The sequence below is a fragment of the Salminus brasiliensis genome, chromosome 4, assembly GCF_030463535.1.
Source record: "Salminus brasiliensis chromosome 4, fSalBra1.hap2, whole genome shotgun sequence".
In the NCBI taxonomy this organism is placed as follows: domain Eukaryota; kingdom Metazoa; phylum Chordata; class Actinopteri; order Characiformes; family Bryconidae; genus Salminus; species Salminus brasiliensis.
The window spans coordinates 35,280,383-35,402,278 of NC_132881.1; the positions used below are offsets into that span (position 1 = coordinate 35,280,383).

Genomic DNA, 121,896 nt, shown 5'->3' on the forward strand with positions numbered 1-121,896 from the left:
GCTTTTTTTGGACCACAAGACCCTGTACTACGATGTGGAGCCTTTCCTTTTCTACGTCCTAACTAAGAATGATGCAAAAGGTTGCCATCTTGTAGGATACTTCTCAAAGGTATTGCAGCCTCATTGTGTCTCCTGTACTTATCTTACAGAATTTTGTTGCAAGAGGGGGGGAAGGAAAACTGGATTAATGTTGCTCAGAGATTCTAGTTCAGTGGTTTTACAAAAGAGGGAAAATAAACCTATGTGTTGCTTTGCCCTGGCCAGTATTGCACATCCATTTTTTTCCCTGCTGCATCCGAGATCTGCGGTGTTCTCTCTGCATGTTTTGCTTGGTTCAGTCGAGGACAGCGCAGGTGCAGTGAATTGCCTGCGTTGGCAGTGCTCTGACATACTCTATCTATTTCTCTCTCCCTCAGGAAAAGCTTTGCCAGCAGAAGTACAATGTCTCCTGCATAATGATCATGCCCCAGTACCAAAGGCAAGGATTTGGGAGGTTCCTCATTGATTTCAGTAAGTTATTTATTAACTGTTTCTGAAGCTCTGGTTGTATTTCACATGATGTCATCATGAAATGTTTCTCTCTTCTTACAAAATCAGGCCATCTTTTGACAGAACTCTTAATAAGCTTGTAGTTGGCAACAGTTGATGGTTAACAGCCTCCAGTGACAATAAAAAAAATCCTTGTCCTCTTTTTGGGGGCATTTCCTCTTAGGTTAATTACAGTTGAAGTTTAGGCTATTTTACAGCGACATTTCCTAGAACATGCTGTTATGTTCATTTATTTGACGTAATCCATATATAAGCTTCAAAATGCACACCATTACTTGAGTTTCCTTGTTTGCTTCATGTTGAGCCTACTACTTAAATGACACCCCATGATTGAAATCAATGGACTGGATTGTCAAAGCTGAGAATGTACATTTGTATTAAGATTTACCATTAATGTCATGTCCCCATAATATTCCGTCCATTGTTTTTATAAAAATCAAGCTACGGTGTGACCATTCTGTGACCGTCCTCTGTAGCGTTCCTCCCAGGTGGTTGCATTAATGAAGTTGATGGCAGTTAATGAATGTGTGCCAAGTGAGGGCTGCTCTCTATTTCTAATCACGGCTAAAGCAGCTCTTTAATCAGGCCCATTTCTCTTTGTTTGGTAATCACAGCCTACACCTCATATTCACACCAGCTGAATCGAGGACGGGCTCTCCATGGGCTAGCTTTTTGCCCACTACCTTTTAGTCTTCCTGCTTTGTAGCTCCTCACAGCATGTATCACGGTGTTGTGAGGTGGCTGACGAGCCTGTTCTTTGAGATGTGAGGCTTTTGAACATCTGACCATCTGATGCTTTGAGGAATGAAAAAATGAAAATTCACCTGTGCCTCTGAGATCTTCCAGAGAAGAAGGATGTCTTGTTTCTTCTTGTAAACAAGATAAATGAAAACCGTCACTCATAACTAATCAGACGTCAGACCTCATGAAGCTTTTCTTTCTTTTTTTTTCTTTCTCCTCCCTCTCAACCCCCTTTTTTCCTCTCACTTTCCAGGTTACTTACTCTCCAGGCGGGAGGGCCAGGCCGGCTCCCCGGAGAAGCCTCTATCAGATCTGGGTCGTCTGTCCTACTTGGCGTATTGGAAAAGTGTCATACTGGAGTACCTGCACAACCACCCAGATAAGAGTGTCAGCATCAAGGGAATGAGCAAAGCCACGGGCATGTGTCCACATGACATTGCCACCACACTCCAGCAGCTCAACATGATTGATGTGCAGGATGGCAGGTGGGTTGGGCTCTGGAGCTGTCTGTCAGTTATACCCACACACAGTTCCTGACAGGCTCTGTAGTCAATAGATCAAGTCTGTAATGTGTAACTCGTCTCCAGACTTTAACCAGACTGTGTGAACTATAGCTAGTGTTTTGACATACGCAGGTTGTTGATGGTGCAGAATGTTCAGCGGGAAGTCATACATGGTAGACAATTGATTTATTTTTATTTATTTATTTTATTTCACCAAGCTTTCACTTTTAATTTGCTTTGTAGATTTGTGATTGTCCGGAAACATCAGTTGATCCAGAGACACATGGAACAGCTGAGGGAAAAACCACGTCTTTATGAGGTCGATCCTGACTGTCTTGTCTGGACTCCGGTTGGATCAGTCTGCAGAAACCCACCGGGAGTGCAGCAGAGAAAAAGAGGACGGGTAGGCTTCAGTCTTGGGGCTTCATAATTCTTAGCTGAATTGTGGTGTTAGTGGTTGGGTGGATGACCTTTTCTGATGGAACTTTTGTTTAACATGGTTTTGCATAGTCACCAAGATATCGTTACACTGCATAGGCCAGTAGAATAAGCTTATTTTAATGACTTCATGCTGTCCTTATGTACAGTGTTTAACTGACCTCAATAGTAGAAATTTGTCTTCTGGATATGGATGGGGTCATGCTTTACTCCAAATACTTTAAACCTCAAAACCGCTGCCTTTTTTCTTTCTTTTTCTTATGTAAATTTAAATATAAATAATGTCTTGATCATAAATTTGCTGGTCAGTGTGGGTCACTCAGATGGCAGCAATTCCAGATGGCACTTGTTGTAGTTGCTAAATTTATCCCTTCAAGAGTTCAGGCAGAGTTCACAGATCTAGCTGAAAGCATTTTCTAACTGTTACCGAGCTTCCTGAGTGACCCAAATCAGATCTCCGCAATTTTAATACAGCTGAATGTCCCATGAAATGCAATCTTCCATGGTTGCTTAAAAGTAACTGTTGCTTAGAACAACCAAGCAGGAGGCCGTCTGTGCTGCAGAATGGTATATCAAAAGTGGTCATCTTAAAGGTCATTCATCTGTGTGGCTGCAGAGCAAACTGGCTAATGTAAGCCATTATTTTGTTTTTATTAACAACAGACAGGGGACCTTGCAGCAGCTGACAAAGGAGCAGGAATGTTCAGTAGAAGAATACCTCCTCTAACGAAGTGCAAGAACTACAGCAGAAGACAACCAGAGCCACTTTTTACAAGCACTGTTGAAAAACAATTGGAAGCAAGTCAGGATAGCAGCAGCAGCGACGATGACGCTGCTTCTGTCCATTCGCAGTCTATGCCAGGGCTCAAGCGAAAGGTAAAGTTTGACGTCACTATTGGGGGTGGAAAATATATCCTACATTTTATTTATTTATATTTGTTTTGAATTTTTGCAGACACTGGGTTCTGTGTTTACTTGGCACCATTAGATACTGTTCTTATGTTAACATTTTCTCTGAGTGAATGTTCTTACGTTGATTTGTTTACAAAAATGGTTTAGTCTTTTGTTTTGTTCATGATGATTAGACAAATACTTGACAAACCTAAACCCGAGAGTAAATGTTTCCTTATAAAAACAGCACTGTGGTTTTTATATAATGCTGACATATTTGCATTAGGATTAGCAAACTCCAGAATGTCTTGGGAGAGTCAGCGAACTCAGTAAAAGAGTATGTTGTGAGGGACCTGTGGTCAGTCTGGTCCTGCATACTCTCATTTGGGGTTTCATACTGGCAGAGCTTTCCAAATGAATGGCCTGTGGCTCAGGCACTGTGGTCTAAATGATGGGTCTTTGCATTTAGATCATGAGGCAGCCAATTCACAATGTGGTCACATTTCCCTATGTTTAGCATCATCTTTTACTGTATCTGTCCTATCCAAACCTCTGCTTTTTGGTTTAGAGGGCACTGGGGACAATTTCTCAAAAAAAAAAATTTTTTTTTCAATGCTCTTGCTATGACAACTGTTATGCCTAACAAACCTTGTCATCTCTCCATGTTTGCTACATATGGTGTGGGTGACCCATAGTAATGGTTTATCATAAGGTGCCTTTAGATACTCTGTAGTTTTTGCACAAAAGCTTTTTATTGTTTTGCAGCCTGTGCATGCACAGTAATTCTCTGAGTAAACAATGGCAGATAATCTCATAGTGCTTGTGTTTAATTTTCCAGAGAGCAGGTCCTTTGCGGAAGAAAAGAGGTCGGAGGAGAGTGCGCATTAACAGCAGTGTTACCACAGAAACGATCTCCGAGAGGACCGAGGTGTTGGATGAGCCATTTGAGAACTCTGATGTGGAGAGCCCAGTTCCACAACTAGAGAATTCCATCAGGAGGGAGGACAGTGATGAGGATGAAGAGAAGAACCTAAGAGCAGTGGTACGCAGGCCAGGCAGACCAAGGAAGAGAGAGAGGCCAGATGACAATCACTCAAATCCATCCAAAGAAGAAGAGAAAGTAGAAGGTAATTGTCTCGATTGGTTTGTTTGGATAAACTTAATCATTTTAACTCTTGAACATTTGGATATTGTGACCCTTTCAATAAAGACTCTGGTTTGTTATCTGTAGGTGTTGCAGATGCGGTGAAAAAGGACAATCCCCGCCCTGTGAAGCGGAAGAAAGGCTGGCCCAAAGGGGTGAAGCGGGGCCCTCCCAAATGGAGACTAAAGAAGGAGAGAAAGATGGGCTTTAAGCTCAACCTCTACACACCACCCGAGACGCCCATGGTCAGTGTGGAACAGGAGCCAGAGGAAGAGGAGCAAGAACAAGAGCCAGAGGAGGAGCAACAGGTGGCCAGTCCTGTGTCTGTCCCAGAAGACTGTGAGCCCTGTAAAGAACCAGAGCCTGCGGAGGCAGAGTTAAACACTTTAGCCTCTGAGACATTGAGTCCTGAGGCACAGGAACCCAGTGAAGAACATGAGGATAATGAGCTGGATAAACCTGACTCCATCAGTACTTCTCCTTGTGCTGCAGAGATCCAAGAGGCGCCAGTCAGTCCTGTGAATTATGATGGACAGTCCAATGAGAATCCAGAAGAGGGAAAAGCTCAGGAACCAGAGGAGGAAGAAGAGCATGAATGCACAGCATCTCAGGGCCCAGTGGAACGTGATGAAGAGGAAGACGAGGACGAAGAACCAGAACCTACCCACGTGGAAGATCATGATGCGGATGATGAGGATGATGGTCATGTGGATTCCAGTGAGCCAAGGAAAGAGGATCCTGCAGAAGTACCTGAGGAGAAGGAACTTCCGGATGACTCTGAACCTGCTCCAAAACCCTGTAACGATGATGATGATGAGAAGGAGCAAGATCTTCCTGAGCAGTGTTCAGGTGAGGTGGCCCCAGATAATAGTGGACTCGTCAGCATGGATGTGCAAGATGATGCTGGGGATTCAGATCATCATCCTGACTCTGGATCAGATGAGGAAGAGGAGGGCAGCCAGAGTGTTCACCAAAAGGATGAAGATGCTGGACCTTTGACTCCTGCAATAAAGGAGGACCACAGTATATGTCCGGAGATTGACATGGAAACTGCCCAGGCTGTTCAGTCCCTTACACAAGAGGCTGAGCAAGAGAGGCACTTCCAGGACTGTGTGGAAACCCAGGAGGCCTGCCGCAGCCTGCAGAGATATGTTCATGTGGACCAGAGCCCTCAAATGACTCCTGTAGATGATTGCCAGCAGTCGGACCACAGCAGCCCACTCTCTTCTGTTCACTCCCACCCCAGTCAGTCCGTGCGTTCCGTCAACAGCCCAGCTGTGTCCATTCTTGAAAGCAGCTACACTCAGATCAGCCCAGAGCAAAGTGCCATCTCTGTGCACTCTCTGCATAACATGGAGACCAGCCCAATGATGGACGTCCCCTCTGTGTCTGACCACTCTCAGCAAGTGGTGGACAGCGGCTTCAGTGACCTTGGCAGCATTGAAAGCACGACTGAGAATTACGAGAACCCCAGCAGTTACGACTCCACGCTGGGCGGCAGCATTTGTGGCACGGGAGCTAGCGCTGGCGCCTCCTCCCAGAGCAGCTGTTCCTATGGCAACCTCTCCTCCGGTGGCAGCCATGGACAGAGCAGCTGTGCCGTGTCCCAGCAGATGGCCGGCCCTGTGGTGAACAATACTGGCGCCTGCAGTATGCTCCAGCAGAACAGCATGAACTCCCCACAGGGTTGCAGTGTCAAATCCCCACAAGGCTGTGTACCAGAGAGGCAGCCCAGCCACGGCCATGGCCACGCACACGGTCATGCGCACAGCCATGGTCACGGGCATGGACACCACCACAACCACAACCACAATCACAACCCCCACCACCATCACCACCCGCATCAACACCATCAGCATCAACATCAGCACCACCAGCAGCCCCTGTCGCACTGCTCGATGTCCACAAGCTTCCCTCCACCCATGCAACTCCCGGACATCCCAGAGTCCAACAACCCCTCCACCAACCTGGGGCTGTATGAGCGGATGGGCCAAAGTGAGTATGGGGGCGGGCACTATGGACAGCCCTCGGCTACGTTCAGCTTGGCTAAGCTACAGCAGCTTACCAACACCCTCATAGACCACCCCCTGCCCTTCAGCCACTCTGGGTCACATCCCATCACGTCTTATGGCAACAACAATGGCTCGCTGTCCTCACAGCTCGGCCCTCATAACCCAGCACTAGTGTCTCTGTCTCAGCCTCCACATGCAGTCGCTGGTGGAGGCCCACAGACGCAGGCCACAATGACTCCGCCTCCGAACATGACCCCTCCCCCTATGATGCTTCAGCGCAACATGGGCACGCCCAACATGAACTTGCCACCATCCCAGAGATTGCAAACCCAAATGGCTCCTAAGAACCATCACCATCACCCAGTCTCCATACGCTCCAAATCAGCCCCGCTGCCTCCTCACCACCAGCAGCAGATGTACGGCAGGGGCCCCCAGACTGTGACCATGCAGGCTCCTAGCAGGACGCTAGCCATGGCGCCCCGCATGAACATGGGGGTGAACCTCATGCCGACTTCATATAACGTCAACTCGATGAACGTGAACGTAAATATGGCTCCGCTAAATGCAATGAATACGTACCGGGTGACCCAGCCCATGATGAACGGGGGCTACCACAGCAATCCTCCCTATATGAATCAGTCAACGCAGTACTCTATGCAGATGGGCATGATGGGTACCCAGCCTTACCCACAGCAGCCCATGCAGGCCCCTCCCCACGGCAATATGATGTACAGTCCAGCGGGCCACCATGGTTATGTGAACACTGGCATGTCCAAACAACCCTTAAATGGACCTTATATGAGACGATAATCGCAAATGACCTCTGGTCTCCAAAGGGTCATGATCTAAAAGTCAGCTTGATGACTTGAGGTAGTTCTTGTGTTGATTTTCATTGTTAATGTTCGCTTTTCTGAATTTTTCTGAAAAACCAGCACTTGGTAAAAATGCAAAAAAGTTGTGTTTTAATAGCTAATCTTTAGCTTTTTTTTCCCTATTTACGGGAAGCCTTACATCATCAGAATTTAATGTAACATTGAAATGTAAATCTCTTCAAACTGCTTTGCAGTTTACTGGAGATTGCATTGTGCTTTTTCTTTTTTTTCCTTTTTTTTTGTTTTCTTTTTTGGGACTTGCATTATGGAACCTTTAAATGTGCCTGCATTGTATGCCTTTTCAATGTACATGTTTAGGAATCGCAAGATTATGTTTCTAAGTCTGTACTCATGCCTTCATATTATTTATTGTAAATCTACTTTTATATTTTTTTAAGTGTAAGGTCAAAACTTAGCATGCTCTAATGTCTTTGTTAGTGACAGTGCATCAAAGTAGTACTGTACAGTGTTGTGCTTAAAAGCAAGCAATTTTATATTAAATGTATGGCCTTGGTTAGGTTTCCCTCTTATGGAAGGAAAAATGAAACTATATTTTTGTTGATTCTAATACTGTAAAGATTTTAAACATTGTCATGATGTTGGGTGTTTCCGCTTCGAAGGTTCTATTGCTAATTGTGTATAATTTGTTACTTTTTAACAAGTTTCTTTACCTGAGGCAGCTTTCTGTTTTTATACAAACTAAAGCAATTTCAGTCAAAATAGCAAAATAAATGTCAGTATTTGTACATGTAGAATTCTAAATCAGGGGGAGGGAATGCAAAAAGAGAAGGTGGGAAAAAAAAAACTTCACAGGGGGGAGGACAGAGTTCAGAAATTGTCAATTTACTCCAAAGTTGGTCTTTTATGAAATGCCTTTAAACGTACATTTTCATTCCATCTGTAGATTTTTTTATCTTTATAAAACATCTGATTTATATTTTACTGAAATGTAGAACGGTGACCTTGTTAATAGACGAAAACAGATGGCATGTATAAAGGTAAAAAATTGTATTGGTGTCTGTTTGTATAGCTTATTTTGTAGCCTTTGTACCTGTACAGAATGGCGTACAGTTTGACGTAAGAGGGATATCTGACTGTACTAATTAATGGAGCAACAGTCCTGTATTTATGAGTTACCTTTTTAGTCGGTCACTTAAATGCTGTACATTTTAGCAGAAAATAAATTATGATGAGCCACTGACAGACTTAAACCTGAGTGTGGATTGTTCTCTGGTCTCACCGTGTGTGTGTTTACAGAGCACTGTCAAAAGTCATGACATTGGTTCAGATCTTGGAAACAAGACCGCCTTAACCATTGCAAGCATATTCCGTCGTTTCTCCCTGAAGTCTGTGTTGTACGCTGATTCTGAATGCGGCTCTGAGCAGTTGGCCCCGGAGTCTCTGGCTGTGTTAGGAGTTTCTGTTCTTTGTTGACTGCTTTTGCTCTTGTAGTTGAATATCTAGGTCTCGCAGTTGCTTTAGAAAGCCTCTGTTGGGCAAAATGCAGCGCCGTTCTTTCACATGCTCGATGGCATAGACGACAGTCATGCTCTTGTAGATCATTAAATAGGCCAGAAACAAAGTAGCTGAGCGGCTTCGTCCCATGACACAGTGCACCAGCAGCTTACCTGAAACAACGATAAGAAGTTAGTAGTTATATGCAGTGATATTTTGTCTTTAGGCTGGGAGCCTGGAGTATGGATGATGAGGCGCTCTGGAGTATGGATGATTCCTGGTTAAATTACAGATTACTCCTCTGTAACCCTGCTTAAGGTCAGCACTGACGATATTATACGCAACGTTCCTCAAGAGAGCTTTAAAAGAGCTCCTGTCTGGAGAAGGTTGCACTGTTCTGAAGTGTGTGTGTGTGTGTGTGTGTGTACTAGTTTCTTTTCTAAAGATATTTATCATGCCTTCTCTCTACTCACTCTCTGGCTTGCTGAGTGCGTGGTCAATAAATTGAGCCGCTGGGTAGAAAAACTGAGCGAGGTTGAAAGTCGGAATGTCTTCTGCCTCCACTCCATAGTAATCGATGTTCATGCCGTGGTAGTAGTCTGGACCTGTGGCTACGTTATTCCATTTTCCCTCTGCTGCATTGAGGATGTGCGTTATTCCCATCTTTTCCAGGTTGTGGCGCTCTAGAGCAGTTTTCCTGTGAAGGATCATTAACAATGGGTGATGATGATAATACAGTGCAGTACATGCATGTGATCAGTGAAGAGAGATCAGGGAGAAGTGATGGTCTTTGAGGACATCCCAAGTGTCTTGAATCCCATTAACAGAAGAGCTGAACCCATTTGCTTACTCATCATCTCACTTACTCATCTCCAATGTAGACGCTGGGCCAGACCTCATTGACGTGGGTGTAGGCTGCCCCTGAGCCGCGCCAGAACAGTTTCTCCAGCTCAAATACCCCAGGTGTGATGTACTCACTGTCTGGATCACACTGCACGGCTTTATAAGGGTTCTTTGTTGTGCTCGGCTTTGAAGCATTAGATTTCATCTTCCTTTTCAGCTCTGTGCTCATCAGCCAGAAGCCCAAGAGCAGCCCCGTTTCTGAAGAAGCTGAGAGGAAGAATTCTTAGATGACATTTCAGACATTTTCATGGCTATTTCTGAACGTTGCACGTGTTTGTCAGCCCACTTCATTCCGGGATGATCTTGTTTATTATTGCAGCAGTGCCCCAACCTTCATTACTGCTAATACTGTCAAATCCACTGCAATCGCACTGCTGTGGCAGTGGAGATACGCCAAGTCATTAAGTGTCAAATTAAAATGTTGTCACAACTTCCTTTACTTTATATTTGTGCAGCAGATTCCCCTTAATTAGCAATGCACGGAGTTGAGCTGGGCTTTCTTTGCATGATCTTTTACCCACTCAGCATGGGGGGAGGGTAACCCAATCAAGCATCATGCTACGCTAGCTCTCTACCATCTTGGTACAGAAATGGTCAATTAACATGTGCCTTGAATGCAGCCGCTTACCTTCAGCAGCCGCAGCAGTGGTAGCAGCTCTCGAATGCACCCTCTGGACACGCACTGCATGGCTGCTCAGCCTGTAACAGCCACCAGATCTCAAATTATATTTTTAGGTCTGTGATCTATGAGCCTTGACCTCAGCAGTATGCAGGAGGGGGAGAAACAAGAGTGTCTTCCAGTTCTAAACACATTTGCGGTGCCAGGCGGTCACTTCAGGGCCTCTACACCCTGCATTTATAAACTCGTGGCGTGGGTGGCCAGCAGTGGACATAAGGAGCCTGACTACATCTAACATTCACTCTCATTTCAGCCTCATATGTGAATCTTCTGATCATTGCAAATCAGAATACTATAAGGACAAAAGTATTGGGACTCCTGCTCATTTGTTGTCGTCATCAAGGGTATTTTTTTTTTTTTAAAACTGTAACTGTTTCTACTGTCCAGGAAATACTTTCTATTAGATTTTGAAGCATTGCTGTGAGGATTTGATTGAGCGTTAGTGAGATCAGGATGCTGGCATTAGGCATGATGCCATGAGGTTCATGTCTATTTGCTCTAGAGAGTCCTATTCTATTGACCGTAGTTCTCTACAGGGACTAAACTAGCTGTGTGTGTGCATTTGCACATCCGTGTCTGCAGTTGGTGTGTATTAAAGTCCACAAACCTTTGGACGCGTAGTGTATGCTGAGATATAGAAGGTGCCACGTGAGACTAATGGTACATTTACTGTAGAAGTAGGATTAAAAAAAAAAAAAAGAATGACAGTACTCTTCTGCTGAGGTGAGATGCCATGTGGCTTTATAGCTGTGTGATCGATGTGAGAATGATGTCAGTGCTTCCTGGAAAACTGGGACCTCCGACAGGCTTTTCTTTATAAATGGTATTTTTCCTCTGGTGCTCTTCATGACTAAGCAGTTTGTGAGTCTATTAAATCAAATCAAGTTTATTTATGTAGAGCTTTTAACAATGGCTGCTGTCACAAAGCAGTTTTACAGAGATCCGAGTCTGAGCCCTAAGTGAACAACAGGGGCAAGGAAAAACTCCCTCAGATCAAGAGCAAGTAACCTTGAGAGGAACCAAGACTTGTAAGGAAACTCATCCACCTCTGGTTGACGCTGGACAGCAGAACAGAGAGCAAAACCAAGGCAGGAAAGGAAGAAATAACCAATGGATAGAGCAGGGGTGGGCAAACGGGGGCCAGAGTGCAGCACTCTTTGCTGATTTCCCTGCTCTAACAGACCTACTAAACCTGGCAATGAACGGGTGAGTTCAATCAGGTGTGCTTGAGCAGGAAAGGCACAGAACTGTGCCGGAATCCGGCCTTCCAGGACCGGAATTGCCCACCCTTGTGAAAGAGGGATGAAAAATGAGTGAATGAAAAAAACAGGAGGCCGAAGTGCTCCGATTTAACCACTGAAACCCAGAGATTAATGCTGGAAGTCTTATCAGGGAAGGAGAATTGGATCCATAATTGCCATGTTAATATGAATGCGGAAGAACTCAGTATAATTAGTGTGTTTGAAATAATGGCTTTAGTAAAAGTCAATCGTGTGCAGAGATCAATCTTATCAGGGGGATGAGTGGGTAAGGGTGGATGTGCTAATGGGTATATTAAGGACAAAGGCAGTACCTAATTAAGATTGCATTTGGTGTATGCCAAATAACATTAGTGCCACCTGCCTAATATTGAGTAGGTCCCCCCTGTGCCACCACAACAGATCTGACCATTCTAAGCATGGGCTCTACCAGACCTCTGCAGATGTCCTGTGGTATCTGGCACTAGAATGTTAGCAGCAGATCTTTTATGCCCCCATGCACATTCAGAAAGTTCATTGTTTGGAGGATTTTTACCCACAGTTTTCTCTGAAATGTCCTTCAGATGTCTAATAAATGACATATTTTTTAGTTTTCTGTTGCTGAAATTTGCTGTTCTGCGTGTTGTTTGTAGTCAAAATCAACAACATCAGCGTCATGAATAATTTGTCTCAAATAACATTAAATTGCATTGGATGATTTTTTAAATTTGTTTTCCAACTTGCCCCTAAATCTGTTTAAATTAACCCCACCTGCCTTTCCTATGGGGTAAGTTGTAGTGTTGTTTACACTCATTGTTTACAGATGAATTGTTCCGTAACTAGATGTTTCAAGTGAGCGTTTCTTGGTGGCAGATCCTGCATGTGCAGATTGCATGTAGAAAAATGATCAGTCTCATAAAAAATAAAAAGCATTGGGCTGTGCCACACGCTCCCCTACCACTACCAGTCATTAGGCAAGGCTCCTAACGCTCTCTTCCCCTCTGCCTCTGAAACATGATTAAATGCTAAGTCGCTCTGGATAAGAGCTTCTGCCAAATGGTGGAAACGTAGTGTTTATGTACAGTCCTGTTTTTATTTTGGCTTCATTAAGACACATCATGTTTTTGACTCATGGCAGATCGAATCACAGCCATGGAGATGGCAAATCTGCTAAAAGGCCAGGCAGTGTGTGCCCTGTCCCGCAGGAGAAGTCTCGACCTGGGCTCCATTCCACCAGCCAATTATTCCCTCCCCACATCGCCTGCTGTGAGCCCTCCTACAGGCAGCTGTCCTTTCTGAGGCCTGGTGACTAAAAGAGTCCAATTTGACAAAAATAGGAAATCTCAGCAGAGCGGGACTTGTAATTTAATCCAAAAGGTGTTTCTTTTTTGAGCTGACTTTAACAGAGTCTCTGTAATGCGAGCTTGGCTGCTGCAAATGGGATGGTAATTGCTTTTCGCTTCCCAGATATGTGAAAAGGACACATGAATCATCTCTGGAGAGAGAGTTTTCAGAGCCATCAGCGCTGTATGTGTTTTTTTCCTCCCTCACAGCCTCAGTCACTGCCATCACTCACCTTGACAGGGAAGTCATTAAATTGGTGATGTTGGATTCCTTTTATTGTTTTGTCAGGTTCACTTAGTCCTTCAACCTTGAAATCTCTCTTTTCCTCAACTAATGTAGCTGTGCTGCTTCAGCTCTGAGATCGGGTCTTAATTTTCATATCCAGAATCACACCAACATACAGTAATAGTGTTTGCCACCCACGCTTCCATCAGACGGAAAGCTTTTCCCTACTCTTTGAGGCAGGTATATCATAAATAAAAACGTAACCCATGTCAGCAGTGCGGAAAATGTGTGGAAAAATGTGCATGCTGCGAGAGAGGGAGGTGTTATTCATAGCCTGCACCTGAGATAACACCCTAGAGGAGATGTTATTAATAGCTGCTCTCTGGAATGTGTATTGTGGCCACACCAAACCCCACACTGACGACTGTTTGAGTTATTCTTTACTCCACCTGTAAATTATGCTTCTAAATCTTCCACAAAGCTTACATTTCATTTTCCATGAAGCTTTTAACTAATAATAGAAGAGCATTGATCAGAAGTTGCATTAATGAGGGACTAATGCTTCATATTTATCGATTTAAGAGGCAAATACAATTTATCCAGTTTGTAGTGGATTAGCCAAGACATGTTTAGTGTCAGAAACCTGCGTCCTTAGTCTAGTGCTGACACTATGAGGCTAATATTACACACTTTTTCTGAGAAAACATGCCAACACATCTTTTGACGTGTTTAAACCACATCAAGGTCTTCATTAAGATACAGGCACAGACATGCAGACGTGGTTTAGGGTACAGTATTTCAGTCTTACTGTAAACTATACAAATAACAAAACTTCGCATACAGCTGAATGTGGGAGCTGGTATTATAGACAACAAAGCGTTTGAGTGGGTTTGATGACGGGGTTCAGAGAAGATTTGGATGACCCTTAACTTCTAATGTTGCTTAGCAATGTTAACCCTGTAGCAAAACTTGGAACATCCACCAGCAGTTGTTCTCGACTGACCAACCACAACGGAAGCAAAATTAGATTTTTTCGCCAAATCATTTCAAATTGTTTGGCTTTCAAAACTGTGCCGCAAAAATTGGACACAAGTGTGTGTTCTTTCAGACAATGATGACATCAGTAAGGTGAGACCTTCACCTGTCATGAAAGAAGATGGACGGTCGGCTCATTTAGAACATGAGATCAGCACTTGTTCAAACGGAAATATATGCAGGCTGAGATCACGGCCTGCTCTTCCACTGTTCGAAACAGCTCATCGGTTAATGACGTGGTCTTACTCATTCTCCTTACATTAGATCTTGCTTGTCTTGAAAGTCTGTGGTCAGACTTTCCATTCTGTTTTAGGCAAAAGAGGAACAGAAACACTCGCAAACACTCAGCTGAGCTGAGGCCTCCAGCCACGGTCATCCAGCTGCAAAAACTAATACCTCAGTGAAAGTGAAAGCAGTTTAACCAAAAAAAAAGAACCTGAAATCAAACCTTTCTTTTTTATGCACTACATGTCCAAATGTTTGTGGACACCCTTTCTAATGAATGCGTTCAGATACTTTAAATTGCACCCATTGCTGACACACACACAAACACACATAGCTTGTCTAGTCCATGTAGAGATGTATTAGCAGCATGCCTGCCTAATATCAGGTGTGGTCTGGAGGGGTATAAAGACCCCCCCCCCCCAGCACTGAGCTGTGGAGCAGTGGAAATGAAGCTGCCCGAACTTCATCATAGAGCCCTATTTCAACTTCTCTAGCTAGCAACAACTGTTCTCATTATACTCAGAATCAGCATATTCTCTCAGCACCATCCAACCTGTGATGCCCTGGTGTTGTCAGGAATACTCTACACACAAACACTATCCAAGACCTTGGAACAGATCCTTAGTCACCTTTTTTTGAGGGTCTGGCATTTTTGCTCAAAGCAGAAGCCTCCTGAACTCTCTCCTTCATGCAGTCTACTCCCATGTTATCAGGGTTCAAACCTTCTGAATGAAAAGCGTGTAGCACTTTCTAAATGTACTTTTGTCAATTTGGAATTAAGATAAAATTGGAGTTAAGATTAAATAATAACATTTTTGCAATATATCAACAAAAAAAAAACAAAGCCTGATGTGGCCCATTGGGTGAGTTAACAGAGTGTGTGATCTTCAGTGCACGCTCTATGGCTTTATCACACACTGTGTTCCTAAATGATAGGGTCCTTGTGTGTAATCATCAGTCTCTCTAAAAGAAACACTGTCAAAAATTCAGCGCTGACTTGTCCAAATAGCTGTAGCAAACTCTGCTTTCGAAAGTTGGTGTGCTTCCACAGTACGCTATTTGTTAGTCTAGGATCCATCTGAGGGCTCCTGTAGTGTTTTCCTCTACGGCTCTGATAGTGGAAACTGTATTTGTTTGTTCGGGGATGGATGGACATTAAGACAGTGTGTGATAGACCATTACTCATTCATCTCCTACACTCTGGCCATGCCGAACCTGACTGACAGGCTTGGAGGGCAGGCCGTTTGTCCGCAGTGGACACTGCGGGTCAGATATAGATGGTGCTTCATACTGTGTCTGGCATGCACAGCTTGACCATTTGTCTTCAGCAGCCACTCTGTTCACAGGAAAGCTTTAACAGTGAAAAAGGAAACTTGCAGACTTGTTGTCCCAACTAACAGGAGTGTGATATGACTGACAACTGAATATGACTGAATTTCCTGCAGAATTCAGACATTTCTTGATGTTAAAATACAAGGCATGGAGCATTTAGTTAAATCTCTTCCTAGTCATTCAGAGGGCAAAGGGTATTTTGGAGAAAAAGAGCCAGTTTAATGGCAACACTCACTGGATCACAAAGGGTTTGTGCAGACCCTGCAAACATATTAGAGCACATGACACCCATTAGAGTGTCTCTGCAGGGGATCAGGCCTTTAAGACATCCAGCCATGCATGTTTCTGCTGCTCCACCTTCATATGATAAAGAGCAGGCCACAACCATCTCACTTCACAAGAGTTTGGAAAAAAAACAACACATGCTCATAGGCTCTTTTTGGAGCAAGTTCAAAGCGCATGCCATCTGGAAAGAATTAAAAAAACTGCCATTTATTTTGCAACCCTGCTGCCCTTTGGAAGTTAATAACTATTTATGGGCAAACCCCTCAATTGCCCCTCTGATATCCACTTCACGACTGTCATGAAAGGAATATTGGTAAATGAGATCTCGTCTGACAGGTCTGGGACAAAAACACAAGAGGGCCCAGACCCCGAGGGTACAGACGTTTGAAGCAAGCTTTTGTCACAACGCTTTTGAGTTTTCATTTACAATTTGTAGGCTTCCAGTTTCCTTTTCCTCTCCCGGACGAGGCTCATGTCGAGGTGGCGGAGCTGATTGAGGAAGCCAGGGTTGGGGCAAATGTCCCTGTGCTGCCGGACCGCTCGCACAGCCTCCATTAACGTCAGCTCCTCACAGATCATGAGAAAAGCCAAGACGAGCGTTGCAGAACGGCTGACTCCCATCAAGCAGTGCACAAACACCTTGCCTGAAATGAAAAAAAGGAATTCGTCCCCAGTGAAGAACAAATGCTCTGCAGTCTATGGTGTGAAATGTTAGGCCCTATGTACAATGCCTACATTGGAAACATGCCAATTTGGAAGGTGATTTCTGAATTGCTGACAAACATAGCAGTCTGTAGTTATTATGTAGATGATCTGATATAATAGATCTACTACTGTCCTAATGTGGGGCACCTGAGCTGTGATGTCGTGAGATTAGCATCACGTGATGGGTGGAGCAATCAGAAGGCACTCCAATGCAAAAATGGCCCACATTACGCTATTATACCCGATTTAGCACAATGTTTTAATTTGCCATAATCATATGTACTGTGTTTCTCTTGCTCTGTATTTTGCTGTGTTACCTGCCTTTATTGGCCAGTGCAGCACGTATGAATCTTGCCGTTGGATAAAAGAAAATGCTCAGGACGAAGTCAATGGAATCATCTGCCTCCACCCCATAATAATCTATAGCCATGTCTCTGTAGAAGCGAGGCCCTGTTTTCACATGAGGGGGGCCGCTGGCAGCATTCACAATGTGGGTGATCCCCATATTATACAACATTGGCTTGTCACGGGCTGCAACTCTGGAGACAAATACAAAAGTTGTTTTCTGGAGAAAGCAAGATCTGAGTTTTCTCAATATAAAGCTTTTTTATTTCCATTTTCAATTACCACTGCTATGATGACAATCATTTCTGCTAGCACCTCTATGGGATATAGCACGGCATGGACTGTACTTTATTATAGTATTATTTTGGAAATTTTGTTCCAAATGTTGTTCTTCTCTCTAGTCTTACTGAAACCAAATACTTGCGTTTTTCCTCAATTCTCAAAGAAAAACATAATTTTTCATCCTAAATTTTCATTTAGTTCTTTTAATTCAATTCAAGTCATTATTTGTATAATAAAAATGCACTTCTTTTTGCATATCCACATGTCTCTGTACAACAGCTCAATGGATTAGAATTCAAGTAAGCAAGATTGAAGAGCACACTTTCTGCTTTTATAGGAGTATGGAGAGGAATATCTGAGGAATACCACTTCATATGTCAAACATGGTGGAGGCACTATTATGACATGGGCATGTATGGCTGCCAATAAAAAACCGATGATATGGCTGCTGATAGAAAGAGCAGGATGGAGTACAATGGGATAATGACCCGAACATACAGCAAAAGCAAAGAAATGAAGTGGCTCTAAATGGCTTAGTGAGTCACCAGACCTTAACCCAGTTGAGTTTTCTGTGTCCAAATACATATCGTCACTGTCATACAAAACCCTTCAAAACAGCAACTTTTACTGGAGTAGAAAAAAATACAAATATCAATTTAGCAAATAAGGTTTTTGCATGACTGTACGTTTTTGGCTCTGTGGCAGGCTTACTGTGTCAAACATCTAACTTCTAAAGAGTTTGACACAGTAAGTATAGCTTCTCTGCACTGCGTCATAGTTAGCACCAAGCTAACAGCGGTGTGCACCTCGCTTTGCTTAGCAATTCATTTCTAAACTTTTGGAAAATTTTATTCTTAAATCCAAAGACAACTGTTCAGTTTACAGCACATTGAGGGTTTACCAGTATTACTATGTATAAAAGGACATCATCAGGTTTCTAATGTGTAACTCTATCTACTACTGTGTCTGACCTTTGTCCTGTTCATATTTCACCATTTTAGATGGAATACCTGATGTTTTTCAGCCTAATCTCTACCTGACATGTCAATTACCATCAGCAATATACTATATTCTTTCAAAGCTGAAGCAGCTGGCTTCAGTTATAGTGTGATTTAGGTCAATAGGTATTCTCTTTGCTTCTAAGTAGAAGGAAGCAAGTCAACATTATTGTCTTATTATAGTAATCAACCATACTTTATAGATCCAGGGATGTAGATTAGGTTGAAAAAAGCTGGGGTGATCTTTGAGCTGATGTTCTGCTAGTCCATACTGACCTGTTCATAAAGCAGCCAACTCACAGCCCTTATGTGATGTATATTCAGCTGTGTGCTCAACCTGTTTCTCTGTGTGTTTGCCTCATGAGTGGTACGTACTCGTTGCCAATATATACATTGGGCCACACTTGGTTGACATGTCCGGTGGGGCGCCTGTCAGCCAGCAGGAATTCCACCATTTCAGCAACGGATGGAGTTTCATAGGCACACAGCTCCTTAAGAGACATCCTGGTGTATTAATGTACATAATAAATTGATTTATATGTCATTGAACGTTCAAGTCTTTTTAATGTTAACATACACAGAGATACGACACGAATGTGGTGAGGGTGTGCGGCTTATCATCAGAGCTATAAAGCAGTTTGTTGTTGGTTTGGTGATGATAACACTATAAGGTTTATTGCACCTTATGGCAGCATGAGTTATTGCCCAAGTAACAGCACAAAATGCATTACTCTATTCGGCCTGCTGTTGTGTTGCTAACATGCTTGATATTCCACTTAGACACGTTCTCCATCCATCTTTATTTGAGCGGTGCTATCAGAGCAGTTAAGCCCACCTGAGGCCACAGCTTGTGAAATGTGCCCGTCGCTAAGAGGCTGAGAGTGTGGTGACACTGGCCTCTCCACAACATCAAAGTGAATGGAGGAGTTTTTTCTTCTGAAAAGCTCACCTCACTCCGAATTCATTGACTACTGTGGCACGTGTTTACAGCTCGTCTGTGGAGAGGCTGACGTCGAGCGTAATGCCACGGCTACAAGCATTTCACACTGGTGATAGCTTCCCTAAATGTGTTTTTTTTGTTTTCTTCTGGAGCTTGAATATTCCCTGCACCGCGGTGAACTTACATTTTACGGCCTGTGTTTCTTTTCCCTCTCGCTCAGCTCGTCTGCTCCTTTCTCCTTGGTCAGGGACGTCGTCGACAGCCAGTCCACAGATATGTCTCTGGAGGCTGTTTCCTTTTTTAAATGGTGTATAATTATAAACCTCCCTGGCTACAAAAGCCCCTTCCAGGTCTTAGCGGGCAGCCTGCTTTTGCTTTTAGAAAAGAAGGGCTCCCTCTCTCTCACTCTTGCTGTCTCTCTTTGACTTTACTGAGTGGTGTTAGTGCTTTGTGTGTGCAGAATCCTGTGTGAACAGTTCTCTGAACTGGGCCTTTTCTTGTTATAAGTAGTGTCAGCAGTCAGCAGGCCTCAAACCGCCCAGAGCCCCCTGAACATGTCTCTATTCTCAGATAGTAAGGGGATGTTGAAACATCACTGATTTCATCAAACATCATTTTGGTTGAGGTTAAAATTGTGATATCAGTACTATGTTGGATCAACAGTGCAGTAGTGATGAAAGTTGCCGGTTCCTAACAAATGACTTTTAATGTGTTGCGTTATAGTTGGGAGATCATGTGACAGGGGACATTCCAAGAAATCCATACAGGCGTTTCCAATATTTAATAAAGTAAAAAGTTCTGAGTGATTATTGGTAATACATATCAGTTCTAACTGAATATTGATTTATATTTAGTACTAACTAAATCATGCATTTAGTTCACTAGCCATGTTCTCAGCTCTTAATGGAAATGGATGACTTTGATTGCTCACACAACATCAGGCCAGAACAACATATAAACTAGTTTATCTTTGCGATCATTAGCATGGGGAGCTAGCTAACAGTAGTGTGGATGGTACGATTTTAATGATCATGAGAAAAATGACTGTAAAATCTTTGAACCTTTTCAAATTGTCATGCTTTTTAATACAATAATTACTTTTTTGCCATGAATGTGCTGTAAGCTCTGCTGTGCACTGGATTGCTTAGGTGGAACAGGTCATCAGACAAGTTCTGCACCTTCTGATTTGATGAACTGAGGGCATGAACATTAACATAAGGGAGAGTGAGCAACAACATGAATATTTTGTGTAGTTTAGCATGTGATTTTGGCTGTTAGCTCTTCTAGTTCTAATTCTCAAGATTCACATTTTGAATCATAAAAATAACCCAAGTCATATTTGTGTAAAATCCTGTAACTCTACTGCAACTCTACCACAGGCTTCTCTCACCTCAGATGCCGGTGTTCTGTCGAGTTGTGCTAACCAGGTGTGCTGTCAGGCATTTTGGGCCTGTACTACACTAGGCCAACTCTAACAATTCTGCCAAAACATTTTTAGGACCCCTGTCAGTGGCCCTAGTGCTACCCATCGACACACACTACCTAGAGGTGCTGCGCAAGTGTAGACACACACTGTTTTAATGTTTTCCTGTGTTTTTCATGATAATTCAAGACTAAGTTGTCTTGTGGTGCATTATACAATTTCAGCTTACTGTTAGTATTTGCCACAATAGTATGTCACCACAATTACCTTAATCTTGAGACAGTGATGTAGATTTTCTATATCTGCTGGGAGCATTTTCTGATATGGTGCTGTTAGCCTAAGAATAGCCTACCTACTGTTCTATTTAGCTAGCTTTACCTTATAAACATACACTTTGTCTCTCAGCTTGGCAACAAATGCTGTGTAAAGTGAGTGAGGTGGCTCAAATTCCACCTCTGAAGGGGGGGCCCAGGAGCAAGGAAGACCAATTCCTGCATAATGCTGTTTTAACCCATCCGTGGTGAATCAGGGCAGTGTGAACACACGCCTGGAGAGGTGGGCAGACACCTTAGTGCCTGAGGAACAATTGGGGGTTAGGCACCTTGCTCTCTCCGGTGAATGCTGAATTACTCCTTCCACACAGGACTGAACCAACAACCTTCCAGTCCCAAGCCTGCTTCTCTAACATTTAGGGGGGGTATCTCCTGGGGCCCTGACTCAATGTTGAATAAATGTGCAGCATTTATGGTAGAACTTGTTTTTACTAACAAACTGTCAGCATCAGTCCTGACTGACATCGCTCTTTAGCTGTACGAGAGTGTTTGTGTGGAAGGTATTAGAGGCTTTTTCATGCCTTTATTATTAGCATGTGTTATTGTACAGAGTAATGTATACTCACAAATACATTCCTCCCGCTTCCAGCTGTGCTTCTCACCTGCTTAAGTGTGTTAGCGGAAAAGACCCTAACTAAGAGCTCCTCCGTCTGCCAGTGAAATAGGCTTTAAGGCCCGTAGTAATTACAGCTTTATGAAGTCAATAAAAGGGAATTAACAGCCTGGGTGCAAAAGCCACATGAACCTGTTTCTTTTCAGAATCTGCTTTTACTGTAATGCGACACATGAAACAATTCAGTTCACCATGTGATAATTATATGCACGGTAGATGCGTTTCATTGGTTTCTTATTAGAGTGCTTGACCTGTGACCTGTGGCTCAGGCCTGTGTATATAGACTAGTATATCAAAGCAGTAAAAATGCAGAAACCCGTACGACGCACCCATCTGTACTGGTGGCGGATGTTAAATGTGTGTATTATTAAATGCAATCACTCACTTATTCATTTCAGACACACAATTTCCATCCATTCATCTTCAGCAGATGGCAGCAGAGGAATCTGTGGACAGTGTGCATAAGGGCCAGTTGTATATTGTTGATGCCAGGACAAACGAACAACTTTTTTATTTAAATAGTCTTACACAAATGTTTGGGCATCCATGACCTAATGACACACTTAAAAAATAAACCCAAACGTAATAAAAAATAATCATTTTATCAAATCCAAATGCATGTGGCCTGTGCAAAGATCTGGGCACCTTAGTAACACTCCTTTTGGCAGAAATCACAGCTTGCAAACACGTTCTTGGAAGTCTTTCAGTACTTGTAGTTGGACTTTTTTCTCACTATTCTCAGCAGAAGGTTCCTAGTCCCGAGATATTCTAGGGTTGTCTTGCTGCACATCTTGTTTAAAGTCTATCCACAAATTCTCTATGATGTTTAGGTCAGGGGGCTGTGAGGGCATTCCAAAAACTTTAGCTTGTATCTCGTCAGGTTTTGAGGTATGTTTTGGATCTGTATTCTGCTGTAGAAGACATTCTCTTTTTAGCTTCCGTCTTTTAGCTGTAGGTTTGACATATGCATCCAGTATTTGCTGGTGTTTTGTAGAATTTATCTTACCTCTACCCATGCAAAATCTCCAGTGCCACTGAAAGTAACACAACCCTCAAACCCCCATACTTCATAGCTGAAATGTGTTCTTATCATGAAATGCAAGTTCATTGGATCAGTGCACCACCCTTATGTAGTTTTTCATGCAGGTAGGAAGGTAAGAAGTTGTAAGAAGTTGTCTTACCAGCATATGAGCAGTTTCTTGATATGAGCAGAGTTCACTTAAACTTAAGGCTTAAAAATCTCATCTTGACCTCCACTGTTCTCCTGAACAACCATTTCTAAAGAACATTCAGCACTGACGAAACTCCAAGCTGAAAATGCTTGGCGATCTTCTTATAGCCTTGTCCTTGTGGGCATCCCCTTTGTGGTCATTAGTGACTTTCATTTGCAGTTCTTTAGACAGCTGCTTAGAGAAGCTCATGTTTGATGAAAGTCAGTACAAGGTTTGAAGAGTCAACAGTAATTACAATTGGAGACCTGCTTCAGGCCTAATTTGCTAAAGAAAGAAAAAAACATGAGCCTTTGCAACAAACATTTGCACTGATCACATTAAGAATGTAGATTTTTCTACTTAAATCTGCCTTCATTTTTCCATAACTCCTAACCTGACCCTAACACTGATGTTAACCTCAATGCAAACCCCAACCTTCACCCCTGCCCTAACACCCCTTCACCCCTGCTCTAACACCCCTTAACCCCTGTCCTAGTTTGTAAATAGCTTGAACACTAAAAGGGGGCCGTAGTGTACTGTATCTGAATAAAGTGAGACCTTTATTTTTACTGTATCTTTCAATCAAAGAGGAACCAGTCTACACTAAATAAAGTGACCAATTAAATTTACTTGAATATGTGCATAATTTCAGCATGTATTATTATATATCTCAACAGTGTTGACATTTTATTTGAGTGGAAATTAAATTGAGTAAATTTAATGCACTGTTTTGTCAGTGAAGTGAGATTTGTGCTGTGATCGGTGCCCTTTACTGTGCCCCTTTTCTCCCCTGCAGGTAGAGTTGATGTCCGTGCCCCCTGATTTACACAGTTGGCTGAGCAGTTACTGTTTGCTCCTCATTTTTTTCCTTGGTACCGCTACCATGATTTAACAGCATCAGGCGCATGCCAAACAACTAATCAGGAAGCAAAGCTGTGCCATAATTGAATGTTCCCTGAAGGAGATGTGTATCTGGGGGATTGGTGTGTGTGCCCCTGGCTTCCTCCGACTGTGCAGCTGCAGGTCGAGCTGTCAGGGCCACTGCAGGATGGAACAGGCCGGGGGAAATTGGCCTGTGTCTGCTGAAGGCTCATGCAGGCTAATATTACCCCATCACACTTCAGCAACATGGTGGGATGGTGTCAAACGCACACCCACCGCTTCTGAATGCAGTCTTGGTTTAGCCCCGGCTGAACCGAGTGCAAGACACCTTGCTCACAAATCCATTTTACATGTGAAAAATGTGTGCTGTGGTCAGTTCCGTCCACTGCATTAAACCTGTATTTTCCTCCCAGGGTGAAGCTTAACTGAACGAACCTGCTCTGACGTTCATCAAAATGATGGAAAATCAGTGTAAGGACATATGCAAAACAGCAGCAGCCCACAGTCACCTGGTTGCTACCGTAGAGGACAAATCCTGGGCAGATTCTGCTCCAAGGGTGTTTGTAGTGTAGCACTGCCCTCTGCTGGACCCATTTAGTAACACAAGGAGCACAGAGGTCTCATTTCAAAAGGCTCTGGAATAATTAGCGGCCTTTTAATGTTCAAGTAGCATCACTTTTTAATATTTTTATGAACTTATAACATTATGATGAACACTTTTTATCTAGAGCAGATCAATGATTAATAAATTACAGTTCAACATCAAAACTACACAGACAAGTGTTGCAGATTCTGATTGCAGATACTCTGTAGAACATTGGGATACATGCAAAACAACACCAATTTATTGTTTACTGAATTTTATGTACTGACCATGTTATAAACACCAACGTTTGATTCCAGATGTGTCCTTAATGCCCCCAGCTGCATGCATTCGATCAATTTTACCAACCTGATTTAACTTGAATGATGCACTTTGGATTGGATAAACCAGGTATTAGATGGTATTAGATGTAAATACTGGGTATTCTCCTTCAGGAGAGCCAACACTTTTAGTTTTAATCTTATAAGTGTTTATTCCAATGTTAACAAACACAGATTTCACTTTTTAAAAATAGAATGTTGTGAAGTGCCTGAGATATTTGCACTGTACTGGTATTGTGAATGCATCACTTTTTTCATTGGAATTAGCAACAAGCGTTATATAACCAGCATATAGGTTATAGGTATGAAAGATATTTATCATTGCCATAACGAGAGCTTTACAGGAGAAGGACGACACCTTCTTAACGTTAAATGAAAGTCTATTTCTATTGGCCCATTCTTCATGAAATCATACAATCAAAAATGTCAAAAATATGAGACATAACATTTAGCATCTAGACATTGAAATTTAAGTAAATGTTTCTTTTTATTTATTTTTTTATATCATTTGATAAATTATGAAGTATTTGAACCCACAACCATTATGATCCTGAGTCCGCATTACTTGTTGGCACTTTGCAGCCCAACTTTAATTCCTGGCTTTGTATGCAGATACCACTTCACTGAGTATTCATTTCTGCTACAAAAGAGCCCAGCACACTGTGGCTTCCCAGTGTCATCAGACCGGGGATTAGAGTCCTCAGGGGAGCGGATCATAAAACCCCATTAGGGCACATATTTCTCCTGGGGATTACTGTAGGCCTGGTGATACAGCCCCAATTGGAGTCTCTGTGTACAACAGGAAAAGCTAATTTCATTATCGACCCTGCTTGAAACCGTTTTCTCTCACAAGGATCATTTTCACAAACAGCATGAATCCAACAGGAGAGGAGTCTGTCTGTTAACTGTATCGCGTTCTCAGTTCCACCGCAGATTCTAATTGACTATTAATGCACCGCTATTATGTAACAAAGTGCTCCGCCTTACGGATTACAGGCGTATGAGAGGCCTGGAGTTTAATCCTGACATTCCACAAAGGCACCTGAATCGTATGCTTTCATAAGATAACTTTATTTGGCAAACAGTGATTTGGGTTCAGTTTCAGACTGTGTAAACAACATTTATTATCATGGCAGAAATGAAGATAAAGGAGTTGTGGCAAACACACTGTAGATCTCACTCCTTCTATTGTTCCATTGCTACTTTTTCAGAGTTCGTCTTGACATTTCTCACCTATATAAGTACATCCCTTTTCTTACCATGTCAAATAAACTGTGAACTAAATAGAACATAAATGAAATGATTATTTTAGCAACGGTATCAGCACATATTAGATGTATTAGGTGCCTGAGAAAACCTTGAGAAACTGCTCAGTTTTGTCAGTCACTTTAAGAGACTCCTCCACTCCCTATTAGTCCTTATTTTATAACTTTCAGGCTAGAAAAACATGGCGGAATCCAGTAAGCACCCTGCATCATTGTGGGCATGACAGTTCATGACAGGAAATATCCTAAAATGTGCTTTTCATAAACACAGATACTTATTACACATGATGGTATAAGGTTGGACTCATAATTAGCGATGGTCTTCATAGGCAGGGACGTAAACGCTATAAATCTGTATTTATAAAGCCGCTGAACTATTGGAGTAACAGACTTGTCCTAAAATACCTAAGAAATTCAGTAGTTTAGTCTATATCACTTCTAGAGTTGAGCAAAGTAAAGCTTCGGGTGAACCCCCTTCAGAGAAATATATATGTAACACTGGCCAATGTTAACTAGCTAATACAGGTAGTGTTGATCTTATGGAAGCTCATTACTTAGAAATCTTGGACTGTGAATACACCCGACTATTCTCACAGTTATAAGCTGAATTCTAGGCCTAAGTGTTATAGATTCATAGATGAAAAAGGGCAGTAGAGCCAAAGAGTAAAAATAAATAAACAACACAAATAAACAAATAAATAAAACAATTACTCCATTGTTGCTGTTTTCACCTACTTAACTGCTGGAGGTGATGTTTCCTGAATCTTGACTAATGCATCTTTAATTTGTCAATGTTTACATGACATTATTACAGCCGGGTCTTCCAATATTACTGACACGCAGAAAACACACAAAGTAGGTAAATAATAAACAATAAAACTGAATGTCTAAATGATGAATTCATAAATCATAGTTTTAAAATGACACTTACCGATACAGTAAGACAAACGCTTATTAACTGAACAATATTCTGTCATCAAAAACGGTTTCATTAATATACTGTTAAACTCAGAAAGCTTAGCTAATCCATTTACACAGAAGTGGTTTAAAGGTGTAAATAAACTGAAATACTTTCAAAAATATGTCAAAATATTTGAAAGACTTCTTTAACTAAACATTTCATATATGAGCTTCTAGAAAGTATTCACACTAATCTGAGCAACGACAAAGCTAAATATGTACAATAACGTAAAATGTATGTTCTGTCTATATAAGAATCTCACTTTGTATTCTCAGTTGAACCTCGTTAACAGTGTTGGCTCCTCTATATGTGTAGGAAAATCTACCTGCTTCAGTTTTTTAAGGTTTTTTTTTTTTTTTTTTTTTTTTTTTGCTTTCTGCTGAAATCCTGAAGCTGCAGTTCAGCCCTGCCCCTGCCTTTTCTTCCCTGACGACAGAGAAGTAAAAATAACTGCTGTTAACAGTCAGGCCTGATCAGCCTCTGCACTCGTCATGACTCTGTTAAGTAGAGAAAGACCTAGACTATTTCTGTAGACCAGAGGTCATCAGCTCTTGTCCTGGAGGGGTGCAGCACAGTTTAGGCTTGAACCAAACAACAAGGTAATCTTCTGAATCTCATAATTACAGGTTCAGAAAGTGTGTCTTTATGCAGGGAAACCCCCACACTGTGTCGGTGTGTCCTATACCTGCTGAGCACTTTCGTTCATAACCTCACCTGGATATCCTTCAATAAAGCCAACTTCAAACTTCTCCCCCACTGGAAGCACCTTTCTCTCACACTAAAAGCTTTCACACTGTAAAAATTCTATTTTCCACAACATGGGACGACATTTGTCTATAAATGGTGTAAACAGTGACTAGTCTCTTGTCCCAGCACTAGACTGTAGTGTTCGCGACAGCACAGTGCTGTTAGAGAATTGGACACAGCATTCGTTTCCTCTGCAGTTGTGTGTCGAGCTCAAGTAGCAGAGACAGAAAGTTCCTGTTAGGATAAATGGCTCTCCTCCGTATGACCTTCTGGATGGCACTGCGGAGAGTGAGACGATGACATAACATGAGGTAGGCCAGGACCAGAGTAGACGAGCGGCTCACTCCCATAATACAGTGCACAAGCACCTTTCCTGTGGGTAAAATAAACACATGGAAATTGGTAAACAGTAAAACATCACTCGCTTTTCACTTATCTTCCTCATTAAGCATTACATACAGAACATGACATATCATCAACAATCATATATAGCAACATGGACTTCCCTGTAGTAAGCTTGGATTCAAACCCCTTGATGTGCAAGTACAGTACAGCAAAAAGAGTCTTTGGGCACGACTCCTTACACTATATTCACCTACTTGCGTAACAGGATTCAACTGTATGTCTATTCAGATAAGAGTGTTAGCTAAATGGCACGTCCTTATATTTTATCATGTTTAATTGAAAAAAGTTCCAGGGCTGGCCCAAGCCTTAATGGGGCCCTAAGCAGATTTACATTGGGGTCCCCTCATACCACCACCACAGCACCAGATGCTTCATCATTTCATAGGGAGAAAGATATTGTGCAATTTGCTGAAGCGCCCAGGCCTTTATCGACCACCCAAGTGGCACATATCTGCATTTGCCCAACAGTAGCAGCAGCCAACAGCAGAAATTGATTAACCTAGTATTGGTGTGCCAACTATGGAAATGATTAAATATACAATCATCTTTCACCAGTGTAATACCATTTTGTTTTATTATTCAATGTTTTTAAATTATATTATATTTTTAAAATATGTATTTTTAATTAAATTAAAAATTAAATGTTGGTGCTCTGATGCTCCCTGGTGGTGTTTGGGCCCTAAGCAGCCGTGTAAATTGAGTATGCCTTGGGCCGGCTGTGAAAAGTACTTTTATATTGTAGCATTTAAAGATTGCAACAGCAGTAGGTGCAGGCTGATTGTGTAATATTTAATACAGATAATGTTTGCATTCATCAGTGGAATTTATGGTGCAGAAGAAATGTTTAAATTGCTGAATTTCTGTTATTTGGCTTAACACTGACAATAACTGACAAGAAAAACGTACACACTTTTTACATTAAACACAGTCATTAAAAGTGAGCTGGATTAGTTTTACAGTAGAGACTTGAGTCTAATATAGCATAAGAACCTCAGTCACCCTAAAACACTTAGGCTGCATCCCTAATACTATAAAGTATACACTATATACTAATCTTAACAGTGGGGGTTGTGCAGGTTAGCACACAAAATAGTAACATACTAACCTGTCTTGTACAAACAGTAAGTGATTTAGCGTCTCTATGCCAAGGTAAATCACTGCAAGTTCCCTTGCTGCTGTCACTGTTGTGCGTCCCTTTTTTTATTATTTGGATTAATTAATATAGATGTGAGTAGCTCCTCGCTGTCCATTTCACACTGCACTGTGGGTAATAGTGTCCATCGTAACCACACTCAAAATCCAACCGGTTCTGAGTATGCATATTGGCTATTCGAGTATACTCAACTTCGTCTATATTAAACTCTTCATACACACAACTAGTTAATATTAGTAGTTAGTACGCAATTGGGACGAAACCATTAGCCTAGAGCTCTTCAGACACCAAAGATGTCTTGGTTGATTGACAGGGACAAAACTGTGGATGGATCACTACTCACCATTTTTCTTCTTCAGGGCTTTGTGGATGAAATCACTTGCGGGCTTGAAGTGTACACTGAGGTCAAACTTTGAAGAGTCCTCTGCTGGGATTCCGCAGTAAACAAACTCCTCGCCGTAGTAGCTCTGGTCTCCAATGCTGCCCTGCTTCGAATGGGCAGCATTCAGGATGTGTGTGATGCCCATCTTCTTCAAAGTGGTTTTGTTCTGAGCGATGGCTCTGAGGAAAAACAGAAGGAAAACAGGACCATGTTTCCTCTCAGATGCACTAAAGGGCTTTTCCATTAACTAAAGATTTCAAAAGTCATTCACATATTCAACTCATCTACTGCTCAACTTCATCAGTCTTAGTCCTAACGTAGGTTAACAGTATTAAATACAGTATTATTCAGCCTAGCAACATGCAGGCTAACATTAAATTATTATTTAAGATATAATGTCATTTTTCTGTGATTTTTATCCTCATGACAATGATCCTGATTGATCCTAGCTGAATCTAGGCTGCCATTATTAAATGTATTATTATATAACTATATTATTAAGTCTGGCATTACCAACTCGTCCATGATGATTTGGACCAGTTCAATGGTATGTGAGCTCTCAGACTGTCATGCACCCGTTGTGTAACTTACACGTTACCGATGTACAAGTTCGGCCAGACCTCGTCGACGGCGGTCAGATCCAGTTTGCACGTGTCCAGAAGATTCTCCAGCGCTTTGATCTCCACCAGCCCGTGCTTGTTCTTCGGGGTCGTCATTCTTTTAGCTACAAGTGGCGCAAAAAAAAACCGAAAATCGGGAACAAGCGGCTCGAGACGACGCGTTGTTATGGTTTTGTGTAACGGTTACAGCGCGAGCTGCGCGGCCGGTGACGCGGCGTGATCCGCGTGGACAGGTGCTCTCGCAGCCTGTTTGGATTGGGCACGGGGGCGGAGGAAAACGGCACAGTATTTCAGGAGGGGGCGCGAGGGGCTTATTTCAGCGGCGTCATTTTTTCCACACCTGCATTCGGACAAAACCCCGCCCTCCTCCGCTAGGGTTGGAGGATGAGGCGGGGTTTGTGGGACTACGTTATTCAATTGGGTGGATTTCATGCGAGAATGAAATACTAGCCAATCCTAGAGCAGGAGGCTGAACTGTCGGAATACAGGTGGGGGGAAATGTAACGCGTTTTAGTGATGAGGCAGTGAGAGAGTGAGTGAGAGAGTGAGAGAGTGAGTGCAGGGTAGAGGAGGCAGGCTGTGGCTGCTGTGATTGTGCTCTCTAGAAAGCAGGAGAACAACAATCAGTTGCATTGTTGCAACTAAGGTTTCAGGACACACTTACATAACAGCATACGCATATTTCTAAACATTAACAACATTCAGAACACCCTCTACTAATCCACTGTTATTCAACTAATTTACTTCTCTTGCAGATCACTGTAAATGCACATTTTTTGTAATTATGCTCTGTTAATGTTTATTTATTAATAATAAAAAAAACAAGCATAAAACAAACAAACAGACATCCAGTGCATTTCTGAGTAATAATTAGAACTAGTCGCCTTGTCTAGGTTGTTCACTCTGAGATTGGCTCTTTAACATTGAGTCCAGAGTTATAAGCTGTTTAAGAAATCCTCGATTTGGAAAAATCCACCTCTTCTCCTTGACTTTCAGGATGGCATCCATCAACGTGTAATTGTGAAAGATCATTAAATAAGCCAGGACCAGGGCAGCAGAGCGACTTACTCCAACAGCACAGTGGACGAAAATCTTGGCTGGGAAAAAGGTGATGTAAAGGTCAGATAACAAGTTGGTAAGTGTTTAACGAACAAAGAGCAGTTTACCCAGGACCTTCACCAGTGCTGAATAGAAGTACTGTATAACCTAATACACAGCTGGTGGAAGCAGATGTTGTGACATAAGGCTATTGTATAAGAATGTGTTTACACATTATTTATTAAACACTCTTATGGTGGAGGTGAACAATGCAAGGCATTATTAGGCTAAATAGTTCCCAAAGAAAACGATCAGTATTGCATTCAAAAACTGATGATAGTTCCTATCACTCACACTGGAAGGAAAACTTTGAAAGTTGAGTCTTTGAAAGTGCAGCAGAAATAACTTTTTTTTCAGTGTTTTAAGTTGTTCTGTTATGTATAAATATTACATGATGTGAAAAAACCCCAGATGCCATTTATCCTGTTATTTTGTCTCAGAATGAACATGAACATTATAGCGGGCTTGTGAAAATAAAATATTGACTGGTTTACAGCACTGCAACAGCTCACAGGAGCCACCTAGCATAGTACAGCCATGTTTTTAGCACTTTAACAAGAACAGTGTAATTATTTTTGTAATTATTATTATTAATATTATTAATATTATTGTTATTATTTCCAAATAATACCTCTTAAGCTGCCCCTCTACGCAAAAGCCATGCCATGCTTGTCTCAGAAAACACCATTAGAAAACTGATTGTACCAACAACATATTCTCCCCAAGTAGTTTTACCTAGTCACAGCTTTGACTTGGCCTAGCAGGGCTTTCGCTAATGGGCATCAATAAAACCAGTCAAGACTGTTGTGTGGGCTTTTGGAACTGGTCTGTTTTACAACCCTGTTTTGGTTTTGCCAGATTTTCTTTTTAATGAAGAGTCAGCTGTGTTCATGTATTCTAGGGCACCTTTAACATCCTCTACAGTGCACAATTTCACATCAGATCACTCTGAATAAATTGTTTGCATCTGATTGACTGAATATTTAAAAAGTCTTTTGACGCGAAAGATGAACACGCTATACCTCCGGCTGTGCTCAGAGCCTGATGAATATACTGTGCAGAAGGGTAGAAGAAAGGTGAAATGTCAAATGTAGGCAGGTCATTAGCTGCCACTCCATAGTACTTCACTGTTGTGCCATAGAAATCATCACTTCCTTTGCAACACATTTTTCCATGAGCTGCATTCAGAACATGAGTAATCCCAAGTCTCCACAGGCCGTATCTGTCATGAGACATGAACCTGTAGAAAAGTCAGAAATATATACATTAGCTCACAGGTTACTGATTACTGAAGCTGTAAACTCTCCATAATAAACACAACCAGACTTACATGTCTCCCAGAAACAAGTCGGGCCACACTTCATCAACATGGTTACATGAGAGCTGGCCTCCATGTAATATATCCTCCAGCTGCTCGATAGTGGGACATTCATAAGGAATGGAAATGACACTTTTCTCTTCAGCGCTTTCTAGAGAGTCTACCATGTCCATTTACTGAGACCATGTTTACAAACCTTTGTGGTACTGCTCCTACAACTCTGTGCCTGACTGAATGACATGGCCAGGTGTGGATGTGATCACTTCATTACCACCAGTTCTCCAGTAGATGTCACTGTATTTGCAGTCTAGTACTATTGGCTGTGAGCCAGGAGAATAAAGGAACACAAAACTCCCAATCATTTTCCATTGGCAGCAGAGACTATGAGTCTAATGATGGTACACTGTATGACTGTTGGACCTTTGAGCTACATATCTCTGCTGTCCAATCAAAAACATGCATCTACATGTATTTTTGTCCATTTTCTCCTGTAGCTGCTATGAACACTGTATACATAATTCTGGGAGGAAAAAAAAAGAAATGCTTTAAAATGACTTGGAATCAAATATTTTTATTAAAAGTTAAGAAGGTTTTTTCCTTCTCCTTACTGTTGAATGAAAAACATGTCCAAAATGTTCACTTTACTAACATTTTGGAGATACTTGTTTTTCATTGCACAGTGTCTATAATAAATTACATAAAATATTACATAAACCACATGTAATACTTGATTATGCAAACTTTACATATATCACTACTATGTCTTAAAGGCACATAGAGATAAAGAGATGCATCACTGTTGTTTATGGTACACAAACCCTCACAGTTCTCATAGGCAGACCATAAAATACAAGAAAATGATATGGCATGGGCCCTTCAACGGGTTACATTAGGAGATAATATTATTATATAATAGAACTACATTGTCATTGACATTTTTGACTTCTAGATATAATTTAATCTGGCCGTTGTTCTCTACATTTAATGATTGACCAACAGAAATGCTCCAAAATGACTAAGAATAAAATATTTTTATTGACCTCCATTAAAGGTTAAGAAGGCCCCTTTTTCCCTTCTCCTGTAAAGTTGCTGTTTTATAGATACAAGATTTTGGTTTCTTCTGTCTTATGAAAAGTGAAGCTGAGGAACCAGCCCTCAAAACCAGTCTGGTCATTACTTTCCATCTTGTCTTATGATTTGAGTCTTGCAGTGTCTGGGATTCTTTGCCTCTGAGCTGGAGCTGTCACGCAGCCCAGTCACAAAGCATGAGTTTATGTGAGTTTCCAAAATCTTACTGGACCACAGTGCATCGAAACCTCAGCACTCTAATAAAGCAACACTTGATATACAGGCTTACTCTGTTCCTGAAAATAATCTATTACAACATCTGTGTTCTGAACAAGACTGAAACTTTTGGTTGTAACGGTGCAGTATAGCTAATGCAGTCAGCTGTAACTTTCCATCCTATACCAGTAGTAATGCTCCTGAGAGGCGCAGGGTCAGCTTCTAACAGAGAGTCATTTCCTGTTTCTTCATAAATGCTGTTGTTTGTCACTGTATAAATGGTCACCAGCAAGTATAGAAATCAGCTGCATATTTCTCATATCAGTTAAAAAGGGAGGGTAAAATCAGTGTTGTTCTTTTCGCCTTGATTTTGAAAACTTCACGAACCCTTGTTTTTGGGCCTTCACATTCAACATCATTCAACCCACATGTTCATTGTTTATTCCAGAATAAGACCAGCAAGGAACAGTTTAATATTTAATCATCAACTCTAAATCACTCTATTAATTTGGCACAGACAAATCGGTGTGGATTAGAACAGTATTTAGTAAATATAAGCAAATAATGAATTTCTCTGCAAAACTGAATGGTGGAACAGCCATTCTGAGCACAGGAACCACATTTACCACAGCAGAGTGTCGTGTCATTTAACACCTTGCAACCCAAGGCGTAATGGTCCTACAAAGCAGATCATTTAATAACTGTTTAAATAATATCTTTTCATTTTTAAGTATTTTATCAAGAAAAAAAAAAAGACACGAGAGGGACTTGGTGACGGTCTAAGCCCAGTGTTTGTTAGCAATGTTAGCGCAGCATCCCAATGCTTAAGGGGGTCTTTGTTGTGGTTAAAGCAACCAGATATAGAACTGGGCAGTCTATGGTAGAAATTACCAAATACATCCTGTAAAGATTGATCCTAAATAAATCCAAAAAGGGGTTACACGATTGTAGTCCAAGCACCCCCTATTTTAGCACTTTTTTTTTTTACATCCTAGATATCACAATGTCGGTCAATTCTAGCTAACAATGTCTGTTAGAAAACAGACCTGCCAATATTCAAAATATTCCCTTGAATGACTATTATTCTAGATACTGTTTTCCATTTGTTTTGTCGAAGTGTAAGAAAGACTGGCGCTAATAGGAGAGCTGAGGTAATGCTTAGACGGACCGCCAGTTGATTTACAGCGTCACCATTAGTTTAAACTGCGACTGCGCAGAGCCTCTCACCATCATCACTACCATCCTCATCGTCGCCAGCGTCATCCTCGCCGCTGCCGCCGTCGTACATGCACGCGCTTTCTGCATGCACTCGACGGCTCGCGGGCAGCTCTCAGCTCTCATCTCTCTGAAGAAGTTGGGAGTCGGAGAAGACGGAGCTCTGTGGAGGCGGGCTGTGGAGGTCTTCTCTGTCTGAGGAAGCGATGTCACGATGCTGTAGTTGATTTATTTCACTTTGTGATATTTTCCTCACCCAGGAACGAGCGCGAGGGGCCGTGTGGGCCGTAACCGCTGGATGTGTGCGTGTGCGCGCGCGCGCGTGCGTGTGGACACTGTAGCTAGCTTTTCCGAGGAGTTTGAGTGTCTGCATCCGCTTCGGTTACTTTGTAGCCATAGCAGGCGAGCTAGCTGCATATCAGAGGACGTTACAGCCGTTTGATTGATTTTGCCTGTTGTGGCAACGAGAAGACACCCGTCGAAAGTGGATATCGGAAGGTGGACGGACTCGCCGTTTTATTAGAAGAGAGCTGATAGCAACCATATACAGGAAGAACCAGAAGACACATGTAGCCGATGAAGGCTCCTGCTAACCGAGGAAGAAAGACTGCTATTCTGTATCTCCCCTCATCCGAGCTGTTATGGAAGTAGTTGTGAGTGATTTTCCACCACGGTTATGGACGTGTTAGCTAATATATACAGGATAAATCGATGATCGCAATCTCGCCAGTCCTTCTTCACAGCCCAGCAGTTTTTTACAACATTCAAGGTTAAGCAGTGTTATCCCGGGATATCGCCTGCTATTAAGCGTGTGGCTCGAGTTAGCTAAGGCTCTGAGACTGACCGAGAGCTAGCTAGTTGCTAGCAAACTTAGTTCGAGTTGGGGGTCGTGGACGTGTGTTGGATCATTTAACGGTACATATCGGACTGCTTTCTCAAGATGTCGTTTTTCAATTTACGGAAGATCTTCAAACTGGGCTCTGAGAAGAAGAAAAAACAGTATGAGCACGTTCACAGAGACGTGAACCCAGAGGAAGTGTGGGAGGTTGTGGGGGAGCTTGGAGATGGAGCTTTTGGGAAGGTCTACAGGGTAAGAATTAACCATGTTTAACTTCTTGAGTGATAATACAGCACGTTTGGGTTGCCTTTCCATTTTTTTTTATTGAAAAGTCACATGGAGGTATCGCACAACCTTTATTACAGGCTAGCTTGTTGACAAGCTGTTAGACTTACACGCCCAGTTTTGCCATGCCATCTTGCCCAAGTCTTATTTTCCCCTCATGACATTTCATCTGTTTTCATCCCCTCACCATGTATTCATACTCTTACTGATTAGCTCACACTTTGTATTTGACTATTTTTTAATCATTTCTGAGCATTGACCTCCCTGTCCCATGACCCATTACTGTAATGGGCTGAACATATACTCCAGGGGTGGGTGATATTGTGTACATTTAGTATCACAATACTTAAAGAAATTGCTGCATGATGATGACCTGTCTACTGAAGTACTGAAACAGAGTACAAACCAGTTATATTCAGCATTTCACCTACGTTTAACCAGGAGCAATTATGCTCTCTCTTTTAAAGAGGCATGTAGTTGGTCTGATGATACTTATAATTACTGGTACTGATGATAATTATAATTATATTTGTACAATTTGACAAACTGATGCTCTTCTCCATTGTGACTGTAGCGTTAGGGCTCTTGCCCAAGGGCTCTTATTGGTGTGCCATAGTGAGCTTGTAGGTGCACATATTTGTCACTGTACAGCGAAATGTGTCCTCCGCATTTAACCCATCTGTGGTAGTGAACACACACACACGCACACACACACACACACACACACACTAGTGAACTAGGGGCAGTGAGTACACACACACACCCAGAGCGGTGGGCAGCCAACTCCAGCGCCCGGGGAGCAGAGAGGGTAAAGGGCCTTGCTCAAGGGGTCAACAGTGGCAGCTTGCAGAGCCCGGGAATCGAACCCACAACCCTGTTATCGATAACCCGGTGCTCTGAGCGCTGAGCCACCAAACTAGAGCTGGGGCAATACAACAATATTTTATCATATTGTGATCAATTTTGTTATTGTGGTACACAAGATGCTTTTATGAGTGTATCGTGGATATCGTCAGTTTTAAAAACACTGATTAAACTCTTTATATTTAAAGATGCAGTTAATCAGTCTTATTTAATTCAATAAAGTGAAGCATATTTTGAGTAAAATCACAGTACCCAGTACAGGAGAGTATTTAGATAGGAGTAAAGCAAAATGTCTTTACGTTTTTTTCACATCGCCCAGCTCTAATGTAAGCACACTTTTAGATATTTTACCCATACCCATGGTTGTGGTGCTAGACTTTGACATTTGCTCATGTCGAGATAACAGTTACAGCAGACAGCTGATAAGCTGATGAAGACAATGCTTGTGAGGGCCAGTACTGGGAAGGACCAGTCCTCTGTCACATAGTGTAAATCCTTTATTACTGCTCCCTGTTGTGGAATGCGTTGTGCACACTGGGTGTTTCCAAGATGCCATCTGCTTAATTTTGCACATGCCTAAACATCAGTAAGAGTAAATCCCTTTCTTTAGTTTTAGGTTGGGTTGTATTAGTTATTGCTTTCAGTGACTGATGAAACCCTTCTCTCCACATCAGCTGATAAGGAAGCTTTTTTGGAAAGATTCATGATTAATGATTCATTTAGGATTGTATTAGAAGCCCATTGTTTGTGTGTTTTCCTGAGCAATGTATAGTTTGTTCAGAAGGAAACCTACTAAAATGTGAGTCATGGCAATGCTGTTGTGTTCCAGCTTTGGTAAATTAGCGTAGGTTTTAAAAAGGGTCTGTAAGACAGTGCAACATTTATAACCTGCCTCATTAACTCTGACCTCTACCTGTCTATGTTGTACCATAATGGAGAGATGTTAATATTTCAGAATGCAGATCGCTGTTTAGAAGACCTTGGCACTGAGCACATGTCCCCTCCCATTCACTGTCTGTAAACTAGAGGACACTGTTCTGGTGAGGGTGGGTGTGGGAAATTGTTCCAACATCTGTCACATCAGTTTGACCCCAATTTTTCCAGTCCTATTTGGTGTTCTATATGCATATGACGTTCTCTCCCTCAAAACAAACACTGTGCTATAAGTTGGGTCCACCATAAACAAACAACTGGCCCTGTATCCACAGATTTCCGTTCATAACTACACTTTTCAAAATAAAGGTACTATGACTGGTTCTGTGGGTGATGTCACTTTTAGTTTTCTATAGGTAATTGTAATCGAGATGTGAATGTAAAGAGCCTTTTAAAGGCCTACAGAACCTTTTCAGCACATTAACAAATATTGTTCTACATGAAACTAAAAGTGATTAGTCTATGGCATCAGTTGTAGTGGTTTCATTTTAAAGTGTTGGTTAGTAAAACCACTACATGAGCAAAGTTGTAAGTAATGCTAATAATTATAATAAAGTGTAACCTTTGACATTTGAGCTTTAAACTTGCTTATATACATTTATCACTGTTTTCTGTTAACCAGTTGCTTTGAAATGAAGGGGTGGTGTGAAATGGTAGTCCTGCTGTTAACGCTTGGTGTTCTGGTAGAACTTTTAGACAAAGCTGTCAGGCTAGCTGGTTTCAGTTGTGCAAAAGCTGCATCCGTTTCCTCACTGATTACAGCACGGACAGGCGTTGGCTAGTACAAAGAGAACAAGAGTGAGGGTGTGTGACGTAAAGCTTTGTTTAAATAGAAAGTCTGACCCATGCACACACACACACTTCACTTATTCCTTTCTCCAGCCACTCTTCTGTGTTTGGGTATCCATAAACATTACTCCTGAAGCTCTTCCCAAAATAGCTCTGGCACACCCAGCTGTGACGAGGAAGTACCGACTGAAATTGTGTGTCACTCCAGCCATTACCAACCTAAAATAGATGTGCAGGAACACATTTTGCTAAGGATGTACATTAATTAGTAAAGACTCCTAGTGTTAACTTTTTTGTCTATATATTTATATATGAACACAGAGCTTTAGTATAAGTGTCATGGGTTTACTAGTGCTTTCTCAAACTGTTCTCGGCACGCCTCCTGGTGAGGCAACCCTGCCTTGTTTCCCCTCTTTTTCCTTCTGCTTTTTTCAGCGTGAACACTATTTCAAGCTTGAAGCAGTTACAGAGCTGCACATTTAAACCACTCACCGGATTTCTTGTTCATTGCATGAATTGAATTATTTGAACTACTTTTGGATCACAAATATTTCCGATTTAGACATTTACACATCTCTTTGTCAGAGTTTTAAAAATTCTGTCTGTTAATATTACCTTGTTAGCAGGTTTATTTTTACTAACATTGAAGTCAGATGTCACTAAAGTCGGCTGTGTTTGAAGCTGGAACGCAGGGAAAATATATTGTATTAGGTCAAAAGGAGTATACACATTATTTACCTTGCTGTTTCTTCTTTAGGGACAGTTTGCCTGCCGATGTTATGCTGTAAAAATGTGGAAAGGAGCACTGGACCATAAACCAAAATGATTTTACCATTCCCTACATTCTGTCAAACATATTAACTCTTTAATATTTGTTGGGTGTTCGTTTCCGGTTGCTTCGTCCAGTGTAATGTTTTAACCAGTACACAGCTCTAGCTGTCCATGAGCCTGGTTTCATTCATAAAGAAAGCTTCATGTTGTGCATTTGTGTTGTTGACTGTTCTGCTTAACAGCTATAGTCCTATGCAGTTGTGACTTGTATATTATATGTTAATTCTGTTCAGAAGTTTACATATACCCATTGTGGACATGTCTTTTAACTTGCCATGGCCTCTTGTCTTCCTGTTGGTGATCATGATTGACTATAGCTGTTAGCTTCTCTGTGCTCACATGAAAAGAGGATGAGCATGGATTTTCACAAGTTAGGTGTATTGTTAGGAAAAAGGCAAAACCTCAGCAAACGATCCACTAGACAGTTGAAACTTGGAGACAATTGGGTGTTCCACAGGCAATGACCTCAAATGCACAGATGCACTTTTTTTAGACTGATTAAAAGTCTAGTTTTCTACCAAAAACCAAAAGATTTAGTTGAACTCTACCATTTCTGCAAGAATGGTCAAATATTTAACCAGAGTTGTTTTGGTAGCTTCTCCTCTGGTCAAGGTGCAACTTGCTGATGAACATTTAACCTAATAATAATTGTGTTGTGTGTGTCATTTTGACACTGTTGATTTTACAAAAATATTTTTAATGGTTTATCCATATGCCATTTGCTTTTGTTGTTAACAGGCTCAGAATAAGCAAACCGGTGTTCTGGCTGCTGCTAAAGTGATCGATACCAAGACAGAGGAAGAGCTGGAAGACTACATGGTAGAGATTGACATCCTAGCCTCTTGTGACCATCAGTATATAGTCAAACTGCTTGATGCCTTTTACTACGAGAGCAAACTATGGGTAAGAATTTCTCATCTAACATTATTTGTTTTGTCTGCGTTCATGTGGGTTTGCTCAAGCTATACCTACAAATAACATACGTGTTGGGTTTTGAGGTCAAGTTGCTTGTGCTACAACTCACAGAATTAGACATGTTGGTTAATATGTGTGTTTTTCACGTTGACTGTTTGTCTTTAAGTGCTTAAAAGCTTTTTACTCCTACTTTTATACAGTGTTTCCTCCCCTCGGGCTGCTGTCTACGCTCTTGTTGGCAGATCCTTTTCATTCTCCCACAGTACTCATAAAACCTATAGGGCCAGATAGTTTCAGATGACACCCCCCTGCTGGGTTGGTAGGATAATGGTCTATTACAAGTGACCAGAGAAAGTCCTCATGCATTAATTATAGGCAGGTCCAGCCTGCTCTTACAGGCTCATCAGATGAGATTAATGCACGACTCCCACCAGCATCGTCATGTTTGCTTAAAACTGGGAGAGCTCATAAAGCTAGTCAGCTGTAAAAGCTTTAAATGGACTGAGAGATGGTTCCCAGAGCGTGCAGGATATGTGACAGAATTCTGAAATATTAATGCAGTTGTCAGCAAAATCTGCACTCCACTCTGTTGCCATTAAATCGATGATAGCTTTGCTGTATAGATGCATTAAAGTGGAAAAATATGCAGCTAATGTAAATGTCTTGTTGGCTATTAGTTCTGGCAGTACACCCTCTCTCTGAAAGTGGAGGTGACATGATTTGTATAAATTGTTCTGGACACCTGATATTTTCATTCATGGTTCAGGTCAGGATTATGTGGTAGTATCAATTACAAGATTTTATTATATAGATTATATAATTTCTCATAATGTTGCATTTTTCTATATTAACCATCTGGTGGTGTTAATCACCAAATTCCCATAATACCAATGTTTGCTTTGGGGTTTTAAATTTCTCCTGAAAAGTGAATGAAAGAGGCAACAAAATCGGAAACTGAACATAATGTTTATGGAGAAATATCATTGTCATTTTATTTTGTCTCCCCCTGTCTCTCCTTTCTAGATTCTTATTGAGTTTTGTGCTGGAGGTGCGGTTGATGCTGTTATGTTGGGTGAGTTTCACTTTCTTCATAATAGGAAAAAGAAGCCCAGAGAGTTGTTCAATCATTGAACCAGTCCACTCAAATAAACAGTATTCCATTCTCCTGAACCTCGCTGCCACACAGTAGGCTATGCTCAGTTTTACACTGGCAGGATCCAAACATATAATTATTGAAGCCCCAGTTTCAAGGAGTGGTTAGCATCTTTTTTTGCAACTCAGCCTTTTCTGCTGTGTTATTTGGATGTGTTTCTGAAACCATCCTACGCAGTTAATTTTTTCCAGGAAATGTTATGACTTGTTAGTAAAATGTCAATACACATCTTGGGCAGCCTAATAGCAACACAATTAGGCTCGTTCACAACAGTAGATTTGTATTCTTCTACTTTCTGTAAATGACATAATTTCTCTGTTTTAACACAAAGCGTGCATGTGTGTGCCTGCCTTTTAAACAGCTTTAAGATATTCACAAAAAATGACAACATGCTGATTTCAGATTGGACAGATTGGTGCTTATAATGACCATGTGATTCATTTATTTATTCCCACTTTTCACCTGAAACTGAAGTGGTGTAGGAGGTGCAGTTAGGGAAGAGGCGTAGTCCCCCGGACATGATTTTGTTTGAGTAGCAGAGTTGACTCACTGTTTGTGCTAGTATAACTAGTCCTGCCTTCTGTCTCTTTAATGTAGGCCTCACTTCCCCCTTATCAGGGGGCCCAGTCATAGGTCTCCTGTCACAAGGGTGTACAAGTATGCCCTTGCATAGCTGATATCTTAATGCTTATGCCTGTCGGTTGAATTAACCACAGGTGAACACCACACCAGTTAAAAAATGCAAGGGGATGTTGATTTTCTTTATGTATGACATAATGTATGTCTCTTTACAATGACTTGCAGCTGGTGACTGTATGTGTATGTGTGTGTGTGTATGTATGTATGTATGTATGTATGTATGCATTCAGAGCTGGAGCGGCCACTAACAGAGCCACAGATCCGGGTGGTATGTAAACAGTCTCTGGAAGCGCTGACTTATCTTCATGAGAATAAGATCATCCACAGAGATCTGAAAGCTGGAAATATTCTCTTTACCTCAGATGGTGACGTCAAGCTGGGTGAGGGCTCATACCATCAGTGTTCACTTACCCTTGTTATTAGATTACTACTGAGCATGTGGTGTTAATTTACATGCATAGCAAACACCACAGCAAGGCTAAGGAAGTATAATATTCCTTTAACTATGGTTTTAAAATTTAATACAGTAAGGGCTTCAGAAAAGTTCCTCCCTTAAGTCTTGTTGGCTACGCCATCAAACATGTCTTTAATGCGGATCAATTGCTCCACTCAGCTGACTTTGGAGTGTCTGCAAAGAACACAAAGACCCTACAGAGAAGAGACTCTTTCATAGGAACTCCCTACTGGTTAGTCACCCTATTTCATTATCTGCTCCTTTTTTGTTTTTGAATATTTTAACTCTTAAGTGCTATTTCATTTTTTCTCCTTTCTCTCTATATCCCTCCTATTCTGTCATTCTTCTCACTCCCGCCTTGTGTCTGCAGGATGGCTCCTGAAGTTGTGATGTGTGAGACATCGAAGGACAGGCCGTATGACTACAAAGCGGACATCTGGTCTCTGGGGATCACGCTGATTGAGCTGGCACAGATTGAGCCACCCAATCACGAGATGAACCCTATGAGAGTCCTGCTTAAAATAGCAAAGTCTGAGCCCCCCACCCTCATGCAGCCCTCACGATGGTAAGGGCTGGTTCATAGCTGAAAACTGTGCAAATTAAAATTTTCTTGTGTGACTGTTTAATAAAGCTAGTAGATTTTACTGAGGTGTCTAGTTGGTTTAGGGTTGATTTAAAGAAAACAGCACTTTAATTGTGTAATGTTTTGATAAAGGCTTCTGAATTTGTCTAAAAAATAGCTATGTGCCCAAGCTGCAGGCTGTTCAGATGAGTAATGATGAATCAGATTAGCAGTCGCCCACCCAGAGCATTGCCTCATGGGTAGCCTTAAATGCACAGAATCCCTTCAGTTAGTCATGATGTCTTTTTCTCTTTTTGGTTAAGGCATAGATTTTTAGTTTCTTCCCTGTTTTAAACAGGTCTCCAGAGTTCAGTGATTTTCTGAGGAAAGCACTGGATAAGAATGTTGATCAGAGGTGGAGCACAGCACAACTCTTGCAGGTGATTGAGCCATAAAAGAGGAGAAACTAGACTAACTAAAACGGAATTAAATCCTGAGCATAAGATTTTCACTTTGAGATGTGCTGTCTTTTATTTCAAGTGATTTATTGTTTGTCTTTCAGCATCCTTTTGTTTCAAGTGTAAATGATAACAAACCTCTGCGTGAGCTGATTGCTGAGTTCAAAGCAGAAGTGTATGAGGAGATCGAGGAAGGCAAAGAAGAGGAGGAGGAAGAGGAGCCAGACACACAGCTGGTATGCCAGTGCTGTGCATACTTTATACAATCATGAGTTGTGGCTTTAGGAATGCTTAGAGCACCAATTTAAATGAACATATAGTTTGCAGGTTAACCACTTACAAGTGACTACTTTGTGGTGTCTCTTTAATTATGCCCATAGGATGTAAAAGGACACAAGCGTGCACTGTCAGAAACCAGCGTTGGCAGCTTGGAGGATGACAAGCTTTCTCAGAATTTATCTAAGCCAGAGTCAATCTCTGAGGGAGCTGAGCCACAAGCAGAACCCGACACAGTTGAGGATAGTAAGAGAACCTCAGCTGTGACTTTGGACTCCAGTGAGCCTGACCATGCTGAGGCAGACGGTAAGAAGGTGGACATTGAAACATCGAAAAATCTTAATGCTGAAGATGAGAGCATTTCAAAGCAGGATGAAATCCAGACTCCAGAATCCACTGCTGAGGAGCAAATTCCTGAAGAACCAAGTACTCCAACACAAAACAATATTGAGACCCAGGAGGCTGCTGTCCAGAAAATTGTGACCGTCAGTGAGGAGACTGGAGAAGAGGAGAAGCAGGAGCTTATGATGAAGGAGCCTACAGAGAAGCAAGAGAAGGAAATGAAAATAAACGATTTGCAAACAGATCAGGAGACTGAGAAGACTGAAATGAAGGAAATGGAGCCAAAAGCTGCCACAGAGGCAGGAGAGGATAATACCGCACCCGTGGAAGGAACTGAGCAAGAGGCCAACGATGATCGTGTTCCTGAGGTGGCTGATAAGGAATCTAGTGAGGCTAATGTAGATGTCACAGAAAAGATGGAGGACTCAGTGGAGACTGAAGGAGGGATGGAAAAGAGGGAAAATGAGAGGCAGCTGGAGAACATGGAAGAAGTCTCTGTGGACATGCCTGCAGAGGAGGAAAGAAAAGAAGTTGTTGTTGAGGAAAAGAAGTCCGAACCAGAGGAGGACCAACCTGAGACAACAGGGAATACAGTTCCTGAAGACATTCCTGCTGAGACAGAGAAAATGGTGAATGAAGGTGAAGAGACCTCTGTGGATGTGACCGCTGTTGTTGTAGTCAATGGAGAAAAGGAAGAAGTGTCAAAAGAGGGTCCAGAAACAACTGAGAAGCCCTTGGTGTCCTCTGAGGGAGCTCCAGAGGGTGACGTGGATCAAAATGCAGCTGTGGCAGTTAAGCCCGATATTGAGAAGGATTCTGATTCTGGAAGTAGCTCTGCAGCAGATACCAACAGCATTGACATAAATCTTTCTATCTCCAGCTTCCTATCTAAAAGCAAGGAGGGATCGGTTTCTATACAGGTAAGGTTGTCAGTTTGCCCAGTTGTGTTTTATCTTTAAGAAATCCCTGACATAGTAAAGAAGCTTATCTATTCTCCCTCCACAGGACACCAGACGCCAGAAGAAGACTCTGAAAAAGACTCGCAAGTTTTTGGTTGATGGTGTAGAAGTCAGTGTGACCACTTCAAAGATAATTACTGACAATGACACCAAGAGCGAGGAACTGAGATTTTTGAGGTAACCTCCTTCAGTTATCTGTACTGTTTGAGACTTTATAGTAAATTAATGGCATGTTGGATTTGTTCAGTTATTATTTGCACCATTTTGCAGGGTATCTTTTCCACTGTTCAAATGGTTACATATGACTTGATCATAAAAAAAAAGTAAATATATCTAGCTTTGTGCTGTGGTACATACTAAGGGAAATTCATGTGTTGTTGTGTCCTTCTGTAGGCGTCAGGAGTTGCGTGAGCTGAGACTGCTGCAGAAGGAGGAGCAGAGATCCCACCAACAACTCAGCAATAAACTGCAACAGCAGAGAGAGCAACTGTACCGCCGCTTTGAGCAGGAGATGACTGTTAGTACTTTTATGGTCTCACAATGTTTACTACTCTGCTATGAAGTTGCAGCAGATAAGATAATCAGAATCACACAAAATTTTAGACTCACTAAATCTTTAAAGAATGATGTTTTTTAGTGACATACTGATAGCATCAGTTATTTATAACTAATCCAGTCCTGTCCAGTTAAGAACTTCAGAGAAGTGCCAGAGTCATTCCCTTAGAGGTGGGTTTGCATAAACCTCTGTAAGTCGGAGTTGGCAGTGCTGAGTGCTCAGTTACGACCATCTTGGTATGCAGGTTCAGAAAAGGCCTAGGTTTTGCTCGCTCTTTGTCACACTCTCTTAAATGACCCTTCTCTCCCAGGGTAAGAAGCGTCAGTATGACCAGGAGGTGGAGAACTTGGAAAAGCAGCAGAAGCAGACCATAGAGCGTATGGAACAGGACCATACTAATCACCTGAGGGATGAGGCTAAAAGGATAAAATCAGAGCAAGATAAAGAGCTCTCCAAATTTCAGAATATGCTCAAGAATCGCAAGAAAGAGGTAAGGTGGAAGAATACTTCTTTATTGTTTGTATGTCTTTTTATGTTTATTAGAGACATGTTGCCATATTTGCCTGCTTTCCTATGGTGGAAGGGCTGAGCTTTGCTGCATTAATTGCTCTCTTTCATAAAGTCTTTAATTCTTTGTGTAGCCTTTTTAAAGTCTCCTTAAACACATATTTTTATTTTTTTTTAAACAATGAATGTGCACTTTCACAACTGGTTCAGATCACAGGGGCTATTTCTTGTAACTGCATTGGAACGTATCTCTAATATCATCTGTCATCAAGCTGTTTCCTAGCAGCCTTGCTTTGTATTTGTGCTTAATATTTATCAAGGGCAAAGTGCTGATTGGCTTTAGTCAACATATTTTAGCTGTGTTGTACTGCAGTTTTCAGCTTTGGTGAGACGTCAAAGCAAGTCATAAACATTTCAGTTAAAGCTGTGCAACAGTAAAGTCTGCATGTTTCTGTCTTCAGGGTTATCTGGCGAAGGGGACATTTCTATGTTTTTGTAAACTGCCTTCGTAGACTTAAATGTGTTTTAAGAGCCTACATTGCTTGCTCATTTTCAGTCATTATGCATGGAACAGTTTTTTTCTGTTTGCCTCTGTGGCCTCTAGCTTGGCATGATTGTAATAAGAAGTGTGATTATGCAGCCTTGGTTAGTTTATTTTTGGCTTTAAGTTTTTAAATGTGTGCTGGCGCCTTGCCTACAGTACTCAGCTGAGACTTAACTTGGTTTCCATCTGCATGACCATGCTTTAATCATTCAGATATGGCAATGTGCTACACATTAGTGTTGCAGTTTTACAGTAGAAAATTACTTGTAAAATTTACATGTAAAATTAATATTGTACCAACTCAGATTTTTAAAAACAATTATACTGTAATCCTGTGTTTTCAGTATTTTGTTACTGAATGTTTTGTTTATTATTATTATTATTGTTATTATCATAAAAATGTTACTAATGATGTTGATTGTGTGAGTGTGCTCTGGAGTGTGGGACTCGTTGCTGTGGTGGAGGGCTTCTACAGACAAATCATGGTTTAGTCTTTTGTCCCTTTTGGAATTCACGGTGATCTCTATTGCATGGTGCACACTAAGGTATACTGTCGTTAACCATTGGAAGAAGCTCCAACAGGAACAGGCCTGTCGTATTGTCTACATTGTAGTAGAATATTTTTGGACCATCACTACCCAGCAAGGAAATGCTGCCTCTCAGCAAAACCTTTTATTTCATGACCTCAGTAACCTTTTCTCTGACATTAGCTGAACAGCGGTAACAGCAGTGGCTATACTGACTGGACAGTCATTGAGCATTATGCAAATCAGTGATGCTCAGTGGTGCTCAGTAGCTTTTATTCATGGTTAGCAAGGTTAGCACAGCTGTCTGAGGTATCCCTTTAGTATGACTCCCCTGGCAAGGGTTTTCTGAGGCTGCAACTAGACCATGGGGTCCCTATAGTGCCCCAAAAAAAGTGTCCAGAGTACAGGAATTTTTATTTAGTGTTCCATATGCTACATACATTGCTATTGCTATAACTATTGCACAGGACCAGTTAAGCTGTCCTTGTAAAAGGACAAAAACATCATTTTTTGTTTTAGAGTACTGACTTTATCCACCCTCAGAAAAGCATACTGTGATGTAATTTATCACAATGACGATGAAGCATTGTGGTACTGTGTGATCTTAGATCTATTGGAGCAGTAGCTCTCAACTCTAGGTCTAGGGATCTCATTCCCTGTACAGTTTTAAGTGTTTTATGCTGATCTAGCTTAACAAGGCTTGGAAATGACTGTGAGCTCAGGTCAGGTGTGTTGGGGCATGGATTAGTTGAACATGTATAGGGCAGCGAGCCCCTAAAACTGGAATTGAGAACCTCTGTATTAGTGTGCACCATTTCAGAGATTACAGTAGGTACTATCTTGAACCTTAATAAGGTTATCCTGGTGGAGCTATGGTCTTGGTTCATCTTTAAAACTTTCACTATTCTGTTTCTGCTACTTACCTGATTTCAAACATGGTGGCTGATTCTACATACTCTGGTCTCTAATCCATTTTTTTATTAACAGAATCAACTTGAAATCGACTTACCCTGTCTATGAGTGCTCTTAAGGTTTCTGGGAGACCTTTATGTAAGCACAGTCTACCCCTGAATCGTCCATACATGGCTTATATCTCTTTAGCTTTAAGTGATACTAATTGTTGCGCTGGTAAAGTTTACCTTCTATACCAATCATTGCATGACATTCTCTCACTAATACCACATTGACAAAGCAAAGCATCAATTCCCCAACCATCTGCATACTCGTACGCTGTAGGTCAAACTGGAGGTCGGCCAGTCACCCAAACACATGAGAAAAGAGCTTATGAAACGCTTAAAGGAAGACCTAGCTGTTGTACAGCAAGAAGAGGTAAATACTCATCAGCCATCCCATCACATGCCCACACACATAGCTTTTCACGTTGGAGCCTGACCAGCTAAAGTGTTCAGATAATAGGTAATAGTACCTGGAGAGTGTAGAGAAAGTGTTTCTTACAGGAACTACTATTCCCTGTGCTTTTGACTACATGGGTATTAATCTAACATCACTGCTATAATGTATAATAATGGTCAATAATTAAACAGACTAAAGTGGTTTAGTTATGCTCGATAAGATGCCGTTTCCTGTGAATTGTCAGACATGGTCAGGTTCAGCAGTTAAGCCTGTGTTGCTGCAATGAAGGTAATAAACCGGCAAGCATTTAAATGGAAAAGGAAGGAACCATTAAAGTCTTTAGCTGTGACCTTGATTAGAACTGTATAAAACAAGTATCATATAAATATTAGTGCAAGATGTTGGCATTGATGGTCAGGCTCAAACTCGAGTACACTGAACACAGAACACACTCTTTAAAGCAGCATCACTGGTGTTGCTTTACCTTTTGAGCTGTATGGCGGTATATGAAATCTATCCATATCCCACATATATACAAAATACCTTAAAGGACAGTAGTAAGCTGCATTCTACCAGCTGGCTTACACTGAAACATGCCACCCTTTCCATGAAACAGGAGGGCGAATTCCAGTGCTACAAGACATTAAGGTGATCATAGATCGCTTTCTTTCCTTAAAGCGTTTGGATGTCAGATGAGCCTCAGGGACTAGATGTTAACAGACTAATTTGTACTTTTGATCTTTAGCTCCAATCCTATTAATGCTTCAACAAGGGACACTGAATTATTGAAGGATCGTCCTGAAGAGCCCTTGCTGACACACTTGCTGCTTAACAGAGCCGTTCCTTTGACTTTAAAGACCTGCTTTACTGTCTTTCTGCTGCATGAGAGTTTTACATCTTCAACCCAGAACCCCAACTCCAGAACACCAGAAGCTGAGAAAGAGAGAATGAGGAACTGAGAGCCTGTAGTATGAGCACGTGTTCATTTTGAAAGGTGGTAAAGCGCTGAGAGTGTGTGCTTGTGTACTTGAGCGTGTTGTCCCTGACGTTGGTGGAGTGCGCTGTGTTTTGCTCCACAGGGTGTGGCCCAGGTTATGATACAGTCTTTTCAGTTGTCCTCATGTGCTCTGTTCAACGCTCAGATGCAGGATGTAAGTTTTGCCCTCCTTCTCCCTGTCCTAACCCCTGCTCACATGTGCCTGGCTAGTGCTGTATGGAAGCAGACTTCAGAAATTCATTTAGTGTCGCATGTGACTTGGACATATACAGACGTGTGAAGAAATTAGGACTTCTTTTAATATTGACCAGAAAATGAGAAACACCAGGATGACATGTATACAAATAAATGCTGTCCTATCAGTCTCACGTTTTTCCAAAATGAGTGCGACTCCGGTCTTTCCCAAACCATACGTTTCAAAGAATTACCCCTAGACAGCTCAGCTTACAGTTAGGAACATGACATTTTAAAAGTGGTGTCTAGTATGCTTTATAACAGCTTACAATTAATTGGTTGGTGATTAGGATTTAAGGATACCTTAAAAATACTTCTCTAAACCACCTCCAACCCTAGTCAACAGACTCCTCCTCAAATACTTAAGCCTTTTTATACAAATTTAGTGGAAAAAGATAAGATAAGATAAGATAGTCCTAATAAAGGACTATCTTATCTTATCTTATCTTTTTCCACTAAATTTGTATACTAAGGCCAGAGGGACCCCCATATGCTCGAAGTGTTTGTAACCTTGTAACCTCAGTTATAGAAAAACGATGTTCCTGGGATATCTAATCAGACCAAAGACAAAGACCCCATTTACACCTAGTCACTTACTGTGCAGTGAGTATCAGACGTATATCTGGATAAATCCAATCACTTAAACCACTTCAGGAGGAAGGCTGAGTCACATTTGAACTTTTACATGTAAGGTTCTATTATCTGTAGTACCGGACAGTATGTTAATGCCCTGTTTTAAGCTAGAGGTTTCATATAATGTTTAAGGTGTAGGCTAACTAAAGGCCCTTTAGCATTACATTATGATAGGGATGGCACATGTGAGCAAGCAGGTGCTCTTCTTTTTTTGCAGTGTTTTTGCAGTCGCTGTGTTTGTGCTATATTGCAGTGTCTCTTTCTAAACATACTGTACTGTACTGTAATTTACTCCAGCTGCTGCTGCTGCTGTTGAATTCCTGTACATTTTCACTCACTGTTTGTTTTCATCTGTGTACTTCTGGACGCTGTGTTCACAAACAGAAAAGACGATCGTTACTATCTCTACAGTAGGATGTGCAGTAGGGTAAATTATTATATACATACAATCAGAACTGTTCAGTACACACTATTGATGTTTGTGGAAACCTTTTTTTTATTTAAAAAATGTTAAACATATTAGAAATATTCACTTAAACTTTACGTGTGGCGCCTGATCTTAATGTATGATCTATGTCTATTGAATACTTGGGTACAATACAGTGTTGAGTTGCAGATTTATTTATTTATCTTTTAAATGGTTTTAATGTTCCATTCATTCATGTTGGACTGTACCCTTTTACTGTTGTCTTGTTACAAGACATTTTTACTGTAAGTTTGTTTGATCTTTCTCTGAATGCTCTATCAAGGTGTACTTTAGTCTGTGGATGTGTTTGACCTTTTTTATGTGAAATATTATTTTTCTTACTGTTTGTTAATGGTTACAAATGCTTTGTGTGTCTTGTGGTTTGATGCTCTAATTAATGAAAACCACAGATGTTTTTTCTGTGAATCTCTGTCTGTAATATTCTGTCTCTCATTCTCCCCTCCTGCCTCTCTTTCCTGCCTCACCACAGGAGCAGGAGTTTCTGCAGAAGCAGCAACAGGAGCTGGATGCTGCTCTGAAGAAGATCATCCAGCAGCACAAACTGGAGATTGCCACCATAGAAAGAGACTGCCTTAACCACAAACAGCAGCTCATGAGAGGTTAGTGAAATTATACAAAACATAATCATTGGCGTTGCACATGGGGCCCATCCCAGCCCACTCTCTTCACTCATATCCTAACATCCCTAGATATCCACTTCCTCACAAGCTTCTCACAAGGCTCTTTAGGTAATTACTTGCTACCCTGAATTAAGCCCAGGACAAAGACTCGACAGTGGTCTGGGGTCCCAGACCCACCCCCTCCAAACTCACTTCACAGACATGTCATTCTGCAAAACCACATTAGCCTCTATGTTGACTAAGGTCATACCTAACCCCACTGGCAACTTTAATTTATGCTCAGTGCCACTTCTATGCATTACATTAGCAACTGTACACACTACGCACCTGCACTACATCAGTAAAGTAGATCCACTGACCTGGCCTGGTGACTAAGACTAAGCCCTACTAGCACAGTTGATGCATGCTCAGTGCCACCCAATTTCATGTGGCTTTATTCAGTACAGCATAACATTGTTTGTATCTTCAAATAGTTTTGAAGCATTTCTATTGGTCCATTTATCATGACATTTTGACACAATGTAGAGATCATCTGGTATATTCACATTAACGCCAAAAATGGTGGTATGCTAAAAATGGCCTATACTTCCAGGGGATCCAAGTGGCTCAGTGGTGTAACGTGCTACCCCTATGGCCCGAGGCTTGTTAGTTAAAATTCTGAGCCATGTCTCTTTGCCATCAGAAACTGTAGTTCAAGAGGGCACAATTGGCCATGCTCTCTCCAGATGAGTAGATGTCCAATGCTGAGCACCTTGTGTCAGGAGCATTGCTAGTGCTAGGGGAGCTACGAACAGGTGGGTTAATTGGCTATACCAAATTGGAGCTAAAGGGTGAAACCTTTCGATAGACAAATTATATGCTCCACCATATTTCCTACCATGTTACACCTGAACATTCAGACACATACTACCTTTTTCCAGTTAAACTAAGCCTCATGCTTATCAACTATTTAAAGATTTTATTCGAACAGCTTAACTGCAGCAGTTTGAATGTTTTAAATGTGGGTGTATGCAACCCACAGATTACTATGGTAAGGCATTGGAAAGACCTTATTGTAATCACTGTAGTACAATTAACAAATGACTAGAGAAGGAAACAGCGTATGTTCCAATATTGCTTAATACTGCTGCCAAAAAACCAAAAACCTGTATATGTATGTAAAATTACAAGTGGTTTGAAAAATACATGATAATAAAAATACATGCTCTTTTGTGAGCACAAAACCTTGAGTTCCATTTTTGTCCGTCCTTCATCCTGTTCAGCATTTCATGAAGCCCAGCGTGAGCCTCAGGGGGTGTGTCACAGATATGACTTGATGAGCGATTCAGAGTGATGTCAGACAGCGTTGAAAGGACCGCCTGATGTTTTGTTTGCATGACCTAATGCCTGTGTCCTCAAGCATGTCTGATCCTGTAGACTGCCCTACGGTCTTTCCGGGGTGAAACTGCTGCCCAGGGTGTGGGATCTGCAAGCTAATGTGTGGATCTTTTCCATAGGATATTTAACAACTGCGTGGCACTGTCTGTTCCTCTCTGTCTCTCCTTCCCTTAAAAATGATCACTCTCTGGATTGCAGCTCGTGAGGCAGCCATGTGGGAGTTGGAGGAGCGCCACCTGCAGGAGAAGCACCAGTTGCTGAAGCAGCAGCTGAAAGACCAATACTTCATGCAGAGGCACCAGCTTCTAAAGAGACATGACAAGGCAATTGCATGATTTAGTATTTTAATTTAGTGTATGATTCAGTAGATTTAGTGTAACACATTCAAAATATTTGTATTTGTTAAAGTTGATATGAATTGTCAAAACAGATTTCGGGTGTTCCAGATATTCAGTACATTTAGTATAGTTTAACATGGTCGTGTGCTGATGCATCTGTTTAATCATGGCTGAATAACAGGAGATGGAACAGATGCAGGGCTATAATCAGCGCCTGATCGAGGAGATGAAGAACAGACAAGCTCAGGAGAGAGGCCGTCTACCAAAGATCCAGCGTGGTGAGGCTAAGACTCGCATGGCCATGTTTAAAAAGAGCCTGCGCATTACTGCCACAGGGACCCCAGAGCAAGACAGAGAGAAAATTAAGCAGGTAAATGCATCCATTCTCTAGAAGCCTTCAAATGAGGGTAAAACTGTGTAAAAACGTTATGCTGTGCATAAGCATTATATGTATGGTGGATTTCTTTGTGGATTTGTGGAACAGTTTGCTGCACAAGAGGAGAAGAGACAGAAGAATGAGCGACTGCATCAACATCAGAAGCACGAGAACCAGATGAGGGACCTCCAGCTTCAGTGTGACTCCAACATCAGGGAACTGCAGCAGCTACAGGTTCCAACTACTTTATTGACCCCATCTTTGCTGCTCTTGTTTTCATACGATAGCTAATGAATTAATTGACAATATTCCTGACTTCTCTAATTAAACCAAAAGAAACAGTGTTTGTACTTTGATGTCTTTTGACCTCTTTAAACTAGAATGAGAAGTGTCACCTGCTAATTGAACATGAGACTCAGAAGCTGAAGGAGCTGGATGAGGAGCACAGCCAGGAGCTTAAAGAATGGAGGGAGAAACTGCGTCCCAGAAAGAAGGTACTGAATCAGTGTCCATTATTTACAGCACAAAACCAAGGAAATAAATTCTGATGTCGTAGAAATCCCACTATACTATAGGTTGTCTAATTTCTAGTCAACTAGACCTCTTTTACATTCTGTAATCAATGAAACGTGTATTGTTAGATATAATTTATGGATAGAAGTATTGGGAAACCACCTAAAAACACCCAAAAGCAAGATTATTAAATGTGTGTAGTCAGAGCATTCCTGTGTGCATTGTTTCGATTGCATTTAGGGACAAAAGTGTTGTTGAGGTCAGGATGTTTGATCACCACCCCACCTCATCCCCAACTCCCCAACTCATCCCAAATGTCTAGTCCCTGTAGAGAAGTACTGCCAATAGAATAGGGCTTTCTGGAGTAGATTAGCAGTACTTCTCCACAGTGACTAGACATGCTGTGCACATCTTTGTCAGCAATGGGTGCAACTTAATAAGATAATTGCGATCTTTGTGAACCATGACCGGAATGAGCCTTAAATTGAATTAAATTTCTGGGCTCAACAAAAGTTCATTATATAAGCAGTTGGTAGATAAACATTCTCAGACTTGCAGAACTGTATCCCATTTATTTCAGTTGAGTTTGAGTCAAGTGTGTTGAGCAAAAAACAGTGGGTTGTGGTTGGTTGTTTTGCATGCCAGTCAAATGGCCTGCTAAAGTGTGCCATTCTCCAAACCAACATCACCTGATTAAGGAGACTAGGAGACTGTTTCAGTTCATTCTGACACCGCTTGCAGTGGGATTAGAATCTTATCTTGTACTCCAACCCTCATAAAATGTTTGTGCTTAGCCGAAAAACTGCTTTGAAGATTGTCCCTTGTGTTTGCTACTGCTTTTACCGGCATTGTACCCATAGTAATTTGGTGTTGGCAAATTTTTTATTTATTTATTTATTTTTATTTGGGCTTTCCATCCACACAAGCACAGCATTTTATGTTATAGAAATCAAAGGTTTTTGAAAGGCTTTCATTGTGAAGTTAATCTGCACTTGTTGCTGACTAATGACTGAGTTTTCCTTTTTATTACACTGTGCCAAAACGTCCTGCGCTCACATTTGTGAGAGCAACAAAAACGGTCTCTTTCTGATCATCTGGAATGTGTGGATGATTTTCAGAGAAAGCGGTGTCACCACAGCAACATAAGGACTTATGGAAAGCTGCTTGTTAAACTACATGCATTGTAGTTAAATAAATGTGCTTCAGGCTGTTTTGCTCATTACACTTTATCAAACTTTGAGTTGTTAGCACCCCCTGCTGGGCTGGCATGATCTTACCAGTGTTTTTAGGGTCCTTTTTTCACATTTTTAAGAATAGCTTGATATGTATGAAGCTGTTGAATACTGCTCAACACCACCTCTATACTGGAATAAAAAGCTTAAGATTCACCTTTTTCATGGTTCTTCCCTGCTAGGCTCTTGAGGAGGAGTTTACTCGGAAGCTACAAGAGCAGGAGGTCTTCTTCAAGATGAGCGGGGAGTCAGAGTGCCTTAACCCCACTGCCCAAAGCAGAGTCTCTAAGTTTTATCCCATTCCTAGTGTGCACTCCTCTGGGTCATAACCCACATATAATTCTTCTGTATCTCAGGCATTAGGAGGTGCTGAGGGTACAAACAGCTTTGGCTGTTGCTCTGATGGTCCTTCTCCAGGAGGAAGATTTGGCTTTTGACAAAAATTGATCATGGCATGATTTTGTTTTCTTCAGCACGTATGAAAGTAAATTCAACAGTGCGACATTTCAGTGATGCAGAAGGAGTTAACTTTCGCATTACTTTGACATGCTCTAAGACTATGAATCCAATGGATTGTTTTATTTCAGTTTCTCTAGTCTGCTGGGAGTGTTGCATGTGACATTGGCACAGATTAATGATGGGTACACTCAGATTTGATCTTTTGGAAATGAACATCAGATGTCTGTGCTGGGTCAGTGATATGTGATTGTTTTGCAATGGTTTCGGTGTGACTGAGTGAATCTTGGAGTCTTGTAATGCATTCTGGTTATCACTTTAAAACAGGTGAGATTTTGGAAATTCGTATTGCTTATGATGCACAAGAAGTTAATGCTTTGTATTACATTGAGCTGCCTTTTCTTTAAGCCCAGAGAGACTCTGCTTTTCATTTTTCTCTCTTGCTGTTGGAGTCTAAATGTTCAGTCTTTTATATGTTGTAGTTTAGTGTGTATGTATACAATGTTGTGCCTCTCCAGCACAAGAATCCGAACTTATAGGGAGCCCATTTTAGTTGTGGTACAGATTTTAATGAGGCCTAATGGGGAGGCATGTTAAACCAGTAAGGCTGTATCACTTATATGCAGATGATTTTTTTTTTTTTTTTTTTTTTTTTTTTTTTTTCCCGCAAAATATGCAGTTTTTTCTTATAATGCTTTTGGTTGTACTGCAGAATGTTAGCAGGTTTGCTACTGTCTGACCAATGTACTGTCATATGAAGTTGAGTAAGGCTGAAAAAACAGTCTGGGAGCCATATTCCTCATTTGTATCTTAAACCATACTCTACAGCTGGATTCTTCACAATTTAAAAATTCTACAAGACTTGAAGGATGTAGATAAAGGCGAACATTCATTACAGCCTCATGATGAGAGGTTGCAGTGTTGTTCTCAGTACAGGCTTAAATTCAAAGTGTGCTGAACACCAGAATGCCATTTATTTTTATGTTAAAAATAACTGCTACTGCAGTTGTTTGAGGTGAAATGAGCATATGCAGTAGTTTGATAACCTACATTTCAAGTTCTTTATTATTATTATTGTTATTATGTATTTCAATTATCTGAGAAAGGATTAAGGGGCAGATGTTACCATTCTATTTCATAGTTCACTATTTTAATATGCTAACTTTACAGTTCATTTATTAAGTGAGCTCTGGTCCAGTGTTTTGTCTTTTTGAAGATTTGCCTATATCAAACTTGCACATAGTTCATTTGGAATTTTTTGATGAAGGAGGTGGACGTTGTTAATTGGATGTACAGTGTTGCGTTGGATGTGTAGTGGTGTCTTCAGTGGTAAGAATGTGTGTTGCATTTCACTGATCGGACAAAACACTTATAGTTTTGTTTTTTCTTCTCATTTTTCGGGCAGTCAATACTCCTGTTCTTTACACTGCAGCAGTTTCACCAGTCTCTGCAGTCTGATTCATGCCTTCTTGCAGATGCAGTCTGCTTTTAAATTTTTTTTAAATTACCAAGTCCTCAGACCTGGCAGGGCTCCTCACATCTGGAAAGCATGCAGACTGTTTGGCAGGTTTGTTACATAGCAACAGTGGGAAAGTGGTGGCCAAATGGGGTCCTGGAGTGCTCTGCATACAGGCAGTCTAGTGCACAGCTGGATCTCATAGCCAGCAGTAGAGAACACATTTAACTGATCACTGTCATGCAACAACCTTGTAGCTCCAAAACAGCAACTTCACAGGAGAAGGACAAAACCTTGTTTCAATGAAAGTCAATGTAAATGATTTTATTCCATGTCATTGTGGAACATTTCTGTTGCCATTCATCATGAGCAGTGTTTTTACCACATATGTGACCTTTTTTCTTCTCATGTTCTGTTCAGACTTTTTGCGAAAAATATATGTTCAGTTTTTGTTTCTGTGCAACATTCATAATATTGAGAAATGTTACGTCCATTTGCCTCCTGCATGCTGAAATCCTGAATGCTGGACTGGACTGACACTTAAAATCCTGTGGCACTTTCATGGAATGTCTGAAGCGTTGTGAAGATCAATTTGGCTGATGTACCTCATGCCCTATTGATTGACATGCTGTAAATAAAATCCTCCCATTGTACTTTATGGAATCCTTTTTGGGGTTTTTTTTGTTGTTGCACACCTACTTCTTCAGTATCTGCTCAGTGCTGACAGACATTCTAGCTTCTTTTATTAATTTTTGTTTAGTATACCTCAAACATTTGTAGCAACTTGGTCCTCGGGTTCAGCTCATTCTGAACTCATACAAAAAAATTAATCAAAAGTCAAATTAACTTTTTTTAAAAGATGTACCACATTACATTCTAATATTTAGTTGAAGTGCAAAAATCACCTTTAAGGTTCTACATTTCATACAAGTAACGTTAGCAAAAACAGAAGTAGTACAAGTACACTGACAGGTAACAAATTCTAAAATAAACTACTTTCATAACAAAAAAAGAAAAGTTATCTAAAAGTTGTCTGTGTGTTTTTTTTTGGTTGTTTTGTTTAGTTTTTTGTGAATTGGAAGTGATGTAGTTATGGATAATGTGAAAACTGACTACCTCAGGCCTGCTGAACTACCTTGTTCTAAAACAAAATAAAACAACCAGAAAGCATAGACAGTGCATGCGCTTCCTCCTTCTACAATATTTGCTTCAAGGTATAAAAAGCCACTATAAAGTTACAGTGTTTGAAATGGTAGCCTCTACACACCAATGCTTCGTTTCTGCCGACCAAACTGGATTTCACCTGGAAGCAAAAAACAGTCAGTCAATTCACTTTAAGTTGTCCATACATTTGTGCCCAAACCCAATTACCCAACCCCTGTCCTGTGGTTTATGTGAACTGAATTCTTTTGCTTACTCAGGACACAACAGAAATGTCCATGAACTGGGATTAGCCCCTTAACCCCTTGAGCTGCAAGCAGGGTGACTAATTCTACAATTACCACCATCCAAAATATTAAATGTAAAACTTTACTAACATTTAATCACATTCATGAATTTGTACCACTGTGTTTTCAATAGTGAGCACTGCACAGCTTTACCTTTCTCACCCTTTTCACCCCTTGGTCCCTCATGACCTCTTGGCCCCTGAACGCCAGGTATTCCCTGTCTTCCCATCTCACCTGCAGATGGAAAATAATATTATAATGCGCATTTCTTATTGTGTATACTGAGAGATATGTTCATGTAGCACAGATCTAATCTGTTCTTGTGGTTGTAATGAATGCAAGAACCTAGGTACCTGGACACTAGCTAGTTCCATTTAGTCTCATATAATGCTGCTCCAAAGAGTCCCATTCTATTGAGAATTCTCTTGATTTTGTATGGAGATTATACAGGCTGTGTGTAGAGCTTGTATAATCTCCATGAACATATATCTCAGCAATGGGAGCACTTTAAAGTAGCTGCTTTCTGGATACTTTTGGACATACAATGTGCCTAGCTGTAATAGGGCAGATAATGTTTTAAAGATACCTTTGGGTCCAGGATATCCTCTTTCTCCTTTCTGTCCTTGCCTACCAGGAGGGCCTGGAATAGTGCCATGTACTGGAAGAATAAAGGTAGACAAGTACAATTATCTACTTTTAGCCATTCAGCTTTCCAAAGGTGGTGGAGTGAGTATTCTTTCTTCACATATTATAGAAAGCATATGTATGCATCTTACTTGATGTGCACACTGCCTGGTATAGCCACAGTTTCATTAGTAAAGGTGGTAAAGACACTCACTTCTAAAGAAATCCATAAGATCTCCAGTCACATTCCCATAGGCAGCAAAAACACGGCTGTATCCAGGCGGACCAGGGGGACCAGGAAGCCCAGGTGGTCCTTGGATCCCCGTTGACTGCCCTCGCCAATACTCTTCATTAATTTCCTGAAGCAAACCTTGGCCTGGCAAGGAAAGGGTGGTCATGGAGTCAGTTTTGGACACAGATTAAGCCTATTCTAGTTCTTGGATCTGTGAAGATAACAGTGGCTATTACCTTACACTAGAATGAACTGCAGGATGAATCAATAAGTCAGCATGATAAACTGATCACCAGAAGGCATAACGTTAAATAACACATTCTTATAAACATTTATTTCATATTACATTTATCTCATAACTTCTACAAGGTCTCAGACTGTTAGGGCTAGGGCTTGTTCATAGTCATAAATAGGTAAGGCCAGGTAATGCCAATTCCAAAGCTTCATAAATACTCTGACTCAAACCTTGTCCCAACAATCAGCAGCCATGGGCTCCTCTAGGCAGCTGCCTAGCACTCTGAGAATTCAAATAACTGTGGCCCACAAAGCACGCTATAGAAGACTATGGGAAGATAGGAAAGTGTTTTCAGGAGACTGTCTTCTCAGTTCATAATGTACATTTAATTTAAGTTAATAGGAATGCTTATTATTTGCTTGTTATTGTTATTATCTGGTGTCGACCTTTTGAGTCTGGGCTCCTCTCAAGCTTTCTTCCTCTCGACCCAAGGGAGTTTTTCCTTGCCACTGTTGCCACTAGCTTGTTCAAAAGGAGCTCGGACTCGGATCTTTGTAAAGCTGCTTTGGACAACATTAGTTGTGAAAAGCGCTATATAAATAAAATAAAATTAAACTGATTCACTGTTCTACTGACTTTAATGGAAGAGTCATCAGAAGAAAAATCACTGAACGAGTGAAAATCGCCCAACAAAAATGTTAAAACTCTTAGCTCGATAAAACAAGCATCTACAAGCTATGATCCTTGCCCAAACTTTGGTAAAAGATGGAAATAAAAACTATTGCTTAAAATATATCAAACAATTGTGTCTTCTTCTTTATGCCTTTTGAAAAAAACAGGACATCAGATATTTTGAGCAGGGTTGCCCTTTTGCATGCCACTGTTTTTCTAATCCCATGTTAATTCACCATAAACATTATAAACATCCTGTTATTCTGTCCAAAGATCATGTGAGATAACATTTTCAACATTATATGCTACTTAAAAAAAACAGAAAAAAAGACTTACGCCTAATGTAGTCAGTTACTCTCAAAGCAACATTGGAGTAGTCAGTTTCAGCCAACCTGGCCCCATTCCGGTCAGAACCATAGTAGTATCCACCTGCATTACTGTTTCCAGGTTCACCGCGGTCACCTTTCTCACCACGAGGCCCTGGAGGGCCTGCAGGCCCAGGAAGGCCAGAAGTGTAACGCCGCATAGCATCGCCTGAAACAACCAAGGTCGTTTAGGTCAGCCATCGCATACAGTCCCAACAGCCTGATAGTGGTGTTCATCTGTGCACTGAATGCTGGACTGCGTGAAACTGTTCACAATACTAAGTATCACAGTATCACACAACCACTCCATAATCATCACGTCAGTAAACTGATCACTGTTGTGAGAGATGATGAACTTACTGCTGAGGTACTCCTGAAGCTCTGCACGAATAAGTGAGCTTTGGCTTGCTCTGTCGTATGAAACCATGCCCCCTGAATTCCCTGGAGGCCCTTGAGGTCCTGGGGGGCCAGGTGGGCCAGGACGACCAGAGAAGCCAGAATCTAAAAGACATCAACACAATGAAAAGAGTGCAGTCTTTTCTTCATGAGATTTTAAATATTGTGTTCAGATGAGCAAAGAGCAGAGTGATGTACACCGAGGAACTTACTCTGCAGATACACCTGGATATCTTCAAGCCGATACCCTGAACCTGAGCCCGAAGGGCCTGAAGGGCCGCGGGGACCAACTGGGCCAGGTGGGCCCTGTCTGCCTGGAGGACCAGGAGGACCTGGGCGACCAACATTTGCACCAAGCCCTGATCCTGATACAGACAGAGAAAATATTTAAATTTAGAGGAGGAACAGTTCTCATGAATTTTACAAATACTGGGACAGCTTGAAAATGTAATTTTGTAATACAATTCTTTAAATACCCATTTTCTTTTTATTAAAAATGATGACATAAGCTCATAATAACAGCAGTTACACATACTGAATGTGGACATATGAGGATGAAACAGGGAAAAACATGCCAACAATCTTTAAGAATTTAACATTTTGAATACAAAGCTCTAACTGACACCTAAATAATGTGATTTTTTATTTTTAGGCATGGTTTGAAGCTATTTTGGGAAAATTAGCCTAACATTGATACTATCACACCTCACAATTCCTGACAGTCCTGCAGATTAACCCTCCTAAACTCTTCAGAACCACTAGTGGTTCATGTCTTTTCCCCTCACCACTTAGGAACAACTCGGCCAGTTTGCATTACTTTGCATGCAGTTACCAATTAGTAACCCTTAGGATGTAATAAAAGTCATGGAGCAGAAGGGGTTTAACACATGAGATACCTGACATGAGGCACCTGACATGAGAGGAGCTTTTTGCGTGCTTCCATGTTTGCTACCTCTTTTTAACAAACAATACTGCCTTTATTACAAGATGCACTACACTAGCTTCTAAATGAGTGCATACTCAAATTCAGACTTTGTTACTGATTTGTTTAATGACAATGAAAAGAATGATTGAAGTGTAAAGTCTCTTCCTATTCAAGTTGAATTTAAGTAAAATATAGATATCACAATTTATGTTTGAGCCATTTAATGTATAAACAAAGTCAAGTTGACAAAAGAAACTCAGGCTTACTCTCAATCAAAGCAGTGATGTCACTATAAGAAGACCCTGGTTGGCCAGGAAGTCCAGGAGGACCAGGTGGACCAGGAGCTCCAGGTCTACCAGTCAGCCCTCGCTCTAAAACCAAGATACAAATTCAAAATGCAAAATCACTTAAATTATTCTTAACAAAGTGAGATTTATGTAAAACTTGGAAAAAAACACACCGTTCATTATTCTGATGACGTAGTTTGCCACTTCTTGTGTGTCTAAGTTGGCTAGACTTACACCTCCTGGTGGGCCAGGTGGTCCTGGAGGACCAATTACATAGCGCCTAACATCATCCCCTGATGAACAAAAACAAAAAAAAATGTTAATAAAAGTTGAAACATAACACCTAATATAGTTTTGTATCAGTGTTTCTGACAGTGTTTCTGTAATACTCACTCTGTAGTAACGCAATTATGTCACTGACAGAAAAGCCAATTGTTCCACCACTTGTTCCACTGCTCGTTCCACTGCTCGTTCCACTGCTTACGCCACCGCTCAATCCACTGCTCGATCCACTGCTCGATCCACTGCTCGATCCGCTGCTTGATCCACTGCTGAATCCGGCACTCCTTCCCCTGCTTGCGCCACCGCTCAATCCACTGCTTGATCCACTGCTAAATCCACCATGCCTTCCACTGCTTTCGCCACCGCTCAATCCACCGCTCGATCCACTGCTGAATCCACCACGCCTTCCACTGCTTTCGCCACCAGTCAATCCACCACTCGCTCCGCCGCTCACATCGACAATTAATCCAGAACCTACAACAAAGGTTTACAGTATTACTGTGCAACTAGGTTTAATACACGTGATATAGACTAACTGACTCTTTTACAACAAAGGTGGCTCAGCCACAACTCAATTGTTTGAGTTAATGCATTGTGCTGCAGTTCACATACTGCATTTCACTGGCTTGTAGTTGTAATTTCTCAATGACAATAAAGTTGAATGTAATCTAATCTAATCTAATCAAATGATTAATGAGTGTTGACTGCATATGTGTCAACCCATAAGGTTTACCTATATAAAAAAAATTCCTTCACAGTTTTGGAGCAACACGACCATATAAGGAACTGCTATTGCATATACAGTGAAGTGAAAAAACAAAGCATCTAGTTAAATATTAAGAAATATGAACATATCAATATTTCAAATTTTCTTTCAAACAATATTTATAGATAAAGGTGATGTACCAACACCCGATGTTGCCATTGTGAAGATTGCCTGACTATTTCTCCTACATCCAACATTTTGACAATGAGAACTCACGGTTCGGTATCAGATAGTTAATGTTATTTGCTTTATCTAGGAGTGGTCTAAATGTTGTTTTTTTATTTATAGGTATAGATATGTTGTGGTGTATTTAATTTAGTTTATATTAATTCTTTTTTTCAATTCTTTCAGACAAGCTTTAGATGATTAATTATAGAGTATACTGGGTTGTAGATCCCAACATTAGACTTTTGAGATGGTAGAAAATTGTTTAATTAGCTTTGATAATATCAGAAACTCTTCAAACTTTACAGACTTACGCTGAAGATAGGCGATGACCCGAGCAGCCACATCCTCGATGGACACTGAAGGCCCAGGAGGACCAGGAGGGCCCTGGAGACTGGACAACTGCTGTCTCATGCTGTCACCTGATGATGATCCGTATCATTTTCACATGAAAACACAGTCCCAATTCTATATACAGTATATTTCTGCAGAAATGTTGAGTATGTTCTAGATTTTGATTTTAAAACAGAGCAGTTTAACTTACTCTGCATGTACTCGACAATATAACGGCGATAGTCAGCAGAAGATCCAGACTGCCCAGGAGGCCCAGGTGGTCCAGGAGGGCCTGGGGGGCCACGCTGTCCTTGAGAACCAAGTGCAATGGAACCTGGGAATGAAATGGTCTTGTTAATTAACATCTAGTTCTTATCTTTTGAGCGGTGCTTTGATCTCGTAACGATCGTCATAATTTCCTTTCCTGCTCTCTTCTTCCTCTTTCTCACTCTATTACTGTGTCCGTCTTCAACATCCAGTGTGTTAGCTTTTGATGATCATGCTCAAGGCTACTAAATGTCCTAAATTGAGGTAGTGGGTCAGCTTCGGTTCCGCAAGCTTAGGTGCTCCAAATATGTTTCTGTGAACCGTACGTTTTTTACAATAACTAAAAACATTTTTTACAAAATTAATTGGATGGTTAAGATTCTTGTATTTAAGAGCCTTAGAAACAGCAACACATAACCACATTTCGCTTCTCAAAGTCCTCAAATTCCATCTGATTAACCTGTCAAGTGTGGAGCTGAAACGCTGATTTTTAATCTGCAAAGAAAAGGTCAATTTCTCCTTGATATAATGACAACATTCATTTTACCTCTTGATGTTCCTGGGATTCCTGGGGAGCCTGGAATTCCATCATCACCTGTGAAATATCAGTAGGTTATTAAATATTATGTCATTTTCTTACTAATTTGATTTGATATATATTTGATTTAATTTACCTTTTTGGCCCTGTGGGCCCGCTGGCCCTGGAGGCCCTGGTGGCCCAGGAGGACCATAAGCAGAGTCTACAAACATTAACATCAAATTAACATCAACAGGAATTCGTTCAGTTGTTTGTTATTTTACAGAGTCAACTGGGCAAACGAGTTATTAATGATAATTATTATTACTAACTACTTTATATTTCTTTGCTTAAAAAAAAGGCTAAACTCACATCTGGTTGCTTCTCCTGATCCTCCTGGTCTTCCAGGCAGGCCAGGCTGACCTGGCTCCCCTACAAAGCAAAACAACACATGCACCATGCATGAGATCATGAGTGAAGAATCTAAAACAACCAATGTTTATCTGAACTGTAGTCTCTGTTAGAAGGGTACCTTGGTATCCCCTTGGTCCTTGGGCTCCTAAAAGAGTTGATAATGCCAAAGATAAGGACAAAGAGTACTATTAACAACAACAACAGCAATAATAATAATAATAAAATGACAAAGTACGTAATTTTAGATTCACAACAATCAAAAGTCTCACCTGTATCTCCTTTAGAACCTGCAGGCCCAGGTGGTCCTGGTGGTCCAGCAAAAAATGTCCCTGTTTTGTAAGGTTAAGAACAATGAAAATGTTAATGATTATTCCTGATAAGAAATAGTTTACCTCATCCTATTTAACACCACATTTGATCAAACTTCAGAAAAACTCACCTGAATTGGGCACAAAACTCCCTGGATCTCCCCTATCTCCCTTTTCTCCTCTTGGTCCAGGTCTGCCATATCCTATGAAGCAGCAGTGGACATGTGAGTTTCAGTTTCAGTGTTAAAACTTGATTCACTGAACATCTCAAACTTAATCAGTCTTACCTGGTTGACCTGGTTCTCCTGGTGGTCCAGGCCTAGAGTCTCCTATAAAAGAATGACAAAACATATTGTATGTTGATTGTTCTGACAACACACTTACCATTAAATCACTCATAAAACAACTCATAAAACAACATTCACAGCAACGACTAGCCACGGGGGTCTCAGAGTGTTTCTTTATAATTCTGCATGCAATGGAAACATTCATGTACCTGGGCGTCCAGGAGGCCCTGGGGGACCAGGTGGCCCAGGTGGACCCTGAATAACCTGGGAAGAACCTGAAGAGCTAAACTGTCCTAAAAGAGATAAAGTGTACAAATGTTATATTTGTTTCTTAGACTAATGTTGTTGTTTTGTATTTGTTTGTTTATTTAGAGGAATGTTCAAGGAATTTACTCTCAGCTCTAGATGCGCTGACAGTCTCTCTGGTTTCCACAGTGATTCCAGCTTCTCCTTGTTCACCTTTATCACCTTTAGGACCTGTGCAAAAAAATGAATAAATTAATTAAATATTCAATGGGTCCTCTAGACTCAGCTAGGAAAAGGCTGTGTTATCAACTATTACTGCCAGACTGGTAGGGTTAATTTGCATTACATTTAGAAAATATCTAGTTTTCAAATGAGGATGTCAAGAAAGAGTAAACCCTAAGCCAAACTGACTTCAGAGGACCAAATGAATTTCATTGATTGCATTTGATTGCACAATGGCCCCACTAACCCTTTGTTTACAAGAGGTCTGAACTAAGCATTTCATTATGAGGTCTCATGCACATTAACAGACAAAGAGGCTTGTAGAACAGTGATGACCACATTCATAAGTTTGATAATATGTAGATTCACTGATGTTTTCTTGAGGAACTGAGTTGAACCAGATTTTACTAGCTGCACACAGGAAAAGGAAATTTATTTCCTTATATCTCTGTGGTTATTTTATGCACTAGAAGACAATAAATGACAACTATTTAAAGACAATAATCCATACTCTGAATAGAGAGCTTAATGCATGTTTTAAAATGTGTCCAAAAATGGAAAACTGTATAACATAGCATATTCATTTATAGCATAACATAAACCTAAAACACTGCTGTCTTTTCATTAAAAAGAAAATCTAGCATAAGCAAAACAGAGCTAAAACGGGCAAATTCTAAATCTGAGCAGATGTTAGGCTAAAAGCTAAAACTGAGAGGACATAGAGAGGACAGTATATTTACAATGCTCTTGTTACATGGCTAAAAACAAAGCTATGCAATGCAACCTGGCTTCTGTGAGTCGTTGCGGCCACATAAACAGGCAGTCAGTGCAAAGCTCACCATCTTTGTTCACGAGTCCACCACAAAAAAAAATAAAAGGGTTGTATAAAAAGGTCTGTAACCTAATATAATCTAATATAAACATTAAAATACTCATTTAAAACAGCATTAACTGGCTGATTGTCTTCAGACAATAGTTGAAATTAAAGTCTAACATAACAACAAGCACCAGCCATGTTTTCAATGGTGAGATTAGAAAAAATATTAATAGAAAAAAAATGTAAATCAGTTGCATAAAAAAATCCATTGTTGTGAACATAATTAAATCTAGAAGTTACCAGGCTGTCCAGGAAGACCAGCAGGACCAACAGGACCTACAATAACACACAAACACACATAGTTAAAACAGCAGAATAGTCGGAGCAACGTACCCTGGCAAATAAAATCAGACCATACTGTAAATCAATTCACAGACTCACCTGACAGTCCTGGAGGACCAGTTTGTCCAGGAGGTCCAGGGGGTCCAGGGGGTCCAGGGATTGACACAGAGCTAGATCCCACTGCTGATTCAAATTATGTATGAAATCAGTTTTCAAAGAAGCTTTCACTCAATATACACCATATGGACACCTGTTCATTAATTGTTACTTCCAAAATCAAGGGTATTAAAAAAAGAGTTTGTTTGCTGTTTCTACTGTCCAGGGAAGGCCCCAACTACAATTTGAAACATTCCAAAATTTGACTGAGTATTTGATTGCATTCAGCATCAAGAGCGTTAGTGAGGTCAGGATGTTGGATAATCACCACCCCACCTCATCCTCAACTCCCCAACTCATCCCAAAAGTATTGGATGGAGCACCATGATTCCACAGAACTGCTTTACAGTTCAATGCTGTAGGCTTTATACACCTCTAGCTCACATCTGGCACCTTTTCTATTGGCAATTCTTATCTAAAGGTACTAGACACTGTGTGTGCATTTATAATTGTGTCAGCAATATAGCTGTATGCATTCATTAGAAGGGGTGTCCACAAACATTTGGACATATAGTGTCCTATAGTAATGATCAAATGTCTGTCACATCCTGGCTTACCTGCACTGATAACTCTGCCAGGTTCTCCAGTTTCACCTGGAATATATTTCAATAGGAAACAGAGTAACGACACATATGATAACACTGGAATAACTAACAGTTTTTATTCTTAATAATATATTATCACATGCAAAGTATTCTTATATTCTAATGATATAGAGCATAAATAAAAACCTTTAATGCCTGGCTGGCCAGGAATTCCTGCGATTCCTGTAAGAAGTGAAATACTCTTATGGTTGACATTTACATTTTGCAAAGGTGTTGAATATCCAACAACTATTCATACAGTATTGAAATTAGAAGGCATTAGGTTAATGAATTACCTGGAGGTCCCTGAAGCCCTGGTACTCCTAGATTAAGAAAAGCAATAGACACATTTGAAACAAAGACATTTCAAACCCAATCTTCCACTGGGCTTTACAGTTCATTCCTCTTTCACACAACATTGCAATTAGTTCAGGTGAACAGACTAAATGCTCTGGTAGGAAGTGCTGAAACTGAACACCAAGCACTGGTTCAGCATTGATTGCAGAGAATGTACACCAATCGGCTACAACATTACATGTTCAGTAGGTCCCCCTTGTGCTGCCACAACAGATCTGCCCATTTGAGGCATGAACTCTGTAAGACATCTGAAGTCCTGTAAGTTGTGAGGTGGGGACTCCATGGGTCGCATTACACACCACAAAAAACCCTCAAGACCTGCCAGGTGTTTTAGAGATGTTCTAACCCAGTCGTCTAGTCATCACAAGTTGGCCCTTGTCAAAGTGGCTCGGATTCCTAAGCTTACCCATTTTCCTGCTTTTAACACATAGGAAGCCTAGAACTGACTGTTCACTTGAGCCCTAAAATATTGCACCTCTTGAAAGATGCCACTGTAAATGAAGATAACCTGTCAATCATGCTAATGTTGAGGTTAATCAGTGTATGTAGCAGTGGGGTGTCTGCAAACATTACTGCTAAAAAAAGCATATATTCCAAAGAATTATTATTCTAGTGATGCAAAAATACATCATATATACCTGGAGGTCCAATATCACCAGGTGGCCCAGCTGGACCTCTGATTCCTGGCAATCCGATTGATCCTTGGTCACCTTAGAATGAATAAAAAACATCAATATAATGAAGTCTGAGGTGTTAGACTGCTCAAATAATAAATGATCAGTATATAACTCACCTCTTTGTCCTTTTTCTCCATCAGTGCCTGGTGCTCCTAATAATGTGTAAAATATATGTGTAAGAAAAAAATTGTTTAGAACAGGCACTCACCTTCATAAGTAATTATTTTTCCTGACAACAACATATGCATGACTCTGCATGAAACACTGACAGTGCATTTAAAGAATTATAACGCGTAATGTTAGTAAAGGTATTAGGCTGATCTTTTATTTAAAGCCATGAAATGACTAATTAAACGTAATAGCTGTTAATTAATGCTGGGTTAATTGGGTATGTCTTTTGCTTACCCGCTGAGCCTTTGGCACCTTTTTCACCTGCATGTCCATTTCTTCCTGGAGGCCCTGCGAAACCTGATGGAATGAATAAATTATAAAAGATTAAATCACAGAGGATTAAGCAGTGTCAAAAGACAATCTGAATGTGTAATAAAACACGCACCTGGTACCCCAGGGTCTCCCTTTTCACCATGATCACCTATAAAAAAAATAGATACATTTTAAAATAAGCTACATTGTAAAATCTAAACTAGCAATGGTATGGTGCAGTACAAATGGTAGATGCTTAAAGTATTGCTAGAGACAGACCCTTAATTCCTTGTGGTCCAGAAGTTCCTCTGTCCCCTAAAGTAAAAATAAAATAACATACAAAGTTAATATATTCTACAAATTATTGTTTTTTGTTTTGATTTCTGAAGTGATAAGTGATGAAATATTAAGCATCACAGTCATTTAGCTTGCCTTTAGGTCCTGTAGGTCCTATTTCTCCTCTGAAGCCCTGTGGGCCTGGTTCACCTGCACAGCACAAATTACAGTTTGTTACATTCATTTTTATAAAGCTTCACATAATAACTAATACAGCTTGTTTGCAGGAGTAACACTGCATACCTGGTATACCTGAAAGGCCATTAATACCTGCAGAACCTGAAGAACAGATGTCAACAATAATTGTAAATAACTACAATAATAATTATTATTTATTATTATTATATAAAATCAACAATAATTAAAATAATTTATTATGAAATATGTTTTCAGAGCATATTCAAATGTTATATATTAAGTACACCAATATATAATAATGTCTAATCACACAACAAACAACCAAACACTACTTAAACTCTAAATGAACCTTTTTGACCGGGTGGACCAACTGGACCAGGAGGACCACGAGCTCCTGCTTCCCCTGCAGGCCCTAAAAAACAGCAATAATGATATTAAAAAAGTAACTGGATCTTACATTACAGTCTAAATCTGCTCTTGATGTTCCTAACATTTTTTTGTTTACATTTTTTTTCCGCTAAATTTCAGCAAAGTCATAACATCATCAACATTCACAAAATGTGATTTAATAATTTCCAGAAATGATCATTTAGCATTTTGTTCATTTTTTATTGTTTTGGCTCTGTGTGCCAGTATATTTGATCTGAATTTAAACAATCACTGTGAGAACACTGTATTTAGCTTGGCATAGCTGAATAATGAGGAGGTTAGAGCATGGAAATTACATATTGTGAACCTCAAACACAGTTGTATCTTCACTGAAAAAAAACTCCAACATAACCAAAACAGTGCAGTAAAATGGGCCGATTCCAAAACCCCAAAGCAGTTACGCAACCACTTCATATTTACGTCCTCAAAATGTACATATACCCAGACTTCTAGCCAAAGCCTTTCCAGAAATAAAGCTGTGAAACAGGCAAGAGCAAAAACCACCTTGGTTTTTCTGCTAGTTATTGGATTATGGGTTGCAACGTGAACCAGGTCTCGTGACCAAGGCTTTGTCTGTGCTATTGTCTGTAGATGTAAAGCGTGAAGACGTAAAGCGCAAGTCAGGGAAGTGAGCAGGTATTAGTGCTTGGCTTAAAGCTAATGCTAGCTGATTGCTTTTGACCGTCTCTTCTCTCTGACGTCCAATCACTTGACTACAAAAATGACTACATCAGCTGACTAACATTACCAAAGTGGAGTTAAACACACATCAGAAGGGAAAGCTCTGCATAAGAAAGCCAAACCAGGTGCTAGACTAAAAGTTAAAGCTATTTGGACGAGATTAGTTTTACATGAATAATGCAGTTTTACTACAGGAGACTCCATTTACACTTTGCCATCACCTCCATAAAATTGTATAACCCACATATAGTAATAATGAAATTTCAGTAAGAATATTAACAGTCACTTGTTCATGTGTATGTAGGCTATAGAATACGCCTATAAAGTATGGTGTAACTACTTCATACAACTCCTGAGGTTTGCCCAGACTTGAGGGATTATTATAGGGATTACTACAGGGATTGCTATAACCTGAGGTTATTTTTATGGCTTGTTTTAGAGAACAGGGGAGCGTGAAGTCTGTGAAAATGACAAACATGCTGCATTCAAACAGGACTAAAATCACTGAGAATCACTGATAATATTTACACTTCTAAGTGCCCCATAAACTTAATGTTAAATGTTAAACATTCAGCACTTAGTGTATCTCATAATTCCAGATCTAAGGGGTCAGTACAGGAATACAGAGTCACAACAATAAAAATTGTGTCACTGTCCGATGATGCATGAATTGCACTATTGAATTTAAGGATATCTTTGCTAACAAATATGTGTTCACACAGGTTTAATGTAATTCACTGATGCACATGAGTCTGACCTCTTTCACCCTTCTCTCCAAAGCCTGCTTGGCCTGGCTCTCCTCTGGGCCCTGGAAGCCCATCTCTGCCTCTAAGTCCGGGTGGTCCCTCTGCACCATGCTCTCCTGCAAAAAAACATAAAGATGAGAGAGTGAAGCTAACACTTCTTTTGTTATAAAGGGCTGTCAACAGAGCTGTTAATTGTCAACAGGACCTGATTTCTCTTCTAGGAAGCAGAGACAGAGCTAACCTGCACTTCCCTTTTGTCCTTTTGGCCCTTCATGTCCTGGATCTCCTCTTGCTCCATGAAGACCTACAAAAGTACATTATGTCAGTATAGCTAACACAACAAAAAAGATACTGAATCTGGGCAACACAATTACTTACCTGGTGCCCCTGGAATACCATCAATGCCTGAAAAGCATTTAAAGTATGTTAGCCATGCTGTACACTCACACTTGCAAATATATTTACAACAGTAAGTATAGAACGCAGTGATGAATTACAGTGACAGTGAAAGAAAGTAAGATCATTCATTCAAACCTTTGACTCCTGGTGCTCCAGTGTCACCTGAAACCATAATTAGTGTTAGATGTATTTACAAGATCATGACAAACGACAAAAAGGTCTTATAACGGTCATATCTGATAACACTAAATGTGTTCTGTGTCTTACCTTTGGGTCCTGGTGGTCCTCTGTCCCCTCTGACTGAAGAAGCGAAACTGGCTGTATTTATATAAAAGAAAAAAGGCAAATTGTAGTATGTTTTTAAGATCTAAAGCACCATACCTGTCATTTACTCACTTATGTTTAGCAGGCTGAAGATTTGCCACGTGGGGGTTTCTATTAGTGCTTGAATAGCTTTGGTGAGCAGCATTAATGAATGCAATCCCTGTTTTTCTAACTTTGGCACTATTTCCAATATTTGGAACACATATTACACATACAGACAATAAATTAAAACAATAAAATTCATGTTTTAAAATTTACATTAAAATTATTACTTAATCAGTAATTTCAGGAGCAATATGCAGAAATGCTTATGTATCCCGCTTAATTTACAGTTTCATATTCAATAAATGTTACCACTATTATTTGAGCACTTATTTCCAAACAAAAAAACAAAATTCTGCCATTTTTCACATTTTCACATAATGTAGATTTGGCAGTTCTTTACATTGTGGCCACATGTCAGGATGGGCCACTAAAATGCTCCAAAATATAAGATGTACATTGACTTTCATTAAAAGTTTTTTTCTTAGTTTTGCCAGATAAATTAGAGATACATGGTTTTTGCAGGACAGTGCCAACATATGATAGATCCTGGCATATATTAAATACTAGAATGTTAATCATTGATAATCTGACACAGCTGTTTATAGTTCAATTATAGTTAGCTGTATAGCACAAAGAATTTAAATAAAGTGAATCATCTGCTGAATGCATTAACTAGTTGAGCAATTGAGCAATTAACCCTCGATCAAAATGCACTATATAATTGGAATGTATGTGCATTTGCATATGTAAACAAATATCACATGTTTGTATTCAGTACCTCTGAATGCCTCAGACTGCATCTCAGCTTGCATTAGTCTCTGTACTGTCTTCTGTAGAGCAGCCGTGTCCGAAGAAGCATCAATGGCTCCCAGATTCAGATTGTTATCCGTACTGAGCACTCCACTGTCCGTGTATCTGGCAGCCTGCATGCTGTTTATGTCATTGTTGCCAGTCAGTCTGCTGGTGTGGGCCCGGCCGCTAGAGGACAGGTTCTCAAGAGCGTCCACTCGGGCCTTTAGCACACTCACCTCTTCAGCTGTATAAGAAAATATAGGTAAACATATTCATCTACTAACACTATTTCTGTGTATTAATGAAGACAGGAACCATGCTGTACTGCGGAATAAAGATAAAAGAAAGACACACCTTGCTTACTAAGGGCTTGGCTTAGAGCGATGAGTCCAAACAGGAGGCCGAGCAGCAGCAGCAGGCTGAGGAGCAGCCCAAGCAGCCACTTCCACCAGGAGCAGCAACTTGGACCACAGCCAAAACAGCCCCCTCCTCCTTTGCCGTAGTCCTTATCATTATGGATCTCTGCAACAGGAGAGAAAAAAAATTAAGTTACTAAAAGGTACAGATTCAAATCAGCCTGAAGCTTTTACAGTAGAATAAAAACAAACAAACAACAATAAAAACAAACATGCAATAAAGATAGACATTACCAGCATATGTAGCTTTATCTTTTGTTGGTGCCATTGAAGATCCATCTTAGAAAGGGAAAAATAGATATATGTATATATGTATTTTATTTACTTTTTACAGTCTGGCATGAAAGCTCACACATGTACTCTTAAAAATAAAGGGGTTAAAAAAGCACTGCCATAGAAGAACCACTTTAGTGTCCATAAAGAACAGAGATATGTAAGTGTGAAGAACATTTACATCAATAGAAGGTTCTTTAAGTTTTTGAGAAAATGGCTACGGCATTGCTCATAGAACTTTTTGTAGCACATCTCCTCTTAAAAATGACACTAAGAGTGTTATTAGTAACTCTTGAAAGCATCATGTAAATCATGTAAGCTTTGCTTTCTAATAAACAGTATGCATTGGGTTTTGTTATGTTTGTGCTGCCCTAACTCAATGCAATTAATCTCTCTGCATCCATGAATGACACCACCTTCAACTAAACAGTAAAGATCACTATTTATCACTAAAATAGAGTAAAAAGAGTAGTTGAAACTGCCACTGCCACAGAATGAAACCAGTTTTTCTGAACACAAATTTTGAAATTCTTACAGTAGGAGCCTGAGGCGGATTTGACAGGAGCAGCCTCGGTGTAGCTAGTTGTCAAGGTCTCCTTCTTCAGTGAAACATCGGAAACAGATCCTTTAAAGCACATGTTCATGTTCGTGTCATTCATATGTCAGAACATGAGTGCATTTAAATCAGAACACAGCATTAAAAATCATATGTATCTATAATCATATAAATCATATCTATTTATAATCATGACCACACTCATGTATCACTGTCAAATGTCATTCACCTCCTTTCCCATTGAGGATGCTGCTGGAGAAGTGCTTTCCACTGTCCTTGGAGAGAATAAGCACCTCTGTCTCTCTCTTTGAGGGAATATTCTCCTTCTCAAGTATGATGTATTTTCGAGGAACATCATCCTTGGCAGACTGTTTAGTAGTGCCTGAAAAGAGGAAGGGGACAATTCAGCAATTCTGCAACAGCTAAAAACAATGCTGGTGATCTATATAGCGTCACAATTACCTGCAGAAGTGGAGACTCCTGTACTTACAACACCAGAGCTACTTACACTCTGGGAGAGGTTTTTCTGCACACCATATCCTGCACAAACACACTTTAATGATGCTGAATCCAGAACTGGTTCTATTGGTTTGCTTCTCTTTCGTATATCAGACATCGTCCTACCTGAATGTGCGTTAACACTGTTGAATGTGTTGACTCCATTAGATGTGTTGACTCCATTAGATGAGTTAACACCATAAGATGTAGTAACTCCATAAGATGTGTTAGCTCCAGTGCCTGAGTTAACTCCGAAAGACGTGTTCACTCCATGAGATGTATTGACTCCATGAGAAGTGCTGACTCCATATGATGTGTTAACTCCATTAGATGTTAGAACTGCACTCGATGGTGAGGTAAGGTTATTCTGGAAGCCATACACTGCAAACCAAAAGACATTGGATACGTGTTACTGCAAATGAATAATAATGATTCATATTCCAGCATGGGAATTCAAATTTTACAGTAGGATCTCTTACAAAACCTGTAAGTAAGACTGTGGTTTATTTGCCACCAGCTTTGTCTCTATGCTACTGTCATCTACTGGTAACATTAGAAGTGTAATGCAGTTCATTCTAACCTGACAGTGAGGATGGTGCGGTGCTGTTTGCAAGAGACGATCCAATAGACATGTTATTGGTGCTGCTTTGATAGCCAAAGGCAGATCCAGTGGAGATGTTAGAAGGCAATGTGGCGCTGGTCCATGTGTAGGATGGGAGTGCTGACTCCAGAATAGTGCTGTCATACTGCCCTGAGACTGGAAAGAAAAGGTTTATACATATTTTAAAAAGTGAGTTAACAACATGAGACAACACTGTCCCACACTGTGCCAAACTGTTACATCATCTGAAATGTGGCCTCTGACACTGTACTATCAGTTATCAAGCTATAAACAGCAGTAGCACCACAGTAAAGGGTGTATTCATGTCTAATTTAACAGTGCGTCAGTGTCAAAAACCACATAGGCAAGATTACTTTGCTCATTGACGTGCTTTGCAACTAGCTACATTGGCTACATTAGCCTTAGATCAAAACTAAAGAAGCAAACTTCAGTCAACCAACATGTCCAGTCTGTCAGTCTGAGTGATTGTCATACCAGTCTGGGAGCCTTGTTTAATAATCTTAGTCTCCACTGTGGCCTTGCGGGGTACAGGCAGGGTGGAGGAGGTGGAGGAGCGTGTTGGACTGACACTGGAAGAGCGACTGCCCTTCAGCAACTTCTTCACATCATCCAGCTCCGTCCCTGCAATCAGACAGTGCAAATGAATCATTTTCCTTAACCTTCTGCATGCTTCTGTGTGACCTCTACAACAACAAAATGGTGGCCACTGAATTTGCCAAAAGACTGTAGGAGAAAGGAGGATGTATGTGCTTTTGTTGTTGAAGATAGAGTTCCAACACAACAAGGGCTCTTTCTCCTCCACAAACCAAAGAACCTTTGATAAAAAAATCCCTGAAAAAACATTACATACACACTATATATGTCCACATGTTTGTGGACACCTCTTTTTTCGAATGTATTCAGCGAAGTTGCACACATTGCTGACACAGATGTGTAAATGCACTCACACAGCTTGTCTTGTCTCAATAGAGAAGTACAGGCCAATAGAACAAAACTCTCTGGGGCAGATAAACATAAACCTATTCGCACCATGCCTAATGCCAGGCGTGGGCTAGCGAGGTATACAGCCCCCCAGCACTGAGCTGTGGAGCAGTGAAGCTGTATTCTCTGGAATGATGGTGCTCCATCCAGTACTTTCGGGATGAGTTGGGGATGAGGTGGGGTGATGATAATCCAACACCCTGACCTCAGTAACGCTCCTGTCACTGAAAGTAATCAAGTCCGGACAGTAGAGATATTTTCTTCAACAAAAGAATATATACTCTTTTAAATACCCTTGATTTCATAAGAACCAAAGAATGACAAAGATGTCTGAATACTTCTGTCCATATAGTGTACATACATTTCTTTTGAACCAGTACACAATTATCTGATGCTCTTATCTAGAGCAACTTTACATTTGAATCAGTTGCTCAGAAAAATAAATGCAACAAACGATAGCCGAATAATCTATCAATTATCGACTAATTGATATTAATCAATTACTCAATTACCAAATAACTTATGTAGCTATCAGTTTTTAAATTTAGCTTGAGGTTGTTTTATACATTTGCTAACTAATAATCACGAACAGCAATAAATTATAACAAAACTAAATCAGTTCTTCCATATTTATTTTGGATCAGCAAAAGGGAAACAAATCTCAGACTTTTAGCTTTCAGTTTGAAAATATTTTGTGGTACCGCTATGTATGAATGTATTTGTGACTTTTACTTTGACGTTTTATTTTTTCATTTGTACTAAATGAAAATGGCTTTTATTAAGACAGTTTGTTTCTAACAGTTACATGTTTTGACGTGGTCAGCTTCATTGTATTAGTGACTTTTATTATGACACAGCCAGTTTCTATTAGTGATTTTTATTATGACACAGTCTGCTTGCTTGTTTCTATGTGTCTTTTTTGACATTTGCCAAATGCTGTAAATGCCCAAATTGCTTTGATTCTAATAGCAAATCTGAGACCTGGAGAATAACAGACAGTGTGGTCTACAGGAAATGCCTGACAATTCAGCAAACTTTGAAACTTAAATGGAAACAGTCTGAAGACAAACTTACATCGGGTTGATGGAGATGCACTCTGTAATCTTGCCCTGATTTCACTCTCTGAAAAGACACAAGACAAAGATTAGATCAGTGTTATACTAGATACCAGGTTTTAATCCTCCTTGCTTGTTCTGGGTGTATTACATATATAGTGGGTATAAGCAGACTGACTAAACCCAATTAACTGAAACACACTGCCACTACATGGTAAGATGAAGGTTGTGTATTTAGCAAAGATACTGACCTCTGCTTTGTGACCTTCCTCTTGATGCACCTGTTGAGAACACACATCTATAAGCTTTTCCAAGCCTCTATTCTTTTATGCATGAATTTATTTTATGTTTTTATACATTTAATCCATATCCACACATCATATTCCCATGCAAATGGAGACCAGCACATGTCTAAAAGAGTGTGGTCTAATATATATATATATATATACACTCTTTCATTGTATTTAAAGGAGGCTACTGGTAATGAAGAGTTTCAAGTATTTCAGTACCCTGAGGGAAGACACTGTTTGCAAAGGGACCCAGCCAACAAGCACACAGGCAGTTAAGCTGTCTGTGATCACTGGTTATAGACAGAACATTATATAATGGACATGAAGCCTTTGTAGTTGACTACACCTCTTAATGCTTTAACTGGGTGCGCCCTCAGAGAACTCTAGGTGTGCCCTCAATGAATCACTAATGAAGCTTACAAAACAAATCACTCATAGAAGACTGAATTCCTTACCATAATCTTTTCTTGTAATCTCCGGTGATGAGTTGGCACTTGAACTTCCTAAAAATAAAAACCAAAGATCAAATGAACACAAAAAAAATAAAGCGTGAAAATAGATTTTTCAAAAAATAAAAAATAAATATATATATATATATATATATATATATATAATTTTTATAAAATATGTTTTTATTTGATATTATTGTTTTTATTATTAGATGTTATCATATTTCTTCTGTGGACTAAACCATGACACACTTCCGATAAGCACTTCTAATCCCTCATCAACAAGGCTCACCATCATAACCTCCTGAGTGACTGGCCAAACTCTTCCTCTCCAAGAAAGCAGGAGAAGAGCCTTGTGTCCTTCTCACTCCACCTGAAGAACTGGATCTGACCTTTGACCCTGAGCCTGACCCAGACACACTTTCACTGCCTCCTCGTCCTCCTCCACTCTTGCTGATCCCACTGGACTCATCGGCGATGTAAAGGCCAGACTCAAACCCTGACCCTCCTGCATTCACACCCACAGAGGCTAGAGGAGAGCAAATTCACTTCAGAATAAAGCCTGTATGGCAAACATATTTACACTGCATTACATCATCTTACTGTACAGTTTATCAACTGACACAGTCATTCAGCTTTTAGCTAATGATTACATGCTGCATGTGTAATATTAAAGGTAATGTAGGGAATATAGCTGTCAGCCACAAGGCAAAGTTTGACCAAGCCAAGCTGTCGTGTTCTAAAGAATTGTCTTAATCCATCAATGTCTGAAAGGTAAATTTTTTGGGCTGTATGTTCTCAGGGCTGTTCTCAGCACAAATAACAAAAATCTAACCATGTGGCTAAACCTTTCTCCTCAATTCTCCTCAAATCAGTTAAAATAAAGTTAATTATTTTTAAAGTTAATTTCAGTAATTTCTGTTATATGATCACCCATTATGTATATAAATAATTTCTGTCATTTCTGTTATATGATAATCCATTAGACATATATGTACATGAATTGAATCATCACTTTCTTTAGAGAATTTTCAAGGTCCTTTTCTAAATGCATTAAAAAATATTCTTATAAGTGTCTTAGTGTCTTAAATTTCTTCTTAGTTTTTTTCTAAGGAAAGTTGCCTTCATCATACTGAATGTAGTCGTCAGATATGAGGAGGTTAATACTGAAAAAGAACTATTTTAAATACATTCGTACAGGATGAGAAGTAAGTGCTGCTGCTGCTGTTCTGAGTCAGAATATTCTTCTCAAAGCCGTTTCCCCAAGAGCTGCTGGACATGCTCTTACTGCCCGATCCACTGAAGCCTTCTGAAAGGAGTAAAAAAAAAAACACACACACTCACACTCAGTTTTCATGTCTCCTTTATACATCATAATACATCTTTATACGCTCAATCAGACTCTCATTTACAATTCTATAAACAGAAAGTCCTCTAGTGCCAAAAAACATAGCAAATAAATCAAAAGACTTAAGAAAGAAAGGGGGAAAATGATGCACAGAGAAATCAAATGAACAGCAGATGTGTCTTACTTGGTGGTAAAGATGTGAGTCTGCTGGATGAAACTGTTGTTTCAGTTATGACTGGAGGAATGAATATATGAATATATGAATCAATACATTTTTGCTGTAAAGGACTCAAAAAGGTAAAGGGCGTAAATCAGTACACTGTAATAATATTACATGACCACATGATGGTGCTCTCTAACTGCTCAGACTAACTCTATTCCACTTACGTAGAAAAACGATTAGACACAGGTTTACATAAACAGCAATGTTACAATGCTTAACATCCACAGGGTGGCGCTCTTTTGTGTTTTCAGACTTAAACAAGAGAGTCAAATTAGGCAACATGAATATGAGCTCCTCACCTCTCTCTCCAGAACTTCCTCCAGAATCAGTTGTTTGCCTGGTTAATGAATCCATCCCATGCTAACTGTAAATATAAATATACCTACATTTTAGATTTAATACAAATGATTAATAAACTCACACAGCAATGCAGAATATGACCACCTCAGTAATAATTTGACTTGAGTACTAATTCTATTTTATTAAATATCAATTGTATTAATATTCTTCTCTGACATGGTTATATTGCCATATATAATATACTGCATGTACTTTCAATACTCACGAGTGCTGATGTGAATCACACAAAATTGGCAACATTTAAAATTCAAGCCATATAGTCTTTTTTTTTTATCTATCTAAAACATATCTGTCACTTGGTCACATAACTCTCCATCAGACAATAAGGTAAGTCAGCATCTAGCTGATGAGTAACACATAAGTAATAAGCAGAGGTAGGGAGTATTTACTTAGTAGTAGTTACATGTCCTTAAGCACTTCTTTTGATGAATTTGCACTTTCCTGAGTCCTTTCCTTTTTCAACTGATAACATCATCTGGGTCCATTTTTTATCCATATTATATTCAGAACTTCCTCCTCCAGTTTTGACTGCTTTGTTGTTCATTACTGTCCCCCCAAAATGTCAAAATATGAATATGAAATGGCACAATGTGAATCTGACAGTTGTTCTTTAAATTGTGTTAAAATGTAATGAATAGACCAACAGAAATGCTCTGAAATTAGTTAATAAATTATATATAAATACATAAATTATATTTTTACATTGACTTCCAGGTATCTTCCATTTTGGAGATACAAGGTTTGGTATGTGCAGTGCTGCTGCTTTTTTGACCAGATACTTTTTTACTGCTACTCTTTTCCTAGGATTTTTTTTTCTATTATTAATAGAAGGATAAATATTGAGTATGGGTTTAAGCTACTCTACCCGACACTGGTAACAATATTGTTTTTTACTTCTTTACTGAATGAAGGTAAAAACATCGCCACTGTAATTTTTTCTCAATATAAATGGGTGAATAAATAGTTTGATGTGCTCAGTACTGACACTGAAATGAGGCTTACCCCCTCCATCTACTAGGGCGTTTCTGTTTGTAGATTTTTGTGGTTGAGTGCTGCAGCCATCATGTTATTTTCTGATTGCGCATCGACTTCGCTGGCTAGATAAGTAATATGTTTCAGATTTATGACCTCATGAACATTTTTGAGCTCTGTTCAAAACAGCTACTGCAAGCACACAACTGCACAACTACTTCAGTCAAAACACACAGTTGTAGTCCAGCTTATATATATAAGATTATTTTAATGTTTGACAAAAGCGGTGTAGATCTACAGAGTAGATCATAAGACATCTGTCCTGAGGGCACAATAGTTTGAACAAAAGACTTCCCACAATACTGCCTTTCAAAACATCTATCACCAAGCCCACCAACTACACCACTGGTCTTTCAATTAAGAAAGAGTCTGATCTTTTGTAATGTACACACAGCTGTGGAAAAATGGGCCGCACAGTTTGTTCAGAAATCAGACAAATTTACAACACCTTTCTTCCGTTTCTATTCAAGTGTAGAGCTACAACTCACAATCTGAAGCCAAGCTGTATCGTTTACCATAGAATATTCTGCCTCGCTAAATTCCACTATCATGTATAACTGAACCATCTACACTCTAGAGACATGTCAAGAGTAAAAAATCTGTACACCAAGAGATGTTTTTCACACACATCTATATGGTTCTCTATGGTTTATGTTAGTTTTTTTATGCCATTGCTCAAAGAACCTGCTGAAGCACCTTTATTTTGAAGTGTACAGCTCTATTTGCTTGTAAAGGATGATTTAAGAACTCAAATACATTGTCATGCTTCTACAGAATCATTGCCCCACTGCTTCTGCTAAAGAACCCTTGAAAGACCCCCTGGACGCAACTCAGTCTGGAGTGTTTAGAGGTTCAGTCTTGCTTTAGAACAGAAGAAACTAAACTGTAAACAGTCAGTTATAGTGCAATCATCATCCTACGCATTCATGCTTGCATAATTCTCTACTGTGGCGTACCACCTATTAACACAGCTCCAGTGAAGAAAATCGTAAAAGCTCTGCTCTCAAATCCCAGCGACTGGAACATCAACAGCAATGCAGCCACCAAAACGTACACCATGTACATTTGCATTTTCACCACATTCTCAGGGATGATCTAAGGATAGAGGCTGAACCTGTGAGGCTTTTAACTGAACAGCATCCAGAAAAAAAGATGAATAACTTATAGATATTTATAAAACAGTTCTAGCTATTATAAGTGATGCAATATGAGAGTTCCTTCAGCAGGGGGGATTTCTTTCCTTACAAAAGTAAACAGTTCTAGTAAAAGTTTACTTTACCTGAAGTCCAGGTGAAACTCAGGAGAAAGTTTTTGTTCCGGACAAATGAGAGCCGAAAACGTTCAGTGAGGGTCTCTGATAGGAGTGAACGGTCACCCGTGAAGTTCACTTCTGTTGCACGGATGTCAAGTAATTATCTTTGTTCTGTCTAGTCCTTTTTTTTACTTTCTTTCCACTTTCCACAGGCAAGTCTCCGCAGGATTCCTGGGCTGGATTGTATCCCAAGCCACTCCCAAGTGTTTGGCACACACACACTCTCTCTCTCACACACACCAGCAAGCTTCTGAAAGAGACAATACCTGAGGGAATCACAATTTCAGCCTTTATAATCATCCAAAACAGTGCTGCAGGGCACGTTCAGCTGAGCAAGGTGGGGCTGGGCATATTATATACCTCAGCATTCCTTTGGTGAGATTCACATATTAAATACATGTACAGTTCTAATTAATCAGAAATATTTTAGATGCTGTTTTTAATCAAAGCTTCTGAATCAGTTGTGTTATAGCCACCTACCATTTGCAGTTATTAGAAAATACAATAGGAACATTCAACATGAAGACAAAAGTGTGATATACATCCATTGGTAAAGTCAGCAGTCAGTGATGACAGATTGTTCACAAACAAAATCGAGAGGTTTTACATCTGCACTGATTCTGATTCTGTACAGAGCAACCAGATGAAATGTAAACACTGACAAAAGGTAAACAGCAGTAAGCAGTATACGTGTCCCCTATATCTTTTAAAACAGAAGCATTTGTTCAGTATTTTACTTCTTTAATGTAGAAAGATACATAAATAGTATAAATAGTAAGTGTATGACTTTGCTTGGGATGAAAAAATGCTTAAACCCTGTTATTTTACACTCAAAATGACACACACTGCCTTTCCTCTCATGAAGGGCTCAGTGTTCAAAATGTTATGCTCAACTTTGACTGACTGGCTTTGCATAGCAATGTCTACTTGTAGCACTATAACAAGACCTGGTTATTATTATTTATTATTTATTTTTTTGTAATAATTCACGAGTCTTACTTGATAGTGTTGCTATCCTCTTGACGTTGTGTGCAGTGAGCTTGCTGCATGTGCCCAAGCTTACAACCCCACCCTGATTTCACTACCCCTGCTGACATTAATTCATCAATGACCACACAGTTCATCACTCTATAAAAACACAGGCTTTGCCTTGCGTTTCCATTAGATTAACAGATAAAGATTTTAATATTCACTGATTACGTTTGTATTTATTCTTTTATTTATTTAGGAATTGATTTAGGCCCATAAAGGTGCAAATCGCCACCGGAAACCAGGTGAGGTGAACTCAGGGGCCGTGAGATTGGGCAGCACACCCGTCAGCTGGGTTAGCTTCCATGCGGCGTGGTGCAGGACTCCCCTGGCCCTCCTCCCTTGTCTGATCGGAAGTGTGTTAGCTTTTAGCCTTTTTAGCCTTTTTAGCCTAGCTTCATATTCTCCTGAAGGAGCTGCTGTGTTTAGTTTAGAAAGGCTTTGATGAGTTTCCATTCCAGATCATCTTTTTCTTTTATATTGTTAATGTAAAACAGCAGACTTTAGCAGACCTTAATAATAATAGCAGATAAACATAATACAAAACATAAGGGGTGTCAGTTTTGGTTGCATTCAAGTACATTGCATTTGTTTATCCTCTGTTTTGACCCATTGAAAATGCTACCAAAAAAGTTACAAAATCGTTACAGATGTTTAGTTTAAAAAAATAAATAATAAGCCTGGGATTTTATGTTTTATTAAAAACAATGAAGGTGAAAAAAAAAGATTTTTTTTTTTTTCTGTGCTTCACTTAATTCTTCCTATATTTTACGTGAATCACAGTCTTCAGGTTTAATGCTTGTGCTCTTGGGTTCAGTTAATATATTTTTGTAGCTTGGAGAAATTATGTATGTGACACTTCTGCTTCAAGAGATACAGACATTAATTAAAAAAAAACAAAAAAAAAAAAAACATTGATCTGACTTGCCCGAACAGTAATAACATAGCTTAGGGAAAATGATCCCGGATAATATCCCAATGAATCACCATCTCTGAAAGGAGCTCCACAAATGACTGGTTATGACGTTTGTACTGGTTTCCATGTGAACAAAAGTCCTTCCTGAGCTACAAAGCTAAAGTTGACCTCTACAACCATACACTTTTCCTCTCCAGCTTCCCTCTCTCCTGTTGCCCAGCCTGCCACACCTTCCAGACACACAATACTTATGACTCACGCACAGCCTGGACTCCACCTCTCTTGCCCACAACATAGCCATTAGGGCAGCCAGTGCTGTTTGAATCACACGTGAAAGCAAAGGAAGGCCAATTCTGATGGGTTTGTTGCTATAGAAAGTTGTTGACTTTAAACAGGAACAATCACTAGATGCTGATTCACAGAGCACGACTAACATCAGTGGAATCTCCTGAGCACGTGTAAATGCACAGACAAACGCAGACATGCAGAACAACAGTCTCAACATGATGCTTGGTTTTGAAGAGTTTGCATAATGCAGTAGACATATTAACCATAACTGCTTATATAAGGAAAAACATCACATACTCAACAAACCTAAAAACTGTATTTGAATATTATTTACTGTAGAGCTGTACTCCAAATTCAGGAGAAGAAAGACTCGAGGACAAAAGCCAGTCTGGTGAAAAATACTATCGCTGTTAGCTAAATACCTTGTATCTCCAAAATAGCAACTTTACAGGAGAGGGAAAAATACATTTCTATTGGTCCATTCATTACAAACTTTTGATACAATGTAAAGAACAACTGCCATATTTACATACTGTCAAAAAGTGAAAAACAGGTTTTTATGTAGGAGCAAAATATAATTTACATAATAAAAAATAAGAATATCAGACATACAGTATACTATTAATTACTGCTGGACTGCACTGATAAAAGTCTAAATTACAATAATGTCCAAATCATAATGCTATATGCGTTGCATATAGTGTTAATCAAGGCAAAAGTGCTCCCCTTATTAACAAGTTGACCCCCCAATCACCTCCAGTAGGTTATAGAAAAGTCCCTATACAGACAAGCACTAGCATTAATGAACCCAAGCCTCTTGGCTTCACTGTGCTAAAAGAATGTTGTGTCAGCAAAACGGACTTGTTTGTATTGAATGTTTTTTTTCCTCTTAAAAAATCAGGAACCTTAGATCTGAGGCAGTACAATCTGAAGCACCAATCTAATGACATTCACTGACGTTAACCAGGGGTTTGTAACATTTGTAATTAATATTGCTACAACTAAAAATCAATACTGTTGTGTTTCACCAATACTGATATGCCCATTTAGACAAACTACAGTACGGCCAACTGCTACAATTTCAGTCTGAAAACGTATAGCAGAAATATTCGCTTGTGTTAATGTAAATAAAACACAGCTGCTGAACGCTGGTATATTCACTTATTTAGTAATGCAAATACAAAGTCTTCCTTTAAAAGGGGTTCTGCAAAACATGTGGTACTATTATGCTCATGGATATGAAGAAAACACACAGGCCTACAGTATGATCAGTATGATATACTTTCGCCTCAGATCTGTTGCAATCTTCCTAAAGCTCCTTTCACCACATCAAAGGCATGTCGATAAAGAAGACACACCTAGCATCCATTATGTAAAGAACATTATGGCTGACACTTTATCTAGGCTATTGTGTACATATGTACACCTGCCCATTGTTATTGTTGGCATCAAAGAGCTAGTCTCAGCATTAGTCTCAGCACCATTCACTACCAGGTGGAACGAATTCCAATTAGTTAACATTATGTCAGTCGGTAAGTAAACATGTTGTAATGTGAATTACATTTAGGCATATTATTATATTATCACTGTAAACTGCTTGTCTAAATATTTCCCAAGCTTTGAGCAATTTAAATGTAGTGTGGTTGCAAGAAAAAGTAAGTAAAGCCTTCGGAATTATCTAGATCTAGACATAGACCATCTGCATATATTATATTACAATTACAGACAAACAATGAAAGTAATAACACAGTTGTACTGTTTGTTTCTTTTATTGAGCACACTGAGTAAGCATACAAAATGCAGGCTAGAAAAAGTAAGTGAACCTCTGTGTTAATGCTTTTAATTATAAATTAGGTTGAAACACGCAAAAGGTGTTTCAGTAGAAAACCTGAGACTGTTCAGATCACTCCAAGCTAGTCTCCCTAGGAGTAGCGACCTGTTCAGATCACTTCAAGGCACCAAAGGTAATCCTAAAAGAGGTAAACTGCCTCCAGAAGAAACTGCTAAAACGAGAATGAGGAAAACAGGAAAATAGTCACTGCTGTCCATGAAAATATAATCAAATAAAAAAACACGGCCCAAGGCCACCTGGATGTTCCACATGCTTCTGAGGGAGCATCATGGTTTGGGGCTGCTATGCTGCAGTTCATTGAGGGAACAAGGAATTTAAAGGTGTGTCAAAGAATTTTACAGGAGAATATAAGGGCAGCAGTGCATGACCGAACTGTAGAGACACTGAGTGATCCAACAAAACAATGAGCCGAAGCACACACAAGTACATCAATGAAACAATGATTGAAAAAGAAGATTTTGTTTCCATGGTGAAGTCCCAATATTAACCCTATTGAAAAATGGTGGCATGGTCTGCATAGGCATCCCTGAAATACCTATAAACTGAAACAGACATTGGAGGTGATAACATCTACATGTTATTAAATTCATGGGTTCACTTACTTTTTCTAGCTGGCACTGTTGATGTTTCCTCAATATGATCAATAAAACACATGAGCAGTACAACTATTTGTGTGTTATTAGATTTGATAGATTGTGGCTGTCTGTAATTAGGACTTAGGATAGCTAATGATCAGATCGCATTTTATTAGCAATCAGTGAAGAAATATGGCTGCAGGTAGTTCCGATTAGTTTTCTTGCTTTTTCTTTCTCTACACCAAGCAGCAGTAATTACACTGTTTAATGAGAAAGCAGCTTGCTGCCTCTAATTTCAGCTTAAGAGGAAACCATAAGCAAAACACAACTCCAGGCAGTAAACATCTGACACTAGTCAGGACATGCTGACATTTTAATCTCCACTCTAATTTGTGGATGAAGACAAAAGGCAAAACCAGCAGGAGCAGCACCATGTTCAGAAATGAACTGTATGTTATGAGTAAATGGGTAAAGCGGGCTAGGCAAGCTTTTGGCCTTGTTAAAAGGGGAGAGTGGTGCAGGGAGAAGTGTGTCAACTGAAGCACCCTTACTTTCTGTAGCTACATTAAATTGATTACTTATTTAAACAGTAATTTCACTTGCTCATACCTTCTTGCTGTGGGCATGAGATACAAGATGAACTACACAACGTAGTTCAGCTTGAAGTTCTGTAAACCAGGGCTAATTCACAAAGGGGTAAAACAGCCTGACACACTGTCTCTGCATGCTTATGTCTTCATCATCAGTTATAAATAATCACTATCTACAGCATTTTTACTTTACCTTATTCGTTTTATTATCATACATAAAAAATAAAAACAATAATGAATAAAAAAAAAATAAATGAACAATACAATGGACTGCATATAAACGGCATAAAAACGTGCTAATTCAAAATGCTAGTTTTTAGCGTTGTATATGTACTACATTTCCCATGAACCACTTGTGTTTTCCGGAACTGACGGTTCCCCTGGAAGCAGCTCACGGTAGTAAATACCTGAATGTAAAGTGCTGTTTTCTGTTGAAAGTTTTAGACGTACAGTTCGTTATGTAAGGAAATAATTGTGCTGGTTTCTTGCCAGTTAGCAAACGCAGCAAGATATCTGTTCTAGGCGGCACATAATCTGTGGTGAGCTTCCTCCATGCTTGTTCTGCCCTGAAGTGCAGCTTAAGCTTTAGCTAGCTGTAAACGTTCCCCTGCTAGTTTGCTGAAGTGAGCAGACAGCTATGGATAAAACACCGGTGAGGCTCACATTAGAGCATCAGGAGTCGGTGAGTGGTCGGAGTCGGTCCAGTGTGAACAAGGTAGTTATTAGTTTACCTTCTTCTTATAGCTAATACTTGTATACCTTATGTTAGTCATACCCCTTGATTTTACAGTGCTTTAGGAAGTATAAATCAGCTTTAGTTACAGCAACATTCATATACTTTTGAGCCATTAATAAAATTATGTTTATTCATTATTCTTAATATGTTGATCGTAAAAAGATTCACTATGGTTCTCACTTAAATTCAGCCCTGGATTTGTAAACATTGGTCATTATTAGCTAACTGAAATGTCTTTTCACGTATCCAGCTCATCCAAGATCAGCTAATTATCAAGCCCTTCCTGAGTTGTAACAGTTGAAGTTGAAGCAGTGAAAACTGGTCTCATTGGAGTTGATGAAAAGCTGCAATCACAAACCGTATACAGTCATACTAAACAGTATGAATTTGTTAGTTTAGTATGTTGGATGTATAGGACAGCAGGATTTGTACTCTGGTTTGTGTGGTTTTGGATGCAGCCATGGGCTCATTCATGTCAGTGTTTATGTGCCTTTCTCATTTGCTCCTAGCCAATGAGTGCCGCACTGAAGGCCAGGTTAAAAAGAGCACGGCCTTCCTTTACATCTCCTCTCAGTGTGGTCAAACGACTTAAAATCGATGACGATGACCTGCCACACAATTCTAAAGGAGAGACCGACCAGGCTGGATCAACAGATGAGGAGGCTGAGATTGACGTGAACAGAAATGAGACCAAGAGAGACCTTAAAGACTGTATGGAGAAATGTGGGTCTGGCCTCTCTCAGGCCTCTCAAAGTGAGTTACTTCAGCTTCGAGAGAAATTCAAGAAAGATGTGAAGGAGAAAGTAGAGACTCTTCGAAGGCTGAAGATGGTCAAAATGTACAGAAAGAAGGTAAATATCTTGTGTTGAGTGTACCCATGTGTATGTTAAAACATGGTGAATATGAGTTGATTGAGTTACTAATCAGTGGTATTGTTTCTCTCCTGTGAACTCAATTCCTACATTAGAATGACCTGACCCAGCTACAGCACCTGATAGACAAATGGAGGCGGTGTGCTCAAGCAGTGCTATATGAACTACAAACGGAATTACCTACAGAAGGCCGGAAAGCCAGTCTCTCTCAGCTCATTGACCACTTTGGACTGGAGGACAGTATACTGCACTTTGATAGGACGGAGGAGGACTTCACAGACAGCTGATATAAGGAGTCTTTTTTGTTGTTTTTGTTGTTCAATACTCTTCAGGTGTTTCCATTTAGTTTTGTACTTGACTATTTAAAACTACATTCAGGGGTTTAAGAACACTACATCAGTAGAACCAGGTCTTACTTTAACACTGAAGAAAAGGTGATGTAAGGCATTTGATATAAATTTGGGATATAACAGTTGTCAACCTCCTGATTGTGGCTTTAACATACTGAAATTATTTTTTGTGTTTTTCAAGTTACGTGTGGAACTTGATTGACAACCCAGTGTGACTAGTTGTTTATTCTACTTATTTGCACTTTGCACTTTTTGTGTTCTCATCTGATAAATCTGAAGGCTTTGGTTAACAATGTGTGACTATGAATAAAAAACATTTTATTTAAATGAATGATCAGTTGGGTTTAAGAGCAGGAAATGTCTTCTTTCGCAGGCGTTCCACCTCAGCTCTCAGTATGGCCAGTTCCTCAGCCTGCGCTTTGGCCAATTCCACAAGCTTCTTCCTCTGCAGGATGTCCTGATAGCGCTCCTCTGCTTCACTTTCATGGTTCTCCTCCATTGCTGAAGAGACAATAGAAATTCAAAAGTAACTGAATAAAACAGAAGAGAAAATCTGAGGCTTACAAAATAAACGGCTCTAAACCTTTTTAAATAGGAGAGAACCTGAGACAAGTAGGCCAAAGACGACCTCCATAGCTGATAACAGAAAGATTTTTTATCATAATGAAGAAAGCAAATTTGACTGTGACTATAGACTAAAGGGTTCATGAACAGAAATACAGAGGCTACACTGTAAGATACAAGCCACTAGTTTGGAGGGATTGGTTACAGTTCTCTAAATAATAATAATAATACAAGAGTCTACAGAGTTCTGGAAAAAGTTCATATCATAGAGATGGCAAATGCTTTCTAGTTAATTGTAATGTCACCATCCGTTTTTGTAGCTAATTAGTAATATGCATCTTGGAGTGTAAAATGCCTGCCTTCTCAAGAGGGTTCTAATCTATGAGCCAGGTGGAAATATTAATCTGCTCAGAAAGCAGATAGTATGGTGTTTTTTTTAATGCATCTGACTTAAACTCACCTACTTGTAGAATGTGTAAATCTAACATGTCTAAGTACAAGACTCAGCCCAGTGCGTTGAGTATCAAAACACTGGGCTGAAATAGCAAACAGCACTAACAAGACTAAGCTCCACAGTGCAGTTCTGTATGGGAATTCTTGCTGCTCTCAGCTGGAGCTTGACAGCATTTTAAATGTGGTTGTTTCATCTTGAGAGACAATGTAGGAACACTTCGGAAGCACTGCACAATTATGCATTACAAAAGCTAGGCCTAAAAAGCTTAATGTGGCACCCAGCCCCACTTTTGATTGGTTTTAGCAATTGGCTGGTCATACGGAGAGAAATGCTTTTTATTTTTCAAAATGACAGCAATTACAAAACATGGAATGAAGTATAGTATAAGCCTGTACAGCATCCCAGAAACGATTGATTTCAAAGTCAGATACCTGTTGCCTCACAGATTTTTCTTCTTTCTGCAACAGTCACTTCCATGCTGGCCAGCTGTAGGTCAAGAGCTGTATTCTTCTCTTTCTTCAGTGCAGACTGTCTATTCAGCTGCTTTATCAGCTTTTTACAGTTCTCAACATTCTTCTTATGAGTCTGGACAAAGAGTTGCTAGAGTCATATAAATACTGTACTTCAGTAGGCAGAGTGTTTACTTGGGTTCCCTAAAAGAATAAATGTTTACCTTCTCTTGTAACGTTACAGTCTTCTCTAGATTTGATACCTGCTTTGCCATTCTGTTGTCATGGTCTGTCTCACTCAGGTACTTAAGGAAGAAAAGGGTACAGATACAGGATGTTTCATGATTCACACAGTTCAGTTCCCAATGCTGTCCTAACACAGTTTGTGGGTAAATGCTCTGACACTTCATTTTCATAATGGATTATCTCTCCTGCTTAAGGGAAGGGTGTGAGCTATGTCTTTGTACTTCATACTGAACAGTTTTAGTAATGCATTAGTCAAGTAGACAAGCTTTCCAATGAAAAATCTTCAATTCTTGTCATGGAAGTTCAGGTATCCAGCACAGTTTCTCTGTGATTTCTCTGTTTAAATATGCCCACTAAATCTGGGAATGAACTGATGAGTGGATCAGGTGTATTTTAGCAGGAAATCAGCAAATTATTCTGAACAGCAAGAATAACGGAAGTGAAGAACCCTCATTTAAACACAGATATTATCATTCTAACATTATTCCAGGATTTACCTCTTGAATCTCTTGAGTGAGATGCAGCATTTGAATGTCTCTGGCTTTGTTGTTGAGATCTTCCATCTGCATCCTCATCCTCTTATGCTCCCATTCCTGCTGAATGATTCCCTTACGGAAGTCTTTGCACTCTGTCATGCTGGCAATCTTCTGATCTCCTAAAGTCTGCCAGAGAGGAGAAATGTGTATATTTTAGATATGTACAGATGTCGTAAGTTCACTAATTGTCGTTTTTATGTTGCTATCGTAACTCACTAGAAACCCTGGTCATGTATATTGTATTGGTTCGTATGAGACTAAATAACAATGCGCCTGAACAAAAGGTAAAGAACAATATAACATGCTAATTGTACCCTGATAGTGCTGTTCAACTCCTCAACAACACTGCGGTGGAGCAGCAGAGAGTCTGAATAATCTGCAATGAAGTCTCCAGTCTCCACCTCAACTTGGCCCTGCTTTATCAGAATCTGCACCATAGTGTCCAAGCAGAACCTCATCTTCTGTTCTCGCAAGCTGATGGAAAACACAGGCCAAGTTAGCATCCCAAGTGTACTTATCTGATGTATGAAAGATAATAAGAGAAATGGGGCACATCATAAACAATTTTGGTTTTGTAAAATTTCTAAAGAAGTATGTAAAAATATGTTTAAGCAACAGTACTCATTTTATACCAGCTATCTGAACTTCTATGCCATAAATTTCTCCACAAGACAAAAGTGAGTACAATGTCTATCCACATCTGTGGGACTAGTTCTAACCGTTGCTAAAAAGTGGTAAAGTTATGCTAATTCTAATTCAAAATGAATTGTATGTTGTTTTAACCAGATGAGCTTTCTAACCTAAAAACTTATCTTAAAATGATTAGTGAAAAAAGTAATAAGTAAGAAAAAAACACATAAGTAAGAGCTAATTTTCAAAACGGCAAAACTGAAATACTTTTTGTTTACTACAGTATGTTTCTATAGTATGTTTCTGTAACTGACCCCAACATGTAGAGGCTGTACATCAACCTGGCTAGCTCTCAATTTACTTTTTTTAAGCTTAGCAATGTTACAGGCCCCAAGAGTGCGATTCAAATATTATATCTGAATTCTGAAAATTATACACACAAGTCAGTAATTAAAATATGTCTGGTAAAAAAAAGGTTTAGGTACAAGACATTGATCTATCTTAAGAAATAAAGCATCTTAAAAAAATCACAAATGGTGATACCATTGGAATGCAGGAAGATAGCCAACAGCATGTTCAGCTTAAGACTGTTTGTGCCAGGTGGTCACAAGTTCGAATCCCGAGCCATGACAATTTGCCATCAGTGGCAAGAGCCTGAGAGAGCACAATTGGCCGAGCTCTCTCCCCTCACCACTCTTAAGCAATGGAGCTGGGGAACCAGCGTTTTCCTCCAAGTCGACAGTTTAAAAGTAGGCGGTGACTGGCTTTGCATGCTTCAGAGCTTAAGTCCTTACACTTCTAGTGCTGGAAGTTATGAACGGGTAGGCCAATTAGCAGTACCAAATTAGAAAAAAAGGGAATAATTTGACAAAGATTAAAAAAAAATCATAAATAAATAAACCCTGCTTACCCCATGTGGTTTTCACATACTCAATACAAAAAATGACTTTAGGTCATTGTAAATACTTACAATAATACTAATAAGTACAATAGATAATAGAAAATATATATAACATAATATATATATATACATATACATAGAAAAAATCCATAAGATAATAGATAATATATATAACACTGTATTTGTTCTGTTATGACTTTTTGGTATTATTTTGAGTGTTGCTCTGTAACACAAATATTAAAACAACCTTATTTCTTACCCATTAAGCTCATGATTTAGATTCTTTATTTCCATTTGGAAATTCTCATCCTCATCTGTTCGGTTCTGTAGAAAAGCCTGCATCTCTGCTAATGTCAATGCCTTCAGTTTCACCTGTCACCAAAAAACATAACCTATTCAAATTAAACAAATTTAGGTTTATAAACAAAGTGACAAACTGCTTTAGTAAAAATAAAAGTCCCAGTCGATGTGCTGTTACCAAGGACTGTTACCACAGGGGTCCTAAAGCACTCAAAGGCATTCTCTAGACCATTTCTAACCTGCTGTTCACTCTCCACTTTAGCTTTCCTGGCTAAGCAGAATCTCTCCCAGACAGCTGAGTCCAGACCCTCTGGCATGTTCTCTAGAGCGTCCAACTCCTCCATGGCCTTCATCATCTGCGACAGCCCCTCTGCTGCTGCTCGGCCTGATAGAGGCCGCTCCTTAAACGGGCTTGTGCTGTCAATTTGTGTCCTAATCCTCTGCACCCTGGCAAACAGCACACACCACTGTCACTCCACCTCAGTCAGCAAAAAGAAGATTTTGTCTGTGTGGTCAGGGCTAAATGAGACAGGATACCTCACTAGTGTTCCGTTGATTTTAGAATTCAGATATTTTCAATTTGTTACTTCAGATACTCAGACTATTATGGCATTCTAGTGCTTCTACTTGGAAAACAGACCCATGGTTGATTTATATGCCAAATAATCAGTCATATCCATTGTTGAAATGTCTTTTCATATGAGAAAATTAACATATTTAATAGAGGAAAACCTGATAAAATACTGATTATTCCACGTAGCACCATTCTGACTGTAACAACATGTGTGCAGATGCTGGTGGCCACGGGGTTGTGCCGTTTGAGCTTTTACCATGACATTTAAAATTTTCATAGATCATATTATTCCAAGCTACAAAAACAATAAAAAAAAGCATAACCCCTCAATCACTAATCATACAACTTATATAGATTTACATACAGGCCTGTAGGGATAAAGCGTTAATTTGATGCTATAAAGCTTGCAAGTGATGAATATACTATATGTGATGAATATACCAAGCTTAGAGGTATCTTTGAATTATTAGTCTATTTAAACTAGCTTAGGTTTTCTTGGGTAAATAGCAAAGCACTTTTGTAAGTCGCTCTGGATAAGAGCGTCTGCTAAATGCCTTAAATGTAAATGTAAATGTATGTCCAAATGTATATGGACACTCCATCTAATGAATGCATTCTGCTACTTTAATTTGCACCCATTGCTGACACAGATGTGCAAATGCACACACACAGATTGTCTAGTCCATGTAGAGAGGTAAAGCCAATAAATAGGTTTCTCTGGAGCAGATAAACATGAGGAAACAATGAATGAGTGAGTGTGCCAATACTTTTGTCCATATATAAATATAAATAAGTTGTATAAATACAAAATATTTCAGTTTGATCTAATACTTCAGCTATGGAAATACCTGGGTCTGCGCTTATAAAGCTTGTACAGCTGGTCAATGACAAATCCAGGAACATCAGAGAATTCTTTGCGAAATCCTCTGTCAAGAAGCTTTTAAAAGAACAGAAGGTTTTAGGGGGTATCTGATATATTACAAGACTTTGTGGTTGCTGTAAACTGTTAAAGGTCTCACTTTATCATCAGCGACAGCATTGTCATATGTCTTCCGAAATGCCTCCACATCTTCACTGTGCTTTTGCAAACTCTCCCCAATTTCATTCTGGCAACAGAAATGAGTGACTCATATACAGAAACATTTTATACAAAGTGCAAAACAGTCTCAAGACAAGTAACACAAGTTTGTTCATGTACGACCTGTCTGTCTCATCAGCAGCAGCACAGTAATTATCTGAAGAAAGGTACATCACTCACACTGCTTCTCCTACACAGTATTTGAACAAACTGTACCTTAAGGGTTCTCGCCTTCTCCAGTTTGTAGTTCAGGTGTTTCTCTCTATTCAGGATCTCTTCCTCAATTAGTAAGGAACAGGCTAAATTGGCAATCTTTAGCTCTTCCTGAAAAACATGCAAATGTTTAAACACTGTCTGGAATTAGAACTAAAATTAGAAACACACTTCATGCTGTACATTGGATTTCAGCTTCCAGTGATAGGTTGACCTGACTTGAACACATGCCCTCTAGTTACTTAAGGCCTAACTCAGGGGCACCTCAGCCATGAACACTGAGAAAGGATAAACCTCCTGCTGGTCCAGGGGATCAAACTGGCAAACTTGTGCTAGCAAACCCACTTCTCTAACCTTTAGGCCATGGCTGCCAGCATAAAGATTGTTCCCAGACCAGGAATCAAACCCGGGTTGAAGCGGTGAGAGCACCAAATCCTAACCACTAGACCACTGTATAAATTCAGAGTAATAGGACTTGATTTATAATCTTTTATAATCAGAAACCTGGATCAACCTACCTGATGTACAGCCATCTCAGATTTCACCTTCCTTTCAAACAGCTTACTCAGTGTTTCATCAAAGGCCTGGGTGCCATCTTTAATTGATGCCTGCAGTTTTTTCATCTCTGCCTCCAAGGTCTATGAGCAAAAAAAAACCTTACAGGTTCAAATAGAAAAACATCTACCTAGATGTTGAAGGTCTGAGATAACACATGGAATGTATTTTTTAAATACAGTATAAGTACTTTAGCTTATTTTACTCACAGATGGAGTCTTTCACTGTATGTTTCAGGGTTTATTCTGACCACATGACTAATAATGGAATAGAAACAGGGTGCTTCTAATGCAAAAGACATTGTCACTAACCAGTTTACAAATCCACATTAGATTTGTATTACACTTCTAAAAACATTATGGTTATATGTGATTGGGAAACATTAGTCTGTATTCCTGAAGAGGTGAATTCAGCAGATAAGAAGTCACACCTTTCGGAATTTCTCCTGCTCTTCTCGGAGCTCCTTAGCCTTTTTTTCATATTCTTTGTAGCTTCTTCTCTCCTCCTCTGTCCATTGTACCTCTGGCTTAGTCATAAATTCAGGCTGTGGCACTTCCTTTAAGTCAAGTAAAACATGTCTTTAATCATTTTAGTCTACTGTATTATGAATGTTTTACATTTTTAAGATGAAGCTGAAGTTGGCAATATACCGTTCTCAGTGTGTCCTCTTTTTTGAGCTCAAGCACCCCACCCATCATATCCTCCAGCGCTCTTTCTCTGATATTGTCACCCTGCAAAGGACATGGAGAGCAACAAGACCCAAATTAAATGCTTACATCTGTTCTATACATTAACTTCTAAGAAAACACCTAAGTACATATATTTAAACCATTAATCTCAATTTGAGATTTTATGAGTTTTTGCTCATAAAACACCACATCTCTTAACAACAGATGCAAGTAACAGAAATACAGTACACAGAAAGAAGAATTTCTCATTTTGAAGACAGTAGCTTATTTCTCCTGGATGCCCCCAGCCTAAATGAGTTAGTTCAATTCAACCAACTCACCTGATTTAACACCATTAAACACTGATTTGTAAAACCAGGTGTTGGATGATAATTACAAATAAAATAGACTCCCACGAGGAGAGCTTTGAAATGGTTTAATGAAAACAGCGATAAACACCAAACCACAAAACTTTTTATTTATGTTATTTTCTAATATAACTGAGTTTTACTGAGCAAATAAACACTCACTGCCCAGAAAAGGAGCTATTTATTATTATTTTATTATTACTTCTTATTATTATTTCCACAAGTGCATAAAACTTTTGCACAGTACTGCGCATATAAATCAAGTAAGTACAGTTCTTCACCTTTCCAGTGTAGGAGAACAACTGTGGAAAAAGTAATTGGACACTCCTGCCATATGCATTTCAGTAACTGTATACCTTAGCCGCAAGCTGCCTCTGCTCCTCTTCTTTTCTCTGCTGCTCCTCTCTTTGCCTCTGCTCAGGTGTCAGGTATTTCTCCACCTTGATCTAGAAAAACAATTAGAAATCCAGCACCTATAAATCAATCTGCAGAAGGGGGCAGCCTTAGGATCTAAAAAATCATTTTAATAGTAATAATAATAATAATAATAGTAGTAGTAATCATTTATTTAACAAAGAAATGTATTCTGGAACATTCTCAGTCTCATGCCTTGGCCAAATAGAAAAAAAGGCTTGCCCTGACCTGAACTCTTCGAGCACCTACTACTGGAGCCCTTTAACACTTGTTCAAAGTGAGAGTAATAAAGTTAGGTGGAATGGGTTTTGACATGAACTTTCCTCGGGAATCAAAGGACATCCAGCCAAAATCTGTAAGCTCCAAACAGCCCAGGGATAGAACACTACTCGCTCGCTATACCGATGATAGGGCAGAACATTTGAGAGTTCATCTACCTTCATCTATGATCTCATAAGGTCCTGCTATAACATGCACATAGTACTACTGAGAGCAGCATAGTTCACGTGGGTAAGCAGTTCTAGACGCTTCAGGTCTACTGAACAACAGTTTATAGAATATGTTCCGAACCACATTACTATTTAATTACCATTATTTAGAGCGACATCATATTTAGGCTATGTTCACATTACCTATCATAATAAGTATGAATTTCCTGTGTTATACAGTTTGTAAATGAAGTAGCCCCAAATGGGGGAATGAAAAAAATACTTCTGGGTTTGGTGTTTGGTGAATCAACATAAACGTTCACCATCCGACACACTCTTGCCGTTACCTCTGAGTCACTGACGGTAAGTGCTCTTTCTGGTCTTTCACTGTCTGTCAGAGTTGGCTCCCACAAAATCTGCTTCAGCTCCAGCTCGGTCATAATCTCAGTGATGCGCTTGTTCTTGTCTCTTACGCGGCTGATCTCTTGCTCTTTCTGCTTATACACAGCCTCAAATTCTTTATTGAAAGCAGTTTTCACTTTGTGGATGACATCCTAAAATAATCATGAAAATATAAACAAAGTGCCAGTGTCATTCTGCTGTCAGTGCTCTACGATTTGTAATGTCTGCCATTTAAAAAGGATTTTTTACTTATCAAAGCATTACATTATGTCTCTCTATAAATTAAGATGTGACCTGTAGCAGGGTGATTTGATTGATTTTCTGCTCTCTGACGTGCATGTTGAATTGACTGTATAGGTAAGGGTTGGAACCTCCATACTGAGCACTCAGGCTGCCTACTAAAGCCGAGCTCTCTGCTTCATGTCCTTCTGCCTCGTCCTCTTCCTCCCCCTCTGAAGGAGGCTTGCTCTTCTCCTCGAGGATTTCTTGTTGGAGCTTTCCAAGACAGACCAAAAGAAAAAGCATATCATTCAATGATTTTTACAATTAAATGATTTTGGTGGGTTAATCTAAACTTAAAATCTGAATTAAGAGATTCAAGAATACATTAGTGTTGGACTGTTCAATCTGTCGGATGGTCTCCACCCGGTGAAGCTCTTCCAGTTCTTTTGCTGTGCGTTCCTTCATGGGGTAATTCTTCACTTCATATTCAGTGTGGAAGGCCTGGAGGGGGGTAGTTCCATAATTGGTGAAAGTGATGGAGGGCCATATTCATAATATGTAGTGAGCACTTTTTAGAGCCATAAACGACATGACGTTTGAACAAAATTAGACATATAAGTATCCATTTACTGTAGATATTATATTAAAAGTAATGGGGTTAAATACTGAATGCAATGTCCACAAAATACATTTAGGATTCATCTTGATAAGATAAATAGGCAGTTTTGTTGTCATATTTTTACTTTATTCATCCTATTATTTTCAGGTTCTAAAGTTTTTTGCTCTCATTGGGTTTTAAGAAACAAATTGAAAGTTTTCATAATTGTGGCATTTACATGTTTTCTTATTTGGGATTTGTTCAGTTTACAAGATCATTATAATTGCATAGCTGCGAACAGGTCTGTGGTTTGAACATTTTTTTTTTTTACTTTTTGTTGGGACCTTTCTCAAGAACAAAAGAAAAAACATTCTTAGGAAGATATTGGTGAATGAGGCTTATTGCTCTTCTCTAATAAACCAAGTAAAAGTGGGATACTTTCAGTAAATGCTCAAGGGGACCCTCATTAAAGATATCTTGCCTAACATGTTTTGTAAGTTGCCACAAGCCTCCTTACTGTAAATGTATTAAGACTGTATTGAATAAAGTTAAGTATTAACTTATTGTTGCCAGGTAAAGTGGAGCAGTCTAAGTGCGAAAGTGTAAAAAGTATCTGTATTCCAAATACTGTCTTTTCAAAATGTAACACTGACTGAATATGGACACTTCATTTCTGTATTCTGAATATGTATTACAAATGCATACTTGCATTCCATTACATCCCAAACCTGATCATACATGCAGTTTCTAGGGCAGAAATCATCAGAATAGTCTCTTTCTTTTTTTACCTTAATGGCTTTCCCTTTGACTTTCATGAGATCCCAACATTCTTTCTTGAGGACTTCACGCAGATAGCACTTGGCCAGATTCTCCAGCTCAATCTCATTCCGCACCTAATTTACCCAAAATAAATATTTAGAAAAATGAGTTTCAGTCTCAATACATTAAGTACTGGTGCCAACATATCTTTGACAATCGTCCTGACATTATGATAAGACATTAGGCACGGGCAGTGTAAGTATACAGTTTTTTTGATATTTCCGTTCAATAATGGCATTATACTGTTGGTTCTGGTTTGTAAAACAAATGCAGTTGTTACCCTGGTGACCTCCTGCTCTCCCTCAGCCTGTAGTCTCTTCTGCTCTTCCACATCCAGGTTAAACTCCTGCTGCTCCAGCTTCTCCATTTCTGGCAGATTCTCATTCTCCTGCATCATAGCCCTTATCTGTCAGCAGAAGAGCATAAATGAGCCCAACAGTCTTTTTTGACTCATTCACTTGTCATGGAAGTTGAACTACTACTAACAATGCTCTTCTTTTGTTCACTTGGGTTTTTCATGAATTAAGATCACAATACTAGAATACTATTTGTTCAACACCTGGGTCCTTCTAAATCACATAAACCCAATAAATACACTATGTGGACACACCTTTGGCACACCTGCTTATTAATGGTTTTGCTGGAGTAACGGTCTCCAATGCTCAGCTTTCTGCTAGGTCTTGGAACATTGCTGTGAGGATTTGATTTTGTTTACATTAAGTGACAGGAATGTTAGCGAAATCAGAATGTTAAATAAACATGACCACACCTCATCCCCAACTCCCAAACTCAACTCAAATTATTGGATGGAGCACCATAATTCTAGAGAACACGGTTCCATTGCTCCACAGCCAAATGCATGGGGTAGTTTAATATCCCTCTAGCTCATGCCTGGCATTAGACATGGTGCGAATAGGTTTGTGTTTATTCTGCTGGCCTATACTATTGGCAATACTGCTATACATAGACTAGACAAGCTGTGTGTCAATCTGTGTCAGCCATTAGTGCAACTTAAAGCAGCTGAATGCATTCATTATAAGTTGTCCACAAACATTTGGACATAAAGTGCATTAGATATGAGTGAACTACAATCTTTGGCAATGTCAGAATTAATTGAGTTAAGTCCTTTAGTAATTAAAGTTGATACACACTGCATAAATGCTTTTTCTTACTGTTTCTCTGAGTTCCTTTATGCTCCTTTTAACGCTCTTTCTGGTTTCTGCAAACTGCTGGCTCTCCTCTTTAAGAACCTGTACAGAAAGCAGATATTGATATTCAGACTCTGTTGGAGGACTCTGTTGGAGGTGACAGTGAGTGGATGATTGTGGTTATACAAACACAAACAATACTGGAAATTCTCTTGATTTACAGTGGATAACTCAGTATAGTATACATTCCAGGAGAGTCTACGCAGTAAAATCTCAAGATTATGATCTTGCCCCACTGCCAAGCTTCACAGCTCAACAAAGCCAGATGGAAGATGGAAGATTAGATAACTTGTTAAATTGTTCTGATGCATGAAACTCTGTAATGCCATTTCAAAACAAACATAAGACAAGATCTATTGTTGAGAACTTACTACACACTTGTGAGCCTGTGGTAGGTCCTAAAAAGCATTTATCCTGTATAATAAAATACATCTTCCTTCTATAACAAATTATGGACAAGGCCCAAAAGACACAAAGCGTATTAGTTACTTGCTTTACATACGCTATATGGATAAAAAATTGGGACACCTACATCCTATACTAAATCCATAGGCATTAATACAGAGTCCTCCCCCCTTTTGCAGCTCTAACAGCAGTTTTGGAACTCAGTTATTGAGTCAGAAAAGTGTTGGTGACTTGTATGCCCCTCTGTAACTTTATTTGGGAGTTGCTAAACACGTCCATATTTCTTTAAAACCACTCACAGTTAATCATGGAATATCTAGGAGGGAAGAAGTTTCACAAATTGACTTGGTGCAACAGTGGTGTCCTATTACAGTACCACCCGTGAATTCAATGAGCTCTTTAGGATGACCCATTTTTCACAAATGTTTGTAACGGCAGACTGCAAGGTGCTTGATTTTATAAACTTGTTGGACTGAAAACACCTGAATTCAATGATTAAGGGATGTCCCAGTACTTTTATCCATATAGTGTGTGCCCCAACCGCACAAATTCAAACAAAGAAGACACATAAGGAAATGACTGGGTCATGAAAGAAGAAATCTATATTTCTAAGGAAAAAAGCATCTAATAAAGTTTTAGTCTCACAAAGATCTTGAACAGGAGAGCCACACAGTTCCTGGCATCTACAGCTTACTAGCAGAAGTGAATCAGCTAAAACAAATATAAGACAAGATCTTTTGTTGAGAAACTTACTACACATTTGTGAGCCTGTGGTAGGTCCTAAAAAACATTATCCTGTATAATAAAACACATCTTCCTTCTATTACAAATTATGGACAGGGCCCAAAAAACACAAATATTATTTACTTGCTTTATATACACTATATGGATAAAGAATTGGGACACCTATATCCTACACTAAATCCATAGGAATTAATACGGAGTCCTCCCCCCTTTGTTATTGTTATCTCCTGTTCAAGATCTTTGTGAGACTAAAACTCTATTAGATGCTTTTTCCTTAGAAATATAGATTAACAATGTTATTACGTAGCATCATTGGAAAACACTGACCGCATCTAGCTTCTCATCCAGCCATGTGGATTTGGATGGAGTTGCAGAAAGGTGGCTAGTGTTGCTCTCATCCTTGTCGGTTACCTGACCTTTTTCACTGACCTGCATTAAAAAAAACAAAATGCAGTTTTGCAGTTGACTTTGCATCTCCCCAACAGCATAACAGCTAAGAAAAAATACAAAGTTATAAATCATAGCAGTAGATTCAGTTCCAGTTATTTTACACTCTGAAATCTGGATCTAATACAAATTCCACTGTGGCACTGGAATCTGGAATCTGCACTAACATAAAAACATGCTTGACTGCCAGCGCTAAACTCTCACCCTTAGTACTTTTGATGTTTCCTTCTTACTGGCAGAGTTGTGCCAAAAACACTGGACTCTGTAACCTATGTACAATCCAGCAAAACACATTTCGGAGATGTCTTTATGTTCTTTCTGAGGAGTGCCAATTTTCCGTTTGGGTGCCCAGTGAATACAATGTGACAAGGCCTCCTGCTCCACAAGGGCAGGGCAGATTCCTGTTTCCTGATGTAGCAGATCCGTTAATTCTACAGGACTTCAGACTTTTAGTTGGACTTCAGTCCAACGAAAAAAAAATCTGCTTAAACAGCTTTAGTTAGCTCAAACCAGCAGCAGAACTGTCTCTACAATTAGAATAAGATCCTGGGGAGATATTTCATCACACAGCCTAACAGGGCAAAAGCATTACAGTAAACAAGTCTAAACATCTTGATGAATTCTAAAACACTCAATAGCTTTACAGTTCTGTACCTCAGCTGTGTGAGACGGTACAGATTCTACAGGGGACAGAGCCTGTTGTTCCAAGTCAGTCATGCTGCTAAGGACAGAGTTCTCAGAGGACGCCGTCTCCTCAAAGGATGCCACTAAAGACAAGCCATACTGGGTAGCCGTGTTTGCGTTGCCAGTATCAGCCATCTTTAACCTGTAAAATTAAATATCTGTAAACTGTAAATGTCACGTTACAGCAAAACACTTTTGGATCCATAAAGAACAACACACTGATCAACCATAACATTAAAACCACTTGCCCTGCCAAAACAGCTGTGACTCACTGGAGCAAGGTGTCCTGCAGTATCTTGCACCAACAAATTAGCAGCAGATCCTTTAAATACTGTAAGTTTTAAGGTGGGGCCTTCCATTGTATGAATGAGCCTTAGGTGCCCATGACCTGGTTCACCGGAGCACATTTGGTAGGTACTGACCACTTCATGCAAGGAACACCCCACAAGACCCAGCTGTCTAGCAATCACTATTTGGCCCTTGTCTCAAATTCTTACACTTGTCAATTTTCCTCTTTTTCAACACATCACCTTCAAGACAACTTGCTGCCTAATATATCCACCCCTTGACGGGTCCCATTAAAACCAGATGATCAATGTTTTTCACTTCACCTGTCAGTGGGTTTTAATGTTATGGCTGACCAGTGTATTTGTAATACCAAACAACAGAATAATAAAGTGTGAAGAACCTTTTAAAGGTCCTTCACTTGTTGTACAAATACACTATTATAAGTAGTAGTGTCTGTGTTTTGACTTTTTTTTTTACCTGAGCTTACTGCAGACAAGAGAGCCGTCTTGGACGCCAGTTGTGATGATTGTTTGACTGTCAGGTGTAAAAGACACAGAGTGAACTCCTCCCAGCCAGTAAGAGTGGCACTGCAGCTGCACATACCTTTCCTGCATGAGACAGATTGGCATACACAACCACCTGTCACCACAATGCACACAGTATTTACATGGCAAGTTGTGAATCCAGCCAAATCAAATATTACCACATTGGAGACGTCACAGATTCGGAGCAGTCCATCTCTGCTGATAGAGGCAAGCCAGTTCTGATGAGGTGATAGATGCACAAACACAGGACCCAGGGGATGCCCCTCTACTTCTTTCTCTGGAGTCAATAATACTGTTTCCTGTGTGCTGGATGATTTACCTGCAAGCTGCAAATCAGATGAAAAAGCTTAAAGTTTCAAGCAAGGTCTAGAGTAGAAGTGTTGAATTTGCATTTGGTAGCTGTTAACTGGGAATTATTAATATGTGGTTTAAAGAGATGACGGTGCAAGAAAAGGAGGCCATGTAGCAAGTGAAGAAGGTCACAATTATACAAAAAAAAGTTCATACAAAAAAAAATCCTAAAGAGAAGGACAATGCACTGACTAGCTTAGCAACACCAAAAAGCCTGGAACACTACAGAAGACAGTTAAAGTTTAGATAACCGGTTCAAGTCTAGAACATTCTCTAAGAGGTAAGCATATTATTGCCAAAGTCTACGATCAAGAAGCACTGGTAACACGTAAGAACAGAAATGGTCAGATTAGACTATTAGAAAACACCTAAAAAAGAACAGGATATGAAGTACTCAAGTAAGGAAAGAAAGGATTCATGATCTGAAGCATACCATACTATCTGTCAAACATGGTGAAGTCACTGTTATTGCATTGCTATTTGTGGCTGCCAATGGAACTGGGTCACTGTTTTTTTAACAGTGTTATGTAAGTATATAGAGCTATACCTTTTGCTTGGATTCAGTCAAATTCTGCAAACCTAATAGGATGGCATTTCACTGTACAGATAAATAATTACCGTAAACATACAGCAAAAGCAACACAAAAGCTTCTTAAGGCAAAGACGCATTTCAATGCATTTAAATAACAAAATCAGTCACCTGACCTCAACCCAACTGAACATGCTTTTCACTGACTGAAGACAAAGCCCAAATGCTGAAAGACAAAGTAAAGGCCTGGCAAAGCATATTAAGGTAGAGCATATAATAATCATAATTACCAGAAGATGCCCAAGGGTTTCTAGAATTCAGACAGACGATTTGCATTCAAATAATAAAAGCAATCCTCATATATATAATTGTTAGTTTGTCCAAATCCTTTTGGGCCTGTGTGAAAATGGTGCCATTTCTAAATGGTTAATGCAGTATTTTTGTCAATCCACTGGGACTGGTGTACAGATGCGTACAAAAACAAAGTGTCCCTGTTCAACTACTTATATACCTGACTGTAAATGTAGATATTGTAATTTTGTATTGTTTTACTGTATTGTTTGAAACAGAGCAGATATAACGCCATACCTCTGGAAGCTGGAATTTCTGCAGGACCTTTTTCTGTGGACAATATCCAAAGACCTTTCTGGTACCCAAAACACATGATGACAGAGAGTCTGAGGTCTCATACACACAGCTGTGAAGAACATCTTTATGTAGGCAGCCACGCAGGTCCACACAATTTGCTGACCCTACAAGCAGAATAGCATTCAATTAACATATGCTGCTACAAATCCTTTATGTTTTGAATGTTTTAATATAATATTTTGTCATCCCTATATCAGATATTAATGTTTCTATCTTAATATTTATGTCTCTCTACCTGTGATCTGCTGCACAGACATTGACAGCAGCAATAGTACATTCCCCTCTTTATGTTCCTTCCCTTTCCTCTCCCCATTTTCACCATCACAGAGGACCAGGATTTCCACCTGCTTGCTCTCTTTCTGATACTGGGTGGATAGCATCAGAGTGGCACCCATTATCACTGAAAAAAGAAAGTAAAAAATATCTAAATGAGATAAATCAGATTCATGCTGAAAAAGCAGCTTTAGTTACAGCTGTAGATTACCTGTGTACCCAATCATCCCAAATGCTTTTGAAGGTCGCGCATCCAGTACAAATATGTGAGGGTCTGATGCTCCTGTGATTAAGAAATTGCCTCCTTGATCAAAACTGTTGAAAAAGAATGATATTAATATGATAATAGATCAATATAATGTTATGTTATTCATTGCAAGAGCATATACAGTATATGGGACCAACATATTGCTTATTGCAAATTAATGCTCACAACCATATAACAGGTTTAAAGAAGTTACTAAATAACATCATCACTGTCTACAATCTTGTATCTTGTATCATTTGGGAGCATTTCTATTGGTCCACTTATCCTGACATTTTAACACAATACAAAGAACAACTGCCAGATTTACAATATGTCAAAAAGTAAAAATAAATAACTGTAATATATATGTTTTTACAGGAGTTACTTAATAAAAAAGATACATAAATAAATAATAAATAATAATTACTCAATGATAAGCCTGTAGTTGGCTTAATAGAGGCTGAATAGATATGCAACCTTAGAATGTAAGGGAACCATGATAAAATTACTCACACTAAATGATTGACAGGCATGTGATAGAGATGAACTCTATGAACCAATCGAGGTTTCTCCTTCTTTGTGAGCTCCACAAACAGAACATGTCCAGTGACTGTACCCACTGCAACGTACTGTGCTATCGGGCAACACGCCAAGCTAGTCACCTGCACTCACATCATGACAAAAGCATACACTGTACTCATCTGACTACACCGACATTTGATATATGTGCATAAAATCCAAAAGTGAACTGTTACTGTGGTGTTTAATAGTCTTATTGTCAGACTGAAGGGTGTGTTAGCAAGAACACTAACGTTTGTCTGTAAAGAGAGGGAAGCAATACAGAGTCCTGCATCCAGTGACCACAGCTGCAGCTCTCCAGACCTTCTAACTGACTGGAACACACACACACATATAACATTACACTCTATACGAAAACATAATAAAACTACCCTAAAACTGTAATTTACAAAAAAATAAAAAAGGAAATTAATTAATAACATATGATAATGTCCCTGCCTTTGTCTCCTCTGCAACAGTAATACATGCAATAAAACAAGATTTTGGTATTACTTTACCACACAGGTGTTATTTTCAGTGCGTAATGGAGCAGCAGCCACAAAGTCTCCACACCGAACATCCAGAACCTTGACAACTTTGTCTGCGAGCCCTGGTTTGTATCTGTATATACGTCCCTAAAAACATGGGAAAAAATCTACTGAAAGTCCTACAACAGTGATGCACAAATCACTATACTGATCAGCCATAACTTTAATAACACTTCCAGGTGAACTGAGTAACATGTATTATCTGGTTCCAGTGGTACCTGTCAAGTGGTGGGATGTTTTAGGTGCTGTGTTGGAAGCAGGAAAAAAGAGCAAGCAAAAGAATCTGAGCCACTTTGACAAGAACTACACTGTGATGGCCAGACGACAGGGTCAGATCTCCAAAACATTAGGCAGGTCTTGTGGGGTGTTCACAGTATGCAGTGGTCAGTAAGTACCTACCAAAAGTGGTCCAAGAATGGATAACCAGTGAACTAGCGACAGGGTCATGGGCACCTAAGTCTTATAGATGCTCAGTGAGGCCCCACCCCACAAAATCACAGGAATTAAAGGATCTGCTGCTAATGTCTTGGTGCCAGATACAGGCAGGTGGTTTTATTATTATTGCTGATCAGTGTATGTATTTAATTAATGTTCACTGATAGAGTTTCTGTTATTAGTCAAATCTAAATAAGTTTGTGTAAACATTTAGCCACTGACAACAAGATCACATCAACTGTTAGACCTGGCAAACCAAATATGAAGCAGTCCTCAAAAATGATATTATCTCTTTATCTCAGCAGATAAAGAGATAATAAAACATAAAACTACTTAACATAAAAATACTTAATAAACATAAATGACTTAAACATAAATGCAGTCAAAAGCAACAAGAATTTAGTGTTTTCAACAAGGCTGTTAAAATGCTGGTTATAAGAATGCAGATGCAGCCCAGCTAGATGTATTAATGTCCACCAGAAGCACATCTGATTGATTAAACAAGCTAAGTATTAGGTGATAGTAAATGTAGTGTTTATGTGTATTTAGCAACATATTAGTATTTATATTAGTATATATCAAGTTCCAATTGCAATGTAACATTTGTAACACCTAAAGTGAGTGAGTGACTTAACTTTTGAGGTCTTACTTCCATTAAGCTTCTGGAAAAACGATTTAACTTGATGAGATTAGATGAGCTCTTTAGCTTTACTCGTCTGATTCCTATTGTACAACTGTAGCAGGTCACCTTTACATTACAAATTATAGTCCCTCACAATCACATAAGGTTAACAGCGCTGTGTAAACCAGTCAGAACCTGCTGACAGAATTAGGCACATGATGAGATTTGCCAAATGTAATATAATGGTGTTAACAGACTTATCACCTACAGTGATGGAAGAGAGCAGCAGTGTTTCACAGTCAGGTGAACAGCACAGAGTGAAGGCTGCTTCCTCCAAGACCAGCGTCTCCACAACTTCAACTTGATTCCCTTTAATCTGGATATTTCGTAAAACACAATCCTGCAACAAAATATCAGGAGGAATAAATTAGAATCTGAACTCACACCAGTCTACAGCATTCTGTCAACTAGAATTTAACAGGGTCAGGCTTTAATTGCATTTCTGTTTTTATTTTAGGCTAGGGTTACTGCTAAAGCATTTTAAGGCTTATAAAAAAATCATTGCCAGGGTATTGGAAGATGAGGTGCTCTTACAGTTCCTGTAGCAAACACTCCATTACTGCACAGAGCCAGGCTCTGGAAACTGCCTTCTTGCATGACCAGACCCTCACAGCCATCTGTAAGATACAATTAACACTTACAGCCATCACCATCAGGTTTAAATATGTGAATACTAAAACAACCATACTAATACACCCCACTCTTTACCTGATTTACCTGAGGGGTTCCCTTCAATCCATGGTTTGTAGAGAATAGAGACTAGCAGAGTTTCAGGGTTTATTAGCAGCAGGAAACCTTCTCTGCTTCCCACATACAGTTGTGAGGAAGCTGACCAGCAGATGGCACTTGGGCAAAGTCTTGTCTTCACTTGACTCTGGGGCTGTGGAAGTAACAACACACAAAGACGTTTGGTTGTAGGCATGTCAGAGTAAGTGTAAATTCACACTTTGATTCTTAAAGTTTAATTACATAACCTTTAGAAACTTTTTACATTTAGCTATTAGAGACAGTCACACTCCTTTGTAAAAGAATTAAAAAGTATGATATATTTACCACATAAGCTTTGTAGCCAATGAAATGCCAGCATGATATTTATGGACATGTATCTTGAATATGAATATGAATATTATTAGAAAGCTAAATTCAGATAAATTGTGAAAATAAGTCTCTTTAAGGCCTCATTCAGGGAGTTGTTACCTGTTTGCTTACGCAATCCCTGTAAAAAAAAGTGCAAAGCAGTACCACAAAGTTATCCGCCCTGTCATCGCTCAGCCCTGCAATAGCTGAAGTTGGCATCTGAGGACCATAGTATGTCAACTTCCCATTGGAGACGTGAGAGGAGATGACTTTTCGCTCAACAACAGAGCCGTCAATAGCAGGGAGATCAATACCACTGCCAAACAATACAAAAAGACTCATGGGTAACACACTTATTTTTCAGATATGCTTCATAAGTACATACATACATTAACTGACTCAAACCAACACTTCATCAGGACTGTTAATTAAGTAAGAGTGACATCTGCTGGACAGAGGCCATACCTACCTGGGTGTCATGATATGGATGTCTTTACTTCTCTCTATGTTCCAGACTGTTACAGATCTTGAGTTTGCTGCACAGATTTGCTGCCAGTTTGCTGGATTGAAAGCTAGAGTCGTGATATCCTCTTCAGTCAGTGGATGGCTACAAATTGGAGCTCTGTTTTCCCAGTTCCTATGAAAAAACATTAATGTTACTGTGTAACATTATATGTTATTGTATTTACACAGACTTATGTTTTATGTTTTACTAAATGTTTTATAAAATTTCAGTTTTTCTAAATGTTTTATAAAGTTCAGATCTTACATGTGGAATTTAAAAATGCTATTTTATTAGCCAGAATAGACACACAAAGTATAAGCTACCATAACTAACCACAAGCCTGCAGACTTTTTCTAAATCATGAAAACAGCACATTTGAGATACTGATAGTTTCAAGTATACAAGAAACAAGTCCACACCCTATATGAAATAATTAACATCTAGTAATATCCGCTCAATTATTATGCTGAAATCAAAATACAAGAGGAATAAAGTGCATGTTGAATAGCATAACTGCCTTGAATATAAGTTTATTTAACATGAAAATATATAAAACAGAAGTGGACATAATCAAACAGTCTTACCACACTGTGATGGTGTAATCAGGTAGAGATGAGCAGCAAGCTAAATAGGGACCTGTATCACTCAGTGCCAATGCTGTATAGGCCAGTTTAGCTGTGCCTGTAAAATGATGGAGAAAGTAACCCAAAATGTGCAATTTAGGAGACAAATATATGACCAGTCATTTGACCAGTCATTTTCTGCTCATAAGTAAACTATTTTATATCATAATCTGGAGGTCACTAAGGTCTGGGGTTAGGTGTTAGTCTCAATGGGATTATAAAGAACTAGTAGCACACTGAAATGAACACCTGTATTACTTTAGTATGATTAAAGTATATGAGTAATATGCTGGTGTTTGAAACTCTATATTGGTGGTTTTCAAACTGGGGACCATAATCCAATAAAGGGGAATCTGCAAAACTTATTTACCACCATATTCACACAAATGTATTTATTTGTGATCATGTTCAACTTGTTGAACTCATAAGGACACAATAAGGACACAATATGGTTAGACACATACATGCTATCAAACATGTGAACATTGCAATTCTTTTTTAGGTCTGTAACCAAAAGCTCTAATCTAGATCTGTGATTTATAAAATCTGAATTAATTACACACCTTTAAGTTCACATCTTAAGGAAAGCTCAGGGTAACTGTAAACAAATATAGATGGATGAAGTTTCTGCTCAGAAAATGCAAAAGTCGTGGAAAGGCCATTTGCTGTGAAGGTTCCAACACCACAGCCAGGAGACTGAAGCACGTGTCTCATCTTTGCCTCCATGTTGAAAAACACTATGTAATTCCCACAGGGGTAGCAGGCTGTTTTCTTATCCACAAATTCAACATTGCTGCTGGTGAACCCCTGCACCCACCTTATGGAAACAAACAATCAATATCTTAGTTTGAACAGAAATTCATATCAACTGCAAAAGATTATTTTAAGTAACATGTATTTCTGCTTTAATGGGCAATCAAAGCCTTAACTAATGAGTCCCAAAATCAGCCATTTGCAGTTAAAGATAGTTTTTTAGTCTTTAAAATGACATTATAAGTTAGGCAGCACTAACTACCTTGCTAAAAACAGCATGACATGCCAAACTGGTCAATCTGATTATAAACTGGTTAACTAGCTTAGCCCTTGACCAGCATAGCGTATGTTTTCATTTGAGGTTTGACCTGACTGGTCATGCTCTGGTCTAACAGCATGCCCAACCTGACCAAGGTTGTCAACCAGTATAACCAAACTTGTCGACTAGCATGACCATACGTGTCCATTGGTATTACCAGCTTGACCAAACTAGTTAGCCAACTTTAGAAATGCACCCAATCAGTGTGACCAAACTGACAACCAGCTTGGTCAAGTTGTTCATATTGATAGACCATAGTGATGGGTCGGTCGCCAACGATCCGGCACTAAGAACCGGCTCTTTGAAGTGAACGACGTGAGCCGAGCTGATCATGAGCCGATTTTTTTCCTGTTAAAGCCACATGTGGCACATGAGAGACAGGAAACGTAGCTAGTAAAGTTTGGACACATTTTAATGATAATTTTCTGGTAGACTGTGCAAAGTTAAAATCGAGCAGGCTCCACAAACAGCCTGCACAGGCATAATCAAAATTTGTATATAAAAAGCCATATAAATAATAATGTTCATCCATTAGTAATGCATTTTACACATAATGTGGTCGCACTAATAAATTGAGTTAAGCAACAACAAATCTAAGGAGCCACCTGGGAGCTGGAAGAGCCGGCTCTTTTTAGTGAGCCGAGTCAAAAGAACCAACTCTCTAAAAAGAGCCGGAATCCCCATCACTAACCAGTTACTGCATCAGACTCACATTAAAAACATACATGGTACCAGCTTAGTGCTAACTAGCTAGCACTAGCGCTATCTATAGGTCAGCATAGGGTAACGTTATGTTATCGGCTGGTCTTGAGGTGGGTTTTTCAGAATGGTAGCTAGCTAGCTAGCTCATTCATACAAGTTATTAGATGTAGGGCTCATAATTATAAAGTAAAAATAACTTGAAACCAAAAATAGATAGTTATCTATCTACTATTTGTTACTACTACTCCAAAAACAATCTATTGCCTTTGCCACTAACCTCACTTCCAAACTCCCCAAAACATCCATGACAGCACACCGCTGCTCAGGTCGGGTTGTCGCAGAACCGATATGTGTATGTTTCCCTGGCAACCACACGCACGCCTCCACAATCACGTGATGATATTACTCGCTTCTTATTGGCTGCGGGGATCAAAAGCGCTTAGTAAATCCCGGCAAGCGACAATAAACCGTTAAATTCTTCAACAGGGACTTAATTAAGTATTGACTGAGCGTTTTGTGTACAATCTCGGGATCTGCCAGATTTGGAGATGTCCACCTACCACGTTTGTAACATCAGCCTTGTGGCTAGCTACATTTTTCCGACATGAAACATGTCTTTGTTCGTCACGAAAATCAGTGTTTGAGTTTATTGTCGCCTGTGATCGCAGTATAATTACTTTGGGAATACTGAATCGAAAACATCCATGCCAAAAATGCCCACATGTGTTAAGCAGGTTATTATTTTAGAAGATATTCTGGTGGATCTTTTTCCACATTAACTCAAAATGAAACGCTTTGTGTTTTTTGTTGTTGTTTTTGCACTTCATTAAATTTATTTATTCATTTATTTATTTATTTATTATTTTTCCCAGCGCCGTAACGGCTACTATTGCACTTTTATTTTGGCGGCCGGTCCTGCCGTTTGTAGCCGAAGCCCCCGCCTGAGCTGATGACGCTGTGGTGCACACGGTGGGAGCGGCTTGGGGGGCATGACTCCGATACTCATCTAATGAAAAGTGAAATGATAGACTGCACCGTTCTCTGACTAACGAATGACAGGTAAACCTCTTCCCCTGAGGCCATTTCTCGGTCGAGCTGCGCATTAACGCGAGCTGTGTAGTTTCCTTGTGTGCTAGTCCGTTTACAGTGCGGTTTCGGTTAGCCAGCGGCTAGCCACTAACGACAGGCTTGCCATTCATCTTTATCCTGTTTAGCTGCTAAAGCTAGCTATCTGTGTCGCGCGTTAGCTAGTAATCTAGCAAACAAGCTGTGTAATTATTAAGCAGCTTCAGTGGGCTGTTGTTTTATGGTCAGATAAGGGTTTAGCATGTTCGTGGCTGTAGTTACCAGCGAGGCAATGACCCTCCCATGTAATAGACTGCTCCTGATAATGGGAGCTAGCACTAGCTAATGTACAACTCGATTTGAACGCACAACGAGGAAGTACGTTAGTAACCTTCTCAGTTTGCGTAGCTACAGTTAGCTGGGATATATGACCCCTTGTTCGAGTTTCTCTATTCAAATTGTGAAAAACACTAGATAGGCAGTCAGCTGTATGATATTCGCCTACCTAAAATAGCATTGCGTGCGCGCGCGTCGTGTCCTTATGGACTCTGAGAGGGGGGATGTTTGACATGCCACCTCGCCCCGGACCAAACTGACACCCGCACACTAACGAGAGCCCACTGGGGCGGTGTGTGAGGGATTCACAGTAAATGTGATGTTAATCAAGTGCATTTGGACCAGACATAACCAACTGACTTTGCTTGTTGCACATACTGATTACACAGGTGGATGTTTGTCAGTGAGCTATTTCCAAATGTTTACTGAGCAGTGCCTTCTTTCCAAAGGCCTTTTTGCATTCAGCTTGAAAGTACGAGCATAAATTAATCTAACGAGTCTTTCCCTTTGTGCACATTATTTCTATGGTGTGTTTAGTGATGTAAGTGAAATTAAAATATGAGAATATGAGCTTGTGTTAGAGATTAATTTATTGCTTCATGGTGGACACAGATAAGCTACACAGCAGACTGACAAAACATCAATATTTATTAATACTCCTCAATTAATTAAACACCAGCTGTTTAGTGTTTACACACACACACACACACACTGCAAAAGGTGTATAGCAGTTGACAGTTAGCAGTTCTGTTAGGTTGATAAGGAATAAATATGTTAACCCGACAGATTTTGCAGCAAGTGAGTTTCTGGGCGAAGGATGACGATGGCGCATGTTGGGGCAGTGGTTGCTGCGATTGCTGGTGTGATGGCCATTATGCTTCACTCCTCTATACACAAGATCGAAGAAGGTCATTTAGCTGTCTATTACCGGTAAGTATTAAAACATATATATTTTGATTTATTTTGGATCACTAGAGTTATGTGCTGCACTTTTTCAGGTGAACATTTTAAAAAACAAAACTGAGCTTAGTGTCTTTTTAATATATAAATAGAGGTGGGGCTTTGCTGACCAGTCCAAATGGCCCAGGCTATCACATCATGCTGCCTTTTATCACCACCTACAGATCGGTGCAGGTAAGAGCTCTTGGGCTCATCTAAATATATATACACTGTCAATAGACGTTTCTCATTTGTACAGTAAATCAGACATTTGTGAGTTTTCACAGAATTTGGATTAAAGCTGAAAGTCTGCTCCTACAGACTGACCACTGTATATGTAAAATAGTTTATTTAAAATATTTTATTGCCCTTAGTTATTTAATTACTTTTGATTGTTTTTTAGCAGTGTTGAATGGTTGGAGTCACTAGTTGGTCACTGAGGTTTAGAAACATGGCCTCTCTAGTTTTAAATAATACTGATTTCTAATCATGTTCTCTGTATTCTAGACAACCATGCAGACGGATGAAATAAAAAATGTGCCTTGTGGAACAAGGTAATTTTAGCCATATAAGCATTTTGTTTTACTTTGGAATGAGAGCTAGAGATAAGAATAAGAGAGTATTATTCAAATATGTAACATGGTATATATGCTTCAATATTTATGTAAAAGTAGAATTACCTCTACATTAAATGACAAACATCTAAAATGAGATGTTTGTTTGTTTGCAGTGGAGGTGTCATGATCTATTTTGATAGAATCGAGGTGGTCAACATGTTGGTTCCATCAGCAGGTAAGGTCGATACTAAACCGCAGACTTGTTGGTTCAAAGCATCTAATCTTCACACTTCTCATTATCCCTGTTTTTTCAGTGGTGGACATTGTAAGAAACTACACTGCAGATTATGACAAGACACTAATATTCAACAAAATCCACCATGAGCTGAATCAGTTCTGCAGTGTTCACACACTACAAGAGGTCTATATTGAGTTGTTTGGTAAGTAGCTGTTATGTCAAACAGTTTATTCTGACGAGTCCTCGCTGGCTAAATGTTTACAATGCAACAGAGCAAGCCATGTTGCGTGTGTCTTGAGCCAACTATGTGCCTTAAGTTCATTGCACTTTTGTTGCAGCTGAAGTTCAGATGAGTTGCAGCCTCATGTTTATATTCTGTTGTCACAGATATAATTGATGAGAACCTCAAGACTGCTTTGCAGAAGGATCTGAATTCCATGGCCCCTGGACTCACTATTCAGGTGAGATTGCAGGACCTTTTCAGCTCTCTTGCTGCCCGTGTTTGTGTTGTTTTCAGTCCAAATTACAGAGTGCCCTGGATAATCTTCACTGTTGTGTGTCTCTGTGCCGTTGTGAGTGGAGACTTGTTAAGAGGTCCTGGGCCTTATTGTTAAATATGAGAAATACAGGATCAAGATTAATTTTTGGGTGTCTTTGCCAACTTTGCACAACAGTTATTATAGTGTTTACTATATACTATAAAAGTATTTGGACAGAAGACAGTTTTATATTGGGTCAGTGCTTACTGGGGGTAAAGTGCAGTTTAAATGTAAGGGTTTTACAATTTCAACACAACCCTTAAGAACTGCTAATGCTTTATTGTGTAGGTGCTAAACCATATAGTGTAGGTCTCATTGAATCATTTGTTGTTGTATAATGTCAGTTGTACCAGTGCTTAAATGGCTTATGATGAAAACATATATCTTATAATCCAAGGCACAGTGGTTCCTTTGTGAATCATGATAATGCTGGCTTTCTGACCTGGCAGTGCAAAGCTGTTTGCCAAATCTATAAATGAGTGAACAATTGAATTATGGCTACACACAAGACGTCAAGCTGAACTTGGTGTCCAAATGTCTTTGTAGGCTGTCCGTGTTACCAAGCCTAAAATCCCAGAGGCGATCAGGAGAAACTTTGAACTGATGTAAGTACTTTTCTCCTTCTGGATATGGTGTATGATCCTAGTCGTATCAGTTTCCTAATCTCTTTCCAATTGCAGGGAAGCAGAAAAGACCAGACTGCTCATCACAGCTCAGACCCAGAAGGTTGTGGAGAAGGAGGCAGAGACCGAGAGAAAGAAGGCTATAATTGGTAGGGAAAGCAACCTACGGCAGTTCATTTTAAGATTAAGGAATTGAACGGTTTTAATTTCTCTCTTGTGTTTTTTCTCTCAGAGGCTGAAAAAACTGCTCAAGTTGCTGAGATCCATTTTAGGCAGAGAGTAATGGAAAAACAGACAGAGAAGAAGATATCTGAAATAGAAGGTGTGATTAATAAAGCTATTCACATACACTATGTGGTCAAAAGTATTGGGACACATTAATTGTTTTGTGTGGGTTTTCTCCATTATTTCGTGGCAGCCTTCTACTAGATTTTGGAACATTAATTGCATTCAGTGACCAGAGCATTAGTAAGGTCAGGATGTTTGATGATCACCACCCTACCTCATCTTTATACCCCTCTAGCCCACACCTGGCATGGTGTCAATAGTTCAATGCATACATTAGTAGGGGTGTCTGCTACCTTTTGGACATATAGTGTATTTAAAACCAATTTAATTATTTGAGCTTGATCTGAAAGATTAAATATTAATGTGCTTGGTTGTCAACAACAGATGCTGCTTTCATGGCCAGAGAAAAAGCCAAAGCAGATGCCGAGTACTACACAGCAGCAAAGTTTGCAGAAGCCAACAGGGTAAGACATTTTTCTTTATAATTTATATGAGGGGTGGGAAGACAGGTTTATCTGTTATTCTGGAATGTTTTCGGGGCTCACAAGCACATGCTCAAATAGCTTTCCGTTGTTCTTTATGTTCTTGATAAACTGAAAGTTTTAAAATAGATCTTGCTAGCATGGTTGCTTTGAAACTGGAATTTGTTAAAGTGATACATTCCTGTCTTCTTGTTCTATTAGCTGAAGCTGACCCCAGAGTATTTGGATCTCATGAAATACCAGGCAATTGCATCCAACAGCAAGATCTACTTTGGCCAGGACATCCCCAACATGTTTGTAGACAACAGTGCCTCTCCCTCAACAAAGGGTGCTGATTCATCGGAGCAGTTGGAATTCCTAACCAAGGCAGACAAGCCCAGAAAAGGGTCTGCATCCAGAACAGAAACAGAGGGTCACTGAGGTGCTCAGATCTTCTCCCCCACCTCTGTCTCTCTCTGTCTTTGGGGCTGTGAGCGCTTGTGTGGCATGCTGGCATAGATACTTTTCTGTCGGGCTGCAGAGGGTGCTGAGCGCTTAATAACTGCCGTGAGTCATCCAGCTGAGGACACTGAATATGAGAGGCTGTGCTTTACCAGCTGCCTGTGGTCTAAGGGGGGGATAAAAGGCACAATGGTCCTGAGATGTGCCTAAGATTTACAAAACGTACTAATGAATTAATGGTGTTGCTGTGATTTTTACAAGACTAGGTGAAATTCACCACAGCAGTATCCCCGAGAAACACCCCATGACTCACATAGCATGCGTTTCCATTTTCTGTGTCTGCTTGCTTGTTCTTTTTCTAATTTGTGTTATATGCATATTGATCTGTATGTGAAAAGGTAGAGATGATCTTGAACTTTTTTTGTGTTTTTCATAACTGGAATTACAAGGCTTCACACTAATTGAGACAGGGCAATGGATTATGCAGCTACAAGAGATTTTGTTTGTTGTTGCCAAAGTTAAACAATTAAATATAGTTGTAACTCTGAGGTCTTAAAGCAAATACAAAACCAGTCTTATCATTAGTGACATATTTGGGGTGAAAGATTTATGAAACACAGGCCAAAAAAAAAAAAACACGCTTCATACCAGTTGATGGTTTGTTTCAGAAGCACATATACTGTTCACTTGGTGTTTCATTACTGTTTCATTAGTTCTGTCGGATTGCCATGCTCTTGTTTTCGGCTATGTTGTTTAAACTGAGAATCCACAAGTTGGTTATAGTGACTTATAGTGCAGTAGTTAGTTTTTGTCCATGTTAGACATTCGAATTGTGGGTGATGGATGAGTTGTGTGTAATTTTTTTTTTTTTTTTTTATGCTGGGTTCGGTAATGAGGTTTGCGTTTTGTTTTCATTTGATTCGATGGCTACAGTAGGGCTTGAGTACCTAATGTGCCACAGCCTGCTATGATTTCATCCTGAAATGTACTAACTAATTCAGTTTTGGCAGTCTGCCTTTACAGCATGTCCAGATCTACTCCATTAGCGTGAAAGGAGCATACAAAGGGAAATCTAACATAAGTAAGGGCTGATGTATATACACAATAAAAGGAAACTACTAAATGAAGGGCTATGGAATTAACAACATGAGGCAAGATTTAGCAGCACAACTACAGGAATAGTATACTGGAAAGCTGTTTTTATATCTTTTAATGGTTCATTATTTTTGCATCAGCTAACTGATTTACCAGAGCTTTTAAAAAAAACTGAATTGTAGGGAAAAGAACATTTACTTCTCTACTAATGGTATTAATCTATTGATATTGATAGGCTGTCAACACTAGGTGGCAGTCTTGACTCCTATTTCTTACTTATGGAGAGACTAAGGAGGAAAATGCTGATTGAGCCTCAAGTACAAATAAAACCGGGTAACAAATTGACTTGCCTTGACCAGAGTAGATGCAGAGTTTTATTAGCTTATAATTCCAGTGCATTTGGTTAAACATCCTGAGCACTTTGATTTAGTGCGTATGTTGGCATGTCTATAGGTGCTAACCCATTAAGGAGATGCAGGGAGAGTTTCTTAAACATTTGTAGCCATCATCTTAACTGTTTGAGGGGTTTCAAGGATTCTCTCTCTCTTAGGATTAGTATCTACTGTGCTACTGGAAAATCTCCCATCTGTTTTATGTTGAAAGAGTCTGCTGTTATCATTCATCAGGCCTCTGATTACATTCAGATCTGCTGTTCTTTGTTACTCACTTCTGTTGAATTAAACATTGACTTCTCCCTTTCAGTGTCCACTAGATTGAAAATATGAGCGTTTATCCAGTCCGCATGAGCAGATCTACAATACGTGTGTTTCACTGACGTCCTCCTGCTGTGCATCACTGCATATTCTTTTCCCCCATTTGATTTTAAATGGAAATTCTAAACAATTGTAGAGGTTTTAAAGGAAAAGGCAGAGGCTGTGAGCATTGATGCAAGTGATTTAATTAGGTTATTCAATCCATGGAAAATGACAAGCTTCTTATATTCTACAGCTGAGCAATCGATTAAATGAGCTTTTGAGTCTCTGTTTACGTTGTTGTGGTAGATTTGATCCTGGGTGCATGGGTGGGTATATGTCAGAATGGGTGAAATTTAAGCTACTCTGTGAATGTTACTTTTATACATATGCATAATTTGAACTCCTGATTTCCCAACATTTATATGCAAGATTTGTAATGTTTTGAAGTTCAATTCTGTAAAATAAAACTATTTTGATACCACTAATAATAGTTTTTTTTTATTTCTAAAAGGAACTATATGAACAATAAACAATTAAGTATGTTATTTTGTTTATGTTCATGATCATTTGGAATTCTGAATCTTTTAATTAATTAGTTTATTATATTGTTTCTATCTGAATTTTTGTTTCATCAATAGCAGCTGTTTACATTATGTGAAAGGCTACAGGACAACCTAAACCTACATCCATCTTGATAAAGGCTTATTCCAACAAGCACTCATCATCATAGAGGCTGCTATTCTCAATTTTGATGTCATCTCACCCCAAAACATCTTATGATCCCTGATGCTTGATGACATTAGCCTTTATCAGATGTTTATGTAGGTTTATACCAGTTTATGTAGATGTCAAGTAGCAATACTTTACTATACTATACTAGAGAGCAGCCCATTACCTCCAGACTCGTCTCGCGCTCGTTATGTGGTTCCAGGCCTCGTTGACCGTGGCATTTCCTGTGCCAGTGTCTGCAGAAGAGATGCTCAAACCTGGCATGTAACAAAGTTAAAGCCTGGTAAGCAAACCAGGATCCGTGCTAGGCTAAAAGCTAAGGCTGGGAAGCTATTTTTTACCATCTCTTCTCTCCAACGTCCCCCGAAACAAACTGGAGCTGAACACTCATCAGAAGGGTAAGCTCTGGCTTATTTTTGAATGTGGCAAAGCATGTGGGGGCAAGGCTAAAAGCTAACTCAGCTGGAACCGCCCTGGAGAGGACACAAAAAGAAGACAGCAACACTACACTACAAAAAATAACTTGTTTCTGTTAGTGTGA

General features: G+C 39.7%; 10 protein-coding genes across 15 annotated transcripts in view; 4 read left to right on the forward strand and 6 right to left on the reverse strand.

Moving 5' to 3' along the window:
- Nucleotides 1-8,361, forward strand: part of kat6b (K(lysine) acetyltransferase 6B) — a 36,938-nt gene extending 28,577 nt beyond the window's left edge. The window contains exons 12-18 of the mRNA XM_072678180.1: nucleotides 1-109; nucleotides 417-510; nucleotides 1,544-1,775; nucleotides 2,037-2,196; nucleotides 2,895-3,107; nucleotides 3,961-4,249; nucleotides 4,354-8,361. The exon at nucleotides 1-109 is cut by the window's left edge and continues 53 nt beyond it. Of these exons, the coding sequence (XP_072534281.1) occupies nucleotides 1-109; nucleotides 417-510; nucleotides 1,544-1,775; nucleotides 2,037-2,196; nucleotides 2,895-3,107; nucleotides 3,961-4,249; nucleotides 4,354-7,088 (3,832 nt within the window). The 3' untranslated portion in view covers nucleotides 7,089-8,361. The remainder of the gene's footprint in view (nucleotides 110-416; nucleotides 511-1,543; nucleotides 1,776-2,036; nucleotides 2,197-2,894; nucleotides 3,108-3,960; nucleotides 4,250-4,353) is intronic.
- Nucleotides 8,362-8,560: 199 nt separating this feature from the next.
- Nucleotides 8,561-9,777, reverse strand: LOC140554804 (dual specificity phosphatase 29-like). Its single transcript, XM_072678184.1, has 3 exons — nucleotides 9,472-9,777; nucleotides 9,079-9,302; nucleotides 8,561-8,778 (listed from the first exon to the last, which is right to left on the reverse strand). The coding sequence occupies exons 1-3, from the start codon at nucleotides 9,675-9,677 to the stop codon at nucleotides 8,561-8,563; spliced, it is 648 nt and encodes a 215-aa protein (XP_072534285.1). The 5' UTR covers nucleotides 9,678-9,777.
- Nucleotides 9,778-16,294: 6,517 nt separating this feature from the next.
- LOC140554807 (dual specificity protein phosphatase 13B-like) lies at nucleotides 16,295-18,704 on the reverse strand. The gene is made up of 3 exons (XM_072678186.1): nucleotides 18,577-18,704; nucleotides 16,898-17,115; nucleotides 16,295-16,515 (listed from the first exon to the last, which is right to left on the reverse strand). Exons 1-3 carry the CDS (start codon nucleotides 18,702-18,704, stop codon nucleotides 16,295-16,297), a joined length of 567 nt encoding a protein of 188 aa, XP_072534287.1.
- A 6,902-nt stretch (nucleotides 18,705-25,606) lies between these two features.
- Nucleotides 25,607-30,425, reverse strand: LOC140554806 (dual specificity protein phosphatase 26). Its single transcript, XM_072678185.1, has 3 exons — nucleotides 30,031-30,425; nucleotides 29,401-29,618; nucleotides 25,607-27,872 (listed from the first exon to the last, which is right to left on the reverse strand). The coding sequence occupies exons 1-3, from the start codon at nucleotides 30,153-30,155 to the stop codon at nucleotides 27,661-27,663; spliced, it is 555 nt and encodes a 184-aa protein (XP_072534286.1). The 5' UTR covers nucleotides 30,156-30,425; the 3' UTR covers nucleotides 25,607-27,660.
- A 465-nt stretch (nucleotides 30,426-30,890) lies between these two features.
- On the reverse strand, nucleotides 30,891-32,672 carry LOC140554810 (dual specificity protein phosphatase 13A). The gene is made up of 3 exons (XM_072678192.1): nucleotides 32,488-32,672; nucleotides 32,180-32,397; nucleotides 30,891-31,156 (listed from the first exon to the last, which is right to left on the reverse strand). The coding sequence occupies exons 1-3, from the start codon at nucleotides 32,646-32,648 to the stop codon at nucleotides 30,936-30,938; spliced, it is 600 nt and encodes a 199-aa protein (XP_072534293.1). The 5' UTR covers nucleotides 32,649-32,672; the 3' UTR covers nucleotides 30,891-30,935.
- A 2,340-nt stretch (nucleotides 32,673-35,012) lies between these two features.
- On the forward strand, nucleotides 35,013-58,136 carry slka (STE20-like kinase a). Of its 3 annotated transcripts, none has more exons than XM_072678187.1 (19): nucleotides 35,013-36,064; nucleotides 40,253-40,417; nucleotides 41,453-41,501; nucleotides 42,452-42,601; nucleotides 42,835-42,907; nucleotides 43,046-43,240; nucleotides 43,596-43,677; nucleotides 43,800-43,931; nucleotides 44,076-45,233; nucleotides 45,319-45,449; nucleotides 45,666-45,789; nucleotides 46,139-46,318; nucleotides 48,643-48,735; nucleotides 51,580-51,709; nucleotides 53,306-53,430; nucleotides 53,627-53,815; nucleotides 53,930-54,055; nucleotides 54,202-54,315; nucleotides 55,749-58,136. In XM_072678187.1, exons 1-19 carry the CDS (start codon nucleotides 35,915-35,917, stop codon nucleotides 55,893-55,895), a joined length of 3,513 nt encoding a protein of 1,170 aa, XP_072534288.1. In that variant the 5' UTR covers nucleotides 35,013-35,914; the 3' UTR covers nucleotides 55,896-58,136. The 3 variants fall into 3 exon arrangements, with proteins under 3 accessions (XP_072534288.1, XP_072534290.1, XP_072534291.1); XM_072678189.1 differs by lacking the exon at nucleotides 48,643-48,735 and adding an exon at nucleotides 49,839-49,910; XM_072678190.1 differs by lacking the exon at nucleotides 48,643-48,735.
- col17a1b (collagen, type XVII, alpha 1b) lies at nucleotides 57,798-80,780 on the reverse strand. The gene is made up of 54 exons (XM_072678191.1): nucleotides 80,726-80,780; nucleotides 80,388-80,438; nucleotides 80,054-80,164; nucleotides 79,148-79,384; nucleotides 78,862-78,909; nucleotides 78,368-78,397; nucleotides 78,136-78,183; nucleotides 76,555-76,701; nucleotides 76,039-76,215; nucleotides 75,423-75,839; nucleotides 75,190-75,342; nucleotides 74,940-75,029; nucleotides 74,366-74,410; nucleotides 74,070-74,237; nucleotides 73,702-73,959; nucleotides 72,822-72,872; nucleotides 72,690-72,716; nucleotides 72,534-72,560; nucleotides 72,397-72,459; nucleotides 72,167-72,271; nucleotides 70,649-70,711; nucleotides 70,405-70,440; nucleotides 70,258-70,311; nucleotides 70,105-70,140; nucleotides 69,959-69,994; nucleotides 69,808-69,870; nucleotides 69,519-69,554; nucleotides 69,364-69,435; nucleotides 68,665-68,691; nucleotides 68,516-68,551; nucleotides 68,342-68,377; nucleotides 67,728-67,811; nucleotides 67,587-67,622; nucleotides 66,395-66,478; nucleotides 66,211-66,294; nucleotides 66,002-66,043; nucleotides 65,846-65,917; nucleotides 65,676-65,735; nucleotides 65,525-65,551; nucleotides 65,365-65,424; nucleotides 65,150-65,215; nucleotides 65,023-65,070; nucleotides 64,420-64,542; nucleotides 64,190-64,297; nucleotides 63,056-63,418; nucleotides 62,836-62,955; nucleotides 62,642-62,746; nucleotides 61,663-61,815; nucleotides 61,415-61,555; nucleotides 61,026-61,223; nucleotides 59,765-59,926; nucleotides 59,513-59,584; nucleotides 59,080-59,160; nucleotides 57,798-58,781 (listed from the first exon to the last, which is right to left on the reverse strand). Exons 1-54 carry the CDS (start codon nucleotides 80,778-80,780, stop codon nucleotides 58,738-58,740), a joined length of 5,136 nt encoding a protein of 1,711 aa, XP_072534292.1. The 3' UTR covers nucleotides 57,798-58,737.
- Nucleotides 80,781-88,749: 7,969 nt separating this feature from the next.
- sfr1 (SWI5-dependent homologous recombination repair protein 1) lies at nucleotides 88,750-90,665 on the forward strand. The gene is made up of 3 exons (XM_072678197.1): nucleotides 88,750-89,095; nucleotides 89,626-89,967; nucleotides 90,084-90,665. Exons 1-3 carry the CDS (start codon nucleotides 89,018-89,020, stop codon nucleotides 90,273-90,275), a joined length of 612 nt encoding a protein of 203 aa, XP_072534298.1. The 5' UTR covers nucleotides 88,750-89,017; the 3' UTR covers nucleotides 90,276-90,665.
- Nucleotides 90,549-113,659, reverse strand: cfap43 (cilia and flagella associated protein 43). 4 transcript variants are annotated; one of them, XM_072678194.1, is made up of 38 exons: nucleotides 113,606-113,659; nucleotides 112,118-112,371; nucleotides 111,516-111,612; nucleotides 110,896-111,063; nucleotides 110,592-110,742; nucleotides 110,067-110,229; nucleotides 109,884-109,966; nucleotides 109,558-109,689; nucleotides 108,203-108,319; nucleotides 107,939-108,019; nucleotides 107,640-107,788; nucleotides 107,091-107,194; nucleotides 106,842-107,006; nucleotides 106,547-106,710; nucleotides 105,237-105,404; nucleotides 105,011-105,141; nucleotides 104,216-104,387; nucleotides 103,442-103,543; nucleotides 101,930-102,007; nucleotides 101,038-101,163; nucleotides 100,727-100,831; nucleotides 99,725-99,841; nucleotides 99,413-99,613; nucleotides 99,064-99,270; nucleotides 98,231-98,320; nucleotides 97,489-97,569; nucleotides 97,269-97,394; nucleotides 96,802-96,921; nucleotides 96,287-96,394; nucleotides 96,012-96,098; nucleotides 95,841-95,929; nucleotides 94,658-94,865; nucleotides 94,378-94,490; nucleotides 92,902-93,061; nucleotides 92,549-92,713; nucleotides 92,030-92,110; nucleotides 91,788-91,941; nucleotides 90,549-90,839 (listed from the first exon to the last, which is right to left on the reverse strand). In XM_072678194.1, exons 1-38 carry the CDS (start codon nucleotides 113,632-113,634, stop codon nucleotides 90,673-90,675), a joined length of 5,013 nt encoding a protein of 1,670 aa, XP_072534295.1. In that variant the 5' UTR covers nucleotides 113,635-113,659; the 3' UTR covers nucleotides 90,549-90,672. The 4 variants fall into 4 exon arrangements, with proteins under 4 accessions (XP_072534295.1, XP_072534294.1, XP_072534297.1 ...); XM_072678193.1 differs by having other exon boundaries at nucleotides 110,058-110,229; XM_072678196.1 differs by lacking the exons at nucleotides 110,592-110,742; nucleotides 110,896-111,063; nucleotides 111,516-111,612; nucleotides 112,118-112,371; nucleotides 113,606-113,659 and having other exon boundaries at nucleotides 109,884-109,985; nucleotides 110,067-110,150.
- A 622-nt stretch (nucleotides 113,660-114,281) lies between these two features.
- erlin1 (ER lipid raft associated 1) lies at nucleotides 114,282-121,114 on the forward strand. Its single transcript, XM_072678198.1, has 12 exons — nucleotides 114,282-114,387; nucleotides 115,516-115,659; nucleotides 115,782-115,863; nucleotides 116,176-116,222; nucleotides 116,399-116,460; nucleotides 116,540-116,665; nucleotides 116,851-116,924; nucleotides 117,549-117,607; nucleotides 117,683-117,774; nucleotides 117,858-117,947; nucleotides 118,298-118,377; nucleotides 118,597-121,114. The coding sequence occupies exons 2-12, from the start codon at nucleotides 115,547-115,549 to the stop codon at nucleotides 118,813-118,815; spliced, it is 1,044 nt and encodes a 347-aa protein (XP_072534299.1). The 5' UTR covers nucleotides 114,282-114,387; nucleotides 115,516-115,546; the 3' UTR covers nucleotides 118,816-121,114.
- The last annotated feature ends 782 nt before the right edge of the window (nucleotides 121,115-121,896 follow it).

Excerpts from the sequence above, each read along its gene's own strand:
- LOC140554807 (XM_072678186.1), bottom strand. The coding sequence starts at position 18,704 with ATGTCTCTTAAGGAGCTGTGTGCCTATGAAACTCCATCCGTTGCTGAA. Across the intron at positions 17,116-18,576 it reads AATGTATATATTGGCAACGA|AGTTGCAGCCCGTGACAAGC; the intron begins GTACGTACCACT and ends ATTTGTCTCCAG. Across the intron at positions 16,516-16,897 it reads TGCTGCACTGGCCAATAAAG|GCAAGGTGTTTGTGCACTGC; the intron begins GCAGGTAACACA and ends TTTTCATTTCAG.
- LOC140554804 (XM_072678184.1), bottom strand. The coding sequence starts at position 9,677 with ATGAGCACAGAGCTGAAAAGGAAGATGAAATCTAATGCTTCAAAGCCG. Across the intron at positions 9,303-9,471 it reads AGCGTCTACATTGGAGATGA|GAAAACTGCTCTAGAGCGCC; the intron begins GTAAGTGAGATG and ends GATCCTTCACAG. Across the intron at positions 8,779-9,078 it reads CGCACTCAGCAAGCCAGAGA|GTAAGCTGCTGGTGCACTGT; the intron begins GTGAGTAGAGAG and ends TCGTTGTTTCAG.
- slka (XM_072678187.1), top strand. The coding sequence starts at position 35,915 with ATGTCGTTTTTCAATTTACGGAAGATCTTCAAACTGGGCTCTGAGAAG. Across the intron at positions 42,602-42,834 it reads AGATGGTGACGTCAAGCTGG|CTGACTTTGGAGTGTCTGCA; the intron begins GTGAGGGCTCAT and ends TGCTCCACTCAG. Across the intron at positions 43,932-44,075 it reads AGGAGCCAGACACACAGCTG|GATGTAAAAGGACACAAGCG; the intron begins GTATGCCAGTGC and ends TTATGCCCATAG.
- cfap43 (XM_072678193.1), bottom strand. The coding sequence starts at position 113,634 with ATGGATGTTTTGGGGAGTTTGGAAGTGAG. Across the intron at positions 112,372-113,605 it reads TTGGGGAGTTTGGAAGTGAG|GTGGGTGCAGGGGTTCACCA; the intron begins GTTAGTGGCAAA and ends TGTTTCCATAAG. Across the intron at positions 97,395-97,488 it reads AAGAGGACACACTGAGAACG|GAAGTGCCACAGCCTGAATT; the intron begins GTATATTGCCAA and ends CTTGACTTAAAG.
- col17a1b (XM_072678191.1), bottom strand. The coding sequence starts at position 80,780 with ATGGATTCATTAACCAGGCAAACAACTGATTCTGGAGGAAGTTCTGGA. Across the intron at positions 78,398-78,861 it reads GATTACAAGAAAAGATTATG|GTGCATCAAGAGGAAGGTCA; the intron begins GTAAGGAATTCA and ends TGTTCTCAACAG. Across the intron at positions 65,736-65,845 it reads GAGTTTTGTGCCCAATTCAG|GGACATTTTTTGCTGGACCA; the intron begins GTGAGTTTTTCT and ends CTTACAAAACAG.
- LOC140554810 (XM_072678192.1), bottom strand. The coding sequence starts at position 32,648 with ATGGACATGGTAGACTCTCTAGAAAGCGCTGAAGAGAAAAGTGTCATT. Across the intron at positions 32,398-32,487 it reads GACTTGTTTCTGGGAGACAT|GTTCATGTCTCATGACAGAT; the intron begins GTAAGTCTGGTT and ends ACTTTTCTACAG. Across the intron at positions 31,157-32,179 it reads GGCTCTGAGCACAGCCGGAG|CCAAGATTTTCGTCCACTGT; the intron begins GTATAGCGTGTT and ends CCTTTTTCCCAG.
- erlin1 (XM_072678198.1), top strand. The coding sequence starts at position 115,547 with ATGACGATGGCGCATGTTGGGGCAGTGGTTGCTGCGATTGCTGGTGTG. Across the intron at positions 116,461-116,539 it reads CATGTTGGTTCCATCAGCAG|TGGTGGACATTGTAAGAAAC; the intron begins GTAAGGTCGATA and ends CTGTTTTTTCAG. Across the intron at positions 117,948-118,297 it reads GAAGATATCTGAAATAGAAG|ATGCTGCTTTCATGGCCAGA; the intron begins GTGTGATTAATA and ends TGTCAACAACAG.
- sfr1 (XM_072678197.1), top strand. The coding sequence starts at position 89,018 with ATGGATAAAACACCGGTGAGGCTCACATTAGAGCATCAGGAGTCGGTG. Across the intron at positions 89,096-89,625 it reads GTCGGTCCAGTGTGAACAAG|CCAATGAGTGCCGCACTGAA; the intron begins GTAGTTATTAGT and ends ATTTGCTCCTAG. Across the intron at positions 89,968-90,083 it reads TCAAAATGTACAGAAAGAAG|AATGACCTGACCCAGCTACA; the intron begins GTAAATATCTTG and ends TTCCTACATTAG.
- LOC140554806 (XM_072678185.1), bottom strand. The coding sequence starts at position 30,155 with ATGACGACCCCGAAGAACAAGCACGGGCTGGTGGAGATCAAAGCGCTG. Across the intron at positions 29,619-30,030 it reads AACTTGTACATCGGTAACGT|AGCCATCGCTCAGAACAAAA; the intron begins GTAAGTTACACA and ends GTTTTTCCTCAG. Across the intron at positions 27,873-29,400 it reads AGCCCTGAAGAAGAAAAATG|GAAAGGTGCTTGTGCACTGT; the intron begins GTGAGTAGTGAT and ends TTTTACCCACAG.